Raw genomic sequence first — 138,263 nt, forward strand, 5'->3', positions numbered from 1 at the left:
AACGCATTTCCTGGGGCCTAATTTTTCAGTCGTCTCCGATGACGGCTAGGGCTACGTTTAGGTTTGCTCAGGAACAGAGAACCCGGAGGGTCCAGTTGCATGTGGGGCTGCGTAAAGGCTCCCCTGGGGAGTTCACTTGTACCCAAAGCCTTCCTTTGTGGCCACTTTTGGATGGGCGAAAAGGGCTCTGAACGCATTTCCTGGGGCCTGATTTTTCAGTCATCATCGATGCCGGCTAGGGCTATGTTTAGGGATGCTCGGAAACAGCGAACCCGGAGGGTCCAGTTGCATGTGGGGCTGCGTAAAGGCTCCCCTGGGGAGTTCACTTGTGCCCAAAGCCTTCCTTTGGAGGCACTTTTGGATGGGCGAAAAGGGCTCGCAACGCATTTCTTGGGGCCTGATTTTTCACTCGTCTTCGATTCCGGCTAGGGCTATGTTTAGGGATGCTCGGAAACAGCGAACCCGGAGGTTCCAGTTGCATGTGGGGCTGCGTAAAGGCTCCCCTGGGGAGTTCACTTGTACCCAAAGCCTTCCTTTGGTGACACTTTTGGATGGTCCAAAGGGGCTTGCAACGCGTTTTCTGGGGTCAGGGTTTTCAGTCTTCCTTCATGTCGGTTAGAGATACATTTAGGGTTGTTCGGAAAAATCGAACCCGACGGGTCCAGTTGCATGTGGGGCTGCGTACAGGCTCCCCTGGGGAGTTCACTTGTACCCAAAGCCTTCCTTTGGGGGTACTTTTGGATGCTCCAACGGCGCTCGCAACGTATTTCCTGGGGCCTGATTTTTCACTCGTCTCCGATGACTGCTAGGGCTACGTTTAGGTTTGCTCAGGAACAGCGAACCCGGAGGGTCCAGTTGCATGTGGGGCTGCGTAAAGGCTCCCCTGGGGAGTTCACTTGTACCCAAAGCCTTCCTTTGGGGTCACTTTTGGATGGGCGAAAAGGGCTCGTAACGCATTTCCTGGGGCCTGATTTTTCACTCGTCATCGATGCCGGCAAGGGCTATGTTTAGGGATGCTCGGAAACAGCGAACCCGGAGGGTCCAGTTGCATGTGGGGCTGCGTAAAGGCTCCCCTGGGGAGTTCACTTGTACCCAAAGCCTTCCTTTGGGGGCACTTTTGGATGGTCCAAAGGGGCTTGCAACGCGTTTTCTGGGGCCCGGGTTTTCAGTCTTCTCCCATGCCGGCTAGGGATATATTTAGGGTTGCTCGGAAAAATCGAACCCGGAGGGTCCAGTTGCATGTGGGGCTGCGTAAAGGCTCCCCTGGGGAGTTCACTTGTATCCAAAGCCTTCCTTTGGGGGCACTTTTGGATGGTCCAAAGGGGCTCGCAATGCATTTCCTGGGGCCTGATTTTTCACTCGTCTCCGATGACGGCTAGGGCTACGTTTAGGTTTGCTCAGGAACAGCGAACCCGGAGGGTCCAGTTGCATGTGGGGCTGCGTAAAGGCTCCCCTGGGGAGTTCACTTGTACCCAAAGCCTTCCTTTGGGGGCACTTTTGGATGGGCGAAAAGGGCTCGTAACGCATTTCCTGGGGCCTGAGTTTTCAGTCGTCTTCGATGCCGGCTAGTGTTATGTTTAGGGATGCTCGGAAACAGCGAACCCGGAGGGTCCAGTTGCATGTGGGGCTGCGTAAAGGCTCCCCTGGGGAGTTCACTTGTACCCAAAGCCTTCCTTTGGGGGCACTTTTGGATGGGCGAAAAGATCTCGCAACTCATATTCTGGGGCCTGATTTTTCAGTCGTCTTCGATGCCGGATAGGGCTATGTTTACGGATGCTCGGAAACAGTGAACCCGGAGGGTCCAGTTGCATGTGGGGCTGCGTAAAGGCTCTCCTGGGGAGTTCACTTGTACCCAAAGCCTTCCTTTGGGGCCACTTTTGGATGGGCGAAAAGGGTTCGGAACGCATTTCCTGGGGCCTGATTTTTCAGTCATCATCGATGCCGGCTAGGGCTATGTTCAGGGATGCTCGGAAACAGCGAACCCGGAGGGTCCAGTTGCATGTGGGGCTGCGTAAAGGCTCCCCTGGGGAGTTCACTTGTACCCAAAGCCTTCCTTTGGGGGCACTTTTAGATGTTCCAAAGGGGCTTGCAACGCGTTTTCTGGGGCCCGGGTTTTCAGTTCTCTCCCATGCCGGCTAGGGATATATTTAGGGTTGCTCGGAAACAGCGAACCCGGAGGGTCCAGTTGCATGTGGGGCTGCGTAAAGGCTCCCCTGGGGAGTTCACTTGTACCCAAAGCCTTCCTTTGGTGACACTTTTGGATGGTCCAAAAGGGCTTCCAACGCGTTTTCTGGGGTCCGGGTTTTCAGTCTTCTCCCATGCCGGTTAGTGATATATTTAGGGTTGCTCGGAAAAATCGAACCCGGAGGGTCCAGTTGCATGTGGGGCTGCGTAAAGGCTCCCCTGGGGAGTTCACTTCTATCCAAAGCCTTCCTTTGGGGGCACTTTTGGATGGTCCAAAGGGGCTCGCAACGCATTTCCTGGGGCCTGATTTTTCACTCGTCTCCGATGACGGCTAGGGATACGTTTAGGTTTGCTCAGGAACAGCGAACCCGGAGGTTCCAGTTGCATGTGGGGCTGCGTAAAGGCTCCCCTGGGGAGTTCACTTGTACCCAAAGCCTTCCTTTGGGGGCACTTTTGGATGGGCGAAAAGGGCTCGTAACGCATTTCCTGGGGCCTGAGTTTTCAGTCGTCTTCGATGCCGGCTAGGGCTATGTTTAGGGATGCTCGGAAACAGCGAACCCGGAGGGTCCAGTTGCATGTGGGGCTGCGTAAAGGCTCCCCTGGGGAGTTCACTTGTACCCAAAGCCTTCCTTTGGGGGCACTTTTGGATGGTCCAAAGGGGCTTGCAACGCGTTTTCTGGGGCCCGGGTTTTCAGTCTTCTCCCATGCCGGCTAGGGATATATTTAGGGATGCTCGGAAACAGCGAACCCGGAGGGTCCAGTTGCATGTGGGGCTGCGTAAAGGCTCCCCTGGGGAGTTCACTTGTACCCAAAGCCTTCCTTTGGGGGCACTTTTGGATGGGCGAAAAGATCTCGCAACTCATATTCTGGGGCCTGATTTTTCAGTCGTCTTCGATGCCGGATAGGGCTATGTTTACGGATGCTCGGAAACAGCGAACCCGGAGGGTCCAGTTGCATGTGGGGCTGCGTAAAGGCTCTCCTGGGGAGTTCACTTGTACCCAAAGCCTTCCTTTGGGGCCACTTTTGGATGGGCGAAAAGGGTTCGGAACGCATTTCCTGGGGCCTGATTTTTCAGTCATCATCGATGCCGGCTAGGGCTATGTTCAGGGATGCTCGGAAACAGCGAACCCGGAGGGTCCAGTTGCATGTGGGGCTGCGTAAAGGCTCCCCTGGGGAGTTCACTTGTACCCAAAGCCTTCCTTTGGGGGCACTTTTGGATGTTCCAAAGGGGCTTGCAACGCGTTTTCTGGGGCCCGGGTTTTCAGTCTTCTCCCATGCCGGCTAGGGATATATTTAGGGTTGCTCGGAAACAGCGAACCCGGAGGGTCCAGTTGCATGTGGGGCTGCGTAAAGGCTCCCCTGGGGAGTTCACTTGTACCCAAAGCCTTCCTTTGGTGACACTTTTGGATGGTCCAAAGGGGCTTGCAACGCGTTTTCTGGGGTCCGGGTTTTCAGTCTTCTCCCATGTCGGTTAGTGATATATTTAGGGTTGCTCGGAAAAATCGAACCCGACGGGTCCAGTTGCATGTGGGGCTGCGTAAAGGCTCCCCTGGGGAGTTCACTTGTACCCAAAGCCTTCCTTTGGGGGCACTTTTGGATGCTCCAACGGCGCTCGCAACGTATTTCCTGGGGCCTGATTTTTCAGTCGTCTCCGATGACGGCTAGGGCTACGTTTAGGTTTGCTCAGGAACAGCGAACCCGGAGGGTCCAGTTGCATGTGGGGCTGCGTAAAGGCTCCCCTGGGGAGTTCACTTGTACCCAAAGCCTTCCTTTGGGGGCACTTTTGGATGGGCGAAAAGGGCTCGTAACGCATTTCCTGGGGCCTGATTTTTCAGTCGTCATCGATGCAGGCAAGGGCTATGTTTAGGGATGCTCGGAAACAGCGAACCCGGAGGGTCCAGTTGCATGTGGGGCTGCGTAAAGGCTCCCCTGGGGAGTTCACTTGTACCCAAAGCCTTCCTTTGGGGGCACTTTTAGATGTTCCAAAGGGGCTTGCAACGCGTTTTCTGGGGCCCGGGTTTTCAGTTCTCTCCCATGCCGGCTAGGGATATATTTAGGGTTGCTCGGAAACAGCGAACCCGGAGGGTCCAGTTGCATGTGGGGCTGCGTAAAGGCTCCCCTGGGGAGTTCACTTGTACCCAAAGCCTTCCTTTGGTGACACTTTTGGATGGTCCAAAAGGGCTTGCAACGCGTTTTCTGGGGTCCGGGTTTTCAGTCTTCTCCCATGCCGGTTAGTGATATATTTAGGGTTGCTCGGAAAAATCGAACCCGGAGGGTCCAGTTGCATGTGGGGCTGCGTAAAGGCTCCCCTGGGGAGTTCACTTCTATCCAAAGCCTTCCTTTGGGGGCACTTTTGGATGGTCCAAAGGGGCTCGCAACGCATTTCCTGGGGCCTGATTTTTCACTCGTCTCCGATGACGGCTAGGGATACGTTTAGGTTTGCTCAGGAACAGCGAACCCGGAGGTTCCAGTTGCATGTGGGGCTGCGTAAAGGCTCCCCTGGGGAGTTCACTTGTACCCAAAGCCTTCCTTTGGGGGCACTTTTGGATGGGCGAAAAGGGCTCGTAACGCATTTCCTGGGGCCTGAGTTTTCAGTCGTCTTCGATGCCGGCTAGTGTTATGTTTAGGGATGCTCGGAAACAGCGAACCCGGAGGGTCCAGTTGCATGTGGGGCTGCGTAAAGGCTCCCCTGGGGAGTTCACTTGTACCCAAAGCCTTCCTTTGGGGGCACTTTTGGATGGGCGAAAATATCTCGCAACTCATATTCTGGGGCCTGATTTTTCAGTCGTCTTCGATGCCGGCTAGGGCTATGTTTACGGATGCTCAGAAACAGCGAATCCGGAGGGTCCAGTTGCATGTGGGGCTGCGTAAAGGCTCCCCTGGGGAGTTCACTTGTACCCAAAGCCTTCCTTTGGGGGCACTTTTGGATAGGCGAAAAGGGTTCGTAACGCATTTCCTGGGGCCTGATTTTTCAGTAGTCATCGATGCCGGCTAGGGCTATGTTTAGGGATGCTCGGAAACAGCGAACCCGGAGGGTCCAGTTGCATGTGGGGCTGCGTAAAGGCTCCCCTGGTTAGTTCAATTGTACCCAAAGCCTTCCTTTGGGGGCACTTTTGGATGGGCGAAAAGGGCTCGCAACGTATTTCCTGGGGCCTGATTTTTCAGTCGTCATCGATGCCGGCAAGGGCTATGTTTACGGATGCTCGGAAACAGCGAACCCGGAGGGTCCAGTTGCATGTGGGGCTGCGTAAAGGCTCCCCTGGGGAGTTCACTTGTACCCAAAGCCTTCCTTTGGGGGCACTTTTGGATAGGCGAAAAGGGTTCGTAACGCATTTCCTGGGGCCTGATTTTTCAGTCGTCATCGATGCCGGCTAGGGCTATGTTTACGGATGCTCGGAAACAGCGAACCCGGAGGGTCCAGTTGCATGTGGGGCTGCGTAAAGGCTCCCCTGGGGAGTTCACTTGTACCCAAAGCCTTCCTTTGGGGGCACTTTTAGATGTTCCAAAGGGGCTTGCAACGCGTTTTCTGGGGCCCGGGTTTTCAGTCTTCTCCCATGCCGGCTAGGGATATATTTAGGGTTGCTCGGAAAAATCGAACCCGGAGGGTCCAGTTGCATGTGGGGCTGCGTAAAGGCTCCCCTGGGGAGTTCACTTGTATCCAAAGCCTTCCTTTGGGGGCACTTTTGGATGGTCCAAAAGGGGCTCGCAACGCATTTCCTGGGGCCTGATTTTTCACTCGTCTCCGATGACGGCTAGGGCTACGTTTAGGTTTGCTCAGGAACAGCGAACCCGGAGGGTCCAGTTGCATCTAAGGCTGCATAAAGGCTCTCCTGGGGAGTTCACTTGTACCCAAAGCCTTCCTTTGGGGGCACTTTTAGATGTTCCAAAGGGGCTTGCAACGCGTTTTCTGGGGCCCGGGTTTTCAGTCTTCTCCCATGCCGGCTAGGGATATATTTAGGGTTGCTCGGAAAAATCGAACCCGGAGGGTCCAGTTGCATGTGGGGCTGCGTAAAGGCTCCCCTGGGGAGTTCACTTGTATCCAAAGCCATCCTTTGGGGGCACTTTTGGATGGTCCAAACGGGCTCGCAACGCATTTCCTGGGGCCTGATTTTTCACTCGTCTCCGATGACGGCTAGGGCTACGTTTAGGTTTGCTCAGGAACAGCGAACCCGGAGGGTCCAGTTGCATGTGGGGCTGCGTAAAGGCTCCCCTGGGGAGTTCACTTGTACCCAAAGCCTTCCTTTGGGGTCACTTTTGGATGGGCGAAAAGGGCTCGGAACGCATTTCCTGGGGCCTGATTTTTCACTCGTCATCGATTCCGGCTAGGGCTATGTTTAGGGATGCTCGGAAACAGCGAACCCGGAGGGTCCAGTTGCATGTGGGGCTGCGTAAAGGCTCCCCTGGGGAGTTCACTTGTACCCAAAGCCTTCCTTTGGGGGCACTTTTGGATGGGCGAAAAGGGCTCGTAACGCATTTCCTGGGGCCTGATTTTTCAGTCGTCTTCGATGCCGGCTAGGGATATATTTAGGGTTGCTCGGAAACAGCGAACCCGGAGGGTCCAGTTGCATGTGGGGCTGCGTAAAGGCTCCCCTGGGGAGTTCACTTGTACCCAAAGCCTTCCTTTGGGGGCACTTTTGGATGTTCCAAAGGGGCTTGCAACGCGTTTTCTGGGGCCCGGGTTTTCAGTCTTCTCCCATGCCGGCTAGGGATATATTTAGGGTTGCTCGGAAAAATCGAACCCGGAGGGTCCAGTTGCATGTGGGGCTGCGTAAAGGCTCCCCTGGGGAGTTCACTTGTACCCAAAGCCTTCCTTTGGGGGCACTTTTGGATGGTCCAAAGGGGCTCGCAACGCATTTCCTGGGGCCTGATTTTTCACTCGTCTCCGATGACGGCTAGGGCTACGTTTAGGTTTGCTAAGGAACAGCGAACCCGGAGGGTCCAGTTGCATGTGGGGCTGCGTAAAGGCTCCCCTGGGGAGTTCACTTGTACCCAAAGCCTTCCTTTGGGGGCACTTTTGAATGGGCGAAAAGGGCTCGTAACGCATTTCCTGGGGCCTGATTTTTCAGTCGTCATCGATTCCGGCTAGGGCTATGTTTAGGGATGCTCGGAAACAGCGAACCCGGAGGGTCCAGTTGCATGTGGGGCTGCGTAAAGGCTCCCCTGGGGAGTTCACTTGTACCCAAAGCCTTCCTTTGGGGGCACTTTTAGATGTTACAAAGGGGCTTGCAACGCGTTTTCTGGGGCCCGGGTTTTCAGTCTTCTCCCATGCCGGCTAGGGATATATTTAGGGATGCTCGGAAACAGCGAACCCGGAGGGTCCAGTTGCATGTGGGGCTGCGTAAAGGCTCCCCTGGGGAGTTCACTTGTATCCAAAGCCTTCCTTTGGGGACACTTTTGGATGGTCCAAAGGGGCTCGCAACGCATTTCCTGGGGCCTGATTTTTCACTCGTCTCCGATGACGGCTAGGGTTACGTTTAGGTTTGCTCAGGAACAGCGAACCCGGAGGGTCCAGTTGCATGTGGGGCTGCGTAAAGGCTCCCCTGGGGAGTTCACTTGTACCCAAAGCCTTCCTTTGGGGGCACTTTTGGATGGGCGAAAAGGGCTCGTAACGCATTTCCTGGGGCCTGATTTTTCAGTCGTCTTCGATGCCGGCTAGTGTTATGTTTAGGGATGCTCGGAAACAGCGAACACGGAGGGTCCAGTTGCATGTGGGGCTGCGTAAAGGCTCCCCTGGGGAGTTCACTTGTACCCAAAGCCTTCCTTTGGGGGCACTTTTGGATGGGCGAAAAGGGCTCGCAACGCATTTCCTGGGGCCTGATTTTTCAGTCGTCTTCGATGCCGGCTAGGGCTATGTTTACGGATGCTCGGAAACAGCGAACCCGGAGGGACCAGTTGCATGTGGGGCTGCGTAAAGGCTCCCCTGGGGAGTTCACTTGTACCCAAAGCCTTCATTTGGGGGCACTTTTGGATGGGCGAAAAGGGCTCGTAACGCATTTCCTGGGGCCTGATTTTTCAGTCGTCTTCGATGCCGGCTAGGGCTATGTTTACGGATGCTCGGAAACAGCGAACCCGGAGGGTCCAGTTGCATGTGGGGCTGCGTAAAGGCTCCCCTGGGGAGTTCACTTGTACCCAAAGCCTTCCTTTGGAGGCACTTTTGGATGTTCCAAAGGGGCTTGCAACGCATTTTCTGGGGCCCGGGTTTTCAGTCTTCTCCCATGCCGGCTAGGGATATATTTAGGGTTGCTCGGAAAAATCGAACCCGGAGGGTCCAGTTGCATGTGGGGCTGCGTAAAGGCTCCCCTGGGGAGTTCACTTGTACCCAAAGCCTTCCTTTGGGGGCACTTTTGGATGGGCGAAAAGGGCTCGTAACGCATTTCCTGGGGCCTGATTTTTCAGTCGTCATCGATTCCGCCTATGGCTATGTTTAGGGATGCTCGGAAAAAGCGAACCCGGAGGGTCCAGTTGCATGTGGGGCTGCGTAAAGGCTCCCCTGGGGAGTTCACTTGTACCCAAAGCCTTCCTTTGGGGGCACTTTTGGATGGGTGTAAAGGGCTCGCAACGCATTTCCTGGGGCCTGATTTTTCAGTCGTCTTCGATGCAGGCTAGGGCTATGTTTAGGGATGCTCTGAAACAGCGAACCCGGAGGGTCCAGTTGCATGTGGGGCTGCGTAAAGGCTCCCCTGGGGAGTTCACTTGTACCCAAAGCCTTCCTTTGGGGGCACTTTTGGATGGGCGAAAAGAGCTCGTAATGCATTTCCTGGGGCCTGATTTTTCAGTCGTCATCGATGCCGGCAAGGGCTATGTTTACGGATGCTCGTAAACTGCGAACCCGGAGGGTCCAGTTGCATGTGGGGCTGCGTAAAGGCTCCCCTGGGGAGTTCACTTGTACCCAAAGCCTTCCTTTGGGGGCACTTTTAGATGTTCCAAAGGGGCTTGCAACGCGTTTTCTGGGGCCCGGGTTTTCAGTCTTCTCCCATGCCGGCTAGGGATATATTTAGGGTTGTTCGGAAAAATCGAACCCGACGGGTCCAGTTGCATGTGGGGCTGCGTAAAGGCTCCCCTGGGGAGTTCACTTGTACCCAAAGCCTTCCTTTGGGGGCACTTTTTGATGTTCCAAAGGGGCTTGCAACGCGTTTTCTGGGGCCCGGGTTTACAGTGTTCTCCCATGCCGGCTAGGGATATATTTAGGGTTGCTCGGAAACAGCGAACCCGGAGGGTCCAGTTGCATGTGGGGCTGCGTAAAGGCTCCCCTGGGGAGTTCACTTGTATCCAAAGCCTTCCTTTGGGGGCACTTTTGGATGGTCCAAAAGGGCTTGCAACGCGTTTTCTGGGGTCCGGGTTTTCAGTCTTCTCCCATGCCGGCTAGTGATATATTTAGGGTTGCTCGGAAAAATCGAACCCGGAGGGTCCAGTTGCATGTGGGGCTGCGTAAAGGCTCCCCTGGGGAGTTCACTTGTACCCAAAGCCTTCCTTTGGGGGCACTTTTGGATGGGCGAAAAGGGCTCGTAACGCATTTCCTGGGGCCTGATTTTTCAGTCGTCATCGATTCCGCCTATGGCTATGTTTAGGGATGCTCGGAAAAAGCGAACCCGGAGGGTCCAGTTGCATGTGGGGCTGCGTAAAGGCTCCCCTGGGGAGTTCACTTGTACCCAAAGCCTTCCTTTGGGGGCACTTTTGGATGGGCGAAAAGGGCTCGCAACGCATTTCCTGGGGCCTGATTTTTCAGTCGTCTTCGATGCAGGCTAGGGCTATGTTTAGGGATGCTCTGAAACAGCGAACCCGGAGGGTCCAGTTGCATGTGGGGCTGCGTAAAGGCTCCCCTGGGGAGTTCACTTGTATCCAAAGTCTTCCTTTGGGGGCACTTTTGGATGGTCCAAAGGGGCTCGCAACGCATTTCCTGGGGCCTGATTTTTCACTCGTCTCCGATGACGGCTAGGGCCACGTTTAGGTTTGCTCAGGAACAGCGAACCCGGAGGGTCCAGTTGCATGTGGGGCTGCGTAAAGGCTCCGCTGGGGAGTTCACTTATACCCAAAGCCTTCCTTTGGGGGCACTTTTGGATGGGCGAAAAGGGCTCGCAACGCATTTCCTGGGGCCTGATTTTTCAGTCGTCTTCGATGCCGGCTAGGGCTATGTTTAGGGATGCTCGGAAACAGCGAACCCGGAGGGTCCAGTTGCATGTGGGGCTGCGTAAAGGCTCCCCTGGGGAGTTCACTTGTACCCAAAGCCTTCCTTTGGTGACACTTTTGGATGGTCCAAAGGGGCTTGCAACGTGTTTTCTGGGGTACGGGTTTTCAGTCTTCTCCCATGCCGGCTAGTGATATATTTAGGGATGCTCGGAAACAGCGAATCCGGAGGGTCCAGTTGCATGTGGGGCTGCGTAAAGGCTCCCCTGGGGAGTTCACTTGTACCCAAAGCCTTCCTTTGGGGGCACTTTTGGATGGTCCAAAGGGGCTCGGAATGCATTTCCTGGGGCCTGATTTTTCACTCGTCTCCGATGACGGCTAGGGCTACGTTTAGGTTTGCTCAGGAACAGCGAACCCGGAGGGTCCAGTTGCATGTGGGGCTGCGTAAAGGCTCCCCTGGGGAGTTCACTTGTACCCAAAGCCTTCCTTTGGGGGCACTTTTGGATGGGCGAAAAGGGCTCGTAACGCATTTCCTGGGGCCTGATTTTTCAGTCGTCTTCGATGCCGGCTAGGGCTATGTTTAGGGATGCTCAGAAACAGCGAAACCGGAGGGACCAGTTGCATGTGGGGCTGCGTAAAGGCTCCCCTGGGGAGTTCACTTGTACCCAAAGCCTTCCTTTGGGGGCACTTTTTAATGGGCGAAAAGGGCTCGCAACGCATTTCCTGGGGCCTGATTTTTCAGTCGTCTTCGATGCCGGCTAGGGCTATGTTTAGGGATGCTCGGAAACAGCGAACCCGGAGGGTCCAGTTGCATGTGGGGCTGCGTAAAGGCTCCCCTGGGGAGTTCACTTGTACCCAAAGCCTTCCTTTGGGGGCACTTTTGGATGGTCCAAAGGGGCTCGCAACGCATTTCCTGGGGCCTGATTTTTCACTCGTCTCCGATGACGCCTAGGGATACGTTTAGGTTTGCTCAGGAACAGCGAACCCGGAGGGTCCAGTTGCATGTGGGGCTGCGTAAAGGCTCCCCTGGGGAGTTCACTTGTACCCAAAGCCTTCCTTTGGTGACACTTTTGGATGGTCCAAAGGTGCTTGTAACGCGTTTTCTGGGGCCCGGGTTTTCAGTCGTCATCGAAGCCGGCTAGGGCTATGTTTAGGGATGCTCGGAAACAGCGAACCCGGAGGGTCCAGTTGCATGTGGGGCTGCGTAAAGGCTCCCCTGGGGAGTTCACTTGTACCTGTCGTGGTTTAACCCGGCCGGCAGCTAAACACCACGCAGCCGTTCGCTCACCTCTCTATCCACCCCTTATTCCATACCATTTGTGTCATGCTCAGGTTACACTCTTTTCCATACATTCTAATTAGTCACCTATAGTAATCATGGTAGTGATAACATACAGTATAATATACTATTTAACATGGTACAATTCAGTTCATGGGCTATTCTCACCCAGTATTAAATCTCCTTGAGGTACACACCGGACCTCTCCGTTCTTTTGCATCACCCACCAAATGTATCCAGGTCCCTGAGCGAAAACAATTCCACGAATAGGTTTGCCTTTTCCTGAGGCAGGAGTAGCCCAAACTGTTTTACCCAGCATATTTTTTACATGCACTACAGGAACTTTATCCCCATCTACAGTACGTAACAGGTTTGATTGGGCAGGTCCAGCTCGGTTGGTAGATCCCCTAGTATTGACTAACCAGGTGGCCTTTGCCAAATGCGTATCCCAGTTTTTGAACGTCCCAGCGCCCATTGCTTTCAAGGTAGTCTTTAACAGGCCATTGTATCGTTCAACTTTCCCGGAGGCTGGTGCATGGTAGGGGATGTGATACACCCATTCAATACCATGTTCTTTGGCCCAAGTGTCTATAAGGTTGTTTCGGAAGTGAGTCCCATTGTCTGATTCTATTCTTTCTGGGGTGCCATGTCACCATAGGACTTGCTTTTCAAGGCCCAGGATGGTGTTCCGGGCGATGGCATGAGGCACAGGATATGTTTCCAGCCATCCGGTGGTTGCTTCCACCATTGTAAGTACGTGGCGCTTGCCATTGCGAGTTTGAGGGAGTGTGATGTAATCAATCTGCCAGGCCTCTCCATATTTATATTTCAGCCATCGTCCTCCATACCAAAGAGGCTTTGACCGTTTGGCTTGCTTGATTGCAGCACATGTTTCACAGTCATGAATAACCTGTGCTATAGCGTCCATGGTTAAGTCCACCCCTCGATCACGAGCCCATCTGTATGTTGCGTCTCTACCTTGGTGGCCTGAGGTGTCATGGGCCCATCGGGCTATAAATAATTCACCTTTATGCTGCCAATCCAGGTCCACCTGAGCTACTTCAATCTTAGCAGCCTGATCCACCTGCTGGTTGTTTTGATGTTCTTCAGTAGCCCGATTCTTGGGCACATGAGCATCTACGTGGCGTACTTTCACAGCCAGGTTCTCTACCCGAGCAGCAATATCTTGCCACAATGCAGCAGCCCAGATGGGTTTGCCCCTACGCTGCCAGTTGTTTTGCTTCCATTGCTGTAACCATCCCCACAGGGCATTTGCTACCATCCATGAATCGGTGTAGAGATAGAGAACTGGCCATTTTTCTCGTTCAGCAATGTCTAAAGCCAGCTGAATGGCTTTCACTTCTGCAAACTGACTCGATTCACCTTCTCCCTCAGCAGCTTCTGCAACTCGTCGCGTAGGACTCCATACAGCAGCCTTCCATCTCCGATGCTTCCCCACAATACGACAGGACCCATCAGTGAACAGGGCATATTTCTTTTCATTCTCTGGCAACTGGTTGTACAGTGGGGCTTCTTCAGCACGACCCACCTCCTCCTCTGATGATATCCCAAAGTATTTGCCTTCTGGCCAGTCCATGATCACTTCCAATATTCCTGGGCGACTGGGGTTTCCTATTCGAGCCCGCTGAGTAATCAGTGCAACCCACTTGCTCCATGTAGCATCAGTTGCATGATGCGTAGAGGGGACCCTTCCCTTGAACATCCAGCCTAGTACCGGCAATCGGGGTGCTAGGAGGAGCTGCGCTTCAGTACCGACCACCTCCAAAGCAGATCGAACTCCTTCATATGCTGCCAATATCTCCTTTTCAGTTGGAGTATAGCGGGCCTCAGATCCTCTGTATCCCCGACTCCAAAACCCCAGAGGCCGACCTCGAGTTTCCCCAGGTTCTTTCTGCCAGAGGCTCCAGGTGGGGCCGTTCTCCCCGGCTGCAGTGTAGAGCACATTCTTTACATCTGGTCCTGTTCGAACTGGCCCAAGGGCTACTGCATGGACTATTTCCTGCTTGATTTGTTCAAAGGCTTGTCGTTGTTCAGGGCCCCATTCAAACTCATTCTTCTTACGGGTTACTTGGTAGAGTGGGTTTACAATCAGACTGTAATTTGGGATGTACATTCTCCAAAACCCCACAACACCTAGGAAAGTCTGTGTTTCTTTTTTGTTAGTTGGTGGAGACATAGCTGTTATTTTGTTGATCACATCCATTGGGATTTGACGACGTCCATCTTGCCATTTTATTCCTAAAAACTGGATCTCTCGTGCAGGTCCTTTGACTTTATTCTGTTTTATGGCAAAACCGGCTTTCAGAAGGATTTGGACTATTTTCTTCCCTTTCTCGAAAACTTCCTCTGCTGTGTCACCCCACACAATAATGTCATCGATGTACTGCAGGTGTTCAGGAGCTTCCCCCTGCTCTAGCGCAGACTGCATCAGCCCATGGCAAATGGTAGGGCTGTGTTTCCACCCGTGGGGCAGCCTATTCCAAGTATATTGGACTCCCCTCCAAGTGAAGGCAAATTGTGGCCTGCACTCTGCTGCTAGAGGGATGGAGAAAAATGCATTAGCGATATCAATTGTGGCGTACCACTTGGCTGCCTTTGATTCAAGTTCATACTGAAGTTCCAGCATGTCCGGCACTGCAGCACTCAGTGGTGGCGTGACTTCGTTCAGGCCGCGATAGTCCACTGTTAGTCTCCACTCGCCATTAGACTTTCGCACTGGCCATATGGGACTATTGAAAGGTGAATGAGTCTTGCTGATCACTCCTTGGCTCTCCAATTGACGAATTAGCTTATGGATGGGAATCAGGGAGTCTCGGTTAGTGCGATATTGCCGCCGGTGCACAGTTGTGGTAGTGATTGGCACTTGCTGTTCTTCGACCCTCAGCAACCCCACAACGGAGGGGTCCTCTGAGAGACCAGGCAAGGTAGATAATTGTTTAATGCCCTCTGTCTCTAAGGCAGCTATACCAAAAGCCCACCGGAACCCTTTTGGGTCCTTGCAATATCCTCTTCTAAGATAGTCTATGCCAAGGATACATGGAGCATCCGGGCCAGTCACAATGCGGTGCTTTTCCCACTCATTCCCAGTCAGACTCACTTCAGCCTCCAATACAGTCAACTGCTGAGATCCCCCTGTCACTCCACAAATATAGATGGGCTCTGGTCCTTTATAGCTCGATGGCATTATAGTGCATTGTGCACCGGTGTCTACTAAAGCCTTATACTTCTGTGCGCGTGATGTGCCAGGCCATCGAATCCACACAGTCCAATAAACTCGATTGTCCCTTTCCTCCCCCTGGCTGGAGGCAGGGCCCCCCTAATCCTGGTCAGAATCTTCCTCGGTTCTGTGTTTGAAGGACTGTCTGCTGGAAGTTGGAGCAGCAAACTTTTCAGAGAATCCCTTTTTCCTGATTGTTTTCTTTTGCAACTCACGTACCCGTGCCTCTAGGGTCGCGGTACATTTTCCATCCCATTTTCTCATGTCCTCTCCATGGTCTCGTAAGTAAAAACCACAGGGTGGCACGGGGTGAGTACCCACCATATCGTCTTCCTTGTGTGGGTGAACGCCTACCCCTGACAGCTGAGACACTGCTTTGTACAGGTGCGGAGGAGAATAATCTCTCTTCAAGTTGGTGAAACTTTTCAGAAAGTTTCTCCCAGGTGTTCTCTTTCGGTCGTTGGACACTGGTTGGTTCAGGTTGGGGGGAAGATAGATTCTCTTTAAGTTGGTGGACCTCTTCAGAAAGTTTCTCCACAGCTGAGACGCAGGCCTGTAAGGAAGAGGAGAGACTTTCTTCGTACTGCCGGAGTTGTTTAGCCGCTTCATCCACTGTGGGTTCCTCATCCTCTTTCCAGGCCATTATTGCCAATGAGCTGGCATATGATGATGGTGCACTCCGTACAAACTTCCGCCACATGGGTCGTGTACACTTGACTTCATCTGGGTCTTTGGATGTTTGTCTGAGGTCTGGATCCTCATAAACCACTTCCCGTACGGCTAATTCCCTCAGGTACTGGATTCCCTTCTCCATAGTGGTCCACTTGCCTGGTACACATAAAAGTTCTTCCTTGAAGGGATACCTTTCCCTCACAACTGAGAGGAGACGCCTCCAGAGGCTGGTGGATTGTGCTCCATCTGCAATTGCTTTGTCAATGCCGGCGTCTCGAGCAAGGGATCCCAACCGTCTGGCTTCCCTGCCGTCTAATTCCACACAATTGGCTCCAGAGTCCCAGCACCGGAGCAGCCAGGTGACAAGCTGCTCACCTATACAGCGACCAAAATCTTTTCGCACATCTCGTAGCTCGCGCTCGTTTAGGCTTCGGGTAGTTACTGTTGCTTTTTCGGCATCCTCATCTTCCTCCTCCTGAATTCTTGATGGCCCAGCGTCGTCGTCATCTTCATCATCTTTATACCTAGTTTTGGCAGAAGCCTTACCTGGATTGGCAGAAGACTCTCTGCGTTCTAAACGACCTGAATCTCTATACCATTTTTTTCACCTTCTCTACAGGGGCAGCTTGCACTGCTACTGCTCGTTTCTCTGACCCTGTTACAGGGGTTGGAATACCCTCTGCAGGGTCAACTTGCACTGCTACAGCTCGTTTCTCTGACCCCATTACAGGGATTGGAATACCCTCTGCAGGGTCAACTTGCACTGCTACAGCTCGTTTCTCTGACACGGCCACAGGAGCTGGAGCGGCTGCAGAAGCTGGAGTGGTTGCAAGAGCTGGAGCTGGAGCAGTTGCAGGAGCTGGGACTGGAGTAGCGGCAGGAGCTGGAGCTGGAGCGGCTGCAGGAGCTGGGATTGGAGTAGCGGCAGGAGCTGGAGCGGCTTCAGGAGCTGTAATTGGAGCGGCTGCAGGAACCGGATCTGGAGCGGCTGCAGGAACCGGATCTGGAGCGGCTGCAGGAACCGGATCTGGAGCGGCTGCAGGAACCGGATCTGGAGTGGCTGCAGGAGCTGGGACTGGAGCGGCTGCCGAGTCCACCGTAGGGGTCACAGTGGCCGTTGGATCTGTCACAGGGCTTGGAGTGGCCGCAGGGTCTGTCACTAAGTTGATAGCAGTATCAATGGCAGCTCGATAGGCATGAGCCAGGCCCCAGCACGTTACAATGATTTGTGTTACTTTGGAACTGCCAGAATCATGACACCTTTTTTTCAAGCATTCTGCCAGTTTTTGAGGATTTTGCCATTGTTCAGGGGTGAATTTCCAACACACTGGGGGTGCCAACTGCACTAGATGCCTGCCCATATCCACCCATACTCCCTGCCACCCACAACTATCCTGCCTCCGGACAGATCTCCGGAAGAGCTTCCCAAGTAGTTGTTTAACTTTAAGCAGAATCTGAAGTGCATTCATGAGGCAGAACAACAAGACTATGGTATTCTGAGTATCCCAATAATATTCAATATCTTGGAGAGCTATTGTGACAAGCTCAGGGGATAAGAGGGTGGTGAAGGAGGAAGGCAGAGTGATCCAGGAGGATACAGGGGTGGTGAAGGAGAAAGGGAGAGTGATCAAGTAAGAAAAAATATCTTCCCCTTTTCCCTCCACAGATTGACTCTCTAATGGAGAAAAACAATAGGTATAATTGCTAATAGTTCCCAAGATACTGTTTCCAAAGTACAGAGTCCACGATGTTACTGAGTATAAATACCAAGTTAGAGTCATGACCAGATATCTTATCGTCTCATAAGCCATTGCTATAACACTCAGTACCATAATGATCTGAAACCAGGGCCCGGAGAGGATAAACAACACTACAGAGAGCAAATACGGAAAATAATGTACTATAATACTCAATTTGGAAAACAGGCGCAGCAGAGTTGAGATTAAAGCAATCAGCATCATGACAAGTGACTATTAAGCAGGTCTAACCCTTACACCAATTTTAGTTTAACACACTCTGGTCAGATCTGCCGTTATCTCAACCTTTCGGGCCCCACTTTGGGCACCAAAAAGACTGTCGTGGTTTAACCCAGCCGGCAGCTAAACACCACGCAGCCGTTCGCTCACCCTCCCCCCTCCCTCTCTGGGACGGGGGAGAGAAATGGAAAGTGAAGCCCGTGAGTTGAGGTAAAGACAGTTTAATAAGACAGGAAAATAATCATAACAAAAAAAATAATAACAATAATAATAATAATACAATGGTGATAATAGGAAAGTAATAATAGTATGTACAAACAAGTGATGCACAATGCAATTGCTCACCACTCACTGACCGATGCCCAGCCTCACCCCGAGCAGTCCGGCCCCCTCCCCCCAGCTAGCCACCCCTATATATTGTTTAGCATGACGTCAGATGGTATGGAATACCCCTGTGGCTAGTTTGGGTCACCTGTCCTGGGTCTGTCCCCTCCCAGCTCTTACTGCACCCCCAGCCTGCCCACTGGCAGGACAGAGCAAAAGGCTGAGATGTCCTTGGCTTAGTATAAGCACTGCTCTGCAACAATTAAAGCATCGGGGTGTTATCAGCACTCTTCTCATCCTAAGCCAAAACACAGCACTCCACCAGCTACTAGGAAGAAAATTAATTCTGTTCTAACTGAAACCAGGACACCCTTCCCTTCCCCTCCCTTCCCCTCCCTTCCCCTCCCCTCCCCTCTCTCTCTCTCTCTCTCTCTCTCTCTCTCCCTCTCTCCCTCTCTTTTTCCCTTTCCATTCCCTGTGTGTTGCAGTGCGCTCTCATTCCTTGTCAAGTTAGAACAGTTGGACCTTGGTGCTAATGACCTGGAATTACTGGTAGGTGAGGGATGGTGGGGAGGGAATATGGGTGGTTGGTAGGGGTAGCATCTGTACCTTTGTGGAAGTGTTTTTTGTTTTGTTTTGTTTTGTCTGAAATGCAAAGAGGTAGACCCTCAGGTTGTTTGGGAAGATTCTGATCTGCCCAGGATGGCCTAGTCATTGTTCCCAGTATAATGTTTTCTTTGTGTGTTGGCCCTGTTTCACTTTCTACTACCCTTATACACACCTTGCTCTGCTTTTTCCAAGCCCCTTTGCTCTGAGACATTCTTTGTTGCTATCTAGCTGCCTAAAGATCTTCCCTTTCCAATGAAATTCTTGTCTGGTACTTTATTTATCTGCTGTGTTGCACTGCCACCAGCTGTCATTTTCCACTTCTGCTGGGCTGACTTTCTGCATTTCCCTTTGTAATTTATTTTCTCCTTTAGAAAGTACAGGACCATTCCATGTTGTTCCTGACAGTTATGTCAGCCTAGCATGTGGTGTGTGCCCTCTGGATCAGGGTGCCTCCATGGAGGGCTCTAAACCCAAGCCTAAACCTAAGTATGCTGAGAGCCAGTGCATAATCTTGAATTACAGCTCGTCTTGACACTGGGGGAAATCCAGTGATATTTAACTTTGCAGTTGTGGATCAAGTTGTTACTGAATCCTGTTCTTAATGTTCTGAAATGCTTTTTGGCAGAAAGCCAACTAAAATGGGGACAGAAGAGATTTTGCAGCTTCCTACGCACAAAGCTGCAGCCTGCTTCTGAGAACAGTTGGCTGATGCTTGAACAGCACTCGAGTGGTGCTTTAAGTCCTAAACCAAACGCTCATCAGAGTGTGTTGTGTTTACAGGTAACAAAAGGAGCAACACTATGAACACGTCTACCATTGCTGATAGCGCTGCTATATCATGTTGGGATTGTCCGTGTTAACCAAAAGCTTTTATTCATGTCTGGGAGGAGGGGGAGAAAGACACATTTCTACTGTGGGTCCAGCATTTCCAAAACCTTGCTACTGGACAGTCCTTCCTATTGTCTTCTATGTTTCCTGTTGGGAGCTTCTGCAGCCAGTATGCTAACCCAGACACTTCCAAACATATTTGCTGCAGTATTGTGGCACACCAAAATGTTAGTTTCATAAACCATTTGATGAATGGTTGTTGGAGGTGTGAAAGCAGTAACATCGAGTTTTGGAGAGTTTTAGTGTGATTTGGAATATCCTAGAGCAGTTTCTCCCCTGGAAAGGACTGACACTGCTACTGCTGTGACACTGCTACTGCCCTGCTCTGTTACAGCCAGATAACTCTGGGAGTGCTACCAAACTTGTGCGAGCTTTGGTTAGACCAGAATGAAGTCCTGTACCCAGCTGCACGCTGTAATAGCAGAGAAGTCCGCATCAGATTCTGTGACATTTTGTTCATGTCCAGCTTGGGCTCTAGTGGTCTGATAAAACATGTCATTTGAACTGATTCAATCTTGAGGTATGACACGTATTCCTCTGATTGTTAAATGTCATGCTCTGCATGAGTGCTTTTTCTTCGGTAGGGCCTACAGCGCAGAGCAACCCCTCATCCCAGCGAGCTGAAGGTTATGAAGAAAGTTATTGAAGTTCTGTGCAATGAGGTACATGCTGCAAAACCTGGCACAGACCTGAATTCACCTAAGTCAGAAGCGAGTGCTGTTCACTAAGAAATGGATAACTGTACAGAGCATGTCGCAGATGGGGGAAATGGAGAGGCAGTGTTTGTAAGCTGGGCAGAAAGAACTTAACTTTTGGGAAATGTGAGACTGGACTGAGCATGGATTGCTTGCATTTCATGAGTTAGAACCTACCTCGTGGTGTCTGCTAGGGCCACTGAGACAGCACAGGATGCAGCAAGGATACAGAAAAGGCCATAACGGGGAATGTGTGCCTCAGTGCCACTTCAGTCACAGAAGAGGGAGAGAAAAAGAAGGCTCTGATATACTGAATAAAGATTGATGGGAATAGAGTACTGGGGGATGTTGCCTTGCTGCCCAGGTGTGATATTGACAATAAATGCCCACATAGATGGTGAAACAGGGGTAGAGCTAGGAAGGTAGTGGGCAACTTGAAAAAGCTGGTTCTTTTGGCAGTGGACCATACCCCACCCTGCACCAATCAGATTATACTGATACATTTCCTACTTTGGTTTCCGTCTTGATTTTTGTAATCTATCATCTTCCCAGGAGAAAGACTGAGTGCCACATCAAATCACAGTGAGAACTGCCACCTTTCTAACAGCACCACCTCTTGCTGACCTTAGGGGAGAGGAGCAGGGAAAAGAGGGACAAAGGAGCTGGCCAAATGGGCAGCTGTCTGAGATGCAGGAGCTGGGGAAGGTTGTAAAGCCAAAAGCTGAAGAGGAGCATAAAGAAGCAGCTGTCCAAGAGGAGGAAGATGTAGAAGTAGAATACAATGAGGTAGGAATCTAGGAACTGCATCAGGGTCATGTTAAAAAGTGGAAGGATTTGAAAGTTTCTGAGAAAATGATAAATGGATTTACAGAGTATGATTTGGGCATTGCTGGAGGCAAGTAAAGGCCCTGGAAGCTAACTGCAAGGAGAGATTCAGGGAGCGTGGTGGAACAGGGTCCATCAAAGACTAGGAAAAATAACATGGGAATGGGGCAGGGACTGTGCAAAAGTCAGGGTTACAGGTTTGAGTGCCCATGAAGCTGACAGATGTGTCTAGGTGAAGGAGTTAATATGGGAGATGGGGCAAAAACAAGTATAGGGAAATTGGGGTATGTATTCCTGCATCTTCTTTAACATTAAAGCAGAAATGCTGGCTTTGCATGTGTTGGTAGTAGAGGGACAGCAGATTTATGTGCTGCCTGCAGCTATGGCTGTTATCTGAGGCTCGCAGCCTTTCTGGGGCTTTGCCATTGCAGCCCACTGTACACTTTACTGAGGACACATTAATAAGGAGTGAAGATGAGGATGAAGATGAAAAGTGACCATTCCCAGTGGAGAAACAGAGGCTTATCCACAAGGACACACCCCATTATAAGAAACACTTTTAAGATAACTAAACTGCCCAAGCCGGAGGAAGTGGTGGCACTCCTGCAGGGGCTGAACAGTGAGGGAGTCCTAAAAGAGGAAGAGGAGCTGGGAAATCACAATAACAATGCAGAACCTGAGGATCGAGAGGAAGCATGGGATGAGGATAACAGAAAAAGTGGAGCTTTATCTGCTCATCCACCAGTGCAGATAAGGTCTTGAGGGGATGGGGAAAGGTCAGAGGGGTGCCAGACCACCCTTCTGCTGCTTTGAACTACCAGCCAGGTTGATGCAGTACAAATGAAAATGTTCTCAAGAGGCTCCAGCACTTCAGGAGAAACACGCTGAGGTCAGGAGAACTGAAGTTCTTTCTGGGGCTTATACAATTGTCCAACAGCTGTGCCATGTTGCTTATGTCTGACTTCTCACGCTATGTCCAAATGCTTGCATGCTCCCCTTATGTGTGATGTTGTGATCTGTGCTGCAAGAACGGTTCTTTTGTCCCATCACTGATGGGTTTTTTCATTCCTTTCAAAAAACGACCTCCTTGCTTGCTAGTTGTTGCACCTCGTTTGCTACAGAATGAGCCATGTCTGTGGATGGATCTAATCTCCTCAGGCTTATGTTCAGACTGCTTACAGTTGCTTTTCTGCCATGGTTCAGGTCCTGAAGAGGAGTACTAGTGAGAGCAGTTAGGAGCATGCCATTCTCATTGGTTCTACCCAGTGCCTGCCCCAGAACAGGTGCAGTCTGATGAAATGTGTCTAGGGACTCAAGAGAGCCTGTTTTATGAAGTTCTGCCATTGCCATGGGGCCACAGCGAGCCTTTCTGGTCATGGTTGGGGCTGATGAGTTAAAAGGTCCTTGGCTCTACTCAGGTGAATCCCCATGTTTCATCAGGGACATCCAGATTCTTGCTTGAGGAAGATGCTCACAGTAGAATAGGAATATACTTACAAGGGACATTGCCTGAGGTCAGACCAGTTCTTACTGAAATTGGTGATGAAACTGATGATTTTGTGAGGTGTTCTTAACAGGCAGGGATTAGGATGCAGTTGAATCTACATTATCTGTCTACATTATATAGAGTATGACACCAGCAAATCTTATGGGAGAGATGTAGGTCTCCGAACTGGTGTAATATGCTGGAGTAAAACCTATTCTTGCTGTTACTGCACACACTCCAGACTATTGGGATCTTTCCAACCTGAGCTGGAGTTCAGATTGCACAGGGAAAGTTCTTGCACTCAAGTTTCCATTGGAGCCTTTCCTTCAGTGGATGCTTGCCTTGATGTATCTGAGCTGATATTTGATCCCTAGGGATGAGACATGCAGTTTCCTTACTATTTGCAAAGTTCTTCAGAGTGAAAATGCATTGTTGCTGCTGCTTGTAAGAGTGTGTGAAGCCATCCTAAATCCCCTGTATCTAAGACCTGCCGTACATGTGAAATGCCCTGACCCAAAAGGCTCCTGTCCCAACAGAGGGTGTCGTTTGATCAAGCCAATAATTTTAGTGTATGACTCAAAGCCAAGGACACACTGACCCACTGTAAAAACCTGTGAAGGTATTGCACCCATAGGTGTTGAGACCATGGGTTTGGTATCGCTGTTAAAATAGTTGTCCTTATTAGAGGCTAAACCTTCTGCCTGGAAATAACAGTTCTCCTTTTCTTGGGACTGGGTTGAATGCTTGCTCCATGAAGACATGTTTATTAGCTTGCCTCCTGAGCTGTCTTCCAGAAGTAGGAATGTGGGGAGCAATGTCCCCACAGAGTTTCAAGTGAGGAATGCAGTATACATGCATTAAGTAAGATGATAGGACAAGGTGTGCAGGAGGCTTAGTCCTTAAATCAGAGTATTTTTGTTTGTTTGTTTGTTTGTTTGCTCATTTTTTTTCCCAAAGAGAGTTGGTTTTCAACAGAAATTCTAAGATTTCCTGTATTTGGGAGCAGGCTGACTGAGCATGTGACACTTCCACCGGAGGCATTTCCCTTCACAGGAGGGACCAGTGAAGTTTGATTTGGAACAGATGCATTCCTGTGCGGCAGCTAGGTGGTACCGGAGGGCCCTCTGCAATTTTCTTCTGTGTTGATTGATCGTTCTTCATTCACTGAAAGACACGGTACAGAGTGGGTAAAACCAGCTAATGATGTTTAGCTTGTGAGCGTGATGGTCACAGCCTCAGTGCGTCAACACAGACAAAATATGCCCTTTAAGATGTGACAAGCTCCCAACCGACCCTGAATGTGTGCGGGATTTGCTGCTCCACCTGGATCCATACAAGTCCATGGGTCCGGATGGGATCCATCCCAGAGTGCTTAAAAAGCTGGCTGATGTCATCACGGGACCTCTCTCAATTATTTTTCAACAATTTTGGGAATCTGGAGAGATTTAGGCTGGACATCAGGAAGAGGTTCTTCACCAAGAGGGTGGTCACGCACTGGAACAGGCTCCCCAGGGAAGTAGTCACTGCACCAAGCCTGTCAGAATTTAAGAAGCGATTGGACTGTGCTCTTAGTCATACGGTCTGAGTTTTTGGGTAGACCTGTGTGGTGCCAGGAGTTGGACTTGATGATCCTTATGGGTCCCTTCCAACTCGGGGTATTCTATGATTAAATCTTTATTAATTTTGACAGTCTCTTCGCATGTTTAAACATCAGAAATTGCAAACCACCTAGTTCTGGTTCACAAGAATGTGAGCTTCCCTGACAGCTGAGTTGAAAGCCCAAGCTATTTCTGCCAGTAGATGATTTCACACCCCGCCTGCCTGCACAAAGACAGCTTGCCTGGTGCATCTGGCATAACACGGGGGGAATGCTAGCCATGCCAGGTAGCCACATCTAGGTAAGTGTTTAGTTTCTTCCAGCTCCTGTGCTCATTCCGTTACCGAAGAAAATTCACAATGTCACAGGGGCCTGGCCATATCTATCCCATGAACTGAATAAAGTGCCCACTCCTGGCACCACTTGGAGAAAGGTATGAGTAGGAACTTGTACAGGAAGACCACTTTAAGCATTTAAAAGCAGACACGGCTCTGCATTCCCACGCTTAGGTTCTCTATTGTCATACTGCATTTCAGGTAACTTAGTTCACAATCTGTTTCCTTGCTGATAGCAATGTAGGGACAGCTTCTTCCAACACTTCTTAAGTTTGGAGTACCCATCTGCCACCTGTGGGGGGTGGGTCTTGTCCTCATCTCTCTGAAAGGTCTCATGAATGTCAGCACTTTTCTCACATTAGTTTAAGACAATGGACTATGTCAGAGTGCCTTATGAAGTACTGTGAACGAGAGAGGGCCTTAGAATCATACCATAGAACGGCTTGGGTTGAAAGGGACCATAAAGACTATCCAATTCAAATCCCCCTGCCATAGGCGGGGATGCCACCCACTAGATCAGGCTGCTCAGGGCCTTGTCCAACCTGGTTGTGAACACCTCCAGGCATGGGGCATCCACGGGTTCCTTCTGTGGCCAACCTGTTCCAGTGCCTCACATTGCTTACGGTGATGAATTTCCTCCTAACCCCTAATCTAAGTCTCCCCTCTCTTAGTTTAAAAAAAGGGTCCTCTTTTCCATCCTTTTTAAAAATGGGAGTGATGTTTCCCTTTTTCCTGTCACCAGCTACTTCACCTGACTGCCAAGACTTTTCAGGTAGGATGGAGAGAGGCTTGGCGACGACATCAGCCATTTCCCTCAGGACCCTGAGATGCACGTCATCAGGCCCAACAGACTTCATAGAATCATAGGATCTTAGAATATTTGAGTTAGAAGGGACCCACAAGGATCAAGGCCAACTCCTGGCTCCCCAAAGAGCCACTCAAAATAATAATAAAATAGTGAAATAATAATAATATAAGATCAGATCATGCACCTGAGAGCACTGTCCAAGCGCTTCTTCCATTCTGGCAGGCTTGGTGCTGTGACCACTTCCCTGGGGAGCTTGTTCCAGTGCGTGACCACCCTCTCGGTGAACACTGACATTCCCTCAGGTCTTGTTGCTGGTCACCAGAGCAGAGACCAGTGCTTGCCTCTCCTCTCCCCTTGTGAGAAAGCTGCAGACCACAATGAGGTCTCCTGCTGTCTCCTCCAGGCTGAACAATCCAAGCGACTTCAACTGCTTCTCCTACGTCTTCCCCGCTAGACCCTTCTCCATCTTTATTGCCCTACTTTGGACACTGTCCAACAGTTTTATGTCTTTCTTCCTTACACTCTGGTGCCCAGAACTGCACACAGCACTTGAGGTGAGGCTGCACCAGCGCAGAGCAGACTGGGACAATCCCGTCCCTTGGCCAGCTAGCGATGCCGTGCTTGATGCACCCCAGGGTATGGTTGGCCCTCCTGGCCACCAAGGCACACTGCTGGCTCATGTTCAGCTTGCTGTCAACCAAAAACCCCAGATCACTTTCTGCAGGGCTGCTCTCCAGCCTCTCATCCCCCACTCTTTATAAATAGCCAGGGTTGCCCCTTCCCAGGTGCAGAATCTGGCACTTGCTCTTGTTAAACTTCATACTGTTGGTGACTGTCCAGCTCTCTTAATTTGTCCAGATCTCTCTCCAAGGCCTCACCACCCTTGACGGAGTCAACAGCTCCATCCAGTTTGGAATCATTTGTGAACTTGCTCAAAAATCCTTCAAGCCCTTCATCCAGATTGTTTATGAAAACACTGAAGAGGACCGGTCCTAAAATGGAGCCCTGGGGAACCCCGCTAGTGATAGATCACCAGCCTGATGTAACCCCATTTACAAGAGCCCTCTGGGTCTCACCTGTCAGCCAATTGTTCACCCATCTTACTGTGATTTTATCTAACTGCTTTCTGGTCATTTTGTCCAGACAAGTTCTGTGAGACAGTATCGAATGCTTTAGTGAAATCCAGAGAGACTACATCAGCTGGCTTCCTTGGGTCAGATAGCTGGACTTTTCAAATAGGATGGAGAGAGGCTTGGCATCTGCATCAGCCTGTTCTCTCAGGACCTTGGGATGCACACCATGAACCCCCCAGACTTGTACCTGTTCAGTCTGATCAGGTGGTATCAATCCTTCTTTTTGCTTACTATGGGAGTGACTTTGTTCCCCCTGGGAGACTTTATAAATCAATCAGTACCAGAGTTGTTCATTAATTGATAGGACTGCTCTTCCATTTATTTTAAATCAACTTTCTGAATTGGATTCATTAACAACCTGATTTCTCATACAGACAGGTTCAGTAATATTAACAGCTATGTGGCAATTTAGAGGCAGATGCATAACAAAGCAACGTCCTGGCACTTTATACAAAAAGAAGATGGAGGTGGGTTTTTGTTGTTGTTGTTTAAACAGTACCAGAAGTATTCCATCATAACATACTGCTTCCTGTAGTACAGAGTACTCTGCGACCAGAAGTCAGCTGCAGGAAAAACAGACATCTTCCCCACACTCCCAACCAAGCTATCATTTTCAGGTCAGATATGCTTCAATGTCCATTTTTAACACCATTTAGGACTGCATGCCTGTCTCTCGCACAGCGTTTAATTAACAAGAAAGGGAAAGCAGCTACAGTTCATTTCACGTCTGCAGAAGCCGCGTCTTCTTTGCGCCTCGTACGCCGTTCATACACTGTCCAGCTTCTTCAGGATGACAGGAGCTGAAAAGAGAACACAGAAGGAGCATCACCGAGCCTGCCGCCAAGCTGCAGCGCACCTCGCCTACCCAGATGGGCTGCGCCTCCGCCACCCAGCTCCCTCCCCCCGCCGCGCCGCCGCTGCTCTGCCCGCCGAGGCCCCTGCCCGCCCGGCCCCGCCGCAGCGCGCAGCCCGCCAGCAGCAAGGCCCGGCCCGGCCCGGCCCGGCCCGGCGCGGTGCCGCACACTCACTGATCCGCAGCAGCGCCACGTAGATGAGGAAGTTGCGCACGGAGGCGAGGACGTCGCGGCGCATCTTCCGCCGCAGCTCCTCCGGGTCCATCTTGGGCCCCAGCCCCTCGATGCGGAACATGCCGCCGGCCCCGCGCCGCTACGGCTGCCGAGCAGGGACAGGCGGCGGCGGGCAGCGGGGCGGGCTCCGAGCATGCGCACGGAGGGCGGCGGCGTTCCCGGCCCCCCGCGGCGGGGCCTCTTGGTGGCGGGGGGCTGTGGGGCTCGTTGCGTCCCTGCCGCCTGGGGAAGCTGCTCTGCCCTTAGGGGCTCCCACAGAACCCTGACTTTGGCAGAGGATGGCCGAGGAGGAGCCTTCCCAAAGCGCCCTGCTCCGAACTGGGACTTTTCCCAGCTTGCAGCCCCTAGTCCGAAGGAATGGGCAGCCCTTCCTCGTTACCACAGCTGAAAGGCTGTCCTCCCAAGAGTTTTAGGGCAAGGCCCTAAACGAAAGTACACCAGATCTCATCATCTGCGATCTCAAGCACTTCTGTGGGGGGAAAGGAACTTGGCGAGACGCCTGCATCCTCCTTGATGAAGATGCTTTGTGAGGTGGCCCTGCACACACTGTTCTGGGGTGTTTCTCCAGGGCTGCTCCAACATCCAGGAGATGGCTCCTCAGCCACCTGAAAGGACAGCACACCTTCCCTTTAGGCAAGGCAACGGTAGCTTTCTCTGGCCCCTTGAGCACCTGCTAAGAAGATACAGAGAAGTACCAGAAACCTTCACTGCTGCAGTCAGATCAGGATGTTTATCACTGATGCATACCAAAGAGGTTTCAGAGACCCAGGGGAAGACTTGCAGAAGCACAAAGGGGAGGCAAAGTAGATAATGGTGGAGCCTTGGTGCTACCTACTACGTTGACCCTTTCGCCCCATCAAAAGGATCAATATTGATCATACACCAATGGCAGTGTTTACCTTTGTGAAAGCAAAAAGAGTTTGTCTGTCTTCATCTGGCCAATAAATTTCAGCTCTGTGATCTCTCTGTATGGGCTCCGTACAGTCAGTCAGACTGTGCAAAGATGCATTTTCTGGGTTTCATTAAGCCAGCCTGAAAACAAATGAATGTCAGTGCTATTTCAAGTTGAAGGGGCGGTTCCCATCCACTCTACTGATGCCTCCCCAGCTTCTCAGGCTTGGTTTATGGCCACGCCACCCCTCCATGTATGTTTTGAGTCTGGGACTGATGCATATACAACGGGCTTACGTGGCAATGTTTTGGTAGTGGGAGAGGCTGCGGGGTTGGCATGGATGAGCAAAGCCCAGCAGCTGCCCCATGTCAGATCAGAGCCAGCTCCAGCCAGCTCCAAAATAGACCTGCTGCTGGCCAGAGCCGAGCCAGTGAGTGATGCCGGTTGTGCCTCTGGGAGGTGTTTAAGAAGAGTTTAAAAAAAAAAAAAATGCTGCATTGTAGCAGCTGGAAGAGGGGACTGAGAAACTGAGAGAGAAGAAACCCTGCAGCCACCAAGATCAGTGTAGAAGGAAGGAAGGAGGTGCTCCAGACACCCTGCAGAGAATGAGCTGCAGCCTGTGGAGAGGAGACCACACAGGAGCTGGGGATCTGGGGGTAGTTGCTGCCCACGGAAGACCCATGTTGCAGCATTTTGCTCCTGAGGGATGGACCCCATGATACAGACCCATATTGGAGATGTTCCTGAAGAGCTCCCACTTCCTGTGGGAAGCCCACGTAGGATCAATTTGGGAAGGATGGCATCCCATGGGAGGGACCCCACATGGCGCATGGGCAGAGAGTGACCGCGAAGAAGTATGTGACTGGTGCTCCCTGCTCCTGATCCCTGGCAGTATGGTGAGCATGACAAAGAATATGTGAAATATCCATAATATTCTAGAAAACAGGTCTTATGTGGAGTGGCTAAGGGAGCTGGCATTGTTTAGCCTGGAGAAGGGGATGCCCAGGGGAGACCTTAGTGTACTTCACAGTTACCTTAAAGGAGGCTATGGCGAGGTGGGGATCGAGCTCTTCTCCCAAGCACCAAGTGGTGAGACAAGGGGAAATGGCCTCAAGTTGTGCCAGGGAAGGTCTAGGTTGGATATTAGGAATTCCTTCACTGAAAGGCTTATGCAGCATTGGAACAGGCTGCCCAGGGAAGCGGTTGAGTCACCATCCCTGGAGGTCTTCACGAAATGTGTAGATGTAGAACTTAGTAGCACACGTCAGCATGGGTTCTGGTTCAGGGAAGCGTAACAGCACCAGGAGCACTGTCTGCCAGCAGGCTACCAGCCCTAAGGGGGTCTTAAACTGGAGCTGCTGCTGGGTGGCAAAACCTGTGGTCCCTCAGTGGGCAGGGGCACCTCCGCTGTTGTCTTCTTCCTCTGAGCAGTGACTGAGTGACTCCTGTTCTTCTATGTAAATCCTGAGTCTAGGTTATGCTTGTATCTTGCACCGGTTGATAAGATTTTGACCCAATCTGCAGGGGTCCAGGTGACTGAAAAACCTGTGTAACTAGTAATTCTACTGTAGTTCTAGAAATTCTGTGCAGCTATCAGCTATGCTAGGTGCTGGAAATTGTAGATAATAAAATATGTTGATTGTTAATCTCTTTTTATATATATATTTATAATTATAACCACAAACCTGTGGCCAGTCCTCATTCTGCCAAAGGTCCCTGAAGAACCTGCCCGTCCTCTGTAGTGTTGGGTGAGAGAGCAGCGAAATATTCTGGACTGACCACAACCTCCATTCCCCATTCCTCTGCACTGCTTGGGCAGAGAGGTAAAAGAGAGTGGGTGATGGGAAGGTGGGTTTAGGTTGCTTTTAGTTCTCACTGCTCTAGTCTGTTAGTAATCGGCAATAAATTAAATGAGTCTTCCCCAAGCTGAGTCCGTTCTGCACATGACAGTAATGAGTGAGCAATCTCCCTGTCCTTATCTCAACCCACTTTTTTTTTTTTTTTATACATATATCATATTTTCTCCCTCTGTTCTTCTGAGAAGGGGGAGTGAGAGAGTGGCTGTGTGGTTATTAGCTACCCACCAGTGTTAAACTACAGCATGTATCTTCTGCAGACAATACTGCACAGGCACATGGGAAGACGCAGGTATCTAAGCCAGCCTGTGGCAGACCCTCCCAGACAGGATGGCACTGGCAGAATTGCCTCTGAGGCTTGGTCTGCCATGTCATTGTGCAAGCTGTTTTCTTTTGGGCCAGTCAATATTGGATAGCTTTCTTATTAATTGCATTTGTTTTCCATGGAAGATGACAATGGCTACTATGTAGGGATTCTGCGAGTTTCTGGCCAGTGCATCTACTCAAATGGTGCACATGTAAATCCAGACATTGTACATGGTGTGTCAGGGGCAGCTGTACAGCAACATCAGTGTCCAGTCAGTGTTCACAGCAGTCATACCATCCAGGGCTATCGTAACAGACACCCAGAGGGGGCACAGTGTTCCCTCTGTTTAGTCCCTCTCTTCATATCTGCAGCAGGTAAAACCATCCCCAGGTCACTGAAGAGACAAAGTCTGCAAGACAGGCATCTAACTATGCACAGTTAAAGCTCTGCTTCTGAGTTCACCAGACTGGAAATCTTGTCCTTTCAACTAATTCCAGCCAGAAGCTCTGCCATGGATTGCAGCTCATGTCTGCTTCTTAGGTCCAGGAGAGTCAGCAGAGCCAAGCAGGGTTCTTTTGGTGACTGTACAAGGGGGGAAGATGTTCTGGCACAGATAACTGCATTGAATGACAGAGACCAAAATGGAAATTACATTACTCTTTTGAATGCTCTGCTGTAGTAGTGCTGTCAACTCCTAATCTGAAGGGGAAGCAGAATGGTAAGGAGCTTAATCGGAGAAAGAGACTTAAAATACTATCTTGCAGTGACCTCTGTTAGGCATAAGGAAGGAGACTGCATAGATTCTCATGCAGGAGTACATTCAACATGGTACTCCTGGAGAAAGTGGAATCCTTAGGTGACATTAGGACCGTGGGAGAGATGTTATTTTCCTGCAGACCAAGTAACAACAAATAAAGCAGCATTCAGGCCCACTGTCCTGTGTTATGTAAACCAAGTGGATAATATGGGGAAAAAACACACCTGGACAGATACTCAGGTAATACTTCAGTATTACCACTACTGGGTACTAGTTACTGGGTACTGTTACTGGGTACTAGTAGTGGTAATGCTTCAATCTTCCCTTGTGTGCCTCTGCCACAGTGCTGCAACTGCCTCATCAGCAAAGACATGATCTTTGGCTGTTCCCTGTCAGGGGATGATGGATCCAGCAGCTCAAGAGTGGCAAGTTTGCTGCATCTCCAGGATTTGCCAGGAGCAAATCTGAATGTGTGTTACCAGAAGGTGCATGCACACACTTAGGTACATGGCTGGCCACACACACCAACACAGACAGACCCCCTCAGCACTCCTACAAACTCAGATGGCCCAAACAACCTTATTCTGCTTCTCTTTCTGTCTCTGAAATGCCAAAAAACACCTGCACATGAAAAGGACACTCCCTCCCCCAGGAAAGCAACTAGAAGTGGAGTTCTGCTGGGAGGCAGGACAGGCTGCCCCGATCAGGCAGACGGCATAGAAGACAAGCATCCTGACCAGCAAACCATTTATATGCTGCTGGCCCTTTTTATCCCATTCTCTCTCATTTTTCCCACATTTGTTCACCACAGGCTATCTCCATCCCTGCCCTTCCCCACGTTTATTCCTGCCCTGAGCATCGTGCAGTAAGCCCTCTGCAATCTTGAAATGCTCTTCTCCTGCACGCCATAGCATTTCCCACGCTCCTGGCAGGGTCTGTGGGGTGGTCAGGGTAGGGTGGGTGTCCACCCCCCACACGTGGCCAAGCTACCTTTTCCAGAAGGGACTGGGCAGGGGCTTCTGTCTTGGAGTGTATCAGTGGGGATCCTTTGACAGCCCTTGAGTCCGGGGGTCTTCTTGTTTGTGCAAAGGAGCTTTTTGGTGCCAAAGTAAGCACCTGCAAAGTACGTTTTCTTTTCTGAGAGACAATGCTTAGAGAAGTGTTATTTGACTAGTCAGGCTGGAATCTGCATTAGTCAACCCAGGTGAGGTCAGACAGTTTGAAATCACCCATCGGTTCTTGATTCAGGAATCCCAGGGATGTCCCCAACACCCCAGGTCTTCGGCCAGTCCCGTTTTCCTATTCTAGCCTGGGACTACAGCTCCAAGGGGGTACCCTGGCTCTGCTAGGACTCCAAGGGAAGGCTTTTCCTCCTGTTCTGCCCAGACATGATTGAAAATTATTTCTGATGTCTTCTGAAAGTTGAATGCACTTTATACTGAGGAGAACAAGAAAGGGAACATCACTTGTATCATTTGTGTGGGTGACTTTGAGAAGCAGTTGCTACTCTTAAGAATGACAGAGTATTATGATGTGTGTCTGCAGTCTGAGTGAGCCTGAACCTTCTGGAGAAATGTTTTCTGGTCACTTGGGAATGTTTTCTGGTCACTTTCATTAGCAGAAGCATCTCTCTTGTCACTCTCTCCCCTTTTTGCCTTTTACAACAGATATAAAATGTGTGGGTTCCTTTTTGAGCTTTCTGCCTTTGAAATACATTGTCAAAGGTGTAAGAAGGAAGTCACAAGTTTCAAGGCCAAATTGTGGGCCATCTAGTTTAACCCCCACACATCTGAACTGTTCTTGCATTCTTCAGAAGAACATCTCAGAATCAACCATTTGGACGCTTCCGCATGGTTTTGCAATGTTTCCCCAGACGGAAGGCTTTTATAGATCAGCTCTGACATGATGAATACACAGGCAAGGAAGAACACTGCTGAGAGATAAAGTGTCTCATACCTTTTTAGATAGATGTTTCCCAAACTTCTGAAACTTGGAAAACTCAGAGAGAGGAAAACTACATGTTCAGCTCTACAATGTACACAGGTAGATACCTAATGCATCTGATAGTTTGACATGGAGCTCTGATTCATCTTTTTAATGGATTCCACTTTTCATCCACATGAAAGACAACTATTGTTTAATTTTGTTTTTAATTCAGATTCTGCTTCCTGTGTAGATTGCTTTGGAAACACCATCTATCGGCACTGGTAGGTACAGATGTATGCTTGTCCATTGTCCATGAAAGGTACATGAATCTGCAGTTGATGCAAAAACTATTCCAGGGCACTATTTAATGCTATATTAGTTACAGATGGCAGGAGCAAATGTAATTTTGGCTAAGTTCAGCAATCACAAAATAGTACTGGTCATGAACAGTGACAGACAAATTCAGCTTTTACAACAGCAGAAGAGAAAAATAATGATAGTTTCAATCAGTGTTGATTTGGGAGACGAGCAGTTCCTGAGCCGGGAGCAAAAAAGAACAAAGGTAAAGGCAGAAGGACCCGCAGTGCGGAAATACTCTGGCTAATTAGGGAGTCTGAAAAAGCAAAACCAGAAAGGCACAAAACAGAAAAAATCAATACCTTTCAGTAGGCGACTCTTTTCTTGTCCAACCCTATGCTAAATAAAGGGCTGCAGAGAGTAGCAGAGGCGTTTAAATACAGAACAGGGCATTTTTACAGGGAAGGCTAGTGTCAGAGATGGAGAGGAAGAGCTGACACAGTGGATGTGGGTTCCTGTATACCCATTTGTGCAGTGCTGGGCAATCACCAAGCAGCCCTACACCCACTTTCTTTGTCCACATCAGGAGAAAGAGCACAGCACACCGTGTTATGTGATAGAAGCTGCTCTGCACACTCAGAGGAGCACAGAGAGGCAATGGTGGCGGAGGAACCCAAAGAGTATCTTGTGCCACTTACTCCCAGGAGCCATCAGCCTAACAAAGGTCTGTCTCCACAAGCTCAGAGGAGCAGAGGAGCACAAAGGCAGGTGGAAACTCAAATTAGGAACTCAGCAGAAGGGGTACCCTACCCAGGACCCTCCCAGAGCTTTCTCAGGAGAACCTCAGCCCCAGGGTCCAGGCATAAAACTCTTCAATGGGAGTCAGAGCCCAAGCACCCTTGGGACCTAGGAGGGTCCCTGCCAGGAGCGTGGGAAATGCTATGGCGTGCAGGAGAAGAGCATTTCAAGATTGCAGAGGGCTTACTGCACGATGCTCAGGGCAGGAATAAACGTGGGGAAGGGCAGGGATGGAGATAGCCTGTGGTGAACAAATGTGGGAAAAATGAGAGAGAATGGGATAAAAAGGGCCAGCAGCATATAAATGGTTTGCTGGTCAGGATGCTTGTCTTCTGACGCCCTCTGCCTGATCCTGCCTCCCAGCTGAACTCCACTTCTAGTTGCTTTCCTGGGGGAGGGTCTCTATTTGGAGTGTATGTGTGCACAGGGTCACAGGGCCCACGTGTCAGTGGTGCAGCACCTGGAGCAGCGCGGGTGTGCACGTGAGTGTGCAAGCACAAGTGGAGATCCAGCCGGGCAAGTGGGCAAGGAGGGGATGTGGCTGGGGAGCCAGGGGGTGCGGGTCTCAAGGCGTGAGACCACCGGAGGGACTGGCTGTTGAGGGGGGACCAGGGCAGCCTTGGGCAGCTGTGTGCCAGTGCCTGCGTGAAGCTCAGTGCGTGCAAGGCGGGCTGTGCCAGCAGCTGGAGCAGTGCTGCTGCTGCGAGGGGCTCCCACCTGCTGGCGCCAGCAACCAGGGCAAGCAGGACTGAGGGGCATAAAGGGAAATTTCAGATCACAGTTGCTGGTACCACTGGTGATTTGTGACCCAGGAACAACCTGGCAAGGAGGCCTGGGTGCAGAAGGGGTTACGCTGCCTGTGAGCAGGAGCTGCAATCAGAGGCAGAGGTGCTACTAAGGGAGGGAGGTCTCCCTTGCAGGTGAGGTTGGAAATGCGCAGCTTTGTCTCCTAGCACACTCAGGTTTTCTAGCTTGGAGAAAAAGCGGCTGAGGGGTGACTTTGCAACTTCCAGAGGAGGGGGGAAGCGCAGAGGGAGGTGCCTGCCTCTGCTCCTTGTAGCTGATGGCGAGACGCGGTAATGGCACAGAGCTGCGCCGGGGCAGGCTGAGACCAGACGTCAGAAAACATTTCTTTCCCATGAGAGCAGTCAGACGCTGGAACAGGCTTCCTAGGGAGGTGGTTGCACGTCAGGATTCAACAGGCATTTGGACAGCGCCCTCAATAACTGCTCTAACTTTTGGCTAGCCCTGAAAGAGGTCAGGCATCTGGACTCAATGATCTTTGAAGGTCCCATCCAATTGAAGCGTTCTACTTCTAACACACATATCTGCATGCATGTGTGCGTACGTATATCTATATATCCATAGATCATTTTCTCAGTAATGGACCTTCATGCCAAGCATCCAGCGAGAACAGGATGAGACCGTTGGTGCTGTTTGTGTTTCTGCGGGTACTTCACGCATCTGTTTTCATCTCGCTGAGGTATGTTGTGTAAATGTGTTTTGTGTCTGCCTTTGGGGAACGCATTCCCAGTCTCACTGCTGCTTTTACCCGGGGCAAAGAGTTGCAGCGCATTCACCTCTGTAAGGATTCCGGACTTGTCTTCCTCAAGACATTGCAGAGACTGAGCAAGCCCGAGACTTGCCCGGAGACGCGGCGCACAGTCAGAAAGAGCCTCTCCGAAACAGCGGAGGTTGCGCGGAGGAGACCTGCGGGGGGCGAGAGAGCGGGACAGCCGCCCCCGAAGGGGCAGGCAGCGGGACCGAGCAGGGCGCAGCGGCGGCGAGGAAGAGGGACGGGAGGGGGCGGCGCGGAGCCGAGGGCCGCCGGGACCCCCGCTGCGCCCTCCTGCGCGGGGCGGGCCGGGGGCGGTGCCCCCTGCCCCCACCGCCCCCACCACCCCCGCCCCGGCTCCGCCTTTCCGGGCAGAGGCCGCGCCTGTCCCGCTGTCGCCGGCGGCTCTGCGCTCGCCTCCGCGCAGCAGGTAACGAGCTCCGCTCCCAGCGGCGCCGCCCGAGCCGCGGCTGCAAGGCAGGGGCGCGGGGGGGGGGCGAGGGCAGCGCGGCGCTGCCGCGGCTTCTCCCGGGCTTCTCCCGGTGTCCTCCCGACGTGCTCGGTTGGCTTCGGTGCTGCCCGGCCCAAAGCTGCCGGCTGAGGCGCGAGAGCCACGGCGGGGGCTTTGCTGGCAGTGGTCAGCCCAGGACAAAGCGGGAGAGGTTGCCCCGCTTTGAGTCGGGTCCAGCAGAAAAACAGCGGCTCTGGGGTGTGGTCTCGCGTCCTGCTCTTCTCTCTTAGCCAAAAAATGCGTGCCTACCTGCATGGCAGCTCTTTGTGTTCCGTCAGTCTGAATGAAATGCTAACAACCTTGAACGTTGCGTGGCTGTCTGCGTGTGACTTGTTTGGTTGTTTCTGGCCTGATCTCGCTCTCGCACCAAATGCCGTGAGCTGATTTTCCTTTGCGTGGGAAGAAGCTCTAGATGCTCCCCTCTTCTCAAAGAAGGCTTTCAGTTGTAGAATTCAGTGCGTGATACTGGCTTTTTAACCTCAATGGGAAAATATGATGGGAGCAATTTTACCTGAGGTTGAGGGAGCTGAAGTCAAAGCGGCTTTAACATGTGAGTGGTGGGTGAACTGGTTTCCAGAGGGGATCTTCGTGACCAAGGGCACTGGTGTTGCTGTGCAGAGGCAGGGTCTCTGTGGGTCTGATGACATGCAGAAATCAGAACTCTGCAGGGGACAGTAGGTAGGATCAGACACCCTGTGCGTGTTTGTCTGGTAGGTGCTATGGATTTTGGTCGGATTTGCTCCACTTGTATGTGCTTACGGTGGCTATCTAAGCACTGAAACGCACCTGCCACATTCCACCTGAGAAACCTGTTCTGGATGTAGGTGTTGATCTCTACCTTCTGTGTTTTTGATAACGCTCTGCGTGCTTTGTGGCTCTTTTGTTGAAGATGATTGTAACTAAAGCAATGGGCAACTATCTGAGGTTTCTCCTTCGTGGCAGATTTGGGTTCCAGACTTACCTGTTTGTGAGATATATATCAGACCAATGGTCTAAAGGGGCTGTAAGACCAGAAATACCAGGAAGTGTGTTAGCTATAAGGGTCTCCTCCTGGAGGAGCAGTCCTACCGATGCAGAAGAATCTGCAGAACTGGAGATGAAGTGTAGTGATGTGAGATACAAAGCCCTCAGTGAACCATTTTCTCCACTTTTCCTTTGTTGCAGTTCCCACTCCCATATTGGGTGATCTGTAACAAGGCAAATCATGAAATGTTGAGAAGGCTATTATACAACCTGATAAAAATCAAAGCTGGGAAAAAAAATCTAGAAGCCTGCAAAGCGGAACTTTTCTCTCTGTGTACATTTTACCTGACATCAACTAGAGAGGCACTTCGCTTGTGGTCCAGTTCACTGTTTCTGAATTGCCTGTGATGAGTAAGCTCAGGGACTGAATTGGGTGGGAAGACTGGAGGTGGGGGGGGGGGGGGGAGAGGCACTGGGACCATCTGCAAGGACTCAGCATAACTGAAAACGAGGTGCTGGCCCCATTGTGCAAAAGGGGATGGTAGAGATGGCAGTGTGGAGATGGGTTCTCAGATTGGCTATTGGGGTAGGAGTGCTCTGGAAGAAAAGGAGGCTTGAAAGAATCCAGTGAAAACTTCCAGGGAATAGCAAGTGAAATTCTTTTCCACCAGAGCCTCTCAGCTGCATTCTGTGCCAATTATGGCTGCTGTGGGGAAGAGCAGCTGGGCAGCAGAACCACAAGCATTCGGTTGCAGCTGGGCTTGCAGTTAAGTGTGGAGCTTGCCATAGAGACTCCTTTGCTTCCGTAATGTAGCCTTTGGTAGCAGGCATATGGCACATGCTTCCAAGCGTCGTGCTATCTAATGTATCTAACCATCCCTAGGTGATTTCACCCATCTAAGTTTTAGTAAATTACTCTCTAAGCAAACTGCCAGCAAATAGAGCGGTGTGTTTAGTGCTGCTTAGCCATCTGGGCTGTAATGCTTCCAAAGAGCTTGATACTGTTAAAACTGAAGAGGATTCCTAGGCTGCTTGTGAAATGAATGACTGTATGCAGCATGACATTCCCAAGTCAGTGTTCTTTAAGTGCGTGTGGTTTTCCTTTCTTTAATCTTCCTTTCATATCATTTACTGAAAGGTTATGCAGAAGTTGTTTCCCAACATGTAGTCCTCAAGCTTGATAAAACCCCAAGCACAAGTAAAGACCACCTCCAGACGTGGAAGAACCTGTTACGTTGCCTGCCCTGAGCTTGTGCATGATCAGGTTAGTTTTCTTCTGCATGAGTGACCACAGGAAGATACTGGGAATACTGCAGAGTGCTGAATTTCAGAGGCATGTTTCTTGGTTCAAGGTCTGCACCAGAACATGGAGACCAGTGCCAGTACGTGGAGTTCTGCGCAGGATTGCTTTGTGTGTGTGTTTTCCCTCCATGCTGTGCAAACTTCAGGTGCTGCATTTGGAAGAGTGTTGCCAGCAGCTTAGGAGAGGTGATCCTCCCCAGCTGCTTGGCCCTGCTGAGGCCACACGTGGAGTATTGTGCCCAGTTCTGGGCTCCTCAGTACCAGAGGGACATAGAAGTACCGGAGTGGGTTCGGATGAGGGCTGCTAAGATGATTAGAGGACGGGAGCACCTGTCACACAAGGACAGGCTGAGAGAACTGGGCCTGTTTAGCCTGGAAAAGGGGATACCAAGGGGAGACCTCATCAATATCTCTATAAATATCTGAGGGGAGGGTGTTGAGAGGATGGAGTCAGTTTCTTTTCAGATGTGCCCAGCAACAGGACGAGAGGCAATGGGCATAAACTGCAACAGAGGAAGTTCCAGCTGAATATGAGAAAAATTTCTTTACCGTGAGGGTGACGGAGCACTGGAACAGGTTGCCCAGAGGGGTTGTGGAGTCTCCTTCTCTGGAGATACTCAAAACCCATCTAGATGCCATCCTGTGCAATGTGCTATAGGTGAGCCTACTGGGCAGGAGGGTTGGACTGGATGTCCTCCAACATCCTTTCCAACCTGAGCAATTCTGTGATTGTGTGAAATTAAAGGGGAACAGTTCCTTATATGCTGGTAGTTCTTGTCCAGAGAAATATAACTGAAGGGATCAAAGTCTTCACACACTTCCACACAAGTCTAGTTCTAGAAGTGAAAGGTATACAGGAAGAGAGGCATTGATTTTTCTCCTTTCTCCCCCTTGCTCAAAAACATGTATAATTTTCTTTGGTTTGTGTGCAGTGGCCCATGGCACTATTCTTACTACTCTCTTCTTCTGTTCTGAATCTACGCGCAAGGCAGGAATGTGAGGTCTTTGCTAATGTTGTTATTCGGTGCGTAAACTCTTCCCATACTATGTCTAGAACCTTGTATTTTGAAACTAATTTGGACTTGAATCCTCTTAGGTCTGCAGAAAGTTCTTAAACCAAAGCAGTATGAAGGTGTAATGGTATAGTCCAAAGTACTGCAAATGACTGCCGACAAAAAGCCAACAGCTGGCACGGCCCTGCAGGTTGGCTGAGCTGCACAGCAGCCAACAGCTTGTGTTCAGTAGCAGCTTCTGGGCACCAGTAGTAAGAGTGGTCAGGCTAATGAGAGGGACTGTGTTAACGACTATCTGGTAGCACACTGTCAGCTTGCTGTTTGTGCCTGTTCTCAGGCAAACCGCAAGAAGCGCTCCTGCCTCCTCAGATCTTGCCAAGCATTACTTGGATTTTGCTTACAGATTCCAAATGGCAGTGGTTCTTCTGGGCCTCTTGGGCAGTGGCTACTCTAGGTAATTCCTGTGGAGGGCATGGCTCATTTGGACCCTCAGATTCGTCTTTCAGCTTGTCAATAGCTGCTGTGTCCCTTCCTCTGTTCTGCTGCAATAAGTTCCTCCTCTGGGGTGGGGCATGGAGCCACCTTGCACAGGTCCTCAGCAGGGCTGAGTCTGTACCTCTGCCAGTGGACGGTGTGTCTGCAGGCTGAGCGGTCTCATGACATTCCTCTCCTCCATGGTCAACTCGTCCCCAGGCCGTGCTGCTCCACTGGACACATCTGCTAATCATCTCTGTCCAGAGAGATCTGGACAGATTGGAGGGCTGGGCGATCATCAACCACATGAAGCTTAACTAAAGCAAGGGCCGGGTCCTGCACCCAGGACGGGGCAAGCCTGGCTGCACGTACAGACTGGGCGATGAGACACTGGAGAGCAGCCCCGCAGAGAGGGATCTGGGGGTTGTGGCTGACAGCAAGTTGAATATGAGCCAGCAGCGTGCCCTGGCAGCCAGGAAGGCCAACCGTATCCTGGGGTGTATCAAGCACGGCATCACTAGTTGGTTGAGGGAGGTGATTGTCCCACTCTACTCTGTGCTAGTCCCACCTCACCTCGAGCACTGTGTGCAGTTCTGGGCACCACAGTACAAAAAGGATGCAACACTGTTGGAGAGTGTCCAGAGGAGGATGATGAAGATGGTGAAGGGACTAGAGGGGAAGATGTAAGAAGAGCGGCTGAGGTCGCTTGGCCTGTTCCTCCTGGAGAAGAGGAGGCTGTGGGGGGACCTCATCACAGCATACAACTTCCTAGCAAGGGGGAGTGCAGAGGCAGGCACTCACCTGTGCTCCGTAATCACCAGTGAAAGGACCTGCGGGAATGGTGTTAAGCTGAGGCAGGGGAAATTTAGGCTTGACATCAGGAGGGGGTTCTTCACAGAGAGAGTGGTTGCACACTGGAACAGGCTCCCCAGGGAAATGGTCACTGCACCGAGCCTTACTGAATTTAAGAAGAGATTGGACTGTGCACTTAGTCACATGGTCTGAACTTTTGGGTAGACCTGTGCGGTGCCAGGAGTTGGACTTGATGATCCTTATGGGTCCCTTCCAACTCAGGATTTTCTATGATTTTATGTTGCAAGGCGGGTTCCCCTGTGAAGAGCACCTGAAAGGTGAATCTGGGGCCCTGAGAAGCTCTGTCCCAAGTGACAGGCACCTGTGAAGATGCTGTGGTCTGGGTGAGCCAGAGCGAGTCTGAGGGAAACCTGATCCTTGCTGACCAGCACTGTGGAAAATAGAAAGACCATAGGATTTCCAGGGGTATTTGGAATATCCAAGTAGAGGCAACATGAGTGGTGTGTCTTTAGATATCCCTGATGTTCCTGGAAATCCTTTTCTGTGTGCAGCATATTCATCAGGCAGGGTTCACCAGCAAGAAGGCCTGAAGGAGAAACTCCTGTCTTTCCTGGATTTCCAAAGTGCTTGGTATTTCTGTGGTGAAGGCTTTTGACTTCAAGAAGGTGGACAGTTTTGTTGTTGTTGTTGTTGTTGTTGTTTTTGGCTGGTTGTTTTTTTTGTTTGTTTGTTTGTTTTTCCTGGCAGCACCTGTTTTTAGGTGAAAACCTGGGTTTTCATTAAGATTAAAAGGCAGTTGGTTTTTTTTTGGCTGTTGTTTTTTTGTTTGTTTTACAGAGTCAGAAAGGCAAGTGGCAATTCTCCCTGATATCAAAAAACAAAAAACAAGTGCTGAATATTGTTTTTTTTTTTTTTTTTTTTTCCATTTTAAACAAGAAGAAAAACAAGAAGGAAATAATGCTATGACTTGGAAGCACTTTTTGGGGGCAATGACTGGGACACATCGTGTTTCTGACACAGACTGCACCTCCTGAAATGTTTCAGAGCTTCATTACCATGTTGCCTTGTTTTCCTCAGTTCAAAGTGGCGGATATGGTATGTTGTCGGAGGAGGAGTCCAGTCAAGGACTATGACTTTACTAGCTGCAGACTAGAAATGACAAGTCCCTTAGGCTGCTGCAACGCGTTCAGCTAGTGAGGGCCTGACCCACAGGGTCAGAGGCTGGTCCTGGCTCTGTGGGTGGGCTGATGGTGGTGTCTCATTCCTTGAGGTGTGATGTACCACTCATGCAAAAAGTCCTTTTGTTCTGTTAAGACAAAAACGTGAAGCCCAAGATACATTGCTGGCTATATAAAAAAACTAAGTTGGATTGGTGCTTTTTTCTAAGGTGGTTAGTGACAACACCTGACGAGCCAGAACTTGCTTGCTTGCCCCCACTGAAAGCATTGCAATCAGAAATGGTGACTACTGGAACACATGAAGAAGGCCTGTTCACATTGGAGCAGGAATTAGTTGTTGCTAGACTTGCCTGGTGCTGCTTAGCAAAGAAGACCATATGTTTCCGGAGCAGCACAGCCTCTCTTTTTGGCTGCCCATGGCAGGAGGTGAACCACAGGCTGTACAATAGACTATGTAGGATCTGCTGGTGTGCTGCAGGACCAGGCTGGAGGGATGTGGTCCACACTTCTGCACTGTCAGAGGAAGGGTCCTGTGATGCCGCAGACCTATTCTTCTTGCAACGTTTGTTCTTCTGCCTATTATCTCCCTGAGCGGGGAAGCAGTGAGGCTGGGGTTGTACTTGTTCAGAGCACACATCAGCGTCGTCTGCCAGCTTTCAGAGGAAGGTTGACCGCAAGAGGAATTCATGTAGTCACTGTTGTCTGCCTTCCCCCAGAACCCCAACACAAACACCCAATGCCAGTTGTTTTTAAGGTGTTCTAGAAACAGCTTGGTAAAAGGGTGTGTGTACAGACCTTGGAGGACATTTTGCTAACACAAGCTGTAAGTCACGTGGACTGTGCTAGATCCCTTTCTTGGTAGCAGAAAAGCAACTGTCACCTGCTCCTCAGTGCTAGGCCATGGGCTTGCTGACCCACCGACTGATGCTGTAGGGTTCCTTCCCCTTTTAACCAAGTCAAAGCTTTTCAATTTCTTTGTCCCAGATGAGCTTTTTTGACATGGGGAAGCTGAGGAAAAACACTCGGAACAGTCGTACAGTCAGGGGGACATCAGCTCAGTTGTAAAGTCCTTGTAAGAGAGCAGGCTGTTCTGTGGTACCAAAGCGATTATAATGAGAGCCCCAGGGTGACTGGAAAAGTAGCTGACATAAGGGCGTGGAGGATAGTCTAAATCCCATTAGAGACATCTGGCAACGCTGAACAGTGTCATGGGGGTGTTTTCCTCATGAGTAGAATCAGCACTGCTGCATGGGTGAGGGGACTGACAGAAAAGGATGTTTGTGGCTGCCTGCCCTTTGAGCATAGAGAGGGACTCTTTGGGATGAGCCCCAGGCAGGCCCATGCCCCTCAGGAGACACCACAATGCATTTGGGCTCTTTGGGCTGTCCTGTGAGCTGGGCAAGTCTGTGTGAATGCAGCTTGTTTCAGCGGAAGCCAGGGAAGAGTTATAGATCTGCTCAGGGAGAGCTACTCCTCATACTGAATTGACTTATAAGACAGGATGACCATGGTGATTCTTTACTCTCTCCCCTCTCCTTTCCCCTCCGTTATGCTTTTTTTTTCTTCTCCAAAGGCATGTTACTTAACTATGTGATTGTGGAAAACTTGTTAGCAACAGCTCAATCACACTCAAATAACGAAAGCAGCATAGCTTGCCCCAGCCTGTGTGCTCCCGTTTATTTTTCCTCAAATCTTCACCTGCCTCACTACAGAGGTGGAAGAAGGGAGCTGTGATGGGGATGTAACAGTCTTTGGTTTCTGTAAAAGTCGTGTCCACTGGAGGAGGAATGAGGCCTGCCCTGTCAGTATCTGCTGTGTTAGCATGGGAGCGAGCCTGAGGAGAGTCTCAGGAGATGTGGGACCTGGGAGGTAGTGGGCGAGTGCTGGCTGCTGGGCTGCAGCTGCAGGCATGTGCTTTTCCTCTGTGTTCATGTGCCATCCAGCTTGTCCTGCCTCATGGCACAGCTTGAATCCTTGGTGTGTGCATCTCAGCAGCACTGCAGGGTCAGTGCTGTGGGTAGAATGTCTCCAAAGAAGAGGAAAGCCCTTATGGGCAGGTGCAATGGAGACAATGTTCTGGGGAGGGGGCTCTAGTATCATCCTCCTGGCTGGGGCTTTCTCATGTTCTGATGGGAGTGCAGGTTGCCATTGCAGGTTTAATCCTGGTCCTTTGGACCAGCTATCTCCTCTGACCACATCTCAGAGAACATCTTTAGAAGCTAGTATGTGGAATGTCTGTAAAATACTGTTTTGTCCCAGTGACTTGTCAGGACTGGCTGACCTTCAAAAGCTTTGCTGCAGAGACAGCCAGTCCTCCCAAAAGTGTCTTCTGATGCAGTTCAGGCTCACAATGACTACATTTGTCAGGAATTAGCTTAGTTTTCTACTGTCTGCCTGGAAAGCAAGGAATGGGCTTGCCCTCTGATGGCACATGCAGGAGAAGAAGTGTTTAAGAATCGAGGACAGACATGGCTAGTTTCCCTGATACCTCTCTACCCCGTAGGGGACCCACTCCATGACCCTGGCAGGTCACAGAGACATGAGTTTGGCTGTGTGAGAACCTGCCTGTTCTCTTGAACCTGCATCTGCCTGGTTCCACGCCTGCTTACGCTGTCAAGAGTGGAGAGCCATCCCTTGCCCGAGGGATCCCAAACTGTCCTGTAGGAGCCCAGCCTTCCTCCAGAGTCAGACGTGTTCATTGCCTGGGGATGACCTCAAAGAGCACCTGAGCTGAACCCTTTATTCACTGTCCTTTTGATCTCTGAAAGCAGGTGGGAAAACGGGGGCTTTCTGACACTTCCTGACAGCAGAGAGGCTGAGTTGTAAGCTAGAGTGTTTCTGGGCTGTTCTCCAAACCAAGATCAGCCACGTTGCACAAGAAAACACTCTGCTGCTGCAGTTTCTGCTTTTTAGAGCTTGTGATGGCAGCACGTAGAAGGTGACTGGTCTCTAGGGAATAGCAGGCCTTAACGAGTTTGGGTAGCCTGTGCAGGGAGCAGCCCCGCTTTGTCTCCAAACTGCACTGTCTGAGGATCAGTCGCCAGCTACATTGGAGGTAAAATTCTCCTGCACAAGCCTTTTCAGCAGGAATAGCTGCAGTTTGGATACCAGCAGGACTGTGGACTTGTTTATATTGCCGTGTCTCTGCCACAAGAAGGCAAAAGCAGAAGACATCTCGAAGTGCACAGCCGTGTCATGGTTTTTCACAGCTCATTCTCTAGTGGCTTTCACTGCTGTAGAGCATAGTATCCCCGTAGCACTGCATGCAAGGCAGAGACACCTCTGCTCCTTTTCCAGGGGAACTGCTGAAGTTCAACATCATTAGGATTACGTTGAAGACCGAGAGGTCTGATCAGGAAGTTAGCCATCCATCAAAGGATATGAAAAGATGCTGAGGCCTAATTAGCTTCAATGAATGGAGCAGTCTTGCAGCTTCTGTGAGACTCAACAGCCCCATAAAGGACAATTGGGAAGAGGACAAGAGGTTATTTTAGGAACTTTGAGCTGCTCCTGAGGGACAACATACAGCTTTTTTTTTTTTTTTTTTTTAAAGATCTAACCTAGTGTTCAGGTTTTGATCATGCACAAAAAGAGAGATTTGATTTAAATGAAAAATAGACAGAACCAACACAAAGGGCTGTATTTATGCTTCGGATCGTGGCAGTGACTGACATTGAATCTTATTTGCCTGTATTTTCAACACCCCAGCTGCTGTGGAGGTTGCTGCTAGTATTTGGTCCATGGCATGCTAGGGTGGCCAGAGGCAAGGTTTCAGTGTCTTCCATGGTCAGACAGTTCAGCTCAGCATGGCAAGGCTTCATGTCCGGGCTGCACAGTATTATCTGGAGCTTAGGTGCCTGAACTATGTACTTCCATGATTATCTCTGCCTGCAAGCATTGTTGCAGAGTGACTAGGAAGCTGGCCTGAGGTTGGGAGGTCGAAGAAGCCTTAAAGAAGCTCTTTAAGCCTCCCTCTTGGGAGGTCGAAGAAGCTCTTTGTCAGTATATGTTATTGTACTGGGGTTTGGGAACTGGGGAAGGAAAGGGTGCACTATTTTGATTGTATTGTAGTCATCACTGAGAATGATGCTTCTAGAAGACCTGTGATTTAGGTCAGTGGCAGTAAGGCTGGACCACATCTAGAGATGTTTTATGACAGGTTATTTCAACTGTTTCTGTTTGTGCAGTTCTTTGCTTTCCTCTAAGTCTTGTTTTCCTCTAACAAAGTTTAAGGATCTTTTGGTATTATGATTCTGGTCCACTCAAGCAGTTCCATGATGTGTTTGAGGACTTGATCCAAAAATGTTTCAAAATGGCAGGTGCAAGTGGGAAAAAGACTCCGGTTAGAGCTCTTCTGGGGATTTGAAGCAAAGAGGAGGTGCCAGTCACACAAGCTTGGTTTGCACATGCAAAGGGATAACCCTGTCACACACAGCACGTGTAGGTGCCTGCGTGCCCAGGGGATACCCTGAGAAAGAAAACAAACCCTACTGCACTGAGTTTTGCACTGCTATAAGGAAATAACTGCCAAAGCATTCTCTTTTGAGACGCCTATCTCAAACGTTATGTTTTACAGGAAGAAGAGTGATTTTTTTTTTTTCTTCTTTTATATTCCATCAAGGGTTTCTGAGCGTTTATGTTCATTCTTCAAGATTTTTGTCCTTGTCATGTGGACTCAGACTTCCTCCAGAAATCCTTTTTTTTATGAAGGGCAGCACAAGTATGGAAAGGAAAGTCTGTCCTTTCTGCAAAGAAGAAAAATAGAAGGGGCAGGGATAGAGGACGGAGCGGCCACACTGTGACACACGTGTAACAGTGTCTAGGGCTGCCTACAGACAGAGAAGGTGAAATATTTTGACTGAAAGAGTGATGTTAAGTGTAGATGATGAATGATTAGGCCTTGGCTTGAAATGTCCGATTTATGTCTTCCTGGCTGCAGAACTGCTATGCTTGTTCTTGTGCTATGATTATTCCCCAGTCACCCATCTGGAAAGAGGCCAGATTTCCTATCCAATAATCTATTTCTTCCTTCAGAAAGTACTGTTTGATTGCAAGGATGCTCATTTCAGCTCAAAGATGCTGTTCAGAGGCAGGTGTAGGAGCAGTGTGGCTAGAATCACTTTTTGATTGTGCTGCATAAGAAAGAGCAGCCAAAAAAATGCTCATGAAAGAAATGAAGGGTTGAATTTTATGACCCTCTTTTCTGTCCATTGCTATGTGGTTGGGTAGTGAAAGGGGCCAAAACAGCTTCCGGGGAAGGAAAAGAGAAATCAACAAATGTTGGTCCCATCCTTTCATCATTGTTAGGAAGAATGTAGTGAGTGGAGAATGTGAAGAGGAATAGAGATCCAGTTTGTGTTCAGACAAAATGTCTCATGCCTCATTTCTGTCAGCTTCCAAGCATCTCTTTTATACCTTGTTATTCTGATATTCACTTACTAATGTTTCTCTTGCAGCAGAGCTTCTGCCATGGATCAGCAGCTGCTGTCATCTCAGCAGAACAAAGAATGTCCCTGACGTGCTGAGTTTACTGTCTGAGCAGAAGATCAAGAGCTGAAGACTTACAAATCTTGCAGATTGAGTGGAAGACGGTGTGAAAGGTGATTGTTTCTTTGTCAATATTTGAAATACAAAGTGTTGATATTATTTATAACTTTTTGTAGATGCAAACATATTTTCTGATTCTGAAGTTGAAAGCTGGCCTGTAATGGTATACATTTGAGGAGTAACATTGATTTTGACGCGCTCAAGCCTTCAGCATTTGCAGGATGATAAACCAGGAATCAGCATCTCATCAAAATGCCAGCGCATCTCTAATTCTTGAGCTGTGGCAGCGATCAGTTCCTTGGTCTCTCAGCTCTCTTTTTGCTGCATGATTAACTTTGTTTATTTTTGAAAAGAGCTCTTTGAATGGCAATCACCTAAGGGGGTGGCTGCAGTGAGGTTTTTATTGAAATGGCTGGTATCAATGAACTGTCTTATCAAAAGACAGTTTGTGAACAGCTTAAAGAGGCCACCGTTGTATTGTCATGAATATTTGAGACATACTGATCCCAGTGATGCTTCTGCTGTTTACTCTTGCAAATATTTCTCTTCCATCATTTTTAGCGTCAGAGAAGGCCACAAAATGTTTAAAGAAAAACTTGTCAGACTTCATCAATGCTGTGACTGAGAGAAAACCAGAGAACCTATTTTTATTAAAGAACTGAAATTTAATGCAGCACTGTAAAGCCATTTCACAAAATAAATAGCAGCTCTGTGTGCTTAGATAGTACCATACTATTTTTAGCTTAAGCAGGAATTGAACATAAAGCCTTCTAATAAATTGAGCTGAAATTGGTTACAGGCAGTGGCTTTGACTCAGATTCACACCGATATGCGAGTGTCTTCAGGAAGTTTGTTCCAGATTTGTATCAGTGGAGAGAAGGAGCCAGGGCTACGAGGAATAGTATTAAGCAGCGCTCCACAGTGATGTCTCAGATTAAAATGATTGTGTCTGTCGTATTCTGGAAAAGAGCATGAACCCTGCAAATTTAAGGCAGGGTCCAATTTGCCTGTTTTATGAAATCCATAATACAACTTGCTCTCCTAGAACTTGTGAGTCTCCTGAAACCTCTGTCATTTGAGGGATGGGTAGAATAAGTGATATTTTCTATTTTGTTTAATCTTCCAGCAATGCTGTACATATGCTAGGCATTACCTATTCTTTCCCTAGTGCTCAGTGGAAACTTTCTCTTGGATCACTAGGACACTTCAGGTAGAGGAAGATAGATTAAAAGTTATTATGTTATATTTCAAATTTTCTCTGGAGAATGGTAAAGATCCTTTCTCATTTATTATTATTTAACTGAGATAATGAAAGACAGTCTTTGCTCCAAGCAACTTGCATACTAAATAGGAGACAAATTCCGGTGGGAAAGCTGCTGCAGCTCTGTGAAGGAACGTGCAATGTGCTGCTGGAGCCAATGACTGGTGTGAATGAGGGTTTATAAGGTCAGGATATTCGTTTAATTTAGTGCTAGAAGAAATGCTTTACTAGACACATGGAAAGAACTGAGTGTTTCATAGTGCAGCGTTTAAATTGATCCTTGTTACTCTTGATTGGGCTCTTGCAATAATATTTCTTATGGCTTAAGTGGCTTTACCTGCTTTCTTCTGTTGGCTGGTTCAGTTAAAAGGTTCGGTGGAGCACAGTTATGCTTTGGTGCTGCAAGTGAGAAGATGCTGATTGGATAGATCCTTACAGAAACAAGGCACTTATGGTGTCAAGTTTAAAGCTGTGTGAGAGGAAACTTACACAATCAGACTGCATGGTGATATGCCTATTAAAAATTTCTTAAAACAGACTGCATCTGTCATTATTCTGACCTGTTGCATAGCTGTGACCTGGCTCGCTGTACCCATCACAGGTGGCTGAACACCAAATTTACTAGTGATTGAAAACTGCAAATATGCCCAGGGAGCAGACTTGAAATCTTTGCACTTGGCTTGGTTACAGATAATGTGTTTTAACTTTCTCAGTATTTGTGTCTTTTTCTGCTGCCAGTCGATGCTTCGAGGCCGAGGCGGCTGCTACAAGCACACATTTTATGGAATTGAGAGCCATCGCTGCATGGAAGCCACGCCGAGCCTTGCTTGTGCCAACAAATGTGTGTTTTGCTGGAGGTAAGATATTGTTGCAGTTTTGCTTTGGGGGGAGATCACCTAGTCATGTATTACAGTCTTTCTGTGCTATTGCACTTGGGGAGAGGAATCCTGTACTGTGAACAGCAACACAAGGAACAGGGCAATAGCTACGTAAGAGGGATGTCTGTCCACGGTGCTAATCCTGTGCCCTGCTCTACTCAACTGTGTGGGCCAGCTGGGCTTTGTTCTTCACCACTCCGTCCCTGTCCTTATCCTCAAACATAGGGCAGTGTCATTCGTGTGTCCTTTTCCACTTGGAAGTGGGAGGAGGAGGAGGAGTGAGGAAGGGAGCTGTGCTCACCCCTGCCTTCGTGCATCTGCCTGCACTCCTCCTCGGAGAGCTGTGGAGCCCATGGCTTGGGCCTGAGGTAGGTGCATGGGAGACTGTATTTCCTAGAGGCTGAATAAGATGTGATGGCTCCCCAGCGCTACCTTCCCTAGAGCAGGGTCCTCTGCAGCCACATCTTGGGGCCCCAGCAAGTTCAGACCAGCTGGTGGAAGGAGAAATCAGGGAGACAGGAGATGGGCTTTTCTCTATCAACTGCCCACAAGTCCCTCTGCACCCTGCTCTGAAAGGGTTGGCAAGAGCCAGCACTTGACAGCAGTATGGTTCCCTTTTGAGGTCACTGTCTGGGACTGGCTCGTGGTGCTTTGGAGCACATGGACAGGCCCTCATGTTGTGCAGAGCCACCAAGGTGCTAAATATTCTGTTGTTTTCTTTGAAACTGGATCTTTTGTCTTACCTTCACACTGCAATTCACATTCTCAGTGAGAGAAAAGTGATGACTTCATAACTGTTGCCTTTCTAAAACAGTAGTTAATAAATGATTTTCCATTTTAGCTAGTAGAGTGACCCTTTTCTCGAAGGAATTACTTCACTGTCATTTCTCTGAAGGAAATGAGCTTTGCCTAGATCTGAACTGTCAGCTGCTCTAGCACTGCTAACTCACCATAATGCCTGGATTTCAGAGGAAGTTTTTTGCTAGGCTGGGGGAGTGAAGGAGGGGATCGGTGAGACTGAGAAGCTCAGCAGAAATAAAAGCAATGACGTGAAAGTGTACCGAGTGGGAGGACACAGAGGTTATTCTTTGAGCTCTTTTGTCTTCTGCCTTGCTAGCTATTTCAAACCACGGGGGCTGCACGTCCTCTGCTATTTGTCTAGCCTAGGGGGCTGTCTGCCAGCAGCAGCTATTCCATCCCTGAGCCTGGGTGTCCAATGTACCAGTATTTTCATGCCGAAACAGCTGCGTTTCTGAGTACTGTTTCCTGTCTCTCACAGTCATCAAGTTCTAATAATGCAAATGTTTCAAGAGAATATTTAAATGACAGCATCCACACAAAAGTGCTGCTGAAACTTTGAATGCACTTTGACGCTGCCTTCCATATTAGTATTAAGTATAAGCATCAGATACCACTTGTCCTGTTGAGTTTGCGTTTGGGAGCCTATTCCAGAATGTTAATTGGTGCTCTTGATGGGCTTTCATTGTATCCTGGCTTGAAAGGACAGCAACTGGCAAGTATTACCACTTTTCTTCAGAGCCTGTAATAACAATCTGATGACTGCAACAAAAAATGTATTGCTTATTCCTTTTTTCCAAGTATCAGCTAGCAGTAGTGCATTTAATTCTGCAGTGGTGGCTGTACTGCTAGGAGGAAGACCGCCATGCGTATTAGTGTCCCTCTGGCCCTACACAGAAGGTACATCATAAACAGCAAATAGAAAGCAATAACATCACCAAAACATAGTGTTTTGTTCCTAGTATTGCACTGCAGACCATTTAATGCTGTTCCCCTTCAAAATGACCCAACTCTGGCTTTTCTTAGCAGCAGTATCCCAGCCTGTACCTAGAGTATGGGGCTGAGCTGGAGAGGTCAAACAAGTGTAAATTAGGATAAATGGCAAAGTGTGCTACCTTCCACGTGACTCACCATTCTGGAGGTGTCATCTGGCACTTTGAGAAGAATCCTGGAAACATGTAGCTCTAATCATACTGAGTGCTGGAATGCTTTTTTTGCTAATGGTAACAACCTGAATACAAGCAAATAGCTTTCCAGAGGACTGTGCCGAAAAACTTTCTCATTCACCTTCAGTAGGGGAAATGGGTTGCAGTTGTTGGACTTGTCCATGTGGACAGCAGCTGTCTGCTCATCTCTGACCTCTGGATTTGAAGACTTAAGGTTCAGTTTGCATCTCATCTCACGGCTCATTTTATGTACACCTTAAGCTTGACATAAACCAGAACTGTCACTGAACGAAGCTTTCTCCTCGGCTTTGGCAGCGCTTTCAGACCCTGTGCTTGTGCTGCTACAATCCTTCCCATGGCTGCAAGCTGCGCCAGGTCCGGTTAGTTGGATGAAAGGAGACTTCCTCATCCACTTCTGTCATTACCTGTTACATGTCACTGCAGTTCACAAACATCCAGCAACATCTACACAGTTCTTACTTTAAACCCACCACTCCTTGCAGATGCTTAATCACGTGAGGCTGAATGCAGAATTACAAGCACCAGCGGCTGGGTAGTATAAATATATTACCTTCTTATTAGCAGTTACCATCTGTGCTGTTGGAGACATAGGAAACGATAGTTTTGATCTACAGTTGGCAAAATGTTTTTAATACAGGTTTTATGCTTTGCTGGCCTTGTTGTGCAGCTCTGTGCACTAAGCTGCAGATAAGACTGCTGTGATTTTTTTTTCCTTGATCCCTTTCAGGATTTTGACATTTGTAGAGGCTGCCAGTACTTCCAGCTGCATAACTCACTGCAGCTCTCCGAGGATCACTGAGGAAAAGGCCGAGGAGCCTGTTTGTTTTCTCTTCCTCACTTTGGCAAGAAATGCTGTAGTTCAGCAGCGTTCCTTGGGAATTGGATGTCATTGCAGCTGGCTGGTCATGACTGATGCCTTCTGGCCCCAGACCAGGCATTGCGGGTGGAGCCAACCCCCAAACACTTGGACAGTTGGGCTGCCTTATAAAAGCTGCAGCTTGACTTGTGCTCTAGAGACCTTCCTCCTCCGGGCTGGTGGGTAACCTGCCTGTGCCCCCTGCTGGGCTGGCCGCTGGCCCTTGCTTCCATTCCCCTTGTGGCCGGTGGTTTGTTGGTGCAGGTTAGCGATGTGGCAGGTCGTTCGTTTGTGTTGTTCCCCTGCAAGGCGGTGTTGCAATAAAAGCAAGAGGGGGTAAAAAAAAAAAAAAAAAACAAAACCAAACCCAACAAATTTTAGTTACAGCAACATCCCTAACTTATAACTGTCCCTACAGAAATAGTCCGTTGCTATCCATTATTGCACTCAGTTGGTCTCGCTGTTTGTAGTGCCTCTTTAGCTTAATTGTCTAAATGGAAACGTGCAAATGACCGAATCCCTTAATCAATTAGAGCAAGTGTGGGGACTGAGACTTTCTGACACTGTACTGCGGCACAGCCACCAGGCAAACCTGATTTGATTATGTCCTCTGGCTGAGTGTCTAAAACACGATCAATTTTTGTGGAGCGATGGAACAGCTAAATAAGATTTAAATTAATAGGCTTTATTTTGCATCTGAGGAAGAGGCAAACCAGACAGAATAAAATATCCCATAAAGAAATGTGTTCATATTTCTTCTTTTGTAGCTTTATATTGTTTGTACCTGTACTTGAAGGCTCCAGCTTGAACTTGTACAGTAGGCAACAGCTGAAACTGTTTGCACTGGCTTTTGGCCACGTACATGCAGACAGTCATTACAGTAAGCCCTGCAAAATGAAGAGATTAAAAAGAAAATAATATTAATCTCCTACAGGAGAGGTGCTTGAAAACTGAAAACAGATCAAAACAAAGTTTATTTTTATTAAAGGACTACTCCAGAGGTGAAGTTTGTCAGGGAAATGTGAAATACGATATCAAAGTTGCTGACAGCAATGCAGATTTGTAAAATAAGTTTGGAACCTGAGCCTGGAAGTTCAGGAAGCCTTTTGGCATCTCCAGTCACCTGTTCTTGTTTCAACAGAGCGAGACTCTTCTCCCAGCATAAGTCTAATTCTCCTGTTTTTGTTTACAGAATTGTAGTAGTATATGGTGACCTGTTCACCCTTTTCAGTGTTATTTTTTTCACTGGTTTATTTACCTGGAGGTAACCGTGTAAATGAAAGGGGAGGGGCAGATGGCAGAATATAGCTGGCTCATCCTTGGTAAAACCTGAACCAAGTAATTTCTGAACACAATTGTTTTTACTTTCGATAGAGAATGTTCCTCTCCGTGCCTTTATGTGCTGCTCTGCCAGCGCTGCAGTCACCTGTTGGGCATTTTTCTTGTGGAAACACTTTGGTGGGGTCCATCGGGTGAGGTGGGAGCAAGCCTCTGGGTCTCGCTTGGCTGGGGGCTTCTGTGCTGGCACACGGGAGCGTTGGGGCTCTGCTGAGGCACTGTCAGTGCCGTTGGTGCTTGTTGTTAGAGCAGGATGGAGTTGGATCAGTTGCTCTGTGTGGTACAAAAGACCGCACTGCTAAGCGTGGTCCTTGGTAATGGTTAGATGCTGGTTTGCCAAATCCAGGCATGGGAGCATAGCGGTAAGGTTCCTGTCAGTGACCTTGAGGTCAATAAAGCCCCAGTGGGGCATCTACTGTGGAGGGTTCCCAGCTCACCCTGTGCAGTGAGGAGCATTTTCATTGCTATTGTTATGTAAAAGGCTCACAGGGGAACAAAAAATAGCCTGCCAGCACTTCCTGGGGCTGAAGTCTGTGCTTTTCATCTCACAGCCGCGTGCATTTTTGTGTTCTTGGACTTGTTACTGGCTTTTGTAGCTGCCATGGCCAATCTGTGTATTTATGGCATTAGTGGTGACTGTAACCAGATCACTGGCTAATGGAATGCTTCTGTATGTCTTGTTAGGTATCGTAGGTGACTTGGTAGCCAGTTACAGCAATGAGTAACTTGATGGAGCGATCGTGGGCTCTGAAAGTGACCCTGCACATCCTGAGGGCTGCCTTTGGGATGGTTTCTTATGCTGTGCTGAGCACAGTGCCTGTTTCTGCTGGGAATGAACGAAATACACCAACACAGCCCTTGGCAGGCCTCTGGGAGGTGCTCAGCAGCACCTGCTGTTCTATAAACTGTGCCCTGCTTATAAAAGGTGAGTATTTTTGACATCTGAGGGTTGGGGTGTAATTCTTCAGCATGGCCCATCTTCTGTCCTTAAGACTTCGGAAATGCGAGTTCAAAAAGGGGATTTGTCTAGAGCCTTGTGAAGCTCAGTCCCCTCTGTTTGGGGTAGCTGGCAAATCCAACCTCATCTAAAGCAATCACCGTTGTTAGTGCCACGAGTTGTAGGCAGTTGTACCATGACTATCTCAGGAAAAATTGCACCTTGTGATTTGGCAGCAGGTTGAGGGGGGAGCATCAGCACTCCCCTGGAGCTGGAGGGAGGTCAGCTGCAGCGTGTTCTAGGGAAGTGCTCTGAGCTGCTGGATTTGGGATGAAAAAATAAATCAGCCATGGGTTTTTTATGTTTCTGAAAAATCTTTTTTTTTTTTTTTTTTTTTTTTTTACCTGAATTGATTTCAAAACATGGATGTCCAAGTTTTCTTTCTAAAATACTCACTATTGTCACTGTTAAAATGAGTTTTCTTTGGATATTTAGATATCCAAAATTTGGTTTTGGACTTATTTCCCCAGTGTTTTCTTCTCTAAAATAGCTTATCCCTACATTCTGCTGAGTTAATGCCATGTGTTTTGATTTTTTTTCCCAAATTTATTCATTATAAACTATTTTTCCTACTCCTAAACCTAAAAAAAGACTTCTCAAAGCAACACACAAAAAATATTTAATGGGAAGTTTCTGTAGGTACATTGTTCCTTTTTCTCTGACAACAGTCTAGATAAGAACAAAAAACTAAAAATGCCTATCAGCTTTTTTCTCTTTAAAGTGAGTGTTGCGTGATTTGTAAAACAATCTGAGACATGAAGTCTCTGGTGCATCCTCTGCGGAGGGCAGGTCCAGGTGAGCCTGTGTCAGTCCTGCTTGATGGCTGCGTGCTGCCTGTGCTTAGAGGCACGAAGCAGTGATTCCCTCGCAGCATGCTGCAGCGTTGGTCTGCAGGGGGACTGGTAGAACCAGGCATCCCTCCTCACTGTTGTTTTGAGGCCGTTTGTGATTCTGCATGCCTGGAGAACAGCCCGTCCTCGCTATCCCATCCCTCGTGGAGGAGGTGCTCCCCAGCTCTTTGCCTCCCTGCGCTGCGTTTTGCAGCCAGTGGCAGGTTACGACAGCTTGTCACCAGCAGGGCGGTGATGTCCTCAGCCAGCGGGTGATCTGTTCCTAATGGCATGCTGTGGGTTTGCATCTCCAGAAGTGTTGGTTCCACCTGGGGCTGTGGCAAGCCTGCCTCCTGCGCTGCTCAGCTCTAAGAAACCGCTGAATGGGGCCAGTTCCACACACGCCCTGCAGCTGTCCTTCTGGCCAGGTCTGGTGGCCTTCTGAAGCAGTGGCGACTGATCGCAGATCTAAGTTTTCCACCACGATAATGTACTCTTTAAAAATAGTGCCTTCTACGGAACATTTCCTGGGTGAAATTGTGAAAATATTGGGTAAATCAGAGTCCAAAGCTTGAACTCTTCTATTCTCCTTTGCCTACAAGGTGGCCACCACACCTACGTGGTGGTGTTGGTGTGAAATGTTCTCTGTTGGCTGTTATCATCTGCAGGCTGTCTTCTCAAGGGGGTGTGGAAATCACAAACACGTAATCCATTGTGTCCCAAGGAATTCAAAGTTAAGAGGCTGATACAGAAATCCTCGATTCCTGCTAAAGCAGGCGTTGCGCTTGCAGTCTTGTAGTCTTTTTGAAGTTGCATTTCTGTGTTGGCCACACACTTTCAGCTTATTGCTACCCACCGTGATGCTCCGTCAGCTGGTTCATCCAGCACATTCCGGGGCAAGGTTACCACCCGAGTGAAAACACTTTTTAGAGAAGTATTGTTAACTTGTCCTTTCCTAGTCTCATCTGGTTTGTTCCTTTGTCATTAGGAAGAAGAGGTGCCAACGCTCCTTGTTATCACGGAGGAACAAGCTTTGTGTCCTTGTGCATTGGCCAAATTTTTTCCTTGGTTGTCTGCTTGCTCCTGATGTCAGCACAGGGAGAGGCTTTCTTGTTGGCCCCTTTGTACATCCTTTGCTAGGTGTATCATACTCTGTGCATTGATCTCTCTGATTGTGACCCTGTGTTCTGAAGTTCTTCCTTTTTTTTTTTTTTTTTTTTTCTCAGCTGGAGGATTGCAAGGTTGCAGAAGAGCCTGTGATTCTGCTGGATTGGTTTCTTGTTACACTTTGCTTTATATTGCCACAGTTGCACTTCTGCCTTAATAGGGTTTAAAAACCTGCTAGTTCTCCAGAGCTCCTTTGCCCTTCAACATTTCTCCTCTAGGACCTCACCTGCTGGTTCTCAGGGATCCTTGAGATCTGCTGTCTTGAACCTTCTTATTTTTGTTCTGCTTTTCCTTCCTGTCCCTTCCTGGGAATTGCGTACCCTGTCCTTTCATGATCACTGCCCCCAGTGTTTGCTCACCTTCGTGTTCTCTGCCAGGTATCGACATCAATCCCTGGAGTAAAGGATACTTTATACCTGTACTACGTTTTCCCACAAAGTCTCTTGAAAGACTTCATAATGCTAACCTTTGCTCATAGAAGAAAGCAAACATTTTAAAAGAGGGTCATTGGTTTCTTCTGGCCATGCTGGGAGTAGATTGCAAAATAAACTTTCATTTTAGAGCCCAGATTTTCAGGCTCTCATCCTAAGACCATCTGTACTCATGGTTTCACCCTGACAAAAGGCAAGAGGCACAAACTCAGACACTTCTGGTCATTTTAAAAGGATTTCCTTTATAAACAAGCTGTAGTTTCTTAACAGGGAGAGAACAACTCTAGTTTTGTAAAGAAGTAGTTGTAAATTCCCCTGGCATTTTCCACAGTTAGAATTAGCGGTGTTGAATGAACCTGTCCTGAAAATAAAGCAAAAGCTGCGTTACTGAAATCGTGCCCTGGCAACTGGGGGTGGGGATGCAGTGCCTCACCGAAGCACCCGCCTTTCTCACAGAGGTCTGATTGGGGCTGTGCTGGTGACGCTGCCAAATAACACTGGTAGATCAGAGATATGAGGAGTGCAAACCAGCCTTGATTGGTGGCAGTCCTTACTAGCTGGGGAAGAGCTGGAGTGAGCCGAGAGCTCGCCATCATCGCTTTGTCTTAGTGGGGTGCTGGGATGGCGATGGCTTGTCTCCAAAGGGTCAGGTGAATGTTCCTGACTCAAATTCTAACACAGTAAGAGCTTTCTAGTGTGTGTGTGGTTTTGGGTAGGACTTCTTTGTGTGCGGTGTTATTTTGGGATGGAAAGGAGTATCATGCTTAATGACCTGCTCAAGGCTTGAGTAGCTGGTGAGGCAGGGGATGCAGGGGTGACAGCCTGCAGGGGAGTGGGAAGGTGGCGGGGAAAGCCGGTCTCTGCTGGGGACTGCGAAACAGTCTCATCAGCCACAAACCCTTGCTTTGTGCCCTGGGAGAAAAGAAGCTGCTTCTTGCCAAATGAGCTTTGTAGACGTGACCCGGTATGTTTAATAAACAGAATGTGCTAAAAATTCAAGGGCTGTTAGACGCTAGTAATTAATAGTTGTCCAGTGTGCATTAAGAGCCTGTTGATCTTCTGCCAGCTTGCCCTATTAAATATATGGGGTACAAGCTATGTAGTTAAACAGGTAAGCGTTTTATAAATGCCTTTTTATAGTTGGCATTCCGAAAACTTTCCATGTTGGCAGCGTTTAAAAAAAAATGCAAAAAAGCTGTTTTTGCTTAAAGCAGCTTTGCGATGGTGAAGCGGTTTGAGAGTAGCATTTGAATCTTTGCTCTTGAAGCGGGCACAGCAGCATTTGGGCTAGGGTCTGTTCTTGTTGAGTGTGGAGCTAGAATTTGTGTTTTAGCACTGCTCAAGTGGAGCTGCAGCCAGTGGGAATCTTTTGATGGTCTTCAGTAGGCCATTTCCTTCTAAAAAAGCAGCCATTGCTTTCTGGAAAAAGTGCCCTTGTCTCTCTTTTCTCCTTTAGTTAAGTGCTGAATGTTATCTCCTAATGCCCTTGGAGATGGAAGGAGTGAGTGAGGCAGGTAACCTCAGTCCTCTCCATGGCTGACTTCCAGGGGTGATGAAAGCAGGAGAGAAAAGAGATCAGCTGGTTATAAGACTGAGTTTCAAGAAGATGCATTGCTTGATGTTTTCTTGTCCAGACCTATATTGATCTAATAACGCCATTTTGAAAGGCACGGCAAATATATACTACTACTCTTTGATTGCATTATTCAGTAAGCCACAGTAGAATTGGTAGGGGAGAAGTAGAAAAACTTTTGTAGTGTATTTTGGGGAGCAAACAGGAGAGGGCAGAGAGAACAAGGAGGTGAAAACACAAATTCTTTGGTTTTCTTAGTGCAGCCTTTAGACATCTTCCTACCCCTGTTTGATACTAATCTGAGTGCAGCAAGGTTAGTGGGAAGTTCCTCTCACCAGGGAGAGGTCCGTGCTCTTGTACAGGCTCTCCTTGGGTTGGAGTTGTCCAGGAATGAGCGTGTTGCTTTGTGGGGTTTCACTTGCTGGTCTGGATTAGGTTCTTGCAGATAACTTACAGGGGCTGAGTAATATCCTCCCATGGCAACGAATAAAGGAACAAGAAGTTTCAGGTATCTTCCAGGCACTTGAATGGTCGATTCACCTGAGTATGCTTTTTGCATTTTTGAGGAAAGCAAAATGTGGCTACAGTGAGTGGTCTTCTCTGCATAGGCAAGCTCGGCTTCCTATCCCAGTTCAACACAGCTGTCCCTCAGAGGGACGATCAGTGGTTTTTGTCCCTGCAGTCAGTTTGATTCCTAAATTAACACTTAATTTTTCCCTTTGGGTGTCAGAAACTGGGTGGCAGGTCTCAGAAGTGATGAGAAGCCCCTACTGAGTAAATCTGGGAGACTAACTGGATTCACCAGAGATGAATCTCTGGCATACTGCAGAATTCCCAGAACCTTCATGTGTTTTGAGTAGCCTGCTATCATCTGTTTTGTTACTAGTGTTAACCAAAGATTGGCTTAGAAGTAAATCCTTTCCTTCTTAGGGTAATAGTTTGCCTTTCCAGAATGGATCTATAAGAGTCTTAGGATCTTCCTTCTTAAGCGCTTTGTGTGGCTGTGGTCAGAAGAGGAGGTAGAGCTGGTTTTTCTTTCTTTAAAAAGAGGTCTTTCTGGCTGCAGAGCGTCATTTTAACGTCTTAAAAACCTTTTACCCATGATTCAAAATACGTATGCTAATGTTTATACTAGACTACAAGGTCCATTCTTTCTGGAGAGGACCAGAGTCTGGGAGGAGAGGGGTAGAAGACTGGTGTTCAAAGGTCACATCTGAGAGTTGTTGGAAGCAGGGTCTTGCAGATAATTTGCTCTTGTTTTTCAGAGTCCCCAGGGTGATGGATGGGTTTGTGCAAATTGCAATGAATAACTCAGTCTCTTTTTCCTTCAGACATCATACAAATCCAGTGGGCACAGAGTGGAGATGGAAGATGGACCGACCTGAAATGATCTTGCAGGAGGCTATTGAGAACCATCAGAATATGATTAAGCAGTTCCAAGGTAACCTTTCTTACTCCAGCCCATTAATGATACTTCGGGAAGATAATCAGCAGCACCACCCTCAAAGTTTAGAGCCTCTGCTCGAAGGAGCCAGGCCCACCTCACTGAGGAGCTTGTTCTTGTGGGGCTGGAACACAGTCTGTGGTTAGCATTGGAGAGAAACAGAACCTATTTGTTTTTTAAATGCCAACTTGAAGTGGAATTGAACTTGCTCTGGTGCTTGTCTCAGCATTCAGGCAGCATCACTGAGGTCTTAGCAAGGGAAAGTTTGACTCAAACGTTACTAAGAAGAATCACTTGCAATAGTTAACTGTGCACACAAAGCCCTGAATTTTGTGTGCCTGGCCATACACTGCTTTCTGGGTTCCTGCAGAGCTGTATTGGTGGTCTCTGTCTGTGGCTTGGTGTTCTCTCTGGTTCAGGAAGGCTCTAGCTGGTTTTACTTGGTGACAGGGTATATTTTAGATATGGATGCATGGTTCAGGGGGAGGTTATATGCAACTTATGCCAGTTCTCCGTCTTTTTTGCAGGAGTGGCAGGAGTAAAAGCAGATCGTTTTAAGGAAGCAATGACAGCAAAGCACTGCGCGCTGTCACTGGTGGGAGAGCCCATCATGTACCCGGAGATCAACCGCTTCCTGAAGCTCCTGCACCAGCACAATATCTCCAGCTTCGTGCACAGCCCTGGCACCCTCCAGTGCTGCTGACTGCTGCTGCTCCCCGGTGTCAATGCTGCTTCTTGCTCTCTCGCCAGGGATCTCCGCAGGGCAAATGACCATACTGGCTGCTGGAGACAGGTACCATCAGCAGTACTTCGTCTGCAGCAACGCCCTGGATGAAGTTATGAAGGCCCAAAACCTTGCAGTTACAAGTGAAGTGGTTGTCTCGCCCACCTGCTGGGAGCTGTGTGAGCAGGAACAGATCCAGACCAGGCTTCTTGGTGGCAAACGGGTTCTGAAGGTAGGTGGACGGGTTGGCCTCTAGAGCCTCTCTGAAGACCCGCACCTGAGAGGGAAGGAGGCAGGTGCTAGAAGGCTGAGGCGCTGGATGTGGAGAGAGTTGTAGCTGTAAGGGTTGGTAGAGAGCTGAAGCAGTTGCCCTTCCACCTCAGGGGTAGCTCTGGGTAGTGCTTGCTTGGTGTGACTGGCCGAGGGAAGCACAGGAAGGGTGTGGGCCCCACCAGCAATGTCCCCCGTGGGTCGCGCAGCTGTCCTGGAGAGCTGGGGCATGCTTGGGTGATGCCTGCGTGGCTCTGGTCCTTCTGAGGAGGCACTTCTGTCCCAGCTGAAAAGCCAGAGAGGTGGGCTTGCTGCACCAAGAGGTTCTGCCCTTCTCTGGAAAGTGAGAGTGGAGGGGCAGGCTGTGTCTCCCAGGGTTCCTTGGGGAGGCCAGTGGCCGTACTTTTGTTCTGCGTGTCTGCAGGTTCAGAGGATGGAGCACATGTCTGGATCAGAACGCCAAGATGCTGCAGGCCAGTTTGACCAACACGCGAAGATGCGGCGTTTGGAAAGGATAAGTGAGTCCCTGCTTCACCATGTTCTGAGACTGGCTGGAAAAATGGGGCCTGCCTGCTTCAGAGTTCCAGGGAGGAACTCCCCCTGCCCTCTTCCACCTTTCAGTCAGCGTTCGTGCCTTTGTCCCTCCTGCGCTTCAGCTGAGGCTGTCGCTGCCATCCCCTCCTTCCACGGCACGGCTCTGGCCAAGCAGCTGCAGAGGGGAGCAGGAGGAAACGCCAAAGAATCTTTGCTCTGCTTTGCCCAGTGCCAGCCCCGTCTTTCAACTCCCTTCTAGTCCCATCCTGCCAGTGAAGGCCTGCATTTGCTTCCCTTAGGGCACCAAAGGCCACCTTTTCTCGTGTCCAATGATCCTAAAGCGGCAACAAAGATGCAGAAGTACATACCAGAAGCTGCTCTCAGGAAGGTAAGGCCACTGCTGCTGGAGGCTTCATTTTGGGAGGGCAGAAGAAGGTGTGCGTTGCATGGGTGGAGCTCTCGTGAAAACAGGCAAATGGAAGAAAAAGCACCCTGGGGAGGGAACCCAGGGGACCTGATGCCAGGCTTAGTGGTGCCGCATGTGCCAGGCAACTGCCCATTTCGTGCTGCTCCTCAAAGAGGCACGGGTGGTGGGAGGTGGACTTGCCTCTGTCTTTTCCATGACTCTTGCTCTGGACGTGCTGTGGGCACGAGGCGAGGACAAGGGGGCGAGTCTGCTCAAGTCCCTGGGACGTGCCAGAGGGTCGCCCCTCGCATCCGTACTTGCCACAAGATGGAGTGTTGCTGGAACATTCCCCTCTGTCGTTTGTGCTATGACTCTGCTATGACCTGCCTGCCGCAGGCTGGCCTGCGATTGGCACCGAGCAGAGGACTTACCCTTCCTCCAGTAGTACCTGGTATTGCCAACATGCCCGATCTCCCTTGGTACGTGGCACGGGCCCAGAGGAACCGCCGGGAGAACAGGCTGGCAAAGCTGTCGTGCTCTTCACTTCCAGCTGGACGTGGATATGCCGCTGCACCTGTGGTCTGAGCTACGGCCAGTCACCAGCCTCTTTATCCAGCTGCAGCTTTCTGCAAATGCCGACATACTGGATCTTCAGAGGAGCCTCTGTGATGCCACCAGGATGATTTCAACAATCATCAGTCCTCACAAGGGCGAAATCAACAAAAGCCTTCTGTTTGATAAGGTGAGTGTGGGGGAGCAATCCCACCCCCCGAGGGTGGCCTATGTCTGTGTAGTGGAGAGGGACTGAGGAGCAGCTCTGCCTTGCTGGTGGGATCAGTCCTCTGTGGCTTTGTGTTGACCTGCAGCTGTACTGGTCTCCCTGGCGACTGCAATGGAACGGCATTAGCTGCTGGCCATAGGCACTGTAACCAGATGTGTTGCATCTGTCCTCTGCAGGGCTGCACATTCCTCTGTGTGTTCGGAATGTCTGGAGCAAAGCTGCATCACGAGAGCACCCATGCCTTGGACAGCGCTCTTCAGATCTTCAGCACGTGCTCCACGTCGTTGAGGAATCTTGAGTGAGTGTGTGGCGGTGTTGCAGGGCATGCGTGATGCCTGGGACAGCACAAGGGGGCTGACCAGCAAGAGACGTGGCCTCCTGGCTTGGCCTCCTTTGTCCCTGGCAGGACTGAGGCAGCACCCTGAGAAGCAGCAGGTGGCCCCTGGGCTTAGCTCACGGCAGCCAGGCGCAGTCCCTCCAAGCAGAGCCTGCCAGGAACAGGGCTCGGGCCTAATCTCAAAGTCGCTGGCATTGTAGGTGCTCTGTGGGTAGCACCTGCTTTCCTCCACTAGTGAGAGGGGCTGTGGCCTGCTGCAGGTCGCAGCCATTGGGCCTCAGGGGAAGGGTCCAAGCCATCTTGCGTGCACCCTCCCCACGTCCCTTGTGGGTGGGCTGTGTGGTGCCCTGAGCTCTCCAAGTCCCCAAGGCACGCACCGGCTGTGGTGCCCCTGGTTGGTGCCAAGGGGAGACATGGGAAGTGGCAGAGCGGGACGAGCAGGACTGCGCCTGGGGCACCACTGAATTTGCGCTTCTCTCCCTGTGTGCCAGGGCAATGTCTATTGGGGTCACCAGCGGGACGATGTTCTGCGGCCTCTGTGGCCATCCGGAGAGGGCTGAACATACAGGTACCGCACCTTAGTCTGAAGAGTGGGAGGCTGGCGTGGGTGTGCTTAAGCATGTCAGTCATGAAGAGATGGGAAGGCTGGGGCAAGCACATATGCTACAGCCTGCCGAGAGCGGCCCAGATGTCACGGGTCTCCACCTGAGGTGGGAGAATGGCCTCAGAGACTTGCGGTTCCCGCTGGGTCCGCTTGCCGTGCTGCGGGGTTGACCTGTGCCTGAGGGTGTAGTCCCAAAGCTGGGAAAGAAACAAGGAAACCTTGAAGAATATAGAGAGGCCTGTAGCTTGTGTAGTATTTCTATAGCTTGTAGTCTTTTAGGTGAGAGAATAAGGGAACAGAGAGACAGGTAGCCTTGAGCTAGCAGAAGCAAGGGAGATAAGGGACAAAAGGTGAAAACAAGGAGGAGAACAATAGCTCCAGACTAATCTGTAGTAACCTTTTGCTCATTAAGGGTCGTAAACGTATTAAAAATCGTACCCATCAAAATGCTAACGTATGCTAATGTGGGATTTGGTGTGTCCCTGCTTCCCCAGCCCCCACTCTTTCTCTGTAATGTGCAAACTCAGGAGACATAAGTTAGGTGAGCTGTAATAGCCAATCAAAAGTACCCAAAGAGATAACTTTCACAAGTTTGCTGTGTATAAGTAACAGTGATTCAAGTCAGAGGTGTGCTGGCTTTGCGGAAGATCGCCAAGCACCTGACTCTGCAGAGTTATATAATAAATTATTTTATTATATAATATATATATATTTATATAATGAATTACTTAATTAAAAGATCTTCACTCTGTGTGCTCATTGGTGCAGTGCACTAGGCATGCACCTATGGACAACAAGGGGAAGTAGCCCTTGGCCTTGAAGGGTGGGGCAAGGCTGCTTTCCTAACCATGTCAATGTGTTCTCTCTCCATGGCAGTGATTGGCCATAAGGCGAATTTGGGTGCCCGCTTGATGGTGCACTACCCCAGGCTGGTGTCCTGTGATGAAGACACCTACAAGGCTTCTTGCCTGCCCAGTTACCTCTTCAAGGAGTTGCCGAAAACAGCGTTGAAAGGTGTTACAGATCCCGGCCCTGTCTATCAATATGTGGGGATCACTGACAAGTGGTGAGTGTCTTCCGAGCCATCTGGATGGGGCCACAAGGGAAGCCAAGGGTGCAACCTTGACCGGTAAAGAGGAGCTGTGCAGCAAGAGACCAGCCTGGCCTCCCACAGAAATCCCTTCCCTGTGGCCAAGAAGATCCAAAGGCCTGGCATGGGTCTGCTTTGTGCCTTTCTGCCCTTGTGTCTCCTGCTGCTAAGAGAGCTGCGAGTGACGCCAGTGGGGTGCGGAAGGTTGTCCTGGCTTTGGAGACACACGCTAGCCATGCAGGCTTTTTCCAAGCGGCTTTCCGCTGGGTTCCCTGCCCTGTGTTTGCTTCACTATGTGCAAGGCTAAGGCAGAGGTCATTCTGTTGCAGGGAGGATTTTTTTTCCCAGCTCCTTCTGGGCAGGAAGCTTTGGGTCAGTCATGTCGCCTTGGGGAAAGGTGGGCCACTGGGCCACTCTTCCTCCTGTCTGCCTGCTCAGTTCTCAGCTGTCCCTCCGGGCCAGGGTTGGAGGACCTTTTGGATGTTAACGTTGCTGTCTCTTGAAAGCTATCAAAAGACTTGAGCCAAAGGTGCCAGGTGCTTGTTGTCCTGAGCCACTAAGTGACACAGGTCCTCCTTTCCAAGAGGCTTCTTTTGCTTGTCCAGGGTGGCAAAGCAGTCTACCTAGCCAACAGCACACCCTGGCTTCTTTGCCCCATCTGGGCTTTCTTTGGTTTTGGCCTCTGGCAAGGGACTCCCAACACCTTCTGCTGTCCCGCCATGGCTGCTGGCCTTCTTTGTGCTTGAAGCTGTCCTGGCATGTCCACTTGAATGTTGGCCGGGGAGCATGCTCTGGACAGCATGCTGCTGGAAAGAAAAGCAGTTACCTGCGGAGGGTCTCCTCCCCTAACACAGCAGGCTCTATATTCCCTGGCTTCTGACCAACTAAGTGAAACTCATGTTTTGTCTTCTCCCGCTTCTAGCATCTTTGACACGGATCGTACCAAGAGGAGGTCGGACTGTGGCCCCTTGCTGGGTAGGTAGAGAAGTCCTCGCTCTTCAGAACCCCAGCTGCTTCCCTTTGCCCAAAGCGGTGTGCCTTGCTGGAGGTTAACCCCGGTAGGCAGCTGAGCCCCACACAGCCCCCTCCCTCCCTTCCTCCCTCCTCTAGCCTGCTGGCTAGTGGGGCAGCATGAGAAACTGCAGAGGCCTTGACACTGTGCCAGCACTGCTCGGCAAGAGTTCAGTGTGTTCTCGGCGTTCCTTTGGTGGCAAGTCCACCACATCACAGCACACTCCAAGCTCCTGTGAAGACAAGGAGCTGTATCGCAGCCAAAACCACAACAGGCCCAAAGACACCACCTTAGCTACAGGGTGCTGGCAAGAGCTCTGGGGCTCAGGGTGCAGTGAGATGTTTGGCATGCCTTTTGGGCGCAGCTGCCTGCAGTGTCTCCAAGTGTGCCCTCCAGTCTTGGGCTGGATCAGTGTGGGGAGCTGCGTCCAGCTGGCTGAATCTCGTTGCCTGTGTGAGGAGAAGCGGAGGGGAAAGAGCTCCTACAAGCTGCGCCGTGTGGCCAGCGGGCAGGCGGCTCTGTTAGAGCTCTAAGGAAGGCAGTGGTGCCAAAGCTGAGCTGAGGGGCTTGGAAGGAGGCCTGGGTGTAGGCAGGCTTGCTGACGTGGTGGAGGGAAGCCGCCGTGCCAGCAAAAGGGAATGCTGCCCTGCTTTTCAGTATGCTGCAACAGCTTGTTTCCTGGTTGGTCTTCACAGGTCGGGAGGTGGAGATTGACCTCTTTGAACGCAGCTTGAAGGCCTACGAGACTTTGGGACAGCCGCGCATCCTGGCGTACGCAGGCATTCTGGGCTCTGGAAAGAGCCGCTTACTTACTGAGCTGGCCTTTCTGGGCCACGCCGCTGGGCACAGGTAAGTGGGTTTTTTGAGACCCTTCCCATGCCCGTCCCCTGACGTTCGTGGAAGACTGCGATGCCTCTGCCCTGTGCCTGGCCCTCCGCCCCCACCCCCGGGACTGTGCACCCTGCGTTCCTTTGCAGTAAGAACCCGGCAGCGTGCATCTCTAACTCTCCTGTCTTGGCAGGCGTGGGCTACTGGGGGCCTTTTCTGCAGCTCAAGTGCCTTTTGCTTTTGCACCGCAGGGTTGTCACCATGGAACTGACCGAGGCCAACATGAGGCAGCCCTTCTCTGCAATCCGTATGCTGGTGGCCAGGGCCCTGGGACTGCAGGCAGGTGAAACGTGCGAGGACTGGCAGCGCACCCTGCAGGCCAAGCTCCAAGGGGTGATAGAAGAGAGCAGATACTGCCTCCTCAACAACATTTTCCTCGTCAAGGTGAGAGTGAGAGGGAGGCCTCCTGAGGTAGTCTGGTGGTTGTTTGGGTGTTCTGCTGGGCTGGGAGTTGCAGTGCTCATAGCACCCCGTTCTGATTCCTGGGTCCAGGGAGGCTCCTTGTCTGTGGTGACTTCATGTCCTGTGCATGTGCCAGGTGTCTTGGTCAGCACCCTGGAAAGGCCAGTGAAGAGAGGCTTGCGCTGACCTCATGCAAAAGCAGAGGCGCTTTGCTCTGCCATCTAGCTTGGTGGATAGGCATGCCTGGTCCCAGGATGATGTTTCTTTCTGACTCTGCTTTCCTGTCCAGTTTGCCATCTCAGACCAGGTTCGCCAGATGTGTGACCTTCAAATGAAAAGGGAGTTGCAGAAGACTTGTAGGAAAGTGCTACAGAAGGTGAGCGTTCCTCCTTCTGCCTGGGTCAGGGAAAGAAAACAACCCTGCCCGCTGCAGGCTCCACATCAGAACAGCCTGAGTGGGCAGCAGGACGATGTGCCAGGGTCACCGCCCTTCGGGGCCCAGGAGCCCCTCCTTCCAGAAGCCCCTCTCACGCCCTCCCCATATGCCTCGTCGTAGCTCGCCTCCTGTTAAGTTGGAGGCTATGTGCCCTGGAGAAGGATTGACGCCTTCTGCATTCCTTCGCCCAAGCTCCCTTCTTCAGAAGGGCAAGTGATGTTCGAGGAGGCCTTAAAGTCTCGCGGAAATGAAAAGCCAGTAAGCTTCTGAAGAGGGAAGCAGCTGGGGAGAGACTTCTGAGTATTCTCCGTCTCCGGAGAGAGGCTACATCTCCTCCCTTAGAGGGTGCTTGAGAATCCGCCAGACTCCACGCAGAACCATCTGCTTTTTTCAGACCCTTGGAGGAGAATTTGGCATATTTGTCATCGACAACGCCCACTTCATCGACCCTGCCTCCTGGACTGTCATGTGGCCCGTGCTCCAAAGCGTCACGCTCTTTATGGTGATGAGCTTAGCTCCTGGCCACGAGAGAACAGAGAGCTTTTTCAAAGCTGCAGCAGACAGCACAACGTCCCAGAGAATCAGCTGTCTTCATCTGGAAGAGCTGAAACCTGCAGCTGTGGTGCAGAAAGTCTGCCAGGACCTTGGAGTGGTCAGCATCTCCAGGGATCTAGCAAGGTATGTTGCAGGCCACGGAGCTCTTCCGGAGGGGTTGGACCTATGCTGCCACGGAAGGAAGTCGCCCCGCAGGAAAGGAAGCACGGGGCCTTCTGGCAGCATCCTTGACTCCAGCAAGGACCTGGGTTTCTCCTTAAGAACCACCACAGCAGGTGTGAGCTAAGAATAGGCAGCTCCCAGGACGCAGCACGTGGGCAGTGACAGCCCTTTGCTGTTGCAGAGGAGGGAGGGCAAGGCAGGGAGGAAAAGGGAGAGAAGAGGAGAGAGGAGAGCAGAGGGAGATGGGTACCCAAGCCTCAGCGTGGCTGAGGTGTCAAAAAGGCTCTGCCCAATGTAGCCAGGCTGCAGTAGGGATTCCCAGGAGCAGGGGGTCCAGCCAGCTGCCAGAGCAGATCTGGGCTCCTGAGGACAGGGAAGATCAGGCTTGCTGTGTTGTGCTTTGGACATTGCCCACGACCATTTCCCCACAGACTCCAGCAAACAGTGTAGGGTCAGGGGTCCCAAACGCCCAAGCCAGTGGGAGGACCGCCCCCTTCTGAAGTGAGCCGTAGCTGTGACAAAGAGGCTGGTTACCCTGTGAGGCCTGAGTGACTCGCCACTCGCCCATCAGAACTGTGTTGCACCATACTTCCCTGGTGTTGGTCACTGCTGGGTCTGCTCCTGCCCAGGTTCCTGATCCAAAGAAGCTCTGGCATCCCATATTACTGTGAGGAACTGCTGCACTGCCTGCGTCGCAACAACATGCTCTTGTTCAGCACTGGGAGGCAGGACAAAAAAGCAGAGGGCAACTGGGAGGACTTGATCGGTAAGCACTCTTGTTGCGGACTGGCTAGATGCTGTTGCACGTCACCCACCCCCCCCCACACACACACACATGACCGTGTCCTGTGGCTTTCCAGTGACTCTGGGCAGAGTCCGATCTGGCAGCAGGACAGAACTTGATCTGGCTGAGGTGTGGGCTCCTGCACACCTTGCTGTCACCTTGGCAAGCCACCAGCTCCCTCGAGAAGAAAGCCCTTCTGCTGGAGAGGGTCAGACCTGGGAAAGCGTAATCCAAAACCAGAAATGCCTGCAAAGGCGCTGGGAACTGAGGAGCTTGGCAGTAACGCAAGAGCACTAATTGTAAGAGCAATGTCAAGCAGAGTGCTGTTGCCCTGGGGACAGCCTGCATGGGCTTTGCCTTTTGGATTATCACTGGCAATTTCCCTGGCTGTGGGAGGGAGCGCTGTCAAAGGTAGCAACCGCTGTGTTCTGTTGCGGGATATTCATTCAGTACAGCTGGGCAGCAGGTCCGAAGGCAGAAAAAGAGTTGCAAGGGCAATGCAGACAAAACCATTGCAGTGGAAACCGGTTTGCCCTGCTCACTGACCGCATTCGGTGCGGGCCATGAAGTGCACCCAACCGTGACAGGTTGGACTTGCCCCACCTTGTTCATGCTCTCTCTCTCTCTTCCCAGCTTCTGCAGTCGAGGCTTCACTCATTGTCTCAGCCACCTCAAGCTCCAGTGCTGGGAATAACAGTGGCAGAGTCTGCACCATCAGAGCAGACGTCAGCCTGGAGACCACCGTGCTGCCGGCCGCCTTGAAAGGTGAGGGGCTGAGTTCGCGGCTGTGCTGGGGTCCTTTCCTGGGGTGCACGTGAGAGAGGGGATGGGCATCGGCATGCTGCAGAAGCACCCTCTCAGCCTGGGGGGCCCTGCCAGGAAGGCGACTCTGGTCTGAGCAGACAGAGCCCTGTGCTTAAGGGCACAGATGTCCCCCTCCGGGCTGTGGGCCAGCTGTGAGGCCCACAGCAGTTGTGGGGAGCTCCAAGTCCAGCTCTGAGGTGCTGAAAGCGCTCTCTGCTCTCTGTGTGCGCTGCTGGGCATCAGCCTAGTTCAGCTCTGGCAGGTCGCATCACGGGTCGCATGTACCCGCAGGATCGTGCCCTCCCCATCGTTGGTGGAGGAGCTCTTATCCCTGGGCCTTGTGGCCTGTGGTTGCAAGAGGAGTGGAGCCATCTTGAAGACATTCCCCTGGGCTCCAATTGCCCAGCAGGTGCCATCTTGAGGAAGAGAGGCCAAAGTCTATCCTGTTTCCTGTGATGGAACTGTCCAGCCTCTCCAAGCTCAGGCTCCAGGACACAAAAGAGAGAGACGTTTTGCTTCTTCTTGACAGAGATTGCACTGGCTGAGCTGGACCGGATCACGCTGCAGAAGCAGATGGTTTTGAAGTTTGCAGCCATCATAGGGCCAGTGTTTACCACCCAGCTGCTGGCTCACATCCTTCCCACTTGTACCAGGCAGCACATGAATTATTGGTTGGACGGGCTGGTGAGCGACAACATCCTTAAGTGGCTGAAGGACACAGGGGTGCCCAGAGACATCCAAGATGCTCGAGAGGGGCCGGCCACCTCTCAGCAGGCAGGGAGCGGTAAGTGGTGGCAGTAAGGTAGACCCAGGAGCGCTGTAGCTGAAGGAGGCCTTCCCCCACCAGCTTTGTGCAGAGGGAAATTCCCAGCGGCTGTTGGGAATGTCTCTACCACTCTGGCTGAGGCCACCATCCATTGCCTTGCAGGGGTGGAGAGGCCGTCTACAAGCAAGGAGACCACGGAGCAGCAGGCTGGCGTTCTGGCCTTCTGTGCCCCACTGCTGCAGGAGGCAGCCTATGAGCTGTGGCCCAAGAGACAGAGGGCCAGCACGCAGCGCAAGTGTGCTGCCTTCCTGGAGAAGCACACGCACAAATGCCGGAGCTGCCACGGAGGGGACTTTGTGGCCTTCCACCGCTTCGCCGTCCCCAGGACGGGGAAAACTGCCAGGGCTCTGCTGCCGAGGATGACTGGCACAGCTGGGAGGCCTTGGTGCTCGCTGGAGAACAGCTGAAGAAGGACAGGACTCACATCCCTGAAGGTAGGCTGTGTGCCCTGCTGCGGAGCCCCCTCCTTCTGGAAGTCCAGGCCCATGCAGGCTGGGGCCCACCGGGTCCCCAGCACCAGGGATAAGCCAGGGGACGAGGACGATCACCGCAGCTCTTGTGCCCTGGGTCTGCTCGGCAGGACCCTTGCAAGCCTGCAGCTCTTAGCCCGGGCTACGTGGGGAGTCCCTTGACACACTCTCTTCTTCCCAGGTAGTGCAAATGCCCTGCAGCCGCAGCAGGCTTTCTCGAAGGAGGAGTTCAGGTGAGGAGACAAGGTTCTGATGATTGTGGAAACGAGCGAGCTCCAGAGGAGACAGATGGAGCTCTGCCATTTGGCTGCTGGCTGGGACTCCAGCTTTGGGAGGAGGAGGCTGGCTGTGGGGTGGGAGCTGGGATGAGACAGCAGGAAATAGGGTTTTGTTGCTACCCGTAGGGAGAGCAGGGTCATCTCAGGTGATGCTCATCTGCTCTTTGCTCTCTTCTTTTCCTGGCAACCTGCCTCTGACCAGAGCGTCAGAGCGGTTTCCACCAGAGGGCAAATGGACAACTGCGCAGCCCAGCAGGACCAAAGAGAAGGACGGTGGCAAGCGTTCCTGCAAATGCAAAGCCGTCATTGAATCAGTGCTTGTGCCTTTGGCTCGCCACTATGTGGCAACAGGCAATGCTTCCCGAGCCTTCTACTACCTGCTGGAGTGTGCGGCTGCCTACCTGCACGTCTCCAACAGCTACATGGTGAGTGACCCTGCTTGCCAGCACGCACTGCACCTGGAGTCCACTGCAACAGGACATGCCCACTGAGGGGCCTCCCAAAAGAAACAGTGGGGGCAGAGCCGGACTGTTTCCTGTGCTTTGCCTCTCCCACAGCAAGAGACGCGGGGCACTGAAGCAGGCCCATCAGCACAAGCTGCGTTACCTGGGAGGCAGTCTGAAGGCTCCCTTGGTGCCTGAGCTCTGAGCCCACGGGGCACTGTGCTAGGGCAGGGATCACATGGGGAGATGCGGGCCCTCCTAAGGCAGGTGCCACAGGAGGCGAGAGGGAAGGGTGGAGCTAGCTGGGGGCTCTGCACCGATGCTCTCCTGCTGCCTGTGTGCTTGCTCAAAGGCCCTTATGAAGCTCAGCGAAGCAGAGGTCCTGAGGAACTCCATGGGGAAGACAGCAACTGTGTTAGACTGCTTTGAGAAGGCGACCTTCTTCAGCCTCAAAGCGGAGGTAAAGCGGCAGGGTGATGCCCTTCTTGCAGGGGGTGTCCCTGCTATGGCCAGCCCCCTGTACGTTTCTGCAGCCTCTGCAGGAGGAGAGGCTTGGGAAAGCGGTCCATGTTTGCATGGCTTCCTCTTCCTGTGCAGGTCTGCTATAATCTAGGATGCGTGGGGCTGGCCAAGAAAATGACCAGGCAGGCGCTGAGCCTTCTGAAAAAGCGATTCCCTCAGACATGCTCCGGAGCCTTTGTCATGTCTCTGTGGGAAAGGTTTCAGGGTGGTGGCCATTGGTGGCCAAGTGGTGACTATGAAGTGATAAGGATTAAAATTCATGGTTACAGAAGGAAAACTGCCACCAAACTTCGGCCCTAGATATGGGGAAAGCAGACTTCAGGCTGCTCAGGGAAGTAGTCAGCAAGGTCCCCTGGGAAGCTGCTTTTGAAGGCATTGGCGTCCATCAGTGCTGGTCAGTCTTTAAGCACTGCCTCCTAAAAGCACAAGATCAGGCAATTCCAAAATATCGGAAGTCAGGCAGGCGGGGCAGAAGGCCGGCCTGGCTGACCAGGGATCTTCTACTGGAGCTTAGGTGAAAAAATAAAGTGTACGGCTGCTGGAAGGAGGGTCAGGCGACAAGGAAGGAATACAGGGATGCTATTGCGGTTTGTAGGGAGAAAATTCGTGTGGCCAAAGCCCAACTAGAGTTGAAGCTGGCCATGTCTCTGGGAGACAATAAAAAAGTTTTTTTTAGATATGTGAACAGAAAAAGGAGAACCAAAGAAAGCATTGATGGGTATCCATCAAAAAAGGAGAACCAAAGAAAACAAGCTACTTGTTGGGGAAGGTCTCCTCACAGACAATGACATAGGCAAAGCAGACGCGTTTAATGCCTTCTTCGCCTCCATCTTCAACATCGATGATGGGCTTTGGGACCCAGGGTGCCCTGAGGTGGGCACCCAACCGCCCCTGAACATGTGCGGGATTTAGTGCTCCACATGGATCCGTGCAACTCCATGGGTCCGGGTTGGATTCATCCCAGGGTGCTTAAAGAGCTGGCTGACGTCATTGCGGGACCTCTCTCAATTATTTCTCAACGCACTTGGGAATCTGGAGAGGTCCCGGTACACTGGAAGCTGGCAAATGTCGTGCCAATTTTCAAGAAGTGTAATAAGAAAGAAGACCCTAGCAATTACAGGCCTGTCAGTCTCACGTCAGTGCCTGGTAAAATTATGGAGAAGATGATCCTTGAAGTTATTGAAGCGCACCTGGGGGACAATGCAGTCATTGGTCCCAGCCACCATGGGTTCATGAGGGGTAGGTGCTGCCTAACAAATTTGATATCCTTTTATGATAAAGTCACCCATCTAGTTGATCAAGGGAAACCAGCTGATGTGATCTTTTTGGAGTTCAGCAAAGCTTTTGACACGGTTTCCCGTAGGATCCTACTGGACAAAATGCCCAGCATACAACTTAACAAAAGCATCATACGATGGGTGAGCAACTGGCTGACGGGCAGGGCTCAAAGGGTTGTGGTAAATGGGGCCACATCTGGCTGGCGGATGGTCACTAGTGGGGTCCCTCAAGGCTCCATTCTAGGGACAGTCCTCTTCAAAGTTTTTATAAATGATTTGGATGTAGGACGAGAAGGTGTTTTGAGCAAATTTGCCGACGACACCAAACTTGGAGGAGTTGTGGACTCGGATGAGGGTGGAAAGGCCTAGAGGGGAAGACATATGAGGAGCGGCTGAGGGCGCTGGGCCTGTTCAGCCTGGAGAAGAGGAGGTTGAGGGGGGACCTCATCGCAGTCTACAACTTCCTTGCGAGGGGGAGTGGAGAGGCTGGTGACCTATTCTCCGTAATCACCAATGATAGGACCCGTGGGAAAGGTGTTAAGCTGAGGCAGGGGAAGTTTTGGCTGGAGGAGGGTAAGCAAGCTTTAGTGGCAACTGGCATAATGTTTGCAGCTGCTGAGGAATAATTCTAACTGGAATAATAACTGCACATTGTATATTGTATATATAAAAGCCCGGGCATTTTTGTTAAATTGTTCTTTTACACATATGTTAATATGTAAAGATGTAACTGTAAGAACTGCCATTGAGGTGTATGTCTAAGGGAACAAAATTTGCCCAGGCATATTATCGGCTCATCAGGTTTAAATGTCCTCAGTGTAATTGTCTACAGGCAGTTAATTTACAGTGGTCTGATTTTACTTGTGTATTTATATATTGTGGATTTTGGGGGGATTGGGATTGACTAGTAAAGAGCTTCTAGGAAAACGGTGGAATATTAACCACTGTAGATTACTATAGGAAAAGTTCAAAGCAAAGAAACCCCGAGGAAAAGCCCCCTAGGATGTATACTAACACATTGGAGGGATATAGTGGGGTGAGAGGGTCCAGAGAGTAAAAGAACCCTTATCAAATATTGTAATCAGTGGTGGCCACTTTATAAACTAGAGGATGGAGCGGAGTGGCTCCTAAATGGAACTACTAATTATAACACCATGTTACAGTCAATGTTGTTTTTGTGGAAAGAAGGAAAACAGGATGAAATGTTGTATATTGATGTTGTTTCAGCATCTTGGAGGGAAAAGGTACGGAATTAAGTTGGCCCCTGATTGAGCCTTTGATGTTGGCATTAGAAAAGTAAAGGCTAGAGAAAGATAAAGGAAGTGTTAAAAGGCTTGTTGAAGGTGTTAAAGGTATTCGAAGTTGAATGAGCAGGGAAAGGTGATGTAGGCATTATCTAAGTAACAGTCTAGAAGTTTTGGTATATTTGCATATTTGCTGTGGTGTTTGTTCAGTTTCCCAAGCATCGGGGAGGGGGGAACAGCCTGCTCCTCCAGGGGCCTCTCCAGCGGCCACAGGGGGGCTTCGGCTCCAGCGCCTGGAGCGCCTCCTCCCCCTCCTTCTGCACTGACTTTGGTGTCTGCGGGGGGGGGGGTTCTTGCTCTCCCAACTGCTGTTGAGCAGCAGGTTTTTGTTTGTTTGTTTGTTTGTTTGTTTTCGTGGATGTGCTCTCACAGAGTCACGGACTGTGTTGCTATGGATTGGCTCTGGGCAGCAGTGGGCCCCTTTAGGGCCAGATGAAATTGTCCCTTATCTACCACGGGGAGGTTTCTGTGTGTTTTTTTTTCTTCACGGGGGCTGCCACTGCAGTTTCCCACCCCCACACCCCTCACACCCCCCGAACCTTGCCATCAAACCCAATACACTGGGGCAGCTAAGTCATTACTGACTTGTAAAGTATCAGGGATTAAATTAACTAATGAAACCCTAAATGTGATGGGGGTAGAAGGGACTGGGATAACAGTGCCACTTTTGGGGGACACCAAGCTGAGACCAGGGGATAAAATGATCACTGGGCAATTATTGTATGTATCCAAGGCAGGGACTAACTTGTTGGGAAGGGATTTGATGATTAAATTGGGCATTCAACTAGTAAATTGTTAGACTGGAATAACAGTGTTATTAATGGAGTGCTCTCTGGCCGTCTGTGTAGGAATATATACTTTAGGGAAGCACACATGCAGAGGATGTACTACTATATGTCAAAGGGTAAATAAAAAGGTCTTCTGTAACCTATCTAGACGGGGACGGGAGCCAGGGCTTAGACCTTTCCAAAGTATACAGGTAGACTTTACTGAGTTACTTGTTTGTCCTAATTGACCACGTGACTGAATGGTTGTAAAGCTTTACTGCAAGGATTAAAGCAGGCCTTAGAGATTGAGTGGGATTTTCACAGACCCTGGCACCCCTCCTCTTCTGGAAAGTTAGAGCGAATGAACGGTGAAATGAAGAAACAACTAACAAAACTTATGCTGGAAACTAAGGCTTCTTGGGTAAAATGCTTACCTCTTGCACTGTTAAACATATGGGCACAGCCCAGAACTAATGTAGGAATTTCTCCTTTTGAAATGCTATATGGTATGCCCTATGACTTGGAATTGCCACTTGATCACCCTCAATTCTAATTAAGACTTGGAAAGAGACTGCTTTAACACCACGATGGGGAAGGCCCCTATGTTGTTTTGCTTACCACAGAAATGGCTGTTCGAACTGCGGAGAAAGGATGGACGCATGCCAGCCGTGTGAAAGGCCCAATCTGGGAAGGTAAATGGGAGGCAGCTCCAGGCCCTGACGACTTGAAGCTGACACTAAGACGGACTCGATAAGTATTTTATATTATTTGTGTATCGTGGGAAGGGGAGGAGGCCCTGTTTCAAAGGCTCCCTAGTAGGTTCCCCTGAAGAACACTGCTGCTGCCAAGAAGAACCGATACCTTGTAGTTCGCTGCAACCGAACTGACAAGCGAGGCAGAGAAGTGAAAACGGTGGGGGACTGAGGGGCTGACAATTTAGATGGGCTCCGACCACCTCCTACGATACATGGGAGTCAGTATCATCGTTTTGGTCAGCTATGGGTCTGCGCACCCCATCAGCCTTTTAAGTGGAGCTTGATCAGATGGGAGAATTAATTCATCATCCAGCAAACAACGACAGCGGGTGCTCCCAGTTTCTGCATCACATTATGTGACCTGGTGTCAGTGCAGCCATGCTTTAACTGATCAGGATTTTATTTCTGCCCAAGTTCTAACCCAGGAAAGGGGTACTGTATTTACCTGAACGTGTATTACTGTGCATACCGGGGGTGTGAAACCGTTGCTACAGACTGAACACTCAGGGCTGGTTGGGATAAAATTTTACAAGTGGGATATGGGCCGCAAGGTTGTAACCAACAAGCAGATCCCCGTTACAGGTGGCGAGGGCATGGTATAGGGTATACAGGAACCTTCGATGGAAATAAAAAGTTTGCAAGGTTCTATATATATAACAAACTTTGACGATACTAGCTGGGTACTAGGAAAAATGTGAGGTGTCAAATTTTACAAACACAGAACAGATAGGGGAGGACTCGTACTAATAAAAAGGAGGATGCTGATAGGCCCCATGCAGTAGGACCAAATGAGGTATTGTCAGAAAGTGTCCAGGGAATCCAGCCTGTGGAAAATACTACAGTGCCAACCCTCGGCAGCCCTACGAGCTCAGGTAAAGCCGAGAATGATAACATAGCTGAGAATAACATATGGGGGGGTCGTGAATGCCAGCTACCAATTATTAAACAAAACAAACCCAAATGTAACAAAACACTGTTGATTATGCTTTAGTATAAGGCCTTCATATTATGATGCTATCGGGAATCCTGGGGAGCCCTCCCACACAAACGAGAACAACCCTCTACAATGCAGTTGGGGAAAAGACATAAGGGTAACACTAACACAAGTCACTGGAGGTGGTAGGTGTGTGGGCACAGTTCCTAGTGGGAAGTGTCACCTATGTAATATCATGGAGAATGGAAAACAATCAGCTGAATGGTTAATCCCAGCCAACAACGCTAGGTGGGTTTGTTCGTGAGTGGGCGTAACTCCTTGTCTATCACTAAAACTCTTTAATGCGTCTTGTGATTTTTGTATACAGGTGATAATTATACCAAGGATTCTATACCACCCTGAGGATTGTATGTATACCCAGCACACAGTGGCAAGGCATCATCTGGAAAGACGGGAACGGTTCACGGCTCTAACTTTGGCCACCCTAATAATCCTGGGAGGGGCTGGAGTGGGGACCAGGGTAGCCTCATTGGTTAAACAAAATCAAGAATTTACTTCCTTACGCATTGCTGTGGACGAGGACCTGACCCAAATTGAACAATTCATCTCGGCCCTGGAAAATCTATCAGGCCGTTTTCAGAGGTAGTGTTACAAAATTGTAGGGGATTAAATTTGGTATTTTTTACAACAGGACGGGCTGTGTGCAGCCCTGAAAGAGGAGTGCTATATGTATACTGATCACACTGGAGTGGTAAGAAATACAATGGCAAGACCCAGGGAATGGTTGGAAAAAAAAAAAAAGGAAACAGGAGAATGAAGCCCGACGGAGCTGGTATGAATCTTGGTTTAATTATTCACCTTAGCTTACTACTTTATTATCAACAATAACAGGACCTTTGTTGTTATTAATAATAGCACTAACTTTTGGACCATGTATTTTTAATAAATTGATTGCGATTGTAAAGGGATGTTTAGAAGCGGCACATTTAATGCTCATACATGCCAGATACGAGCCAATAAGTACCAGCGAAGGAATCGAGGAAACATTAGTTCTTAGTAGCCAGGCATTGCAGAGCTTCAATGAACAAAATGAGTAACTAAAAGAAAAAGGAGGGATTGTAATACACAATAAATGTTTGTTCATTGTCTTTTGTAAAAACAAGGAGTTCTGTTTGAGGAACGGGAGTTGTGAAAACTCCCTGCTGAAGTAAGGAGCTGTATAATGCTTGGCTAGACACTATGAAAATTCTTTTGCTTAATGTAACAAAAAAGAGAACCCCCTCCCCTTCTCTCCTTCTGCATCTCAGTTGCCTCTTTTGTTCAAAGACCCTGCTGCAAAGCTCATGTAACCATCTCCTGATAAGTTGTTAAACTAGTGTATCAACGTCCTGCCTTCCTGTCTCACGCTGGGCCAACATGACCAAATAAAAAAAGAAGTTGGACCACAACGCTGAGGAAGACTACAGCCTTCATCTTCACGACCACCAGAGGGACAGAGATGACCCCCTAGCAACAGTGCGCGCAGTCGCAGAATATACCAGGATGTGCTGTGTAATCCCGGAATTACCAAGATATAAAAAGGGATGCTGGCAGGGGTGAGGTGCGTGCCGTTGGCGGAGCTGAGACTCCGCAGCCACCCAGCGCTATTTTGCTTGCTGTTGCTTACTCAATACATTCCTTTCTATTATTAATGCAATGCTCTCTGAAAATTAATTAAGGGGGCAACTTATAACACTTTTCTTGATTACTAACAAGTCTCCGTTTTCCATTCCTTTTGAACAATATGTCTTGCTTTATGTTGTCAAGCAACTCGGTCTTCAGGCCTTCTGGATCCCGTTCTTTCCAAATCGAAGACAAGCATATCCAGCTCCTTCTCAAGGCCATAGGGCCTGGGCCAAAAGGCACATCCAGGTCACCATGGGCGTAACAGCAAAAGCCTTCGATGGCTGTAGCAGCAGAGGGGCCGATGGCGTGGCAGAAGGAGCAGTAAAGGAGCCCGTGGCTCCCTCACAGTCTGGCAAACCACACGTTTCTGACTGTGGTCCCACAGGGCTCTTTAAGGCCTCAGAGACTGCTCGCCAGGTGCCGAGCAATCCCACTGCAACCTTGTCGTTTCTAGTTGCAGAGTCCCACACCTTGACCTCTGTTTGGTCCCATGTTTCAGGATCATAAACTGTCCGATTGTTAATAAGGAGAATAAGCTGTGAGGTGACCAGGACAGTCTTTGTTCCTAAGGACGTATGATTCCCCATAATGCGCAGCTGCTTAGCAGCGAGGGGCAGTTGTGTGCTGGCTCCGCTTCTCTCAGCTCGAGCTTCTCTCCAGCTCTGGCGCGCCTGTTTCCAGTACGAGCTTCTCTGAGCAGTTTGCTGAGTTTGGCCGAACCTATCTTCATGAGGCAATCAAAATGCCTGTTCCCGTCCTGGTCTCCATTCTGCCAGCCTGTTCCTCTTCACTTCTTTTTCCTGCTTCTTTATTGATGTAACTTCATCGTGTTGCCTTTTTTTCTTCTTCTTTCTTGAGGGCAGGCTCCCCTCTTATCCCCTTCTCTCCACAGCAGTTCTTTTCAAAACAACTTTTCATTGCTCAAACAACTTTGAATGTAACAACAGCAAACACCCAGGAGCTTCCATGCCTTACTGGCTGGAGAACAAGAAACCCAAGCCTGCATGGAGTCTCCTGAATCACCCTTCTTGGTTCCCTCTAAACTCTTTTACATTCCTGATGGCCTCCTCGTTAAGAGTCTAATTTTATCTCAACCACAGGGCTTTCCAAGCCCCATGGCCACACTCCCAAATCTCCCCCTTCTTTATTAATATCAACCATTTTCTCCACACGAATTACCACTCCATATATCACAATCCCTCATCTTCTTTTGAGTATCATTAATCCGTGTCTTGTTTTCAGATTTGGCCAAGGCCGATTGAACCAGAAGAGAATGCTTTCACAATATTCTCTGCAAGATTTATAAACAAGTTTTTAGCAATTATTGGACTCCCATATCTAGAATATTTCACCCAACTCATTGTTCCACACAATGTATACTAATCATCCCCAGCAGCATCACATACATCAAATTTGATTGATCAAAGTAGATAACCAATCCTCTAGGTATAGAGGATTATATATACTTGCAGCGCCGCCTCTTCTGCAAGTGGGGGCTGCACGCCAGTGAGGGGGGCACAGGGTGATAACGGGTGACAACATCGACATCCACTACGCCACCAAGGGCCTGCAAGGTGCGTCCCCAGAGTGTCCCCAAGGTGTCCCCAAGGTGTCTGCAAAGTGTCCCCAAATAGCCGCCAAGGTGTCCCCAAAGTGTCCCCAACCTGTCCCCTCCCTTTTGTCACCCCCCCCAGGCTGACCCAAGCTGCACCTCGAGGTGTGGCACCAGGGCTCCCTGGGGCATAGCGAGCTGATGGGCTTCGGCTCCTGCCAGATCCCCAGCACCCCGGGGTGCCACGCGCTGACCTGCGTCACCTGGCGGCCCCAGGGGACCTGGCGGGAGCGCCTGAGCCAATTTTGGCTGGGGGGGGGGGGGCCCCCAACCGCTTACCCCCGACCCCGGTTACGGCGACCGCATTCGGCTGCGCACCGGGGCCGCCGGCACCGTGCGCCTGGAGCTCGGCGTCATCCTGGGCCACTTCGAGCGCTACGGGGTGCAGTGCTGAGCCCCCCCCCCGCGGGGGGGACACAGGGGAGCACCAAGCACCCCCAAGACCGACGCCCCTCCCCCCAACTCCACCAGCCCCGGTACTTGGGGGTCTCGGGACTGGTGCAGGATGGAGACGCGGGGAAGGGGCCCGGGGAAAAGGGTCTTTTTGGGAGAGGGGGGGGTACTGCTGGGGGGGGGGTCCTGGTTGGGAAGGGGGTTCTGGGGGGGCAATTGGGGGTGGGGGTTAATGAGGGGGGCTGGAGGGGGTAATTAGTGGGGATGGGGGAAATTGGAGGACTGGTTGGGGTAATTATTGGGGTGGGGGCGATTGGGGGTGCTGGTGGGGTAATTATTTGGGATGGGGGGCAATTTGGGGGGTCTGGAGGGGGCAATTGGGGGACTGGGAGGGTAATAATTGGGGATGGGGCAATTGGGGGGCCAATGGGGGGAGAAGGGAGTAAGGGGATGTAAAAGGGGGGGCGGGGGTGCAGTGGGGGGGGCGTGGGGCAATTGGGGGGGTCAGACAGGGCAATTATGGGGGTCAGACGGGGCAATTGGGGGAACAAGAGGGTGGGAGGGGGCTGCGATGGGCTTGGGATGTGCAGTGCAAGGGGGTGGGGAGCTCCTTGGAGGGGGTGCAGAAACCCCTGGGGGGGGACATGGACCCCCCCTCTGGGGTGGGGTGACACCGTGTGTGTGTGTCCCCATGTCCCCCCCCCCCCGTGTCCCCGCAGGGCATGGCGGAGCTGCACGTCATCAGGCAGCTGGTGGGGGCCAGCGGCTTCCCCCAGCGCAGCCTCTTTTGCAAGTGGGGGCTGCACACTGGTGAGGGGGGGGCACAGGGTGACAACAGGTGACAACATCGACGTCCACTACGTCACCAAGGGCCTGCAAGGTGCGTCCCCAGAGTGTCCCCATATTGTCCCCAGGGTGTCCCCAAATAGCTCCCAAGGTGTCTCCCCAAATAGCCCCCAAGGTGTCCCCAATGTGCCTCCAGATTGTCCCCAAATTATCCCCAGAGTGTCCCCAAAGTGTCACAAAATAGCCCCCAAGGAGGGGGCTCCCCTCTGGAGCTCTCCTCAGGCCCTCCCCCCGGTACCCGCACGTCCCTCGGGAGCCCCCTGAGCACCCCCAGACCCTTCTGAGCACCCCCAGAGCCCTCCTTAGGGCTCTCCCCTGCACTCCCGCATCCCTAGGGAGCTCTTTGACCACCCCTGAAGCCCTCTGAGCACCCCCAGACCCCTCTGAGCATTCCCAGAGTCCCCAAAGCCCTCCTCAGGGCTCCCCCCATTACACCCCGTTCCTCAGGAGCCCTGTGAGCACCCCCAGACCCCTCAGAGCACTCCCGGACCCCTCCCCCTCGGCCCCCCCCACGCCCCTCGGAGCCTGGCCCCGACCCCATCTCCCTCCCGAGCCCCCCCCCCTCCCCAGGCGGCCCCCACCTGGCAGCCACAACTTGGGGCGCAGCAGCACCTCCAGCGTCGCCCTCTCGGGGCTCTCCTTTGAGCCCTGCACCTCCGCGGGGCCGTACAGCGCGGCCAGCACCGAGGTGTCACCTGCGCGAAGGGGGACACAGAGGGGACGGCACTGCCACCGGGCCCCGAAAAACCCCGGGGACAGAACAATAATGGATGATGCTCAGAGGGCCTTACGGGGCGAGTGAGCTCTCCAGAAACACCTTTTACCCTGATCTCCTGGGAGGCAGCAGACTTCTCCATGGGTTGGGTCAGGCCGGCATATGCGGCCCTCTGTTCTGCTCAGAAGGGAGTCACTTATGACAGTAACCCTTCTCTTCTTCTTGATGGAGGTGGTCGTGATACTGGGGAAGGCTGACTTGCCCTAGAAAACCCCTCCAACCTGGATGGACCTTCATGCACATCATCGTTTGTGTGTCCATTACTTCCAGAGTCTGTTGTTTCAGGGCACCTGAAAGGAAGGTGAGGTAGGCAAGGAGGGGTCCGCCTGCTGCCCCGAGCAGATCTAAACTTCCATCCCTTCGTCACTGAGATGCACTCCTTCTGCCTGATGGCCAGAGGGTAGGGGATCCTCCATTTCCTCTGCTGTGTCTGCCTGACGCATCTGTCCCAGGGCTGGCACAGTACAGTTCAACCTTCTCCGACTCCCTGGTGCTCCTCAGCCTGCCCACCTCCTCCCGAAGCTCTGCCAGGAGGCTGAGCAGTTCTTCTACCTGGGCGCACCTACCACAGGTGGACTCACAGGATGGGATGTCAGGAAGAATTTCTTCATGCAAAGGGTGGAACCGGCTGCCCAGGGCACTGCTGGAGTCCCAGGCCTGGAGCTATTAAAGAAATGCGTGGACTTGGCGCTAAGGGCCGTGGTTTTGTGGTGGGCCTGGTGGTGTTAGCTGACGCTTGGACTTGAGCTGAAGGCCCTTTTCCAAGCGCAAGGGTTCTGTGACTCTTTCACTGGTTGAGTAGGCGCCATGCAGTCACCGGGCCCAGGGAAAAGACGTCCTTGGTGGCCTCCAAGTTAGCTCAGCATCATGGCACCGAGTCACTGTGAAGGAGCTGCTGGAATAACGAGACAACAACCTAGTTCTATTAAAATATATATTGCTCTTTTGAGGACTGCTGCGGGGCTAGCGGCAACACAGCAGTGGAAATCTCTGTCCTGACACTGCGTTATGCCTTGACGTCAGGATCAGGATGGTTTGAAGTGCCAGGGAACGGACCATGGGTTCCGGGTCTTTCTCTGAAGGCTGGAGGACTGCAAAAAAAAGAAGAGCAGAGATGAAAACCCACTCCTTGCAGAGATCCCCAGGCATCCCCTGCAGAGCATGCCAGCCCCACTCAACTCTTCCCCAGGCCAGGAGGAGCAGGAGGGACAAAGGAATCCGTTGAAAGCTGCTGCTCAGCAATGTCCCAAATGCAGCCACCAGTCCTTCCCCACCTGCGCACCACAGGTCAAGTGGGGCACCTTCACAAGCTGGTTCCCTCACCACCTGCCTCCATCCCTTGGGAGGATTCACACACTCCAGGAATCTCCTGGACTCTTTCCTCTCGCTATTGTGCTTCCCCATGAGAGCAAGGGCTAGCAATCGTGACCCTGCTCCTAGCTGCTTGTAGGCTGTCTCATCTCCCTCTTCGTCCTGGTTGCGTGCTCTACAACAGGCTCCCACCTTCTGTCAGCCTTACTGCCCTTTCCCCTGACTCTTCCTCAGGGACACTCAACCCTTTCAGCGGCACTGCCCAGCTCCAGGCTGGGAGGCCATTCCCTGACACCACAGGCTACCCCGTCTCCTCTCCCTCGTTCCTATGGCTGCATTGCTCCTCCGCCCCGAAGCATTTCCCTGGAGCAGGGCAAGGCACGGGGGCCTCTGCCGCTGTCCCCCCAGCCCTAGCACACCCCCCACTGCCCTCACTCACCGCTGAGGATTTCATTCTGCTTCTCCTCGCTCTGGTCCTCGCAGTAGCGCGCAGCAAGACCTAGACACAGAGATCCCATCAGAGCCCCGCTCCCCAGCACGCTCCCAGCAGCGCAGCCCCTGGCCTGGCCAGCCAGGCTGTGCCCCCTCCTGCACCCTGGAGCAAGGGCCCAGTCGGGGGGCTCTGGGGGCAACAGGGCTGTGCCTCACTGCCAGGGCAGTGCCTGGGACTGCCAAAGGCTGCCCCAAGAGGGACCCAGGGGCTGGGCTCACCAATGAATCTGACGGCCTCAAGTCGCAAGTCGGTCTGAGTGGCCTGCAGGTAGGGCTGGCTCTGCTGCAGGTATTCTTCTACTCTGCCTCTGTCCTGCTGCAGCTGGAGAGAGAGAGAACGCAGGGTCACGGGGCTTGCACACCCTCTCCAGGGTCTCCTCCAGCATCCTGGGGGCAGGGAGGGCAGAGGGGCCTGCAGAAGAGCCCCCTGGGGCTCTGTGCTGGCAGGAAGGGAGCGAGGATGCGGCTGCAGGCAGCGGGCTCTGGCCGGGCGCGTTTGCCCAGCTGGGGCAAACCAAGTTGGGTCCTTACCAAGCACTCCCCGATCCTCCACGTCTGTTCTGTCTGGGCCAAGCGCTTGAGCTCCTTGCGTCGCAGAAACTTTGCAGCCACGGCGAGAGCTTCCCCAGAGGCCTGCGGAGCAGCAGAGGTTGGGAGGTAGCAGCACAGCCTTGGGAAGGAGACCCTCTGTCCCCTCCTCTTGGCAGGGCTGCGAGCCTTTCCCAGCGCGTTAGGGGAGGCTGTGGTGGGGGGCAGCGTGCACTGGGTTCAGTGGCCAAGGCAAGGCCACGGGACAGCCACCATCGGAGGCAGCTCATGCTGACGGCCAGAAATCCCCCAGAGCAACCCTGTGGCATCAGCACACCCTTGCCCACATAACTGCTCAGCTCTGAGATCTGTACCTTTGCTACGCTCTCACTCTGGTCTCTCATGTGAAAGTAGAGTGGGAGAAGGCTCCTGTGCACTCTCCTCTTCATTTCCTTCTTCCTTTGCCGCAGCACAGCCTCCACCACGGCTTGGAAGAGGCAGATGGAGTGCTCCTGCACCTGGCTGGACGCCTGGCAGGGAGGAGGACAGGAGGAATTTCAGCATTAGCTTGGCTGATGTGAAGGGAGCTCCCAGCACTGTGAGATGCTTCAGCGCTGGATCCTTCCCAGAGGAGCTGCTCAGGGGCAGCTGCAAGGCCTGGTGCCCGTGAAGGGCAACGCAATCGGTTGCCATCGCAGGCTGCCCGCCAGCCACCCCACTTTCGCCACCAGCCGCACCAGCCATGCCCAAGCAGAGCTCCCCAGCGCCTGGGCTGACGAGGAGACTGGGAAGGCCCTGCCTGAGTGCTGCCCACAGGGCCGGGCTGAAGGGCAGCCCTCGTTACAGGGGGCCCAGCTGAGGGCTCGGGCTCCCGCAGCACACTTACATGGTCAAAGAGTGGCAGGAGCTTCTCAGCCAGCTGCAGAGCCGGGCCACTGGCCTCCCTCCTCTCCACATGAGCCATCACGTTTCTCAGCACAAGCAGGGCCTTCAGCACCATGTCTGTGTTGGTGTCCTGCAGGGCCCCCAGGATGTCTGGCAGCAAGACCTGAATTTTCCTTGCCTGTAGGAAAGACACCATTTCCCTTCCGTGAGGCAGTGAGAGACCACCCTGGGCAAAGGGCTCTGGTTCCTGAGCACCAGCCTCCTGCCTTGCTTCCTGGCAGCGGGGAGGGACGGGAGGGCAGAAGAGCAAAGCCCCAGGCTGCCAACATGGCTTTGCTTGACGATGGCCCGCTCACCTTCTTAGGGCTCTCTGACACGGTGCAGAGCCCTTCCAGAACCAAAAAGCGAATCTCTGGGCTTGGGTGCCTCAGGTAGCTCTGGAGGTGCACTGGGTTACCAAAGTCCTCCTCAGAAATGTGATTCTGGGCCAGCATCTGCAAGAAAGAGCAGTGAGAGCCTGGCAGGGCCTGCAGGGCTCCCTGCAGCCTCTTCTTCTCCCACCTTTGGGCAGGGATGGGGCAGCGCCAGCTGGCACCAAAGAGGCACCAGGCGCGGGGAGCTATGGGGGCTTGCCGGCCCCAGGGACCATGTGTCCGTACGTCCTGCGGGAGCTGGCAGTTTGGGGGTAGATGGGCACAGGGCTGTGCCTGTGTGCCTGAAGGGGCACACGTAGCCCTGCTGGGAGCAAGGTTTCATCTGGGAACTCACAGCCAAGCGACGGATGCAGGTGTCTTCGGTGACTGCGGTGCACCAGTTGCGCAGCGGCAAGTCTTCCATGATGATGTTTAAAATCTTCTCCAAGGTCCTTGGCATGGCCAGGATCACCTCCCACATGGCCAGGTCAGTGCTGCAAGCCCAGAATCCTCTGTCAGTGAGGCTGCCTCAGCCGCAGGGCCACAAACTGGGCCAGCCCCAGAGGACCCAGGCTGTCCTGCAGCCCCTGTGACCTGGGGAGCACTGAGGGCCCAGCCTGGGCAGGCAGGAGGGGGCTGAGCTGGTGTTCCCTGGGGGCAGGGGGACTCTGGGCTGCCTTGGACAGCTGGGCTGCTGCAGCCCTGGCTGGCCCAGTAGGGCTGGAACACATTGGTGGGAAGGAGGGCTGTGCTCCTTGGGGATGTCCTGCTCTTTGCCATTGGTGTGGCAAGCAGAGAGTCTCCAGGTGCATCTCCCGACGCGGAACAAGCCCTCAAGGATGTTAAGGCCAGGACCTGTCACGTGGCGGAGAGAACTGCAGCAAGTTCTTGGCTTCTTCCCTGGGCATCATGTTGGTCATCTGGAGAAGCAGGGAGTCCAGGCACTGCCGTGCCGATGCCGTGTGGATGCTGCCCAGGTTTCTCCTGATGCACTCCATGGTCTTTGGCACCTTGGGGGACAAAGTGGGAATGGTGTTGCCAGCAGACAGCAGCCATTGCCACAGCTGCCACTCAAACTTTGGCCCCTTCCATTGCTCTCTGCTGGCTTCAGGTGGCTTCTGGAGCCCAAGAGACCCCGATGTGCGAGGGAGGCAGGGAGGGAGGCAGGGAAGGAGAGAGGAACCACGCCTGGAAGAGCTCAAGGGCAGGGCCATGGCCACAGGCCACTTACATCTGTCAGCCAGTAGTCAGGGACCTCCAAGGCTGCGTCCAGCACGCTGCAGGCCCCCTGCTTGTCATGGATGCTGGAGTCTTGTAAAGCTTCAAGGGCTGTGAGGATGATGTCCAGCCTCTCAGCAGGGAAGAGATGTCCTCCAAACCCCTGTGGGAAGAAGGAGGAACGAAGACATGCCTCACTGAGTGTCCCAAGGGTGCTGCTTAGCTGAGCAGCAAGGGCAGCTCTGGAGAGAGGGCCCTCGGGGGAAGGGGTGAGGATGGGGCATATGGGGCCAGAGTGCTGGCCCTGCAGGTAACCAGGGCTTGCTGGTGGCCAGGAGGGCTGGAGCTGCTGCCGGGACACAGGGGAGCAGCCTTCGCATAGCCCCAGCCTGGGGACAAGAGGAACCCTCTCAGCAGGGCGAGTGAGGCCGTGCCAGCCCCACCGGTTCTGGACCCCTTTGCTCACACGAGATGCCTGCTGATGCTGCGGACAAGATCCCCAGCAAGGCCAGAGCTCATTACCTTGGCAATTTCACACGGAGTTGATGTTGTAGAAAATGGAAGTTTTGCATACTCCAATTTCTTGTGTCTCACTGCATAATATAGCATGTCCTCTCTCAATATGCATTCTAAACAGGGGGCAACAGCGAAGAGTCAGTAGGGAAGAGCATCTTTGCCAACAAGCTTGCCAAATGGTGAAAAGCACTTTCACTAGGAATGGCTGAGGAGGGAGGCTCAGACCCACGGCGAGGAGAGTGGTGGGCAGGGATGTAAAGCACAAGGTGAGGAGTGCTGGGAGCAAGAGGGACCTCAGGGATGATGCAGAAGGAGGAGAAGCAATGGCGTTGGGTGCCGTGGGGGTAGCAGCGTGTCACAGACCCCCTTCTGCTCGGGGTCAGGATGTGCAGGAAGCCCCCTGACACCTGCCTTTAAGACGGCAGGGAGCAAACAGTCAGGGAGCATTCTGGAGGGCGTCACCATCCCTGGTGATGCACGGCTGGCTCTGCTGTTCACTCCTCGGGGAAGATGCCGTTTGGGAAGTGCTCATCGATTGATGGCTTAGACTGGGGGACACCACAAAACAGCGTGGTAGGTGATCTGGGGAGGGTTGGGAAGGACAGCAGCAGAGAACTGCTCCTGGACGGCAGGTGAGCGTCTAGCTTCTGCGGAAAACGATAGCCAGAATGCTGCGGGAAGCTGCTGTGAGGAGCAGAGGAGGCCAGGGAACCTGGCAGAATTCCGTGGGCAGCCTCCACCAAGCACAAAAACGATCCTTCACAATACTCAGGGAGAACAAGTAGACAAATCAGTAGATGTTTGTGTGCAGACGGATGCTGCCCACCACACCTTCTTACCTCTTCCTTCTGTGAGGAATGCGTAGAAGTGATAAAGAGCATCCAAAGCTCTGATTCTGGTGGTATCTTTGCCACCGCTGAAAATGAAGAGGTGGCCCAGCAGCTGTCCCAGGATGGGGATGTGGACCTCTTTGTGGGTGCCAGGGCTGCCCTTGCATTTTCTAGCAGTGAACAAGGTCTGGGCGAGGGAGGGAGGAGAGAAGGGTTAAGTGGAGGCAGAGAGCAGGACCTGGGGAAGGAAGAGCAAGGGCAAAGGAGGGACAAAGACCCTTTCTTCAGGGCAGAGCTCTGCTGAGGCCCCCACCTGTGCCCGGTCTTGCTGCACAGGCACCCCCAAGCTGCAGGATGCTCTGGAATGTAGGGAAGGGGAGACAGGCTGGCTGAAGGGTTCCTGGCATCTTACCTTCCCCAAATATGTGACCAGGAAATCACTCATCCTCTCAATCTTCTGCAGGGCAATCTTGCGCACAGCTGTGTTATGGGAGTTGGCATAGTGCAGCAGCGCCTGTGAGCAGAGAAGCTGCTGGTCTGCCCTTGGAGCTGATGCCTTCTCCAGCCGAAGCAGCACTGCTGAACCCCTGGCTGTGCTCACGCCGTCCATCAAAGCTTCCCCCAAGGTGGAGCAAAGCCCTCAGCAGGGCTCCTGCCCCTGCGTTCCTGCCCTTGCAGGCTTGCCACAGATCCACCAGCCAACTTTGTGGTCAGGCAGACAGGCAGATGCCACCTGCCAGCGCAGCCTCAGCTCCTTCCTGCGCCCTCCCCCAGAACGCGGCCCTCTGTCCCCCCTCCGTGAAGGCTGGCTTCTGTGGCTTGAACCAGGGGTCCGCAATGGGGCAGGGATACAGCCACTGGGCAGCCAGGAGATCAGGGCATCAGGGCCACGCTCCCGTGCAGGATGGGCATGTCCCTGGGGATCTCTGCCCCATTCACACCTGGCAAGAGAAGACTGGAGGGACTGGGGGAACGGAGGAGAGCAGCTCCAGCTGCCGCCACTGTGGTGCCCAAGGAGTGGGCTAAAATTCTCCCACTGCTTTGGCACACGGTGATCTCTTGGGGTCTGCAGGGGCTGGCCCAGAAGTGCCATGGGCAAGGTTTTGCTGTGACATGAGAGGATTCTTCAGAGGGGAAAGGGTCTTTGACCACAGCCAGGGGATGCCAGGCTCCCAGAAGAACTTGGTGGGCTTCCCCAAAGGAGGTGGGCGCCTGCCTGCAGTATGCTCAGTCCTAGCACTAGGGGTGGGCCATCCACTGCAGCATGGACATTCGTTACCCCCCCAGCTGTGGAACCACTCCTGGGAAACCGACTCTTTGCAAATGCCAGACCTGCAAAATATTCTGCAACTCCTTGCCGACACTGGAGATTGGACAGTTGCGTACAAAGGCCTGCAGCATGATTTCCATGGCGTTCATGGTCTGCAAGGAGGACAGAGGATCAGAGAAGCATTTCTGAGCTCCTTCTCACCCCCAGGAGCTGACTGAACCTCCAGCAGCAAGGGAGGACACATGCACCGCCTCACAGAGCCCGGGGGTGACTTTGGGGCTAAACAACTTCTGTGTGGAGACCTCCTGGATCAGGCCAGAGAAGGGGAAGGGGAAGAAGAGATTAGGCTGGGAAAGCAAATCTGGGCCCCGGCCCTGCATTCGTTGTCCGGTTGCCTCAGCATGTGGGAGCATGGCAGCAGCCCAGCGGGACTGGGGGTGTCGCTACCTCACCCAGCACATACCTTGGTGTAGAGATCTTTTTCTGCCGCTGACATGTCCAAATAGGGAGGCAGAAAGAAGACGCTCTTGAAGCAGGCATGCAGGAGACTCTCCTTTTTGCCATCCAGTGCTGACTCCACTGTGGCGCTAAGAAGGGAGATAGGAGCTTGTTGGACGCTGGTGCTGGAGTGGTGCCTCAAGGCTTAGGGAAGGAGGACAGGCATCCATGGGAGGACAGGCATGTCCCTGGGAGGACATGTCTTCCCATGGACAGGCATCCCTGCGAGGGATGGGAAACCTTCCTGTCAGCTTCAGGGCCACCAGGACATTGCCCAGGGATGTGCTGGCCAAAGTAGGGGCTTAGCAGGTACCTGAGCGTGGCAATAGTTAGCATGGCTTTCATTCGAAACGCTGTGTGCAAACTGTCTGTGGGCTCCTCTTCCAGCAAAACCTGCAAAGCACAACCAGGATGGGACGTGGCAGACACCAGCCCCCCGTGCCTGCTGCTGAAGGCCCAGCAGCACACCCAGTCCTGCCTTGGGCAGCTTGGTGTCTGTGAATGGTTTGTCTCCACCTCCCCCTGCCCCAGCCTCACAGGGGGCTGGCGCTCAAGGGGCCTTGCCCCTTCCCCAACCCGCCATGCGTCCCCTCACCTTGATGTTCTCTGCCAGCTCCATTTCGCGGCAGAAGGCATCCATGTCCTCCAACAAGGAACAGTCTCTGCACATGGTGCAGATGCTCTCCAGGAACTTCATTTTCTTTTCCTCATCCTGGCAGCCACAAAGAGAACCACGGGGAGCGTGAGGGGGGAGAACCAGAGCCCACAGCACCGGAGTGCTGCGACGTGCGGTGCTGTCTGAGACACACAGAGGGCAGCAGCTCTGCCCAGCCAGCAGCGCTCCTGCTGCCTGGCAGCAGGGCCAGGGCCCTGTCAGGACACACCAGCACAGCCACGACAGAAGTGGCTGCCCTTACCTTCTTTGTGCTGACAAAAATCTGGATGAAGTTCTTGGCTTCCTCTTTGCCAAAATCCCATAACCAGGCATCTAGCAATGGAGAAGAGCGAGGAGTGCTGCAGTGAGGGGCTGAAGGCAGGAGCGAGGAGAGGAAGGGCCCCCAGCACGAGAGACACACGGACCTGCTGGAGCAGGTCCAGAGGAGGCCCTGATGCTGATCAGAGGCCTGCAGCACCTCCCCTAGGACAGGCTGAGAGAGCTGGGCTTCTTCAGCCTGGAGAAGAGGAGGCTCCAGGGGGCCCTTAGAGCGGCCTTCCTGTACCTGGAGGAGGGCCTGGCCGACAGGATAGCTGGGGAGGGACTCTTTATCAGGAGTGCTGTGACAGGACAAGGCCTAACAGATTTAACCTCACGGAGGGTAGATTTCAATTAGGTATTCAATTAGCAACAAATTCTATACTCTGAGGGTGCTGAGGCAGCAGGATCTGGGCCCCCTCTAAGCTCCCTCCCAACCCGGGGCGAGGCCATGCTGGGTTGGGCTCCCAGCACCCCCAGCATCCAGGTGCCATTCTGCCCCCCACCCACAGGATCCCACTGCTGCCGTGCCAGGAAAGACGTCCTGGCTTCAAGCAGGGATGCTTGCCTGGCCCCAACCTTCCCAACCCCACGGGATGCTCACTCACTGGGATTCGGTGGCAGGAAATCCAAGGAGTGCAGCGGAAATCTGCTCTCCTCAGGAGACCAGGTCTCCTGCCAGTTCGTCCTGGAGCAGGACTGGATTCTCCTTACCGCCCTGCGGCATGGAGGAATGAAGCGATGGTTGCAAGGATACCTCCCCAGGACAACACGGTGTCTTCTCCAGTGGCGGCAGCGTCGGAACCGCATTTTGGGATGTGGGCTGTGCACTTAGACTCCTTAAAGGCTCTGTGCTCCTGCCCTGTCCCGTCACTGTCCTGCACGGACACTGAGGGTCTGGGTCACAGCTGCATATTTGGTAGCAGATGGGGGCGTCATCAAGGGAGGTCACAAAGGGTTCCACTGTGACACGCTTCTGGGCTGGGCGGGTGAGCAGCTCAGCACTGCACAGCCACTTGCCCACCCTGTCCCAGCAGGATGGCGATGGGAATCAGAAGGGCAACGATGAGAAAGCTTATGGATCGAGATAAATATAACATTCTAGGAAAAGCCAAAGATGCACATGCAAGCAAAGCAAAAGAAGGACTCCATTCACTACTTCCCATTGGCAAGCAGGTGCTCAGCCACTTCCAGGAAAGTAGGGCTGCTCAAACCTCGGGGTTTCTTGGGAAGACAAATGCCATCCCTCTGAACTTCTGTCCGTCCTCCTTTTTTCTCCCAGTCTTATGGCTAAGCATATTCTCCAATATTCTCCAAGGGACAGTACCAAAGTACAGGGAAGATAGCAAATTCAAGGCCCAAATGCAATATTAGGCTCAAGCACAGTGATCTGAAAAAACACACACAGCCTTAGCAAACTCTCAGATCTCATACATAGTAAAAGGAAGTACATGTTATGGACCATAAAAAACAGGATCACAGAAAAATATTAAGTGCAAAGCAGACAAAATTGTGACTACTGTTAACTAAGTATGATAACTGTAAATTCCCTCTGAAGTGCTCTGGTCAAATCTACTGTTATCTCAACCCTTTGAGCACCATGTTGGGCACCTAAAAGGACTGTGGTGGTTTTACCTTGCTGTGCAGCTAAACTCCACCACAACCACTCTCACTTCCTCTCCTCAAAAGAAGAGGGGCAGAACAATGTATGATGGAAAGAAAAAAGCTCACAGGTTGATATAAGGATAATTTAATTAAAGGGAAAAGTAAGAGAAAGAAACATATTCTCTACTTCCCATCAACAAGCAATGTTTGGCCATGTCTTGAGAAGCAGGGCTCCGATGTATGTAACAGTTGTCTGGGAGGACAGATTCCTCCAGATTCCTCCCAGCCCCAATCCACCCCTTCTCCTTACCATTTCCCACCCTTTATTGCTGAGTGCAACATCATATGGAATGGAATATCCCTTTGGTTGGTTTGGCTGCCCTGGTGATGTCCCCTCTCCGCTTCCCGACCACCCTCAGCCTACTGGCTTTGGGGGATTTTGGAGAGTTTTAATGCTGTGCCAGCACTGCTCTGAAATAGACAAAACACTGGTGTGGTATCTGTGATAGCAGGGCTGTTTTAGCTACAAGTGCAGAGCACAGCACTGTATGGGCTGCTGCAGGGAAAAGCTGACTCCATCCCAGCCAGATCCAGCACACCCCCCCCCCTTCATCCCAATTTTGTTGACCCTGTGATCCCTCCCCATCACATCACCCCAGCCCTGTGCATTGTTCCTTCACACAGCTACTGGTTGCCCTCTCTCTCCTCTATTTTTCATAGTTTAAAGTCTTCCTTAAGAGGTCTTAAAAGTCTTCCCTTGCCATCCATTCTATTGGCAAAAATGTCTTTGCCCTGCTTAGAAAAGATGCACCCCATCTCTCCATGGCAGACACCGGTCCTCAAACTGGATCCAGTTGTCATCAATACCAGTTCAGCAGCCAATTGTTGAGCTGTCCTACCAGTGCCGTCCTTTTCACACCTTTCCCCTCACCGTCAAGATTGAGGGGAATAGCACCTGGGTCCCTGTGCACTTGACTACTGCCCTCAGAGCTCTGTAGTCCATTTTGATACTGCCCAGGTTTCCCCTAGCAGTATCATGTGTGCCCATTTTTGGCAATGAACAGATGGTTCTCCTGATCTCCATGAGCTTTCCAAGATGGTACAGAATGGTCTGTGTGTCATTGATCTGTTCTTATATCACCCTTGGATGCAGCCCTTCCAGACCATGGTCTCCTCATGGCTGAGTGCTCAAGTAGCCCCTGAATTGATCCTCATCCACTGCATTTTTCTCTTCCTTGAGTCTTCTGTGTAAGAACAAAAGCCTAAAGGACCTGGCTGGTAAAGACTGAGGCAAGGACACTGAGTACCTATCTGCATCTCCCCCTGCTACATTCTGCATCCCATCTAGCAGTGCACCCACATTTTCTTTGTTTCCTCTTTTACTGTAAAAGAAACACTAGCAGCTCATATGCACACCATGGATGTCCTTTGCAAGTGCCAGCTCTAGGAGAGCTTTGGCTTTCCAAATTCTGTGCTCAAACAGTGGTTCTCAGTTCCTCTTTTTCAGCTGTTCCCTGCATCCACCTCCTATAGATTGCCCTTTTGCACTGGAGCTCAGTCATGAGTTTCCTGTTTAGCCAAAAGCTGTCTCTGGAGATGAAGGCTGTCAGTATCTTAACAAATGCACCAGAGTGCTTATTAAAACACACACACACACACACACACACACAAAAAAAAAAAAAAAAAAAAAAAAAGTCCTAATTAGCTACAACTCTGCCCATAATTGCCTTCAAGTCCTGTGTGGCCAATTGGAGAAATATCAGGAGAGTAGCTAAAAAGGGAAGATATCAATGCATATACAAACCAAAACCAAAACAAGCAAACAAATAAACAAAAACACTTCTCTGTCTTTGTTAAATATCTTTATTTTACAACTTAAAGAATAAGCAATACCAGCTTTCTATAATTGTTATTGATTCATAGTATCTCCTGCTGAATTCTGAATGTGGAGGAAAAGGAGGACCCTCGCCACTGGACAATGTATGGGCACTCTTTAGCCACCCCTTCACCCCACTTTTATCATCCACCTGCAACTCAGAGAACTCTCTCACATCTGTGCATTTTCTACTGCAGTCCATAGCTGAGAGTTACAGCTCTATATGCCTGTTCTTACCTTACTTAGAGAACTACCTGCACACAGAAGGATTTCTCTTGGCTGTGAATGAACAAGGAGAAAACATGGTATAGCTGAATAAAATGTAAGGTGCATTCCTCAATGGTACATGAGGTACAAATTGTCTCCGTGGAAGGCCACTTTCCATGGGGAATAACAGTACTGGAAATGTTTTAGAGGTGGGAAGAGGAGAGGAGAGGCAAGATGAGGCGAGGTGACGAGAGGAGAGAGACCTCATTGCATCCTTTTAGTAATCAAAGGTAGTTTGTAAAAAAGATGGAAAGTGATTTTTCACATGGGCAGATAGTGACAGACACCCAGCCTCCTGGTGCCTCCTTGCAGCCCAAAGCAAATGCCTCTAAAGCTCTGCCCGAGCAGGACGAGTTGTAGGTACAAATGTGTCCATGTGCAGGGCTGGGGCGAGGAAGATGCAGGAAGAGTCTAAGGTAAAGAAACAGAGACCTTTTCACTGCTGTATTTCATTATGCGGAATCCAGATTAGAGAAGTGTTAGTGAAGACTGGAACAGCCCTGACATGGATAAGAGGCAGGATAACGCACAGAAGCAGGTCCTCTGGTACATCCCTCTAAATATGGAGGGTAGCTCCCCTTCTGCAGTGCCCTTCCTACTTCCACAGCAGCACCTGGAGGACAGCGAGTCCTTGACATGCTCCTGTGTGGGACAGAAGTTGGCTTTTGAGGCTGTGGTCTTGGGTGAGAAGTCCTTTCCACCCAAGAAGGTATGTTAGTCGCTCAATGAGATTTGAGCATGGGACATAAAAGACGTGGGTGGCAGAAGTCTAAAGGTTTTATCTGATGTTTTGCTCTGCCTCTTCACGCTGGACAGTCTCTCCTTCCTCCCCGAGAATACTGAGATGCCCATGCAAATGGCTGTAAATAACACAGGGGAATCTGCTGCCACATCAGAGACCACCTACCCCACTGGATCTTGCAAGTGTTAAAAGGAGGCAGCTTCCTCATCTGTTTTCACAGAATGACAGAGCCACGGAATGGTTGAGGTTGGAAGGGACCTCTGGAGGTCATCTGGTCCAACCCTGCTGCTCTAGCACCAGCACCTAGAGCAGGTTTCCCAGGACCATGTCCGCACGGCTTTTGAAGATCTCCCAGGAGGAGACTCCAGCACCTCTCTGGGTAACCTGTTGCAGTACTCCACTACCCACACAGCACAGAAACACTTCCTGACATATACACAGAACCTCTTTTGTTGCAGTTTGTGCCCAGTGCCTCTTCTCCAGGCACTGGGCACCAATGAAAAGAGCCTGGAATCTGTGTTCTCTGCACTCTCTTCAGGTATTTAAGGACATTGATAGGAGCCTCCTTTTCTCCAGTCTGAGCAGCCCCCACTCCCTCAGCCTCTCCTCCTCATAGGAGAGGTGCTCCAGTCCCTCAATCACCTTGGTGGCCCTACATGGGGCTTGTTCCAGTATAGCCACATTTCTCTTTTGAATTTGATAGGGGAACAGTGTCAAAGGTCTTTCTGAAGTCCAGGCTTTTCTTTGGTGAAAGAATTTCAGAAAACAATCATAGAATGCCTTGTGATTGGCATATCACCATGCAAAGACCAGGAAAATTTCCATTTTCAGGAAGCTGTAAATAGGCATCCATAAGCAAGAAAATGGTTGTAGGTGGCCAGAGAAACAGAAGGCCAAATGCTAAGGTATGTCCAGAACAGCACCTTCCACAATAATTATAGTGAATTAAAGCAAATCTCAAAATTAGGATGAAACTTTACTTGATGAAGTAGGAAATGGACTATGAGATGGATATGAAATTCGATGTTACAGGAAAAGGACAGTACCAGAAACAAGGACAGCATCTTGGTCCCTGCTTCGAGGGCAGATCTCTCCCAGGGCCAAGCTGTAGCTGTTTGGTCCCAAGGGTAAATGAGATGTGTGTCTGAGTGCCCACCACTGCCATCAGTGTCTGCCCTTTGCAGCAATGCCAGTGTTAAGAAGGGAGGATGTGAGTTTTATAGTCCTAAAGTCCATATAAAATGCAATACAAAGACAGTCGGTGCCTGTTTAGAGCTAGATTGACCAACCTGTGCCTTGCACTGGATTTCTGTGCAGGCAGAAACCAAAGTAGAAAGCTGTTTAAAAAACAAATAACAAAGAAATAAATCATCAAACTACAACAAAAACTACCAACATGTGCTATGCCACGTTTATTTCTATGGATGTAAAGGATAAATATTTCCGTCTGAATCACCTTTCATCTCTGCTGGGAAGCACAGGCACAAGCAGCACAGGAGCACTCGTGGCTGCTCCAGCAGAGGCCTGGTGCAATGGGAACTCTAGCTGGTAATGTCTGTTTCTCAGGGGGTTCTTCAGGTGGTTCTGCTGAGCTTGACGTTTTAAAGCCAGCTATAAGCAGTGACATGGCCAAGCTCTGGCATGCAATCAGCCAGGCACAAAGTGGAACGTGCCAACATGGCCAGAGCCCTACTCCTACCTCCCCATGCTCCAGCCCCTGTCCACCTGTCCAAAAGGCCAAGGGCAGACCTATCCTTCAGATCTGAGCTCAGCAGGCTCCTGGACTTTCTTTTTAAACAGAGTCCTGTCAGATTTGCACAAAGCAGGCTGAATTTTCCAGGGCAGCACTGGCACACCCCTGTCCAAAGCTCCTCTTCTCCTGACTATGCTCACTGCCTGTCGGTATCAGGCTACTTTGATGGGTTTTTCTCTCTTTCTTATCCTTCCCTTCTGAGATCTGTCTCACCAAGGGTTCCTGTGCACTGATGGGATGAAATGGGGAGACAACAACCCCACACAGCCTTCCTGACATCTTTCTGTGCATTTCTTTTTGTACATCATTGTCTTGGTCCCTATGAAATCAGTGTAGTGTTTCATATCCTGGATGTTAGACCCTGGAAGTCTGCCTGTTCCTCAAGCTATGGCTGGGCCAACAAATATATCTACTGGTCTGTGCAAAGTACAATGACTTTTACCCAGTATTTGTTTGTTGTTTTTTTTTTTTTTTCCTTAGTTCTGTTGAAAGCACATTCAAGTGGTGTCCTCTCACTTGCAGTAACAATCATGCACAAATGTGCTACTACTGAGCAACACTTCCTTCATTTTTCATTCTGAGTACAGAAGAGCACTGGTAAGTTAATTACTTATTACAAAGCTATTAATTAAAGCAAGTGGATTCAGAGATGTCCCTGTCTTGTGTCTGGAGCCCTGGGAGAGAACACAGTCCTGCTGAAGTTACACGTATGTCATGGGGGGAGAAATTATGCCTGAAAATCAGTGTTCAGAAAAAACGAGGTATTTTATGATTTTGCACCTATCCAGATGTAGGAAAACTGTTTAAATGCTTGCTTGTTTTTGCATAAACAGGAGTGCAAATACCTGGAGAAATAAATAAATAAATAAATAAATAAATAAATAAATAAATAAATAAATAAATATTTTTATCTCAAACAAAATCCTTATACTCTAAAACTACCTTTTTAAATCCACACCTAAATTCCTTAGAGAAGGGAGTTTTTCAAAACAGCAGAATAGTAAAACGTGTTTGTCTTCAAGCGAGCACTTATGAGTTTGCAAATTGTCAAAAGCTGAACAAGACAAAAGGGAATCAGTCCAAAGCCTTCTCAGGCCAGCTTCACAGTCAGCACCAGAAGAGACAAAGTCATACTTAGAGGATCAGTCAGAGTGCCTATGGTGGGGACAAGAGCCTACTGCACCAGGTCTCAGACAGTCACCTGCTGCTCCTCAAGAAGTGGCTCGTGTCTCCCCTGGGAGTGTTGAGAGCTTTGTCCACTCTTGCTTCTGCATGACGCTGAATTTTCAGCATTAAAAGTTACACCTAGGTGCTCCAGCCAAGCCTTGCAGTGCAGCCTGTGATGCCCAGTGAGTGCAAAAGGTGTCACATCTGCAGGAATGAATCATTTGCCTGGAAAAAAAGTATGGCTATTCTTTCGAAAGCAGCAAGGAACTACCAAAGGAAAATAAATAAATAAAAATTAGCAATAATCACTCCTGTAACTGAAACTAGATCCTGGACAAATATTTGCATTCCTGATGATGAAGCTTTTCTTCAGAGATTTCCAAAAGGCATTTTTTAAATCTTTGTTTCGCAGACTAAAAATGATGGGGCTCAGGAAGGGGGTGAAGACAGTGTAAGACACATCAATCAGAACACTAGCTCCTGCAGCACGGGGTGACTGGTGTTTCAAATAGATGACAGAGGCACAGCCATAGTGCACCACCACTACGGTGATGTGGGAGGCACAGGTGGAGAAAGCTTTGTGCCTCCCCTTGGCTGATGGCATCTGCAGGATCCAGCCAAGGATAAAGGCGTAGGAGAGAAGGATGAACAGAAAGCATCCCAACAAGGCAGTAATGCAAAAGATGCCAACTACAGTGCCAACCACCTCGCCACCAGCACAAGCCAGCTGGAGTATGGGGGGCACATGGCAGAAGAAGTGGTCAATGCGGTGGGACTGGCAGAACGGTAACTGGAACACAGCGCTGGTCACCAGCAGCCCCAGGAGACCACCCCCTGCCCATGAGGCAGCCACCAGCTGGGTGCAGGCTCGGGAGGTCATTACGGTGCTGTAATGCAAGGGCTGACAGATCGCCACGTACCGGTCATATCCCATCACCGTCAGGAGGAAAGAGTGCGTGAATCCAAACATGAAGGAGAAATGCATCTGTGCAGCGCAGCCCAGGAAAGAAATGGTTCTAGTTCCCAGCACTAATCCGGACAGCATCTTTGGGATGATGGAGAAGGTATAACAGATTTCTGAGAAGGACAGAGCACTTAGGAAAAAATACATGGGCATGTGCAGCTGCTGATTCAGCCTGATAACAAACATTATCATAATATTTCCAACTAGGGTCACCACGTGCATGAGGAGAAACAGCACAAACAGCACAGCCTGGAGTTTAGGAAAGTAGGAAAACCCAATAAAAGCAAACCCTGGTGGAACGGTTTGATTCTCCCTTCTCATTTGTGCTTTGTCTGAGAAGAGCACAAGAAGAGCAATATTTTAACAGCAGCAGCTGTATCTTGGTGTGAGGACGGCAGTGGTGAAGATTTTGAGCATTCCCCTTTCTCTCTGCACTCTCAGTCCTATGCCGAGCACAGCATGTCTTTTTGTTCTCCACTGCTGCTTGCCTTCAAGGGTTGTGCTGCATTAGCTAAAGGAGTACACTGGCCTATCGGTGTGCAGCAGCACTGATTGCAGCTGGAAAAGAAAGAAGAGAACAGAAGTGGCATTAGTTCCTCAGCAGGCTTAGGGCACACTGCACACAAGGGAGAAGTGAGGATTTCTTACTGGCATTCATCCAGGGAGGAGCAGAATTGAACCCTGGCCACCATGGGCTGCAGCTCCAAGGGCTTTGCATGGACTGAGAGGGATGAACCTACCTGCAGACACCTCAGGCAGACAGCTCACCCTCCCTCCCGCTCTCTCCCGAGATGTTTTGACCTTGTTCTCTCCTAGGATCTGCACCCACTTGTAGCTAACCATGGGTCTTGATGGAGAGGACAAGGGTAGTCGCCTGATTTATCCTGAGCTGTAATGAAAGCGTCTTTCATCTCATTAGCAGATCTGGGCATGGTTAAGGGAAGAGCAGCATGTTCAGCACTCCCACAGGACTCTAGGAGAGTCAACCGAGCTGTATCTTAAGGGGAAACTTGTCTCACCTGCCTCTGGATGTCCACCATTCACGTATGTGTCTTTTTCTCCTAGATGGGGACAGACATTTCTTGCGATGTCTGATCACATCAGTCTTTTACCTTCAGAGGGTGTGACCCGTACTGCTCCAGGGGTGCTCGTGCTCCAGGAGGTGCAGCTCCGGGGATGCCTAGAGACATTGGTGGTGCTGGAAATTGGGGGAGATGCCATTTGATGTGATGGCCTTGGAACTGTAGGGATACCTTCCTAGAGCTGTGTTGTTTCAAGGTGCCCCCCTAACACGGATGGCATGTGTGGGGTGGTCTTGATCTCAGTGAGAACAGTGGGATATTACCCTGGCTTCTTCAAACAAGGTCTGACCCAGGCTTTAACACAGGACCGCACCTGCACTGTCGGCTCCCAGCTCTGTCCCGTTCGCTGGACATTTTGCACTGCTTGAGTTTTTAATGCGTCGTTAACCACAAGTCAGTGCAATCCCGGATCAGACAAGACGCAGCAAGAAAGGGTGAGGAAAATACCTTTAAAACTTCCTCCAAGTCAATGTCTTCTCCTGCTGCTTTTGACCCGCCGGCTGCAGGAGGAAGAGGTGTTCACTGACCTTCAGCAGGACTCTGCCGCCTGCCCAGGCAAGCATCTCCCTTGCACACCGATGAGGAGGTGATGAGCACTCACTCTCCCAGGAAGGACGGATGCACTGCACCACACTGCAGCCTGTCAGCCCCGTGATGACCCCGTGTGCCCCTTCTCTCTGTGCTCAGCCACAATCATGGCTTTACAGAGGGTCTTAGCTTGTGGGCACCCCCGGTGGATTGAGCACCGTTATCCAGGGCAGGATTCTGCTTGGCTCTTACCTGCAGGCAGCGCAGGTGCCAGGCTGGCAGCGGGGGCTGCAGATCTCCTTCTCTCTTGGTGCAGGAATGGAGGGAGGAGTAGGAGCTCAGCCCCTGTCCCTCTTCCCCACTGCAAGCCTGGCACTGGGGCTTGAAGAAACAGGCTGGGGAGGTGGAGACTCGGCTCCCTCCTTCGTGCCTCCTGAGGGGAAGCATCCCACAGGAGGCCACGTTGTCAGGAATCCCAACACGTAGCCAAACAGAGGTCAGTGCTGTGCAGCCCTGGATTTTTAAGCAGCAGTTAAACATCTGCATGGGAAGAGGGTCTGGAGCTCTCCTCAGAAAGAAGCACAGGACTGTGCTCAAATAGCCCAGCTCGGAGGTGCTGTCCCCCATCTCTTGCCGTCTCCCCAACCCCTCATCACACAGAGCACCAGGCACTCTGCCTGCAAGGCCCGGGTCTCTCTGGGGTGGCACAGGGCCACTCCTTGTGTCTGAGGTCATTTAATACTTCGTTTTAGGACTACTTCTGAAAAACGCAATAAGAGACCCAAATCACAAGGGGGGGGTTCTCACAGCTGTTTGTCTGGGCGACTCAGTACTACAGTGGAAATCCATGGATGGGCAGGCGAATCAGGCCTCTTCAGTTTCCCTCTCCTGCCATAAGGTTAGGATTCAGCGCACCTAACTCCAGAAGTCTTGCCTGGAAGTATCTCCACCTGGGCTAGATCCCCAGGTCCTCAGCCAGGTGGGAAGGCCTCGGCAGGGGACCATGGGCACACCTCCCTTCGTTCCACATCAGGGTAGGATGCGGAGGACCTCATGTCCCTGTGCTGACTGTGTAGGGCGTGTGGGCGACCAGCTCATAAACAGACCATGTGCACAGAACAAGCCTCTGGACAGGGAGAATGCCATGGCAATCAGCATGTTACCCAGGGAGGAATATTAGCCAGATTTGTAGAGCTTAGGGATATTGATATGGTTTAGTGGGGACTGTTAGCGTTAGGTCAGAGGTTGGACTCAACGATCTTGAGGTCTCTTCCAACCTAGAAATTCTGTGATTCTGTGATCACAAATACCTCCAGTATCGGTGAGAATATCTGCTCAAGCTCTCTGGGACTGGGTTTAGTTATCCAGTGCCCTGCTAGGAATAGGACATCCTGACAACTTCTCCAAGGTTGTCACAGAATCGTAGAATCGTAGAAACATAGGGTTGGAAAGGACAACCTTTCAAGATCAAGATCACCTAGTCCAACCGTCTTCCTATCACCAATACTACCCACTAAGCTACTAAATCCTATCTCGTTAAGACCAGCTCCATTCCAGCGAGTGGTCCTTGGAAGGTGCATTCATCACTACGCCACCTTTACCGTAGACTTCATGGACAAATGACAGCATTGCTCTGTGAACCCCCCCCCACTGCCCAAACCTGCAGGACAGAGCTGAGAGGGAGCTGTAGGAGCTGGGCTGAGCTCCAGTCCTTCCCCTGGAACCACAAGAAATGGATTCCCCAAAGAAGGGACAGCAGCGTAGAACAAGATCTGGGCCACTGCTCATGGACAGTCCCTCTACAAATATCTTCCTCTGACAAAAATATATAATGGGAACGAGCATGCCGAATGCACATGTGGGGTGCCAGTCTTTTTTAGGGGTGATACAAAGAGCTGGGGAAATATTTATCATCGCAGCATGCAGGGAGCAAGCGGTTCTTCCTGAGCAGCCTCCGGCTGGGTCAGCAAGAGCAACACTGGACTGTGACGCTGTTGGTTAGCCCCGGTAGGCAGCTAAGCACCACACAACCACATCCCGTGGCACTGAGGAGAGAAGGAAAGCAACCAAAGTTGTGCGTTGAGATAAAAATTCTTAAGCAAAGGAAAAGTGGAAGAAGAAGGACACACAGCACCATAGAAGCTGCTGTGAAGACAAAGAAGTCCTTCCCAGACAGACTCAGTACAGAAGCGTTGGAAGATTTTGTCACATTTACAAATGGGTAACGCTTAAATCTTGATTCGGGAATGATTTGCTCTATAAAAGATTTTATTGATTCATTTATTTGCTTAGGACTGTTTGCTTATTCCCCCGGTAAGAAGTTAGTCTGGTAGATGGCACTGGACCAGGTTGCCAGAGAAGCTGTGGATGCCCCATCCCTGGAGGTGTTCAAGGCCAGGCTGGGTGGGACTTTGGGCAGCCTGATCGAGAGGGAGATGTCCCTGTCTGTGGCAGGGGGGTTGGAGTTAAATTATCTTTAGGGTCCTTTAGGATTCTGCAATTCTGTGGATGAAATGGCATTAAATACCTGGTTGAGAAGCAGCATCCAACAGCTGCATTATTGAAACCCTTAACTAGGACTCGATGCAGGAAGACATTAAACAAGGGAAGGACTTGGCTGGTTTGATTTTGATGAACAGAAAGGAGAAGTTTTTCCTTCTGCAAGCTGTTGGGTTCTTGCTGTGTGGGTGAAATGCTGTTCCTTCACCACCTCTAGCTTGAATCATTTTTGCAGGTGCGTCTTCCTTATGCAATCCTTTCTTTTTTTTTTTTTTTCTGACCGAACATGGACTCAAGTTGCTGTTGCTGGTGCCCGATTTTCACAGTGCCCTTTGTAAAGCACCCCACCAAAGGCCACCCGAAGTTCCCAGGTACCTGCCGGGGTTGTGGCACCCTGCCTGCCATTCTCCACTCCACCTCCTATTTGCTGCGTGTTCTGATTCTAGACCCACAAAGAAAAAAAAAATGAAGGTCTAATGGCTTAAAAGAAAAACACCGAAGCTACAGGATTACATACAAGAATATCCTCTGTGGGGGGGGAATGCTGGCACAAAAAGGGCTCTCTATGACAAGCAGCTGCAGTTGTGCCAGGTTAAATCCAGACAATGCAAGACTTCACAACCTCGCTGGGCAACCTGTGAGGAATGCTTGGAATGGAAAGCTGAGTATTTCCCTTGGGGGAAACATTGACCCCAAAAAGGCTCTTTGCTCTGTGGAGACGCAATTCTGGGAGGTTAAAACGAGAAAAGTCGCAATGTGACACGCAAAGCTTTGGAGGAAGCCTGCCCGTTACACGGTGACCAACCCTAGAAATAAAAAGTCCTCAAGATCTCTGCTTGGGAGGTCACCGGTAGCTCTTGGGCAATCTCATGGATGGAGAGAGGGAAACACTTGGCTGTACACGACAGCAACTCTAGGAGACGGAGCACGGTTTTATAACCCAGCCACGAAGTCTTTACCTCCTGAAAAAACTTCCTTTCCTGGGTTTTCTAACCCCACTTTTTCAGCTGGCTCCGTTGATCCAGAGAAGAGGCCGTCGTTTTGGAGGAAAATCCTGCTCTTCCAGAGATCTTGGTCATTTATTTTTCTAGGAGAGCTCTTCCTGGAGGTCCCCTTCAAAGGACATCTTTGTTCTCCCTGGGGTTGCTGGACGCATTTTGCAAGTGTCTGAGGGCTGACGTTCAGGGTCAGCTTCACACAGGCCAGAAAATGCAGCAGCTGAGATTTGGTTCCTGACCGTGTGAGTGAAGTCAGCCCATAGCAAAGGGCTTCCAAATTTGGGTTTCCAAATTTAATAATAATAATTAATAATAAATTATTATTATTATTATTATTATTATTATTATTATTGTTATTATTATTATTATTATATAAAATAATAATAAATATTAATAAAAATAATACTAATAAATACTAATAAATAAATTATTATTATTATTAAATAATAATAATTACTGATAAATAATAATAATAAATTATAATAATAATAAATAATAATAATAAAGATTTCATTGAATTTCGTATTTCCAATCTCAATGGGACTGGAATTTGTTGATTTTCTCGGTGTCGTGGGTTTAATTGGCAAGGTTTTGGTGGCAGGGGGCCATAGGGGTGGTTTCTGTGAGAAAGATCTAGAAGCTGCCCCATGTTTGGGAAGCCCCCCCCCCCCTAATTCCCCCCCCCCAAATTGAGGCGGCTCCTCCCCCGCTTTACAATAATAACTTTATTTATTTTAACATCTTTAATTACAGACAGTAAAACCGCCCGGCCTGGGGGGGGGGGGACGACACAGCCGGGGGGCACGGCCCCCCCCCCCATTGCTTATCAGGGGGAGCAGCCCCCCTCCGGGGGGGGAGGGAGGCGATCCCAGCAGCCCCCCCCCACCCCAAGTGCCACCCCCCCTCCCCAGCGCAGCCCCCAAACTGGGAGCACTGGGAGGAGGTGGGGGGGGGAGGGGAGGAATAAATACAATCTTCCAATATATTAAAAACGCCCTGGGGGGGGGGAGGAGGGGGTGCGGTGGGGGCAGGGGGGGGTGAGGGGGGGCACCCCTGGGTGCCGCGGGGGGGTCACATCATGCCCAGCTGCAGCAGGGTGTTGGCGTACATCATGGGCTTGACATTGGGGTGAGGCTGGGGGGGGGAAAAAAAGGAGAAAAAATGGGGTTGGGGGGCCCAGGGGGGGCACCCCTGAAACTGCCCCCCCCTTCCCCAAATCCCACCCCCTCCTTGCACCCCCCAAAGTCACCCCCAAGCCCCCGACTTCCCCCAAAGCCCCCCCCCATAGCCCCCCACACCCCCCCCCATAGCTCCCTCTAGACCCCCCCACAGCCCCTCAAAGCCCCCCCCATGCCCACAAACCCTCCTGTGCCCCCATTGCCCCCCCCCCGTTTGCCCCATAGCCTGCTAACGACCCCCACGAGCATCCCCTCCCCCCCCCCAAAAAAAAAAATCACCCCAAGCTGGGAAAAGGAGGGAGAGGGGGGCTGGAAATTTTGGAGGGGGCTGGGGGGATTTGGGGGGAATTTTGGTTACCCGGGGGGGGGGTGTCTCAGATTTGGGGCCCCCCCCCAAAACTCACCACTGCTGTGAACTGGTGGAAGTCGGGGCGCAGGTCGCCGCCTCGCAGGTGGATGTAGGAGCCCATATTGCCCATCTGGTCACTGCGGGGGGGGGACACAGAAATTGGGGGACACCGAGAGGACCCCGCAGAGAGGGGGGCAGCGAGGCCGAGAGGTGCTGGGGGAGGGAGGGGGCACGAAACCCACCCAATCCCCCAAAAAATAGGGACACGAGGACACAGGATGGGGACTCCGCCACCCCCCTGGGCAGCCCATCCCAATCCTAATATCCGTAATCCAGGGGTCCTAATATCCATAATCCGGGGGTCCTAATGTCCATAATCTGAGGGTCCTAATGTCCATAATCTGGGGGTCCTAACATCCATAATCTGGGGGTCCTAATATATGTAATCTGGGGGTCCTAATATCTGTAATCCGGGGCTCCTAACATCCATAATCTGGGGGTCCTAACATCCATAATCCGGGATCCTAACATCCATAATCCGGGGTCCTAACATCCATAATCCGTTTTTTAACCCAATTAAGAAGTCCCAGCCGAGAGCAGCCCCTTTTTTGAGGACAAAACTGCGGGAAACGGTGCCAAAACCCTTCCCGAAACCAACGACTCCACGCCCGCAGCCTTTCCCTCACCCACCCAGCCCCTCGCTATCCCAGGAGGAGCTCGGGGGTCTCCGTGGGTCCCCCCGGAGCTGGAGGGGGGGGTGGCACTGCCCCCCCAGTGCCACTCACCAGTAGTTGGGCGCGGAGAAGACGGTGACACACTTGCCATCGTGGGCCACCTCGTAGCCCTCGGGCTTGACCTCGTGGCTCTGGATGATGTAGTCGAGGCGGTTGCGCTCCAAAAAACTTTTGGTGACGTCCGGCCCGAATTGGCAGCTCACCCCCCTCTTGCTGACCGAGCGCCCGTTCTGGAAAAAGGGGGGGGGGGACGTCACCGTCACGCAACCCCCCCCCCAACAAGGGTTATTTTGGGGGGACCGAGCCCCGAGGTTGTAGGGTGGGGATCGACTCACCTGCGGCTGCGGGTCCGACCACAGCAGGTCGCACATGGGACCTGCAGGGGGGGTGTAGGGTTAGGGACCCCCCCCCCAAAACCCCACAGCGGCTGGGGGGGGGGGGACGACACAGGGGACACCCCCCCGCTAAGCCCCGAGTCCCACCTGAGTCTGGGGGCTGCCGGTTCCTCTCGATTTTGCGGATGTCGTCGAGGGTGACGCCGTCCTCGCTGAAGAGGCCGCCGTGCATGATCTGGGGGGGGGGGGCAGGCAGGTGGGCACAGGGACACCCCCAGACCCAAATGGGGACAGCCCCCCCCCTGAACCCACACAGGGACACCCCCAGCCCACACGGGGACAGCCCCCTGGATCCAAACGGGGATGACCCAAATGGGGACAGCCCCCAGACCCACGTGGGGATGCCCCCCAGGCCCAAACTGGGATGCCCCCACCCCACACAGGGACAGCCCCCACGGACCCACATGGGGACACCCCCAACCCAAACAGGGACAACCCCCCAGACCCAAATTGGGACACACCTGACCAACAAAAGGGAGGCCCCCGCCCACATGGGGACGGCCAACAGCCCCCGACCCAAACAGGGACACCCCCAACCCAAACGGGGACAACCCAAACAGGGACACCCCCCAGGACCCTGACCCCAACAGGGACATCCCCCAGACCCACATGGGAACAGCCCCCCAGACCCAAACTGGGAAACACCAGACCAACACAGGGGAGGCCCCCAACCCACACAGGGACAGCCCCCCCAGACCCCGACCCCAACAGGGACAACCCCAGACCCACATAGGAACAGCCCCCCCAGCCCCAAATGGGGACAGACCCCCCAAGACCCTACACGGGGACACCCAATGCCCCCCCACCCACACAGGAACAGCCCCCAGGACCCAAATGGGGACAACCCCCAGACCCCAAATGGGGACAGTCTCCCCCAGGACCCTACACGGGGACACCCAATGCCCCCCACCCACACGGGGACAGCCCCCTGGACCCAAATGGGGACAACCCCTGGACCCCAAATGGGGACAGTTTCCCCAGTATTCCACATGGGGACACCCAATGCCCCCCACCCACACAGGGACAGCCCCCCAGACCCAAATGGGGATGACCCCAGGACCCCACACAGGGACACCCAATGCCCCCCCACCCACACGGGAACAGCCCCCTGGACCCAAATGGGAACAGCCCCCCCCCAGGACCTTACACGGGGACACCCAATGCCCCCCACCCACACGGGAACAGCCCCCAGGACCCAAATGGGGACGACCCCCGGGCCCCAAATGGGGACAGCCCCCCAGGACCCCAGACGGGGACACCCAATGTCCCCCCACCCACACGGGAACAACCCCCCAGACCCAAATGGGGACGACCCCCAGACCCCAAATGAGTACAGACCCCCCAGGACCCTACACGGGGACACCCAATGCCCCCCACCCAAACGGGAACAGCCCCCCAGACCCAAATGGGGATGACCCCAGGACCCCAAATGGGGACAGCCCCCCCAGGACCCCACATGGGGACACCCAATGCCCCCCCACCCACACAGGGACAGCCCCCTGGACCCAAATGGGAACAACCCCTGGACCCCAAATGGAGACAGTTTCCCCAGTATTCCACATGGGGACACCCAATGCCCCCCACCCACACAGAGACAGCCCCCCAGACCCAAATGGGGATGACCCCCGGGCCCCAAATGGGGACAGCCCCCCCAGACCCTGACCCCAACAGGGACAACCCCAGACCCACATAGAAACAGCCCCCCCAGCCCCAAATGTGGACAGCCCCCCTAGGACCCTACACGGGGACACCCAATGCCCCCCCACCCACCCGGGGACAGCCCCCCCAGCCCCCCCCGGGGTGACCCACCAGCACTTTGCCGTTGATGCACTGGGCCAGGGGCAGCCACTCAAAGACCTCGCTGAAGAGGGCGAACATCTGCGCCGTGTACTTGGCCTTCACCTCCCCTTCGAAGCCGTAGATCTGGTTCATGTTGTCTGTCTCGTGGTTCCCTGGGGGGACACGAAGCGGGGGGGCCCCCAAAATCAGCCCCGAGGATTGGGGACACGCCAGGCAGCCGGGACAGGGGGCGAGGCGCTGAGGATGTGGGATGGGGGAGCCAGGGGGAGCGAGGCCTCTCGGTGGAGGACGGGGACGTGGGGCAAGGACGAGGCACCGGTGACATCGGCTCAGGGAATCCTGGGGATGGGGCAGCCCCAGGATGACCCCAAAAGGGACACGGGGCATGGCGCTGCGGCAGGGGACGTGTGGCAGCCCTACAACCAAGGACAGGGGACGAGGCCCCAAAACATGGCCCCGAAACCCAGGACAAGGGGCAAGTCCCCAAAACCCAGCCCCACAACCAAGGACGGGGAACGAGTCCCCAAAACCTGGCCCCACAACCCAGGACAAGGGGCAAGTCCCCAAAACCAAGGATGGGAGATGAGTCCCCAAAACCCAGGAGAGGCGATGAGTTCCCAAAACCCAACACCACAACCAAGGACGGGGAACGAGTCCCCAGAACCTGGCCCCAAAACCCAGGACAAGGGGCAAGTCCCCAAAACCCAGCCCCACAACCAAGGATGGGGAACGAGTCCCCAAAACCTGGCCCCAAAACCCAGGACAAGGGGCAAGTCCCCAAAACCCAGCCCCACAACCAAGGATGGGGAACGAGTCCCCAGAACCTGGCCCCACAACCCAGGACAAGGGGCAAGTCCCCAAAACCAAGGATGGGAGATGAGTCCCCAAAACCCAGGAGAGGCGATGAGTTCCCAAAACCCAACACCACAACCAAGGACGGGGAACGAGTCCCCAGAACCTGGCCCCAAAACCCAGGACAAGGGGCAAGTCCCCAAAACCCAGCCCCACAACCAAGGATGGGGAACGAGTCCCCAAAACCTGGCCCCAAAACCCAGGACAAGGGGCAAGTCCCCAAAACCCAGCCCCACAACCAAGGATGGGGAACGAGTCCCCAGAACCTGGCCCCAAAACCCAGGACAAGGGGCAAGTCCCCAACACCCAGCCCCACAACCAAGGACAGGGAACGAGTCCCCAAAACCCAGGACAGGCGACGAGTCCCCAAAACCCATCGCTGCAGCCAAGAGCGGGGCACACAGCCTTGTGGCCCCAGGCATGGGACCCAATCCCAGGATGTGGGGACAAAACCCCACAGCCAGGGCTGCTCAACGTAACCCCACAACCTGCCCCATTACACCCAGCACCCGCGGTGGCCCCGTTACCTCGCAGCAAGTGGAAGTGATCGGGGTAGAGCAGCTTGAAACCGAAAAGCGTGAGGATGACCTCGACCGAGAAGGAGCCGCGGTCCACGAAGTCCCCGTTGAATATCTGCGGGTGGTTCAGGAAAAAAAAAAAAAACTTTTCCCCCCCCCCTTTTTTTTTTTTTCCCCTTTTCCCCACCCCGCCACCCGTCCCCTCGGCCGGGGGGGGATACGTAGGGGTTGGACTCGGAGGGCAGCCCGTTGAGCTCGAAGATGTTCAGCAGGTCGTAGTACTGCCCGTGGGTGTCCCCGCACACCGTCAGCTTCTCCGTCTGCGTTTGGGATCAAACGTCACCACCCAGAGTTTTTTTTTTTTGGGGGGGGGAACCTCCACATGGCCCCCCCATCCCCACAAGGTGGTCCCAGCACCCGGCGAGGGGGGCACCCACCTCCTTCAGCGTCGTTTCTACCAAGGTGGGCAGCTTGGCCAGCACCTCCTTCACCTGCACCAGGATCTGCTGGGGCAAACGGGCAGCGGGGACAGGGGGGACACACAACGGGGGACATGTGGCACTCCGGGGACGGGGTTGTCCCCACCGAGGGGCTTGGGGGGGGGTTTGGGAGAAGTGGGGCACCTGGTAGGCGCATTTTCTGTGGAGTTTCTTCTGCTCCTTGTACCACTGCATCAGGTCCTTCATGAAAGCCAGCGTGACTTTGCCATCCTCCAGCTTGGGGCCGCTGTACTCGTCCTCGATGGCTGCAAAACGAGGCCCCCCCCGAAACCCCCCCCGGCAGCTGGTGACACAAGGGGACAACGGGGACAAGTTGGGGTGCTCGCAGGCACCCCAAGGCCCTCCTGAGGACCCCAAAACTCTTCTGGTGACCTTCGCGGGGACTCCGAGACCACCACGGGGACCTCGTGGGTCCCTCAAGACCCTTCAGGACCCCCCCCCTGCAGTTCCTCAAGGTTCTCACTTGTCCTGGTTTCAGTTAGAACAGAATTAATTTTCTTCCTAGTAGCTCGTGGAGTGCTGTGTTTTGGCTTAGGATGAGAAGAGTGCTGATAACACCCCGATGCTTTAATTGTTGCAGAGCAGTGCTTATACTAAGCCAAGGACATCTCAGCCTTTTGCTCTGTCCTGCCAACGGGCAGGCTGGGGGTGCAGTAAGAGCTGGGAGGGGACAGAGCCAGGACAGGTGACCCAAACTAGCCACAGGGGTATTCCATACCATCTGACGTCATGCTAAACAATATATAGGGGTGGCTAGCCGAGGAAAGGGGGCCGGACTGCTCGGGGTTAGGCTGGGCATCGGTCAGCGAGTGGTGAGCAATTGCATTGTGCATCACTTGTTTGTACATACTATTATTACTTTCCTATTATCACCATTGTATCATTATTATTATTGTTGTTATTATTATTTTTGTTATTATTATTTTCCTGTCTTATTAAACTGTCTTTATCTCAACTCACGGGCTTCACTTTCCATTTCTCTCCCCCGTCCCAGAGAGGGAGGGGGGAGGGTGAGCGAACGGCTGCATGGTGTTTAGCTGCCGGCCGGGTTAAACCACGACAGTCTTTTTGGCGCCCAACGTGGGGCTCGAAAGGTTGAGATAATGGCAGATCTGATCAGAGTGCGTTAAACTAAAATTGGTGTAAGGGTTAGACCTGCTTAATAGTCACTTGTCATGATGCTGATTGTTTTAATCTCAACTCTGCTGCGCCTGTTTTCCAAATTGAGTATTATAGTACATTATTTTCCGTATTTGCTCTCTGTAGTGTTGTTTATCCTCTCCGGGCCCTGGTTTCAGGTCATTATGGTACTGAGTGTTATAGCAATGGCTTATGAGACGATGAGATATCTGGTCATGACTCTAACTTGGTATTTATACTCAGTAACATCGTGGACTCTGTACTTTGGAAACAGTATCTTGGGACCTATTAGCAATTATACCTGTTGTTTTTCTCCATTAGAGAGTCAATCTGTGGAGGGGAAAGGGGAAGATATTTTTTCTTACTTGCTTACTCTCCCTTTCTCCTTCACCACCCCTGTATCCTCCTGGATCACTCTGCCTTCCTCCTTCACCACCCTCTTATCCCCTGAGCTTGTCACAATAGCTCTCCAAGATATTGAATATTCTTGGGATACTCAGACCACCATAGTCTTGTTGTTCTGCCTCCTGAATGCACTTCAGATTCTGCTTAAAGTTAAACAATTACTTAGGAAGCTCATTCGGAGACCTGCCCGGAGGCAGTATAGTTGTGGGTGGCAGGGAGTATGGGTGGATATGGGCAGGCATCTAGAGCAGTTGGCACCCCCAGTGTTTTGGAAATTCACCCCTGAACAATGGCAAAATCCTCAAAAACTGGCAGAATGCTTGAAAAAAAGGTGTCATGATTCTGGCAGTTCCAAAGTAACACAAATCATTGTAACGTGCTGGGGCCTGGCTCATGCCTATCGAGCTGCCATTGATACTGCTATCAACTTAGTGACAGACCCTGCGGCCACTCCAAGCCCTGTGACAGATCCAACGGCCACTGTGACCCCTACGGTGGACTCTACAGCCGCTCCAGTCCCAGCTCCTGCAGCTGCTCCAGCCCCAGCTCCTGCAGCCGCTCCAGTCCCAGCTCCTGCAGCCGCTCCAGTTCCAGCTCCTGCAGCCGCTCCAGTCCCAGCTCCTGCAGCCGCTCCAGTTCCAGCTCCTGCAGCCGCTCCAGCCCCAGCTCCTGCAGCTGCTCCAGTCCCAGCTCCTGCAGCCGCTCCAGCTCCAGCTCCTGCAGCCGCTCCAGCTCCAGCTCCTGCAGCCACTCCAGTCCCAGCTCCTGCAGTCGCTCCAGCTCCAGCTCCTGCCGCTACTCCAGTCCTAGCTCCTGCAGCCACTCCAGCTCCAGCTCCTGCAGCCGCTCCAGCTCCAGCTCCTGCAGCCGCTCCAGCTCCAGCTCCTGCAGCCACTCCAGTCCCAGCTCCTGCAGTCGCTCCAGCTCCAGCTCCTGCCGCTACTCCAGTCCCAGCTCCTGCAGCCGCTCCAGCTCCAGCTCCTGCAGCCGCTCCAGCTCCAGCTCCTGCAGCCGCTCCAGCTCCAGCTCCTGCAGCCACTCCAGTCCCAGCTCCTGCAGCCGCTCCAGCTCCAGCTCCTGCAGCCGCTCCAGCTCCAGCTCCTGCAGCCACTCCAGTCCCAGCTCCTGCAGCCGCTCCAGCTCCAGCTCCTGCAGCCGCTCCAGCTCCAGCTCCTGCAGCCACTCCAGCTCCAGCTCCTGCAGCCGCTCCAGCTCCAGCTCCTGCAGCCACTCCAGTCCCAGCTCCTGCAGTCGCTCCAGCTCCAGCTCCTGCAGCTGCTCCAGTCCCAGCTCCTGCAGCCGCTCCAGTTCCAGCTCCTGCAGCCGCTCCAGTCCCAGCTCCTGCCGCTACTCCAGTCCCAGCTCCTGCAGCCGCTCCAGCTCCAGCTCCTGCAGCCGCTCCAGCTCCTGTGGCCGTGTCAGAGAAACGAGCTGTAGCAGTGCAAGTTGACCCTGCAGAGGGTATTCCAACCCCTGTAACGGGGTCAGAGAAACGAGCTGTAGCAGTGCAAGTTGACCCTGCAGAGGGTATTCCAACCTCTGGGGCAGACCCTGTAACAAAGTCAGAGAAACGAGCAGTAGCAGTTCAAGCTGCCCCTGTAGAGAAGGTGAAAAAATGGTATAGAGATTCAGGTCGTTTAGAACGCAGAGAGTCTTCTGCCAATCCAGGTAAGGCTTCTGCCAAAACTAGGTATAGAGATGATGAAGATGACGACGACGCTGGGCCATCAAGGATTCAGGAGGAGGAAGATGAGGATGTCGAAAAAGCAACAGTAACTACCCGAAGCCTAAACGAGCGCGAGCTACGAGATGTGCGAAAAGATTTTGGTCGCTGTATAGGTGAGCAGCTTGTCACCTGGCTGCTCCGGTGCTGGGACTCTGGAGCCAATTGTGTGGAATTAGACGGCAGGGAAGCCAAGAGGCTGGTATCCCTTGCTCGAGACGCCGGCATTGACAAAGCAATTGCAGATGGAGCACAATCCACCAGCCTCTGGAGGCGTCTCCTCTCGGCTGTGAGGGAAAGGTATCCCTTCAAGGAAGAACTTTTATGTCTACCAGGCAAGTGGACCACTATGGAGAAGGGAATCCAGTACCTGAGGGAATTAGCCGTATGGGAAGTGATTTATGAGGATCCAGACCTCAGACAAACATCCAAAGACCCAGATGAAGTCAGGTGTACACGACCCATGTGGCGGAAGTTTGTACGGAGTGCACCATCATCATATGCCAGCTCATTGGCAATAATGGCCTGGAAAGAGGATGAGGAACCCACAGTGGATGAAGTGGCTAAACAACTCCGGCAGTACGAAGAAAGTCTCTCCTCTTCCTTACAGGCCTGCGTCTCAGCTGTGGAGAAACTTTCTGAAAAGGTTCACCAACTTGAAGAGAATCTATTGTCCTCCCCACCTGAACCAACCAGTGCCCACCGACCAAAAGAGAACACCTGGGAGAAACTTTCTGAAAAGATTCATCAACTTGAAGAGAGATTATTCTCCTCTGCACCTGTACAAAGCAGTGTCTCAGCTGTCAGGGGCAGGCGTTCACCCACACAAGGAAGACGATATGGTGGGTACTCACCCCGTGCCACCCTGTGGTTTTACTTACAAGACCATGGAGAGGACATGAGAAAATGGGATGGAAAATCTACCGCGACCCTAGAGGCACGGGTACGTGAGTTGCAAAAGAAAACAATCAGGAAAAAGGGATTCTCCGAAAAGTTTGCTGCTCCAACTTCCAGCAGACAGTCCTTCAAACACAGAAACGAAGAAGATTCTGACCAGGATTAGGGGGGCCCTGCCTCCAGCCAGGGGGAGGAAAGGGACAATCGAGTTTATTGGACTGTGTGGATTCGATGGCCTGGCACGTCACACGCACAGAAGTATAAGGCTTTAGTAGACACCGGTGCACAATGTACTATAATGCCATCGAGCTATAAAGGACCAGAGCCCATCTATATTTGTGGAGTGACAGGGGGATCTCAGCAGTTGACTGTATTGGAGGCTAAAGTGAGTCTGACTGGGAATGAGTGGGAAAAGCACCGCATTGTGACTGGCCCGGATGCTCCATGTATCCTTGGCATAGACTATCTTAGAAGAGGATATTGCAAGGACCCAAAAGGGTTCCGGTGGGCTTTTGGTATAGCTGCCTTAGAGACAGAGGGCATTAAACAATTATCTACCTTGCCTGGTCTCTCAGAGGACCCCTCTGTTGTGGGGTTGCTGAGGGTCGAAGAACAGCAAGTGCCAATCGCTACCACAACTGTGCACCGGCGGCAATATCGCACTAACTGAGACTCCCTGATTCCCATCCATAAGCTAATTCGTCAATTGGAGAGCCAAGGAGTGATCAGCAAGACCCATTCACCTTTCAATAGTCCCATATGGCCAGTGCGAAAGTCTAATGGCGAGTGGAGACTAACAGTGGACTATCGTGGCCTGAACGAAGTCACGCCACCACTGAGTGCTGCAGTGCCGGACATGCTGGAACTTCAGTACGAACTTGAGTCGAAGGCAGCCAAGTGGTACGCCACAATTGATATCGCTAATGCATTTTTCTCCATCCCTCTAGCAGCAGAGTGCAGGCCACAATTTGCCTTCACTTGGAGGAGAGTCCAATATACTTGGAATCAGCTGCCCCAGGGGTGGAAACACAGCCCTACCATTTGCCATGGGCTGATCCAGTCTGCGCTAGAGCAGGGGGAAGCTCCTGAACACCTGCAGTACATCGATGACATTATTGTGTGGGGTGACACAGCAGAGGAAGTTTTCGAGAAAGGGAAGAAAATAGTCCAAATCCTTCTGAAAGCCGGTTTTGCCATAAAACAAAATAAAGTCAAAGGACCTGCACGAGAGATCCAGTTTTTAGGAATAAAATGGCAAGATGGACGTCGTCAAATCCCAATGGATGTGATCAACAAAATAACAGCTATGTCTCCACCAACTAACAAAAAAGAAACACAGACTTTCCTAGGTGTTGTGGGGTTTTGGAGAATGCACATCCCAAATTACAGCCTGATTGTAAACCCGCTCTACCAAGTAACCCGTAAGAAGAATGAGTTTGAATGGGGCTCTGAACAACGACAAGCCTTTGAACAAATCAAGCAGGAAATAGTCCATGCAGTAGCCCTTGGGCCAGTTCGAACTGGACCGGATGTAAAGAATGTGCTCTACACTGCAGCCGGGGAGAACGGCCCCACCTGGAGCCTCTGGCAGAAAGAACCTGGGGAAACTCGAGGTCGGCCTCTGGGGTTTTGGAGTCGGGGATACAGAGGATCTGAGGCCCGCTATACTCCAACTGAAAAGGAGATATTGGCAGCATATGAAGGAGTTCGATCTGCTTCAGAGGTGGTCAGTACTGAAGCGCAGCTCCTCCTAGCACCCCGATTGCCAGTACTAGGCTGGATGTTCAAGGGAAGGGTCCCCTCTACGCATCATGCAACTGATGCTACATGGAGCAAGTGGGTTGCCCTGATTACTCAGCGGGCTCGAATAGGAAACCCCAGTCGCCCAGGAATATTGGAAGTGATCATGGACTGGCCAGAAGGCAAATACTTTGGGATATCATCAGAGGAGGAGGTGGGTTGTGCTGAAGAAGCCCCACTGTACAACCAGTTGCCAGAGAATGAAAAGAAATATGCCCTGTTCACTGATGGGTCCTGTCGTATTGTGGGGAAGCATCGGAGATGGAAGGCTGCTGTATGGAGTCCTACGCGACGAGTTGCAGAAGCTGCTGAGGGAGAAGGTGAATCGAGTCAGTTTGCAGAAGTGAAAGCCATTCAGCTGGCTTTAGACATTGCTGAACGAGAAAAATGGCCAGTTCTCTATCCCTACACCGATTCATGGATGGTAGCAAATGCCCTGTGGGGATGGTTACAGCAATGGAAGCAAAACAACTGGCAGTGTAGGGGCAAACCCATCTGGGCTGCTGCATTGTGGCAAGATATTGCTGCTCGGGTAGAGAACCTGGCTGTGAAAGTACGCCACGTAGATGCTCATGTGCCCAAGAATCGGGCTACTGAAGAACATCAAAACAACCAGCAGGTGGATCAGGCTGCTAAGATTGAAGTAGCTCAGGTGGACTTGGATTGGCAGCATAAAGGTGAATTATTTATAGCCCGATGGGCCCATGACACCTCAGGCCATCAAGGTAGAGACGCAACATACAGATGGGCTCGTGATCGAGGGGTGGACCTGACCATGGACGCTATAGCACAGGTTATTCATGACTGTGAAACATGTGCTGCAATCAAGCAAGCCAAACGGTCAAAGCCTCTTTGGTATGGAGGACGATGGCTGAAATATAAATATGGAGAGGCCTGGCAGATTGATTACATCACACTCCCTCAAACTCGCAATGGCAAGCGCCACGTACTTACAATGGTGGAAGCAACCACCGGATGGCTGGAAACATATCCTGTGCCTCATGCCACCGCCCGGAACACCATCCTGGGCCTTGAAAAGCAAGTCCTATGGTGACATGGCACCCCAGAAAGAATAGAGTCAGACAATGGGACTCACTTCCGAAACAACCTTATAGACACTTGGGCCAAAGAACATGGTATTGAATGGGTGTATCACATCCCCTATCATGCACCAGCCTCCGGGAAAGTTGAACGATACAATGGCCTGTTAAAGACTACCTTGAAAGCAATGGGCGCTGGGACGTTCAAAAACTGGGATACGCATTTGGCAAAGGCCACCTGGTTAGTCAATACTAGGGGATCTACCAACCGAGCTGGACCTGCCCAATCAAACCTGTTACGTACTGTAGATGGGGATAAAGTTCCTGTAGTGCATGTAAAAAATATGCTGGGTAAAACAGTCTGGGCTACTCCTGCCTCAGGAAAAGGCAAACCTATTCGTGGAATTGTCTTCGCTCAGGGACCTGGATACACTTGGTGGGTGATGCAAAAGAACGGAGAGGTCCGGTGTGTACCTCAAGGAGATTTAATACTGGGTGAGAATAGCCCATGAACTGAATTGTACCATGTTAAATAGTATATTATACTGTATGTTATCACTACCATGATTACTATAGGTGACTAATTAGAATGTATGGAAAAGAGTGTAACCTGAGCATGACATAAATGGTATGGAATAAGGGGTGGATAGATGTCCTGGTTTCAGTTAGCACAGAATTAATTTTCTTCCTAGTAGCTGGTGGAATGCTGTGTTTTGGCTTAGGATGAGAAGAGTGCTGATAACACCCCGATGCTTTAATTGTTGCAGAGCAGTGCTTATACTAAGCCAAGGACATCTCAGCCTTTTGCTCTGTCCTGCCAACGGGCAGGCTGGGGGTGCAGTAAGAGCTGGGAGGGGACAGACCCAGGACAGGTGACCCAAACTAGCCAAAGGGGTATTCCATACCATCTGACGTCATGCTAAACAATATATAGGGGTGGCTAGCTGGGGGGAGGGGGCCGGACTGCTCGGGGTTAGGCTGGGCATCGGTCAGCGAGTGGTGAGCAATTGCATTGTGCATCACTTGTTTGTACATATTATTTCCCTATTATCACCATATTATTATTATTGTTGTTATTATGATTTTGATATTATTATTTTCCTGTCTTATTAAACTGTCTTTATCTCAACTCACGGGCTTCACTTCCAATTCTCTCCCCCGTCCCAGAGAGGGAGGGGGGAGGGTGAGCGAACGGCTGCGTCGTGTTTAGCTGCCGGCCGGGCTAAACCACGACATAATGATGATGATGATGATAATAGTACTGCTATTAGTTGTTCAAAAGGAATGGAAAATGGAGACTTGTTAGTAATCAAGAAAAGTGTTATAAATTGCCCCCTTAATTAATTTTCAGAGAGCATTGCATTAATAATAGAAAGGAATTTATTGAGTAAGCAACAGCAAGCAAAACAGCGCTGGGCGGCCACGGAGTCTCGGCTCCACCAACGGCGCGCACCTCACCCCCGCCAGCATCCCTTTTTATATCTTGGTAATTCCGGGATTATGCAGCACATCCTGGTATATTCTGTGACTGTGTGCACTGTTGCTAGGGGGTCGTCCCTGTCCCTCTGGTGGTCGTGAAGATGAAGGCCGTAGTCTTCCTCGGCGTTGTGGTTCAACTTCTTTTTTTAGTTGGTCATGTTGGCCCAGCGTGAGACAGGAAGGCAGGATGTTGATACACTAGTTTAACAACTTTCAGGAGATGGTTACATGAGCTTTGCAGCAGGGTCTTTGAACAAAAGAGGCAACTGAGATGCAGAAGGAGAGAAGGGGAGGGGGTTCTCTTTTTTGTTACATTAAGCAAAAGAATTTTCATAATGTCTAGCCAAGCATTATACAGCTCCTTACTTCAGCAGGGAGCCTTCGCAACTCCCGCTCCTCAAGCGGAACTCCTTGTTTTTACAAAAGACAATGAACAAACATTTATTGTGTATTACAATCCCTCCTTTTTCTTTTAGTTACTCATTTTGTTCATTGAAGCTCTGCAATGCCTGGCTACTTAGAACTAATGTTTCCTCGATTCCTTCGCTGGTACTTATTGGCTCGTATTTGGCATGTATGAGCATTAAATGTGCCGCTTCTAAACATCCCTTTACAATTGCAATCAATTTATTAAAAATACATGGTCCAAAAGTTAGTGCTATTATTAATAACAACAAAGGTCCTGTTATTGTTGATAATAAAGTAGTAAGCTAAGGTGAATAATTAAACCAAGATTCATACCAGCTCCGTCGGGCTTCATTCTCCTGTTTCCTTTTTTTTTTTTTCCAACCCTTCCCTGGGTCTTGCCATTGTATTTCTTACCACTCCAGTGTGATCAGTATACATATAGCACTCCTCTTTCAGGGCTGCACACAGCCCATCCTGTTGTAAAAAATACCAAATCTAATCCCCTACGATTTTGTAACACTACCTCTGAAAACGGCCTGATAGATTTTCCAGGGCCGAGATGAATTGTTCAATTTGGGTCAGGTCCTCGTCCACAGCAATGCGTAAGGAAGTAAATTCTTGATTTTGTTTAACCAATGAGGCTACCCTGGTCCCCACTCTAGCTCCTCCCAGGATTATTAGGGTGGCCAAAGTTAGAGCCGTGAACCGTTCCTGTCTTTCCAGATGATGCCTTGCCACTGTGTGCTGGGTATACATACAATCCTCAGGGTGGTATAGAATCCTTGGTATAATTATCACCTGTATACAAAAATCACGAGACGCATTAAAGAGTTTTAGTGATAGACAAGGAGTTACGCCCACTCACGAACAAACCCACCTAGCGTTGTTGGCTGGGATTAACCATTCAGCTGATTGTTTTCCATTCTCCATGATATTACATAGGTGACACTTCCCACTAGGAACCATGCCCACACACCTCCCACCTCCAGTGACTTGTGTTAGTGTTACCCTTATGTCTTTTCCCCAACTGCATTGTAGAGGGTTGTTCTCGTTTGTGTGGGAGGGCTCCCCAGGATTCCCGATAGCATCATAATATGAAGGCCTTATACTAAAGCATAATCAACAGTGTTTTGTTACATTTGGGTTTGTTTTGTTTAATAATTGGTAGCTGGCATTCACGACACCCCCATATGTTATTCTCAGCTATGTTATCATTCTCGGCTTTACCTGAGCTCGTAGGGCTGCCGAGGGTTGGCACTGTAGTATTTTCCACAGGCTGGATTCCCTGGACACTTTCTGACAATACCTCATTTGGTCCTACTGCATGGGGCCTATCAGCATCCTCCTTTTTATTAGTACGAGTCCTCCCCTATCTGTTCTGTGTTTGTAAAATCTGACACCTCACATTTTTCCTAGTACCCAGCTAGTATCGTCCAAGTTTGTTATATATATAGAACCTTGCAAACTTTTTATTTCCATCGAAGGTTCCTGTATACCCTATACCATGCCCTCGCCACCTGTAACGGGGATCTGCTTGTTGGTTACAACCTTGCGGCCCATATCCCACTTGTAAAATTTTATCCCAACCAGCCCTGAGTGTCCAGTCTGTAGCAACGGTTTCACACCCCTGGTATGCACAGTAATACACGTTCGGGTAAATACAGTACCCCTTTCCTGGGTTAGAACTTGGGCAGAAATAAAATCCTGATCAGTTAAAGCATGGCTGCACTGACACCAGGTCACATAATGTGATGCAGAAACTGGGAGCACCTGCTGTCGTTGTTTGCTGGATGATGAATTAATTCTCCCATCTGACCAAGCTCCACTTAAAAGGCTGATGGGGATGCGCAGACCCATAGCTGACCAAAACGATGATACTGACTCCCATGTATCATAGGAGGTGGTCGGAGCCCATCTAAATTGTCGGCCCCTCAGTCCCCCACTGTTTTCACTTCTCCGCCTCACTTGTCAGTTCGGTTGCAGCGAACTACAAGGTATCGGTTCTTCTTGGCAGCAGCAGTGTTCTTCAGGGGAACCTACTAGGGAGCCTTTGAAACAGGGCCTCCTCCCCTTCCCACGATACACAGATAATATAAAATACTTATCGAGTCCGTCTTAGTGTCAGCTTCAAGTCGTCAGGGCCTGGAGCTGCCTCCCATTTACCTTCCCAGATTGGGCCTTTCACACGGTTGGCATGCGTCCATCCTTTCTCCGCAGTTCGAACAGCCGTTTCTGTGGTAAGCAAAACAACATAGGGGCCTTCCCCATAGTGGTGTTAAAGAAGTCTCTTTCCAAGTCATAATTAGAATTGAGGATGATCAAGTGGCAATTCCAAGTCATAGGGCATACCATATAGCATTTCAAAAGGAGAAATTCCTACATCAGTTCTGGGCTGTGTCCATATGTTTAACAGTGCAAGAGGTAAGCATTTTACCCAAGAAGCCTTAGTTTCCAGCACAAGTTTTGTTAGTTGTTTCTTAATTTCACCATTCATTCACTCTTCCTTTCCAGAAGAGGAGGGGTGCCAGGGTCTGTGAAAATCCCACTCAATCTCTAAGGCCTGCTTTGATCCTTGCAGTAAAGCTTTACACCCATTCAGTCATGTGGTCAATTAGGACAAACAAGTAACTCAGTAAAGTCTACCTGTATACTTTGGAAAGGTCAAAGCCCTGGCTCCCGTCCCCCTCTAGATAGGTTACAGAAGACCTTTTTATTTACCCTTTGACATATAGTAGTACATCCTCTGCATGTGTGCTTCCCTAAAGTATATACTCCTACACAGACATGCTTTCTTAGAACAACATCACACATTGCTTGCACCTCCCAATGACTCTTCTGATGTAAAACAGTTAATATTTGCCTCATTATCCCTTTAGTCAGCATTTCTCTCCCATCAGGGAGTATCGATTTTCCTTAAAATGATCCACATATTTGTAACATTAATACCTCCTTGGGAGGTTGTAATTGCTCCAAAATCTTTTTTAGAATTTACCCAAATAGATAGGTGGCCCTGTAAACTTCTGAGGTAAAACTGTCCACCTATATTGTTGCTTCCGCCCCCATTTCAGGGTCTTTCCAGTCAGAGGTGAATATACATGTATGTTTGCTCTCAGGGCCAGAGAGCACTCCATTAATAACACTGTTATTCCAGTCTAACAATTTACTAGTTGAATGCCCAATTTAATCATCAAATCCCTTCCCAACAAGTTAGTCTCTGCCTTGGATACATACAATAATTGCCCAGTCATCATTTTATCCCCTAGTCTCAGCTTGGTATCCCCCAAAAGTGGCACTGTTATCCCAGTCCCTTCTACCCCCATCACATTTAGGGTTTCATTAGTTAATTTAATCCCTGATACTTTACAAGTCAGTAATCACTTAGCTGCCCCTGTATATTGGGTTTGATGGCAAGGTATGGGGGGGGTGTGACGGGTGTGGGGATGGGAAACTGCAGTGGCAGCCCCCGTGAAAAAAAAAAACAAAAACAAAAAACAGAAACCTCCCCATGGTAGATAAGGGACAATTTCATCTGGCCCTAAAGGGGCCCACTGCTGCCCAGAGCCAATCCAAACAAACAAACAAACAAACAAACAAAAACCTGCTGCTCAACAGCAGTTTGGAGAGCAAGAAACCCCCCCTGCAGACACCAAAGTCAGTGCAGAAGGAGGGGGAGGAGGCGCTCCAGGCGCTGGAGCCGAAGCCCCCCTGCGGCCGCTGGAGAGGCCCCTGGTGGAGCAGGCTGTTCCCCCCTCCCCGATGCTTGGGAAACTGAACAAACACCACAGCAAATATGCAAATATACCAAAACTTCCAGACTGTTACTTAGATAATGCCTACATCACCTTTCCCTGCTCATTCAACTTCGAATACCTTTAACACTTTCAACAAACCTTTGAACACTTCCTTTATCTTTCTCTAGCCTTTACTTTTCTAATGCCGACATCAAAGGCTCAGTCAGGGGCCAACTTAATTCCGTACCTTTTCCCTCCGAGATGCTGAAACAACATCAATATACAACATTTCATCCTGTTTTCCTTCTTTCCACAAAAACAACGTTAACTGTAATATGGTGTTATAATTAGTAGTTCCATTTAGGAGCCACTCCGCTCCATCCTCTAGTTTATAAAGTGGCCACCACTGATTACAATATTTGATAAGGGTTCTTTTACTCTCTGTACCCTCTCATCCCACTATATCCCTCCAATGTGTTAGTATACATCCTAGGGGGCTTTTCCTCGGGATTTCTTTGCTTTGAACTTTTCCTATTGTAATCTACAGTGGTTAATATTCCACCGTTTTCCTAGAAGCTCTTTACTAGTCAATGCCAATCCCTCCAAAATCCACAATATATAGATACACAAGTAAAATCAGACCACTGTAAATTAACTGCCTGTAGACAATTACACTGGGAACATTTAAACCTGATGAGCCGATAATATGCCTGGGAAAATTTTGTTCCCTTAAACATACACCTCAATGGCAGTTCTTATATTTACATATTTACATATTAACACAGGTATAAAAGAACACTTTAACAAAAATGCCCGGGCTTTTATATATACAATATGCAATGTACAGTTATTATTCCAGTTAGAATTATTCCTCAGCAGCTGGAAACATTGTGCCAGTTGCCATTAAAGCTCGCTTACCCTCCTCCTGTCTTTCTTAAAATCTCGGACGTCCCCAGAGTTAATGGGGACGGCCACATATTCCTAGTCACTGGTCCCTGAACGCTAGAGTCAGAGTCGCTATCAGTCTCCCTGGGGTTGCGGATTAGGAAGCCCGGGAGTCAGAGGGGCTGCAGATGGTGGTGGTGAAATATAGGGAGGCAGTGGGGCTGGGATCTCTAATTTTCGGTTTTTCTTGTGCCTCCCATTCCCTCCTTTTTCTTTTAGAAGATATAAATTGGCTCGAGTTTCTGAGCTGATCCACAAATGTGCATATTCACTTTCTTCCAAACTAAAAGGTTCCTTTGAGTTTACATAAATATTTAGGGCCTGGCAAACCCAATCTTCAAAGGACCCAAATACGGGCCAGTAAAGGTGGTCTCCTCGAATCTGTTTACCACCCCAAACTTCAACACAATAATGTATCATTTTTACTTTATTGCTTCCCCGCCTAAAAGGGGAATCCTGCCAATTTTTAATCATTAATCCCAGGGTAACCTAACATCAGACGTTACCCTGCCCATGGGACCAGAAGGCTTACTCTTCTGTCCCATCTTCTGGAGGGCCTTCACACACACACACACAAATCGCTTCCCCCTTTTCGTGGCCCAGTCCCTCGCGGGATGTGGGAACTGCACTACCGAGGGGTCCGCACTCGCTTCGTCCGCAATTGGACGTCTCACAACGCTACGCTCCAGGATACCCAACCCCAACCGAACGGATCACCGGCCTATACTTACTCACTCCTGAGTCTTCGTTCGGTCTTCGTGCACAAAGATTACTAGGGGTTGCCGGCTTTATTTGCTTGCTGCCGAATTTAGGGTTCGTCGGTGAAGGATTTGAATGAAAGTAGTCCTAGCGAAGGCCGCTGAAATCAGCGGGGCGCCCCCTCCGAAGGTCTTTCAATCAGATTGCCTTCATCCGAGTCACGGCACCAAATTTGTTATAAGTTGCCCCCTTAATTAATTTTCGGAGAGCATTGCATTAATAATAGAAAGGAAGTTATTGAGTAAGCAACAGCAAGCAAAACAGCGCTGGGCGGCAACGGAGTCTCGGCTCTGCCAACGGCGCGCACCTCACCCCCGCCAGGGTCCCTTTTTATATCTTGGTGATTTCAGGATTACGCAGCACGTCCGGGTATGTTCTGCGACTGCGTGCACTGTTGCTAGGGGGTCGTCTCTGTCCCTCTGGTGGTCGTGAAGATGAAGGCCGTAGTCTTCCTCGGCGTTGTGGTTCAACTTCTTTCTTTATTTGGTCATGTTGGCCCAGCGTGAGACAGGAAGGCAAGATGTTGATACACTAGTTTAACAACTTATCAGGAGATGGTTACATGAACTTTGCAGCAGTGTTTTTTGAACAAAAGAGGCAACTGAGATGCAGAAGGAGAGAAGGGGAGAGGGATCTTTTTTTTTGTTACATTAAGCAAAGGAATTTTCATAGTGCCTAGCTAAGCATTATACAGCTCCTTACTTCAGCAGGGAGTTTTCACCACTCCTGTTCCTCAAACAGAACTCCTTGTTTTTACAAAAGACAATGAACAAACATTTATTGTGTATTACAGTTAGGAAGAACTTCTTTACCGAAAGGGTTGTTAGGCACTGGAACGGGCTGCCCAGGGAGGTGGTGGAGTCACCATCCCTGGAAGTCTTCAAAAGACGTTTAGATGTAGAGCTTAGGGATATGGTTTAGTGGGGACTGTTAGCGTTAGGTCAGAGGTTGGACTCGATGATCTTGAGGTCTCTTCCAACCTAGAAATTGTGTGTGTGATTTCTGTGTGCATGGAATTCTTTGGCCAGTTGGGGTCGGCCATCCTGAATCTGTCCCCTTGCAGCTGTTGCTGTGTGCCAATTCTGATCGCTAGTAGGACAGTGAGACACCGAAAGGTCCTTGGCTTGTTGTAAGTACTGCTCTGCAGCAATTGAAACATCGGGGTGGTATCAGCACTCTTCTAAACATCCTTTTACACATCCTAAGCCAAAACATAGCAACCTACCCGCTACTAGCAGAACTAACTGTCCTAACTGAAACCAGGACATGTATCTTTTCCACTTGGGTGCTATTGCTCATAATTTTGAGAATTCAACATGAGCAAGCTAGGAAATGTGGGTACATACAGAACCGCATGTATATGGTACACAACAGACTTGGGATCTGGATCCTCCGTGAGGCCTACAGGCTTCTCTTTGTATACCATGGAGCACTGGCTTGTAAACATGGTGAAATTTCCCATCCTTGATGGGTCTAATACAAAAAGTCTCTTCTCCCTTCTCTCCCCTGTCCTCTTTCTTAATGTAGGCAGTTGAGAAAGCCGAAATTGGAACAAAAAAAAAGAATATAACACAGGCAAGTGGCTGTAACTCCCCGGGATACCGATTTATGCTGGTTACTGAAGAGGATGGCACTCGGTCACTCCATCGCTTTCATTTGGCCCCAAAGCCTTCTGTAGTCAGCTGAATTCACTCATCAGTGACTTTTCTGTGAAGAGAGGTAGGTGCAAATAGGAGATTTTATGAATTCCTTGGGGAGGGAGCAGTGTGAATTGCAGCTTCGTAGGCACAAAGCAAACTGTTCTAATTGTGCAAAGTAAATTGATACTTGGTAAGTTTAAACTTAGTTTTATAGGTGGCAACCACAAAACTAAACCTTAGCTGTGATCCTACCACCACAGTGGTGTAGCTCTTCCCTTCCCCTTGTCCTCTTGGCTCTTTTAATGACAGTGCAAGCAACAAACCTGTGCCAAAGGGTGCTGTACGGTGAACAATGGGCAGGCTTTTTTCTAAAAAGCACGAGTTTGAGTTATCTGGTGTTTGGGTGTTTCTCTTGAAACGATTCTTACCTCCTTGAGCTGTCAGATCATAATGCAGGAAATGAAAGTGCTGCATGCATAAACAGAGTAATAAAACATACACCTCTTAGGAAGAGGCTTGCAATGTAATAGTGGTTTTTTTGAGCACTGTTAGATACAGTTTGACATGAATGGAGTGAAAACACCTTAGAGAAAGGTGTTGATTGTTCTCACTTTTCCAAGACAGAAATAACTGGAGTAAATTTCCCTCCTGCATGGAACAAAAGTTGTGTGTTTGTTTTTGTCTGGCTAGCTTTCAGTCTCTTTAAAATTTCTCTACAGGTCACAGTTTTTAAGTAGACAGTTTAAACGTGCAGAGCGATAAATAAGTGTAATGCAGCGGTTGTGTCAACAACTTCTGATCTGAAATTTAAAGAAAAATCAATCCACTTCAGGGTGCCTTTTTTGTTTGTTTACATTTTACAAGAGCAATGGTGAAATAAGGAGAATCCCATCGTGACTGTTTCAAAATACTTTTTCCGCGTTTCAGTCACCAGAACATTGAGGAGTAGAGCTGGTGCAAAAACTATGAGACGAGTCCATGGAGAAAACAGGGACTTGGAGCTGCGCCGCAGCTGTAGAGTCCGACGCAGTCGGTACTCTACTACTAACTCGTCCATTCTATTTGACAAACTTATAACAAAGTAAGTCATCTTTTCTTGCAGACCTCTTAAAATGATCTTTCTTAGCAAGCCTTTGGACTATGGCATGATGTTGGCCTTGACTTGCTCTTTTTTTTCACAGCAAAGAGGTATGTCTGCTCCTGGCATTGAGAGTTCAATTCGTTGAGTTTTCCCCATTTGGCAGTTTTCTTAGCATCAGAAGTGCCGTCATTTTTAATGAACTTTTTGTTCCATACTCACAAAAGTGAATGTAATGCTTGGTTAAGAAACTGAGGACGGTTTGATACAGTCAAAGCAAAGTAGTCCTAGCGATTCTGCGTTTCTGTCCATGGTTTATTTCTGTTTCTGAAGCCAAAATTGTTTTCTGCTTCAGAATTTGCTTTCCTTTCATTTCATCATTTTCTACAACGCGAAACTTAGATTCCCGTGTAGAGAAGAACAAACAGCCTTTCCTTGGTTAACAAAAAATGACTTAATGCTACTGTGCGGAGCAACTTAAGTAGGATTAAAAGTTGACGTAATTTTTTTATAACATCTTACTAGGATGTCAGAATTCTTATTTTCCTCCTGCATTTAAATATATATACATATTTTAAATGTGCTCAGTAAGAGGGGAAAATAAACCTGAAAACAGCGTATGTTTGCAAATCCTCAAAAGCTTGTTCTTAAATCTCTATCAAAACTAAAGATTTGACCTAATTTTTTGGTAATGTCTAAAATCTTGGCTAAGTGTCAATGACTTTTGTTTTGTGCATACTACATTAAAATCTCTTATTGATTGTGTGTGCTGTTTTATTTTTTTCATACATGCCTAACTTTGCTCTTACATGTCAACTTTGTATCTTAGTACTGCGGAAGTTGTGCTACAAAAAATGGATGAAATGGAGCAGATGCGTAGATGCCAAAGATGTTGGGAAGATGTTGAGGTACAAATGACAGAGCAAATACTCCGTCAGTTTGCCATTTTTGTAGAGTATTTCACGTAGGGAAGTAACTTAGTTGTAATTTTAATTGAACTGAAATAACCTCCTTCCAAAGAATAGTGTGGTCTAAACTACCATTTGGTCTTGCTCTCTGGTTATATCTTCATGTCTTACTGATATGGTTGTGCTCCAGATATCTTTTAAGAGTGGAGGAAGCATCTTCTGCAGAAGATGTGGGATAACGGGGAGATGCTGAAATGCATGTCTTCCACTCCAGTTTCTGAATTGCCTTCTGCTTTTTGAATGGACGCTGTTTACAAACGGCTGTTTCGGACTTGGGTTTTTACTCCAAATGTTACTAAAAGCTCTGCCTGGGGGACTGAATATGCAAAAAGACTGCTGCTTTCCATCAGCTTGGCAGTTTAAGCTGTTTAGCTTTTTCTCCTTAACTCCTAAATCATATTTCTCGTCATGCTCAGGAACGCACTTACTTGGAAAGCTTAACAAAAGGCAGTGCATAGCTTCCTGTGTTGGTCACTCACTCGAATTTTGATTCCTGTTAACGTTTTTTTTCCTGAGAGCTCACAAAGAATCCCCAGTATCATGTAGCTTTAATCATCTGTTACAGGCAAATGGAGCTGTTTTCTTTAATTGACCTAACTTGCATTTTAGAATTCTTCCTTGGTTGCAAACTGCTCCCAGAGTTTTCAGGAACTTGAAGCCTTTCAAATTTCCAGCTGAATGAACTGATGGCTACTTTATGTATATTTGTTTGTGTGCTGGCCTTGCCTGAGAGCTTAAATAAACCCCTGTCTCTAGAGGAACCCCTGTTAAAGTTGTATGCAGCAATCATACTTCCTCTGTCTTAGTTTTGCTCTATTAAATTCAACTATTTTATTAAATTACTGTTCTTTTGAAGGATAGGCACATCATTGTAAAACTTCCCAATAACCTACTTTCATAGCTTCTAGTTTAGCTCTGAATTCCCTTTTTTTTTCTCTCAAATCACAGAATGGTTGAGGTTAGAAGGGGCCTCTGGAGGTCACCTGGTCCAACCCTCCCCTGCTCAAGCAGGGACACCTAGAGCTGGTTGCCCAGGGCTGTGAAATGAATCCAGAATTGTCCACAGTACTTTTTATTAGCATCTCTCACACGCCTGTATGATTTCTTTTGGTATGTCTGCTAGAAAGGTAGTTCTTTTTCCTTGGTTCTGTCACGCTGTAGGTTATTAACCTCTGATTAACTAATGCACTCAGTTGTGTATCTGGGCAAGTATTTAACCACTGCATGTACCGAGCCCTGGTTTAGAGCAGAAACTCTTGTTGCTGATTGTGGGTGCACGCAATCATATTCCCATTCTCTCCTCTTGTGCAATAATTTATTTTTTGTGTGTATACGGGGTGCCTCGATAATGTTACTGTGTAAGCATCAACAGACAGACGTGTCTGTCAGTGGATGTACGTGTATGCACGTCTGTTTTTCTGCACGTTTGTGACCGATCTTTCTTGCTGCTTGGAATTAGGAGAACCTTGATATCTTCACCTGAGTGAAGTCAGACTTTGAAAGAACTGGACCTGGCAGTCCAGATGAGATTGGTGAGTTCTGGTTTTAAGTTTTCTTTACTCTGTTCTAACCAAAAGCCTTAAACAATTGAAAGAAGCTAATCTACTGGGTATTTGTCTTCTGTAAAAATTCTGTGTTGCTATTGACTTCACAAGCCTTAGTATGAGCGCTGGGGCTGTACTGTAGTGAGCTGAAAGGTGAAAAAAAAAAAAAAAAAAACACCAAAAACAACAGTGCTTTTCCAAACTGCTTACAAGATAAAAGGCAACAGATGGTTGTAGACAGGTGGGAATGGAAAGAAATGGACAGCGTTACTATTACTCAGCATGCGAAACGGTGATACCGCTACAGCAGGAGCGTGACAGTTTTCATGGTTTTGAGCAGCACAGCAAGAATTTTCAGGAAGCAAGGTAGATAGGCTGCCAGATGTTTATGAAAAGCTCCTCCCAAGCGTGAAGCTCAGCAGGAGGGAGGATAGCGTTGTGCGTTTCTGCGTTTAGGAGGCAGTCACCGTAAGCTGCTGTCAGGGCCTGTAATTAGGAGCTGTCATCTGGGTACTCAGTGACTTGTGGAATGAGGTTAAGCCACGAAAGGCCATATTAACTTGGAAGTGATGGGAAAACTTACAGTTTTTAAGAAGAATGTTAGTTGTGATTAAGGCAGTAAATTAGATCATCCTTGTAGGAGCTTTCTAAACAGATCAGAACAGGGCAAGACTGTACTTAAGGACCGAAAAGGGTGTTGCAGTAGATGAGCTGACAAGTTAGATTATGTGAGAGAGCTCACCTGCACACCTGCAAAGGAGCTCAGAGAGACAGTGACAGGAGGCTGAGCCCCAGAAAATACTTTGCTCCTCCCTTCAGAGGCCCAGAGGAGCAGAGAGATGCACAGTGGCAGGTGGGAACCCGAGGGAAGTTCTTCGGAGGAAGAATGGCTGGGCCATGGACTAGTAAGGGAGAAGCAGAGTTGACTTCTTTGGAGGTTTAGTTAGGAAAACATTAGCTCAAAGTCTGAATAAGAGTAGCTTGAATACAAGGCGGGGGCCAGTCTAGAGGGAGAAGCTTGGTTAAAGTGTGTGGGTTTCAGGGAGCTGTGCAGTAGAGACTTGTAGAGAGGAGTTTTAAATAGCACGTTGAATGGGAAATGAGCCCGGGGCAATTAATTGATGATCAAAATGCAAACTACAATTTTAAATCAGGAAAGAGCTAGAATATACTTTTATAATGAAAAATACGCCAGAAAAGAGTGAGGAAAGTGTCAGTGTTGTTACAAAGGAAGTTACTGGAACAAAGGAAAGGGTTAGTGGAGCAATAAAGCAGAGAAATTCGTGCTTTTGTGATAGAAGTGTTGGAACACCAAGGACTGGAGATGGTAGTGATCACAAACTCATTTACTGATCGCTCAGTTTTCCGTGTGCTGTCTGTATACCCCATGGCACCTACCTTGCATTCAGAAAGCAATGCAACCTTTGGGGTTAAAAAATAAAAACCAAAGAGGGCGGTGCTTTCCAAGAAAAAAAGATAAGTCCTTTTGGCAAACAGGTAGGTGAACGGAGTATGTACGTTCCTTCCTCGGTGTCCTGCTGTTAACGTGAGAGGATATTCACCAGAACCCAGTAGATAATTGCACTCTGGTTTTTGTGTTTTTTACCATCTTTCATGAAACAACTTCAGGTTACTTGACAGAAGCTAATGGCCTAAGCTTATGTGCATTTGGCATTGTTTTCTCATTGGTGAGCTTCAAGCCTGTGTCTGGCCCATTATTGCTCACAGAATTTGTGGCAGAGCTAGACTTGGACTTAGATTACTGTGCTTAGTCTTAGCACTACAGATTATTAAAACCCTTTCCATTAAACACTTTCTCAAACTAAGAAGTGACTTTCTGAAATAGCTGTTTTCAGAAGATCTGCATCTTAGCTAAGCAATATGACAGAATTTTGCCTGTTGTTAAACACTGAGGCTGACGACAAGTCCATCAGCAGTTTCAGAGAGGACAGACAATGTCTAGATGCATGCTCATCTGCTAGGATTTGTGATTTCTGAAACGTGACTTGCATAAATTCATCTTAAGGTTTTGCAGGATCCACTGTGTCATTAAAATAATGATAATAATAAAACTTACAGGCATCTGTGTAATGCATTTTGGATTTCATATAATTTGCAAAAGTACTTAACGATTCGGTGTCATTTTGTGGTACAGTACAAACAGCAAGAGGAAGTGAGAACAAAGAAAATGACGGTGAAGATGTTCCAAGGCGTTACAACCTTCGACGGAGGAAACCTGTTGACCGCTACCAAGCTCCTATGGAAAGCAGGTTGAACGCACAGTTTCTCTTAAAACCTTATTTCTTGCACATAAGTGAGATAATTTTTTTCAATGCAAATACATGTGTTTGCGCACACAGTTCTGTTTCAGTTCTGTACCTTCATTCTGCACATGAACTTCGCTGTTTTTATCAGACACGTGTGTCCTGTGCCCATTGTATTTCTTTGCTGTTTGGCCTACTTAGTGCTATGTATCCTTGATATAACAGTAATTAATCACACTTAATAGTCTTGCTCTTGTGATTTTCAGTTCACCTTTAAAAAGGGCGTAGTTTTCCACTTGTACCATGCACTGATGAAAAGCAAAAACGGTTAAAAATTCTTCTGGAATTAGGGATGAGTGAAACACGTGGCATTTTCTTTATCTTTTGATATCCTCCTCTCTTAAATGTATCTGTATCATTATTCTAAATTCTTTCCTTTCAGTAAGACAAAGAGATCGAGAGAGGACTAACTCGGGCCAGCCCTGTTCTGTCAGACAGAAAGAGTCACTTGAAAATGCTGGGTCACAAAAATGTAGAAGACGTGCCAGGTTGGTGTATGGCTAGTGATAGCTCTTACTTATCCGTAGAGCTGTCAGTCTCCTTACTGCATAATGCTTCAAAGGGTTTTCAGTTTAGTGGTAATTACAGAGTAAGTTTATGATCGGTACTTTGGTAGTCTGAGGATAGAGAGGAAAGAAATATTTGGAGGGCAGGAGGTGGATACTTTTAAGTTGGTTTCTTTTTTAAATCCAATATTTGTGGGTCGCTGATAAGATGATTATGGAGGTAGTGTCTGAGTTTCTGTAACTGAAATTCTTCGGTTCTGGAACTGAAGCCAGAATCCCCCCTTAAAAATCTTAGTCACACTATTTAATCTTGAAGGATACAAATTATTTTCTTAAAACCAAAAATAATTTTATTCGATTTAGAGGGAGAGGCTTTATGGAAGTTTTGTTGGTGTCCTGGTTTCAGTTAGCACAGAATTAATTTTCTTCCTAGTAGCTGGTGGAATGCTGTGTTTTGGCTTAGGATGAGAAGAGTGCTGATAACACCCCGATGCTTTAATTGTTGCAGAGCAGTGCTTATACTAAGCCAAGGACATCTCAGCCTTTTGCTCTGTCCTGCCAACGGGCAGGCTGGGGGTGCAGTAAGAGCTGGGAGGGGACAGACCCAGGACAGGTGACCCAAACTAGCCAAAGGGGTATTCCATACCATCTGACGTCATGCTAAACAATATATAGGGGTGGCTAGCTGGGGGGAGGGGGCCGGACTGCTCGGGGTTAGGCTGGGCATCGGTCAGCGAGTGGTGAGCAATTGCATTGTGCATCACTTGTTTGTACATACTATTATTACTTTCCTATTATCACCATTGTATTATTATTGTTATTATTTTATTATTATTTTGTTATTATTATTTTCCTGTCTTATTAAACTGTCTTTATCTCAACTCACGGGCTTCACTTTCCATTTCTCTCCCCCGTCCCAGAGAGGGAGGGGGGAGGGTGAGCGAACGGCTGCGTGGTGTTTAGCTGCCGGCCGGGTTAAACCACGACAGTCTTTTTGGCGCCCAACGTGGGGCCCGAAAGGTTGAGATAATGGCAGATCTGACCAGAGTGTGTTAAACTAAAATTGGTGTAAGGATTAGACCTGCTTAATAGTCACTTGTCATGATGCTGATTGCTTTAATCTCAACTCTGCTGCGCCTGTTTTCCAAATTGAGTATTATAGTACATTATTTTCCGTATTTGCTCTCTGTCGTGTTGTTTATCCTCTCTGGGCCCTGGTTTCAGATCATTATGGTGCTGTGTGATGTAGCAATGGCTTATGAGACGATGAAATATGTGGTCATGACTCTAACTTGTTATTTGTATTCAGTAACATCGTCGACTCTGTACTTTGGAAACTGTATCTTGGAAACTATTAGCAATTATACCTATTGTTTTTTTCCATTAGGGAGTCAATCTGTGGAGGGGAAAGGGGAGGATATTTTTCCTTACTTGCTTACTCTCCCTTTCTCCTTCACCACCCCTGTATCCTCCTGGATCACTCTGCCTTCCTCCTTCACCACCCTCTTATCCCCTGAGCTTGTCACAATAGCTCTCCAAGATACTGAATATTCTTGGGATACTCAGACCACCATAGTCTTGTTGTTCTGCCTCATGAATGCACTTCAGATTCTGCTTATAGTTAAACAACTACTTATGAAGCTCATCCGGAGATCTGCCCGGAGGCAGGATAGTTGTGGGTGGCAGGGAGTATGGGTGGATATGGGCAGGCATCTAGAGCAGTTGGCACCCCCAGTGTGTTGGAAATTCACCCCTGAACAATGGCAAAATCCTCAAAAACTGGCAGAATGCTTGAAAAAAAGGTGTCATGATTCTGGCAGTTCCAAAGTAACACAAATCATTGTAACGTGCTGGGGCCTGGCTCATGCCTATCGAGCTGCCATTGATACTGCTATCAACTTAGTGACAGACCCTGCGGCCACTCCAAGCCCTGTGACAGATCCAACGGCCACTGTGACCCCTACGGTGGACTCGGCAGCCGCTCCAGATCCGGTTCCTGCAGCCGCTCCAGTTCCAGTTCCTGCCGCCGCTCCAGCTCCAGCTCCTGCAGCCGCTCCAGCTCCAGCTCCTGCAGCCACTCCAGCTCCAGCTCCTGCAGCCGCTCCAGCTCCAGCTCCTGCAGCCGCTCCAGTCCCAGCTCCTGCAGCCGCTCCAGTCCCAGCTCCTGCAGCCGCTCCAGTCCCAGCTCCTGAAGTTGCTCCAGCTCCAGTTCCTGAAGCCGCTCCAGCTCCAGCTCCTACTGCTGCTCCAGTCCCAGCTCCTGCAACTGCTCCAGCTCCAGCTCCAGCTCCTGTAGCCGCTACAGCTCCGGTTCCTGCAACTGCTCCAGCTCCTGTGGCCGTGTCAGAGAAACGAGCTATAGCAGTGCAAGTTGACCCTGCAGAGGGTATTCCAACCCCTGTAACGGGGTCAGAGAAACGAGCTGTAGCAGTGCAAGTTGACCCTGCAGAGGGTATTCCAACCCCTGTAACGGGGTCAGAGAAACGAGCTGTAGCAGTGCAAGTTGACCCTGCAGAGGGCATTCCAACCCCTGTGGCAGACCCTGTAACAAAGTCAGAGAAACGAGCAGTAGCAGTGCAAGCTGCCCCTGTAGAGAAGGTGAAAATATGGTATAGAAATTCAAGTCGTTTAGAACGCAGAGAGTCTTCTGCCAATCCAGGTAAGGCTTCTGCCAAAACTAAGTATAGAGATGACGAAGATGATGACGACGCTGGGCCATCAAGGATTCAGGAGGAGGAAGATGAGGATGTCGAAAAAGCAACAGTAACTACCCGAAGCCTAAACGAGCGCGAGCTACGAGATGTGCGAAAAGATTTTGGTCGCTGTATAGGTGAGCAGCTTGTCACCTGGCTGCTCCGGTGCTGGGACTCTGGAGCCAATTGTGTGGAATTAGACGGCAGGGAAGCCAGACGGTTGGGATCCCTTGCTCGAGACGCCGGCATTGACAAAGCAATTGCAGATGGAGCACAATCCACCAGCCTCTGGAGGCGTCTCCTCTCAGCTGTGAGGGAAAGGTATCCCTTCAAGGAAGATATTTTATGTCTACCAGGCAAGTGGACCACTATGGAGAAAGGAATCCAGTACCTGAGGGAATTAGCCGTACGGGAAGTGATTTATGAGGATCCAGACCTCAGACAAACATCCAAAGATCCAGATGAAGTCAGGTGTACACGACCCATGTGGTGGAAGTTTGTACGGAGTGCACCATCATCATATGCCAGCTCATTGGCAATAATGGCCTGGAAAGAGGATGAGGAACCCACAGTGGATGAAGTGGCTAAACAACTCTGGCAGTACGAAGAAAGTATCTCCTCTTCCTTACAGGCCTGCGTCTCAGCTGTGGAGAAACTTTCTGAAAAGGTTCACCAACTTGAAGAGAATCTATTGTCCTCCCCACCTGAACCAACCAGTGCCCACCGACCAAAAGAGAACACTTGGGAGAAACTTTCTGAAAAGGTTCACCAACTTGAAGAGAGATTATTCTCCTCCGCACCTGTACAAAGCAGTGTCTCAGCTGTCAGGGGTAGGCGTTCACCCACACAAGGAAGACGATATGGTGGGTACTCACCCCGTGCCACCCTGTGGTTTTACTTACGAGACCATGGAGAGGACATGAGAAAATGGGATGGAAAATCTACCGCGACCCTAGAGGCACGGGTACGTGAGTTGCAAAAGAAAACAATCAGGAAAAAGGGATTCTCCGAAAAGTTTGCTGCTCCAACTTCCAGCAGACAGTCCTTCAAACACAGAAACGAAGAAGATTCTGACCAGGATTAGGGGGGCCCTGCCTCCAGCCAGGGGGAGGAAAGGGACAATCGAGTTTATTGGACTGTGTGGATTCGATGGCCTGGCACGTCACACGCACAGAAGTATAAGGCTTTAGTAGACACCGGTGCACAATGTACTATAATGCCATCGAGCTATAAAGGACCAGAGCCCATCTATATTTGTGGAGTGACAGGGGGATCTCAGCAGTTGACTGTATTGGAGGCTAAAGTGAGTCTGACTGGGAATGAGTGGGAAAAGCACCGTATTGTGACTGGCCCGGATGCTCCATGTATCCTTGGCATAGACTATCTTAGAAGAGGATATTGCAAGGACCCAAAAGGGTTCCGGTGGGCTTTTGGTATAGCTGCCTTAGAGACAGAGGGCATTAAACAATTATCTACCTTGCCTGGTCTCTCAGAGGACCCCTCTGTTGTGGGGTTGCTGAGGGTCGAAGAACAGCAAGTGCCAATCGCTACCACAACTGTGCACCGGCGGCAATAT

General features: G+C 50.5%; 5 protein-coding genes, 1 long non-coding RNA gene and 1 pseudogene across 6 annotated transcripts; 2 read left to right on the forward strand and 5 right to left on the reverse strand.

Moving 5' to 3' along the window:
- Window positions 1-26,459: 26,459 nt before the first annotated feature.
- LOC113840257 (mitochondrial import receptor subunit TOM5 homolog) lies at window positions 26,460-27,386 on the reverse strand. The gene is made up of 2 exons (XM_027446864.3): window positions 27,202-27,386; window positions 26,460-26,973 (listed from the first exon to the last, which is right to left on the reverse strand). Exons 1-2 carry the CDS (start codon window positions 27,320-27,322, stop codon window positions 26,939-26,941), a joined length of 156 nt encoding a protein of 51 aa, XP_027302665.1. The 5' UTR covers window positions 27,323-27,386; the 3' UTR covers window positions 26,460-26,938.
- Window positions 27,387-35,987: 8,601 nt separating this feature from the next.
- On the forward strand, window positions 35,988-78,869 carry LOC139998615 (adenylate cyclase type 10-like; annotated as a pseudogene).
- Window positions 78,870-85,483: 6,614 nt separating this feature from the next.
- On the reverse strand, window positions 85,484-87,121 carry LOC140000181 (uncharacterized). Its single transcript, XM_072029971.1, has 4 exons — window positions 86,851-87,121; window positions 86,439-86,576; window positions 85,917-86,260; window positions 85,484-85,517 (listed from the first exon to the last, which is right to left on the reverse strand). The coding sequence occupies exons 1-4, from the start codon at window positions 86,974-86,976 to the stop codon at window positions 85,484-85,486; spliced, it is 642 nt and encodes a 213-aa protein (XP_071886072.1). The 5' UTR covers window positions 86,977-87,121.
- A 1,004-nt stretch (window positions 87,122-88,125) lies between these two features.
- On the reverse strand, window positions 88,126-92,610 carry LOC140000318 (maestro heat-like repeat-containing protein family member 7). Its single transcript, XM_072030150.1, has 9 exons — window positions 92,409-92,610; window positions 91,745-91,815; window positions 91,423-91,539; window positions 91,141-91,220; window positions 90,793-90,916; window positions 90,392-90,481; window positions 89,472-89,573; window positions 89,069-89,246; window positions 88,126-88,342 (listed from the first exon to the last, which is right to left on the reverse strand). The coding sequence occupies exons 1-9, from the start codon at window positions 92,608-92,610 to the stop codon at window positions 88,176-88,178; spliced, it is 1,131 nt and encodes a 376-aa protein (XP_071886251.1). The 3' UTR covers window positions 88,126-88,175.
- Window positions 92,611-99,505: 6,895 nt separating this feature from the next.
- On the reverse strand, window positions 99,506-100,565 carry LOC119715239 (olfactory receptor 10H1). Its single transcript, XM_038172478.2, has one exon. The coding sequence runs from the start codon at window positions 100,493-100,495 to the stop codon at window positions 99,506-99,508; it is 990 nt and encodes a 329-aa protein (XP_038028406.2). The 5' UTR covers window positions 100,496-100,565.
- A 5,423-nt stretch (window positions 100,566-105,988) lies between these two features.
- On the reverse strand, window positions 105,989-111,898 carry LOC119715430 (serine/threonine-protein phosphatase 5-like). The gene is made up of 10 exons (XM_038172736.2): window positions 111,731-111,898; window positions 111,545-111,610; window positions 111,329-111,427; window positions 111,117-111,222; window positions 109,747-109,889; window positions 108,025-108,112; window positions 107,878-107,918; window positions 107,594-107,772; window positions 106,864-106,945; window positions 105,989-106,415 (listed from the first exon to the last, which is right to left on the reverse strand). Exons 1-10 carry the CDS (start codon window positions 111,791-111,793, stop codon window positions 106,353-106,355), a joined length of 930 nt encoding a protein of 309 aa, XP_038028664.1. The 5' UTR covers window positions 111,794-111,898; the 3' UTR covers window positions 105,989-106,352.
- Window positions 111,899-126,617: 14,719 nt separating this feature from the next.
- On the forward strand, window positions 126,618-131,152 carry LOC140000301 (uncharacterized). The gene is made up of 4 exons (XR_011805471.1): window positions 126,618-127,653; window positions 128,502-128,655; window positions 129,482-129,560; window positions 131,080-131,152. It is a non-coding gene; the product is annotated as an uncharacterized lncRNA (long non-coding RNA).
- Window positions 131,153-138,263: the final 7,111 nt, after the last annotated feature.

Source organism: Anas platyrhynchos, chromosome 33 (assembly GCF_047663525.1).
Source record: "Anas platyrhynchos isolate ZD024472 breed Pekin duck chromosome 33, IASCAAS_PekinDuck_T2T, whole genome shotgun sequence".
NCBI classification, from domain to species: domain Eukaryota; kingdom Metazoa; phylum Chordata; class Aves; order Anseriformes; family Anatidae; genus Anas; species Anas platyrhynchos.

Coding starts and splice junctions, on each gene's coding strand:
- LOC113840257 (XM_027446864.3), bottom strand. CDS start 27,322: ATGTTCCGCATCGAGGGGCTGGGGCCCAAGATGGACCCGGAGGAGCTG. Junction 26,974..27,201: donor CGTGGCGCTGCTGCGGATCA/GTGAGTGTGCGG, acceptor TTCTCTTTTCAG/CTCCTGTCATCCTGAAGAAG.
- LOC140000181 (XM_072029971.1), bottom strand. CDS start 86,976: ATGTGGGAGGTGATCCTGGCCATGCCAAGGACCTTGGAGAAGATTTTA. Junction 86,261..86,438: donor TGTCAGAGAGCCCTAAGAAG/GTGAGCGGGCCA, acceptor TCTTTCCTACAG/GCAAGGAAAATTCAGGTCTT. Junction 85,518..85,916: donor TGGTGCGGCTGGTGGCGAAA/GTGGGGTGGCTG, acceptor CTGATGCCACAG/GGTTGCTCTGGGGGATTTCT.
- LOC140000318 (XM_072030150.1), bottom strand. CDS start 92,610: ATGCGGTTCCGACGCTGCCGCCACTGGAGAAGACACCGTGTTGTCCTG. Junction 90,482..90,792: donor AAAAAGATCTCTACACCAAG/GTATGTGCTGGG, acceptor TCCTCCTTGCAG/ACCATGAACGCCATGGAAAT. Junction 89,247..89,471: donor TGGTCACATATTTGGGGAAG/GTAAGATGCCAG, acceptor TCCCTCGCCCAG/ACCTTGTTCACTGCTAGAAA.
- LOC119715239 (XM_038172478.2), bottom strand. CDS start 100,495: ATGAGAAGGGAGAATCAAACCGTTCCACCAGGGTTTGCTTTTATTGGG.
- LOC119715430 (XM_038172736.2), bottom strand. CDS start 111,793: ATGAAGGACCTGATGCAGTGGTACAAGGAGCAGAAGAAACTCCACAGA. Junction 109,890..111,116: donor TCACTTCCACTTGCTGCGAG/GTAACGGGGCCA, acceptor GTGTCCCCCCAG/GGAACCACGAGACAGACAAC. Junction 106,416..106,863: donor TCCACCAGTTCACAGCAGTG/GTGAGTTTTGGG, acceptor TCCCCCCCCCAG/CCTCACCCCAATGTCAAGCC.